The 144,179-nt window shown below is 41.8% G+C and overlaps 1 protein-coding gene across 1 annotated transcript; it reads left to right on the forward strand.

The window, feature by feature from the left end:
- Window positions 1-7,259: 7,259 nt before the first annotated feature.
- FSHR (follicle stimulating hormone receptor) lies at window positions 7,260-86,635 on the forward strand. Its single transcript, XM_058801998.1, is given in 11 exon segments — window positions 7,260-7,341; window positions 7,344-7,524; window positions 36,580-36,651; window positions 60,374-60,448; window positions 60,840-60,914; window positions 68,464-68,535; window positions 70,712-70,789; window positions 74,246-74,314; window positions 74,426-74,500; window positions 79,271-79,456; window positions 85,230-86,635. Coding segments are annotated over 11 exon segments (2,193 nt in total). The 3' UTR covers window positions 86,458-86,635.
- The last annotated feature ends 57,544 nt before the right edge of the window (window positions 86,636-144,179 follow it).

Genomic DNA, 144,179 nt, shown 5'->3' on the forward strand with positions numbered 1-144,179 from the left:
AATTTCCCGGAAGGATATTTAGTGTCTTTCATGTATCAATCACAGCTGAGTTCTTCCTTTTCTCATGCAGAGATGGTTTCTCTTAGGCTGTATGAGGTCAAAAAAAAAATAGAAGATAGATACATTGTAAAGATATTTCCATTTCGGATCTCTTTAATGTATTTTAATGCTGGAAATGCTCACCCAACTTGAGTGAATTTAAGGAAATTTGGTTTTCAAATGGCCAAACAACATGTTGTTAGCACTGTCTATGGGCCAATTTTAAGTATGAGAGGAATTAAACAAATTTTCTCTTTACAGATATCTCTATACTTCAATCTTTCAAACTTCTCATGTATGCTCTGCCAGGCAGCTCTCCTTCTTTAATATGAGATTATAATTATGGCATGTCGTGGAGACATCATTAAAGTTTCTTTAATTCATTTTATGTCATAATAAATTGTACTTGAGAGAATTAATAGCCTCTTGAATTCTAACGAGTAAGGACTTCAGGTTTGTCACTAAACTGTCCTGAATGGCAGGTTTGTGAACTTTGAAATGCCGGGCATAAAGCATTGCCAGCCTATTTTGTTGATGCTGACAAACAGTTCTCCCTTCTTTAGGGATTAAAGACTTATAGCTCAGTAGCATATTGTAACCATGCTCAAAAGCAAGTGGCATGAGGAAAAGCATGAAGAGTCAGTCTCTATTTTAAACATCCTAGGGAGATTTTTTTCCTCCCTGAGCCATAAGTAGAATCACAAAAGGATTCAGGTGAAAGAGGGACCTGGGGAGGTCCCACGTGTGGCTCAATGTGAGGCTAAACTGGGCTGCACAGGGACTTATTCAGTCTGGTCTTTTAAGCGCCTGTGGAAGGAGAGAATGTGACCTCCCAGCAGCTTGTGCCCTTGCTTCAGTGTCCTCAAGGTGAAAAAATTTCTCCTTGTATCCACTCTGAATGCCACTTATTTCAACCCAAATCTGCTACTTTCTGCTCTCGCACCCTTCACCTCTGCAATGAGCCTCGGTCCACTTGTTGATCATCATTCTGCAGGCACTGGGGACTGTTTTTATGTGTCCACAGGCCATGTCTTCATAGGCACTGGGGGCTACTTTTAGCTGCCCACTGGCCACTCCTTCCCTGGGCTGAACAAACCCTGTTCTCACAGCTTCAGCTTCAAGCGCTCCTGCCCTGCCCATCTTGGTTCTTCCCTGCCCTCCCTCAGTTAAATGATGCCTGGGCATCCCAGAATGGATGCAGTGCTGTCCAAAAGTCCTGAGTAAAGGGTAATAACCACATGTCTCAATTTAGCAGCAGATCTGCTTCCTGAACAGGCAGTGCCCACCTGCATCGCTGCAGGGACTTTGTCCTCCACAGCTTTGGGGCTTTGTGTTTGTCTGTCACAAACATCTTTATGAAAAATTGAAAAATCCTTTCCTTAGGATTTTTCCTCCTAAGAAACTGAAAGGCTTCAGGAACAAAATGTAAACATTGATTATCTGCTGCTGTGGAATGCAGCAGGTGGGTCTGTGATTGCTCTCATGTGGTTGTTGCTAATTAATGGCCAATCACAGCCCAGCTGGCTCGGACAGAGAGCTGAGCCACAAACCTTTGTTATCATTCCTTTCTATTCTATTCTTAGCTAGCCTTCTGATGAAGTCCTTTCTTCTCTTCTTTTAGTTTTAATGTAATATATATCATAAAACAATAAATCAAGCCTTCTGAAACATGGAGTCAGATCCTCATCTCTTCCCTCCACCTGAGACCCCTGTGAACACCGTCATATTTGTCTGTCCCTGTTGGATTCCATGGGTTTCCCCTGGTGCTGACGTGGGCAGTGCATGGGTATTGATGCCCGTGGGCAGGCTCCTTGACTCCACACTCAGGCAAGATTTCTCTTTCCTCACATTCCTGACCTTCAGGTACCTTTTTCTGGCTGGGGAAGGCGTCAGAGGAGAAAATACGGCGCAAAGTGTGATTCTAGGCAGGCTTTGGTGTCTCTTGTGCATTATTTTGGTCTAGTCAAACCCACTCATGGACAGTGCAAAGAAAAAGTACTTCTATAACTGTGCTTCTGCAGACATGTGAGAGAAACCCAGCAGATGGGCTGCGTCTTTTATTATCGGCTGGGGATGAACAGACCTGAACCCAAGGAGCAGCACTAGGTGGAGTGACAAAGATTAGTCTCTAACTTCACTCTTGCCTCTTGCATATGTCTCCTGTGCTATGAAAACACATGAGGTGCTTATATCCTCAGATTGCCTCAGAAAAATCACACAGATAATGGGCTGAGTGGGAGCTTGTTAGCCATCAAGCCATAAAAGTATTGGGGCAGAGGGAAATAAAGAAAGTCAAAACTCCCCTAGCCCATAGCACGAAGTCACTGAGAAGTGTCAGCAGAAACATTAGAAGTTTCTGAGACCCTGCCATGCTGGGCAACGTCCTTCCTGAGCTGAATAGATAGGTAGGACTGTCTACACAAGATCCTAATTCATCTTCAAGCAGGAGGAAAGTAAGAGCCACAGTGCAGCTACTGGCTGCTGCATTGGACGCAGCTCCATGTGATGGGCAGCTTCTGCAGGGGTGCAGTTTAACAAGGGAGAGACTCATCACAGCCAAGTTGTGAGGTCAAGAGTCAGGCAGCCACAGGAAATCGTCATGGGCATAATTCCATGCAATTTCTGATCCTTTGCCTCACACGGGTGTGTTTTTTTCCCGAGTCAATGCACTCCCTCTGGTGGATGATTTACCATCTCTGCTCCACTCCGCTTTGCAGTTGAGGTTTCATGCGAGCAGATGGCTAAAGGAACTGAGAGAGCAATAATACTGCTTTTATTAGGCTACTTTAAGGTTTTATGTTCTCGGCACCGAGGGCACAGATAAAATCTGTCCATTCAAATGTATTTTAAAATAATCCCCATTCGCAGAAAGAGGTGAAGCTAAACATATTCTGTTCAGAACGGCTATTTCTGGAAAGCGCCTAAAACATTATCTTTTTATCAGGTCAATGATCTCTTTGCCTCAATGATCTGCTGTTTTAAGACCCATGTTGGTCATTCAAAAAAGGTAAATCAGTGATGTGTCAGTGACCTTTTTAGTAATTTCCTCTAATTTCCTTTTAGGATCTGCTCCAGCTCACATTGCCAGCTTTTCTGGATAGAAAACACCTTTTTCTTCTCATAGCATGGCAATCAGGACAATAGAGGCTATTGCAGCTTGTAAAGCCACAGGGAGAAACTCTGTGCTGGAAATCCTCAAAAGAGAAAGAAATATCCACTCTGAAAGGATAAACCTCTTTTGGATGTGTTTTTTATGTCATCTGCTCATGCAGGTGATTGATTTGCCTACACATTTTTAGAGAATGCTTATTGTTAAGCAAAGCCACTGATAAAGAGGCATTTAGTAATTAAACAGAGTTCTGAGGCTGGGAAACATCAGTAGGAACAGTATTTACTTAATTAGCTGTCATGCTGTGTTTCAGAGGAGAGAAACACAAGCAGATGCTGATGTGGACTTACTTGCCTGTAGGTTGAGGCACTCCAGCACCTGGTGACCTTCCTGCCTTAAGGAAAAGAGAGCTGCTCCCACACATCCAGCAGCTGGATTTAGGGGCTGACCTGGCCACGTGAACACTGCAGAGAAAGAGCTCAGAGCTGTCTTTGAAGCAAGTTTATTGAGGGCAAGAGAGACAGATGTGGGGTGGCTCATTTTATTTCCCACTGTAACCTCATCCATCCAGGTGACAGCATGGCCCAACACAGGCACTGCTGCTTGGTCAGAGCATGGAGTCTGCAGATCCCCTTGGTTCCTCTGGCTCAGTGTTTGCAAAATTCAACCAGAGCTGGTTTTAGAGGCCAGTGCTGATTTTTAGAGGCCAGTCCTATCCACCAGACTCCCTAACTACCATCTTAAAACAAGATCCCCTGTTGAGCACATAACCTTGAATTAACTGCTTGTCTCAGACGTCATCTAATTTCATAATCTGTAACATCATCATTGAATATCTGTCATAATTCACTTAATTGCATCTCTGTTGCTACAGTGCTTCAATTTGGGGAAATTTCTGTTTTCTTACTCAGGAAAACAGTTTACACTCTCAAGATCAATTTGCCAGCTGGAGCATAGTTCTTCTGCAAATGGATGCAAAGATAAGGCTCTCATAAATATCTGAAAGCACCATCATCTCTGCATTTACACTTTCAACAGCATGAATCTCAGTGGCAGTGCATGCTTGCTCCTAGCACTGATGCTCTGATGGGGGTCCCCTGCAACAGGTCCTGTGGGTTTTCAGATGTGGTCATAGCTCCAACCTGGCGCTCAGGAGTGACTTGGGAGTGCAAATTCCACAGAAAGATACCAAGAAGGGTTTTTTTCCCCCTTTCTTTTATAAGAATTTTCTTCCCAAGAGGAGATAACTGTGCTCCTGAGCTGGGAGTGAGAGCATCACCAGCTGATTCATCAGTGCAGGGGACTTGCTGATGTGGCCCTGTGACATTTGACATTCATGTGCAAAATTAGGACAGAGTTTCTCAGCTCAAAACATTAATAGACATCAGAATCTATTCCTCAAGAGCTTGGATGGTATCTTTAAAACAACTCAGAGATCCTTCTGAGTGTTCATGTATCCTCAGGGAGTTTTAGTGTGGTCCTGATTTAGTGCTTGTTCCAATATGAATGAAATGTCAGTTCAGTTTAGCATACTAGCCTGATTTTATTGAATGTAATGATACTTGCATATTTCCATCAAAATCTTATCTCTGCAGTATTACAAGAGAAGCTTGCAGTCTGGATAAGGGGTTTATATTATTTAATAATTGTCATCTCATTCTTAACTGATGTAAGTGAAAGTGGAGCAGTGTGTACAGTACTGATAAAACAGTCTCACCAGACAAAAATGGAAAAGAGACGACCTCCCTCCAATATTTGTTCATTACGTTCATGATCTTCTACTGAGCATGACCTGATGTTTTAAAATATCTCTATTTTACTTGCTGTATTAAAATCAAGCATAATTATTATGGTTTTGGTTTCCACTAATTAATTGGAAAAATCCCTTGTAATAATTGTGATATTTTTTGATCTCCTGACTAGAAGAATTATTGCCATCATTTGAAACAACTTTCATTGTTTGATATATGAATCCCAAAGTTAATCAAATTGTGATGTCTTCATATCAGTGAAAATTGTTTTGACATTCAGAGAATGTTACCACTTTTTCAACAATGTCATAAATATTACTATCCATTTCATCAATATAACATGACCATTCATACTGATGAATTTCAGTATGAAGAGATACAGCTTAAATTCCTTTTTATCCAAATACTCCTGTACCCTTTATATGCCTGAAACTTTACATTTCATATTTTGGAGATTTTCTCAGCCTGCTTTTAGTCTATGACTAGCAGGAGTTAAGGACTTTGTATTGAAAAGACAAAACCCCAAAAGCCTCAAATGATTTGTCTTCCTGGCATTTGTTTAAATCCTGAAGTGTGTCGTTATTCCAACTTTCAGTGGGCCACAGCAAAAATTTAACTAAATAGGAATTTCTTTGATCATAGGGTGCAATTCTGCAGTTTTCATCCCATTGAGGATGAAGGTGACTGAAGGTTTTACTTATTTCAGAAGACCTTGTAGGTTTAAGATCTTTCAAAGGAAAGGGAAGACAGAGAGATAAGAAAAAAGTCGGTCAGTAAGGTTTCAGAAATTCTTTTTTCCTGGCAGTCACTGTCTTTCTCATGAAACTTAGAAAAATGGACTCTGCTATACACATACAACTAAAAGAATACCCTTACACCTTGTTATAAGCCTACCATTGTTAGAAAAAAATTATCAAGATTTTTCCTTACATTTTTTCCTAAGTGAATCTAAATTCTCATCTTGAGTAAGCTTAAATGAATGGGGGGAAAATAACAAATATTTGGTACAGCTGGGGTAAGTCTTAAGTTAAGTTTAAGAATTATTGTAATTATTTTTAAAAATTTAATTGGTTCCCTTAAGAAACATCTACATTATGAGGCTTGTTTTAAAAGTGAGAATGGTGGAAACTTTTTGTCACACAATTCAGGGAAAACATGCTGTCTTTTGTCTCATTACATTTGTTAATGCTTTTTGATTATGAAAGACAAGGAAAAAACCCCAGCCATTTAAAAAACTATGACAAACAAGCTAACAGCAGTTTTTAACAAGATTAAGAAATCCTTCCAAGCAATGGGAAGGATTACATATGAGTCAGGTTCAACAGAATCACCCATGGCTCCCTCCCTTATTTAAAATGCACATGATTTATAAGCTCTGCATGTCTTAAGCAACTATTTACAGTTTTAAAGAAAAACAAACCAATAGAACACTCAAAAAAACAAATAATTTTTTTTTAAAACACCACAAAAAAAAATTTTTGTCAAAATGCTCATTTCAGATGCCTTGTAGAGAAGTTCTGGTCCCAGGCAATGGCCTGGTGCAGCTTGACTCAGTGACAGCAAAGAGTTCACAGGGCCCCTTCCTCAAGGATTAATATTTGTAGTGAGATAATTTAGCTCACTCAAAGAGTAAAAAAATATAAATAGGGACTCAAAGACAAGATTCAATATCCAAGCCTTCTGATGATATTCTTGAGGCTGTTTTCCTCCTGTTGTGCCACAAATAGTCATCTGGCAATATTTCTAGGATTTCTGTTCTAGATGATGAAATTAGTTTACCAGTCCACAGGGACAATTTGGATTGTGGTGTTTTCTTCTGTTTGGATTCCAATAAAGGTGCCAAATGGAAAAAAAAAAGATGAATCAGCAACTGCATGAAAAATAATCACAGTTGTGGGGAAAAAGGCATTATTTAGCTCTGGCTTCAGGTCTGTAGAGCTCTTACCCCATGAAGTGGACTATATAAAATACTACCACCCTACTTTTGCCTAAGAGAAATACAAAAGCAGGGGTCCTTGGATCCATGAATGGGAGCATAAATAGTGCCATAAATAGAGTGCTTCTCCTTTAGGGACAAAAAAAAGGGTCTGGGCTGTAGAAAGTAAAAATGCTTTGTTGTCCCTTGGTCTCACCAAGCAAGACATGAAAAATAGTGTAGCTGAGAAGGAAGAACCTTTCCCCAGCACGTTAAAAGAGCCCTGGTTAGTACAGCTGGGCCCCCTCATTTCAACACCACTTGAAATACAAAACACTCGTGTCATGAAAAATCAGCATTTCCCATCGCTATCCCCACTCCAACGCCATAAGGAATGTGGGGTCATGAAGTGAAACTTGCAGAGAAGTCATCCCCTAAGAGCCACATGGCTTGTCCCAGCTTTTGGGGCGGATCTTCCATCCAGGGAGCTGGCCTGGGAGGTCTCAGCGTTCCTCCTTTTCCGATAAAGGGACGGGCACAGATGTGAGGGCAGAGATGTCTCCAGCCCTCTCCTGCCTGCTGCTGCTGCTCCTGGCAGGCTGCCTGGCATGCCAGCACCCTGCCTGCCACTGCCTGGGCAGGGTCTTCATCTGCCAGGAGAGCCAGGTGGTCCAGGTTCCCCGGGACATCCCTGCCAACGCCACCGAGCTGTAAGTAGGGAGAGGGAGCGGCTGGGAGCAGCAGCCTTGAGGTTGGGAGCAGCAGCTTTGTGGTTGGGAGCAGCACCTTTGTGTTTGGGAGCAGCAGCCTTGTGGTTGAGAGCCTGGCTTTCCAAAGGAGCTGCTGCCCGGCCAGCCAAAAGTCAGATTTAGAGGAGTCACTTGGGAGACTCCAAGCCGGCTGTTTGCAGAGCACAGCCCTTCCCCTGATGCTCGGTCGATTACACCTTGAAACTCCTCTCCGTTTCTCTGATCGTGCTCATTGTGAGGTCTCTGTTAAGGAAGGATTTTGCACGTTATAATACAAAGTGCAGGCTAAATTTGAGACAAGCATCCTTGGTGCTGTGACAGTAATTTGAAGCATAAAGTCTAAGCTTTCTTTACAGCTTTACTTTTAGCGCTGTCGGAACGTGCAGAGCAACTTGTCTGCCCCAAACAAGTCAACGATGAGTGTTTGTTTGTACTGCAGGAGCTTTCCAAAGGTTTGTGCTTGTTCGCCAAGAAGGAACTTAATGTTTTCCCTTTGAAATCTCAAAGGCATTGCAGAAAGGACTCTGATAAACATTCAGAGAGGGATCCTCCTCCGCCACAGGAGCGGCGTGCTTGGAGAGAGTGAACAATGTGAAGATAGAGAGGGGGTTTTGTCTATCTTAAAGCTTCTCATTATTTTTCATAAAAGTAACGTGAGCAATGAAAAAATAACGTGTGGCAGCTGTTTTCTGTGTCAGTAGCACAGGCAAGCAAAGGAGCTTGCGCAATGGCAAATATCTAACTGCAAGTGATTGTTTTCATTTTAATAGTTTGAAGGCAAATATCACCCTTTGCCAACACCCCCACAGACAGCTGGCATTGTTACAACATAAAGCAAAACCAAAAGGAGTAGTCCTGGATAAAGCCTTTGGTAAATAAGTGGAGTGGCAAGTTTGAAGGGAGGATGCAACAAAGAATGATGTGTCACTAGTAAGAAAAATACACCCCCATCCCAATTTTACACACCACAATATATCCATGGTTATTATGCCACAGTTTTCTTAGGGTACAAGTTTTGTTTTCTTCATAAGGAGGGGTTGTTATGCTCACTGACTAAGCAGACTGCAGTGAAAACTTGAGAGAAATGTCTGAATTAACCACAAAAGGTCAGTAAAAGTTTAAATCATTCTCACAACCGGAGGAAAAACTAATCCATCTGTGATTTAGGTCATCTAAATCTTGAGTGCACTGTGCTCCAGGCATGTACAGCTAATTTTGTTTAATTTTGCTTTGATTGTTTCTTTAGATTACACAGTTAAGGTCTGCCTTCTAGGGATTAAGCAAAAGCATTTTTTAATTATTTCTGCAAAGAAGTAGAGTTTTGCTGAAAAGCACCTGTTAGTAAAATGGGATTTGTTTTCTCCTTGTTAACTTCTCGAGGGTTTGTTGAGGATGCTAATTTGTGGGTTCTTAGCACAAGTGCTATTCTCTGAAACAGGCAGAATACAACATTAGTGTGACTGAAAACAGCAAACAAATCCTTTCTTCTGCCAGTGCTGTGCAAATACTGGATTTAGAATCTCTCAACTTGACTCTCTTCTCACTTTCTCAAAATAAAGCAGCTTTTGGTTTCTCAGAAAGTAATTCAGGTCCCATTCCATCAGTATAGCCCTGGGACTGACTTCAGCATGCCTTAAAAATTTGAAAGCTGCCTAGAGCAGCTTTGAATATACCAAACCTTAGCATTACCAAAGGCAGATACATTAGCTGAAGAGCTATCAAGTGACAAATAAATCTTAGATTTTTCCTTCAGGATCAAAGGGGAACTCTAGAAAAGTGCTTTCCTCTGCATCTCTCCACTGAGTGCCCAGTGGGGTGATTCAGGTTACTAAAATAAGTTTTACTGCTCCAGATGACACTGCAGGTACACTCCTGCTAGCAGGAAAATCTTGTTTTATGTTTTCTCAAAAAGTCTTAATGGGTGAAAAGAGTTTTTTGATCAGTGTACCAACTTTAGCACAGAAGGCCATGGTGTCTAAGAACTCTGTACAGGATGCAAGCAGAGACTTCTTGCTACATACAGATCATACAAGGTACTTTTTTCACCTAAGAGCTCATTTCTGGGAGTCTGGATGCAGTCTGTTTTTATTTATATAAATATAAAGGAGAAGGATTCATTCAGTACACTTACAGCTCTCCACCTTCCCTTATGTGATCTTGATAACTTTCCTAAGCTATCTCAGAGTCCTTCCCTAGTGTCTTTAAAATGTTGAATAGCATGCTGGTGAATGCTTTAGAGTGAGAACATGAGCCTGATCAGCCTCAAGCACTTCTCCCTTTGCTGTGTGTTTCTATTTCACTACAGCTGTGTCTGAAGTTGGGACACTCAGCCAGCTTAGACACTTGGTAGGAAAACTCATGATAAAGGTAAAAATAGTGCCCTCCCTAACAATTATCTCTTTCCACTGCTGAATTTTTAAATTGTTGTTATTTTTTAGTGTTTAGTGTTGGTCCTGAGCATGTGCTGCCATGAGGGGTTTCTTTGTGGCTGGCTTCCCAACGGAGAGAGCTTGGGCTGCAAGGGAAACTTGAGCTCTGCAGTGTGGTGCATGAGACAGGGGTTTGCTCCTGGCTGGATTTAGCAAGGGTGTTGCAGAGGGAAGGCCGGCAGCCTCTCAGAGTGAGTGATTTCATTCTGTACTCACCTCATGGAAACAGAGCAGGGATCAGAATCCACATGATTCCATCACTCTCATTTCTGCCACTTCTACTTTTTCACTTACAGGCCAAAATCTCATGAGAGGATAATCACAGCTTGGTTTGTCCATTGCTTTTTGCAGACTTCCAAGCATTCTGCAGGTGCCATGTTCTGAGTTACAGGGGAGGCTGTGGTTATTAGCTGCTTTGCTTTATAATCTTTGTCTGGGCAGAAGAATTTTTGGTATTTTTTTATACATACCATAATGCCTGAGAGATGGCTCTGACTTACAAATTTGGAGTCAATCTATCAGAAACCAGAGTCCAGCAGTTCAGATGGGAAATGTAGGCTCACCTAGGTCAAGTATTAACAATTATTTTCCTCTAGGGAAGAGAGGAGGGAGTGACTCAGTAGCAATTGCAGGCAGTTTGCTCCCTGAAGATCTATTCCAGCCTTAAAATCCAGTATCAAATTTTGTAATCCATCATCAGTATTCAGTGGGATTTCATTTATTCATAAGAGGCCTTGCTTTGTAGTGCAAACAAAAATAACATTCTCAGAAGGGATCCTTCTTAAGTTTTAACAGACTAAGTAGAAACATTTGGATAGCACCAAGTAACAGGAAAACAGGAAATGGTCTCAAGCTATGCCGAGGGCTCATTGGGTTCAATATTAGGAGAAATTTCTTCCCTGAAAGGGTCATCAGGCATTGGAATAGCTGCCCAGGGAAGTGGTGGAATCACTGTGGATGTGGCACTTGGGGACACGGCTGAGCGGTGAACAAGGTGGTGCTGGCTTCGCAGTTGGACTCAATTATCTGGGAGTTCTTTTGCAGCCATAATGATTCCATGGTTCTAGGAGGCAGTTTAGCCATTGTCAGAGCAGTTTAGAGCTGTGTTATATAGAGTGTTTTCTCCCAAGCATCTGCAAACTATAAACAGCAGGGTTTTTTACTTGCTCACTGCATAGGTGTTTTTTTTACAATTGCTCAAGGATATTTACTTTAGACTATCAAGTCAAGGCTGAGTAGATGTCTGAGCACTAGAACATCAGCTGCCTAGAAATAGCAAGTCCTGTGCTGTGTACTGAGTGAGTCAGATGTGCTTCCCAGCGACAGAAGCTGCAAATTATGTGAATTGTAGCTGCAACACTGTTACTGACAGCTGCAATTAGGATGTTTCTTTATTCTTTCACACTTAGAGTTGAAATTACACGGAAACTTGCAAACAGCTACACTTCTTGCTTGGGTGTTTATACTGATGGACTGACCTTAACCTGAGAAAGGCAAGGTGTGAGAGGATGAAGTAAACTCACAAAATTAAGACCCATAAAGCTTTGAACTCTCTGTGTTGTGGTGATTAATCTTACAGTCAATCAATAATACCACTCTCATCTTTTCAGGAATAAGATGAGAATGTTTTCACAGCAGAGCATATTGAGAACGTATTACATGCTGACTAAAGCCTTTTTAATTATTTTAGTTTTTAATTCAAACCAGTTTTGCATCTGTTAGGGTTACATTCTTCTCTTCCTGAATTTATGATCAGCTCCTACTTTGAAACAGTAAAAAACAGAGTTGCTGTAAGATTGCTGTCTGTATATCAGTGCAGTGGTCCAATCCTTAGGCTGGATTCTTATTTAACATTTTAATTGGGAGGACAAAAAGAAATGGGCAGATCATAAGAGAGGAAGAGAAAGAAACAGAGGAAAATTACACAAAAGGATAGTAAACTCAGCAGGACAGATCCTTGGCTGGTAGAAATGACCAAAGATATATATATATTTACAGAAACATTCAATTTCTAAACCTCCAGGAGCTTTTGAACACAGGGAGTTGTACTGCACACAATGGAAGTGCCTTGCAGTGCAGTTCTCTGCTGGCTTAGTCCTGATGATATAAATAAATTCTTGCACATGGCTCCCACTTTACTTATAGGGTCTGCAGCTTGGTGCATGCATGAGAGAGGGATGGCAAAGTCTGAAGATGTATAATTGTGTGTATATATATATATATATATATATATATATGCACACACATGTATGTATGTATGTATGTATGTATGTATGTATGTATGTATAAAATATATCTTTGCTATGAAAGTGCATTCACTTAAAATTTAATGACTTGCTAAATCACTGAGCTTTTTGCAGGGAAGCAGTGAAAGCCAAGACTTGATTTTGTTTGCATGCAGCATTGGGAGGGTACAAAGCTGATGCCCTTCAATGGGGTCAGCTACAGAGAGATTCTCTCAATATATAAATTCTGGTTTTTCCAGCAGTCTCTGTTATACACATGCACACACACACACACACAAACCGGCTGTGTCACATCCCCACACATCTGAAACCAGGCAAAATGGGCTTCTGGGCTGATGAGCTGAAATAAAGTCTCTCTGTTAGACATTTTAGATATATTCTGGTTCAGTTCCTACAAAGAATCAAAAGGTGCCTAGTGAATGAGGTAATAATAAATGTTTTTCTAAAGTGTTTGGAAGATTAAAGTAGTCATTTGTGGGAGTTACATTTTCTTGTCTCAAATATGGTGTCTTCATCTTGTGTGCCTCCCCATTCAAGTCATTAATATAGTTAAAAACCCAGGAGAGTTTGACAGTAATGTTATTCATGAGATGGGATCTGGTAAATACCAAAGTTAGTGTTGAGACACAGCAGGAAAAAAAAAGCCCTACTGAGATCTGAAATTAGCAGTTTTAAACTAAAATGTGGTAAAAATGGGGAAGCTGGTTAGCCTAGGGGACACTGCAAAGTAGGATGGAGGTCTGTCTTTTGCTTCTCCAATGAGAAAATGAATCACTGAGCAGATTTGAGGAGTCATGAATTCACTGGTGTCACGCACCAGTTAATTTCCTTTGCTCTGAATGGTGTGTTAGGCTAAACACTTCCACAATATGGATGATTTCCTGTCTTCATTTACTCCTCGTACGACAGTTTCTCACAACTCATCAGTTTTCACTCTGCAGAAGTAGAACACTGCATTCCAGACTTTGTTGCTGTCTCATGTCTAATACTGCAATGTATTAACTCCATCCCTCATCCCATGCGGGGACACTTTGGCACAGGGAATCCTATTGAGTATCACTCAAAGATGACTGCTGCTAGCTGGGAGAGCAGAGCATACTCAGAGCTCTAGGGAAATGCTTTCACGAGTTTGAGTGACATTAAAGTGCTTATGTGGCTCAGTCACAGCTTCAATGAGCTGCCTTTCCATCCCTCACAGAGGGAGCTGAGGGTGTTTATGAAGAGAGGGATGCAGACAGGGCCATGTGTGTGGGTGCCACTGATGCTCTGACCCAGCTGCTGTACTGTGGGAGCTACCAAGCCAGGCCAGTTCATCTGTTATCCTTGTATTTGTCCATGCAGTTGTGCTTTCAGATCCTCAATCACATTTAGCATCTTGGGAATTTGAGTTAATAATTTTCTAGATCAGACACTTAGCTGGTTCATGTCAGCATTGCAGTCTCGAAGAGTAAAGCTTATTATCTCCCTCAATATCCCAGGCCATGCCAATTAAATAAAAAAAATAAAATTTAAAAAAGCTTCTCAAATACTTGATAATCCCAGATAAATTTCTGAGATGATTTCTGGAGAAGAGATCCCCAGTGGGACAGTGCCTGTAAAAGCTGCAAATCACATTCCCCTGGAAGAGTGTCACACATAAAATGTGTCACCTGATAAGCCAGCAGGAGCCAGTCTGCTGTGCCCCTCCAGGGTTTTCTGTGCAGATGCTGAGGGGGTTTCATCAGGCTGACATGTCACTGGAAACACTGCTTGTGCGAGAGTTTAACAAGGGTGACAGGAGAAAGTGGATGAGGAATGCCACAAAAACAGGAAAAGATTTGCCCAGAGGAGAGATTATAAGTAAAAATATGCATCCCAAAGGGAGAGCTGCTCTGACTGCCAGCAGTGTGTGTGCAGGAAGGGGTCCTGCAGAGGCAAGCAGAGTTATCTGCCAAAGAAAAATAAGCAAACCTGTGAGACATCCAGCTGAGGAGCCAAAGAAACCCGTGCAGAGTTCAACATGCCTCACTGTCTCCTCTCCTGCTGGCAGTTTAGTTTAGTTAGTTCTGCTTAACTTTCCCAAGTCCTTGTGCAGGCAAGTTAACAGATAATTGGGGTAGGCTCACAGTTAATTTAAATTGTCATAGCTTCATTAATTTCAGTGGAAAGGACTCCATTCATTTTCACCATCTGGCAATGGGGAGCTCTCTCAGCCATGTGTTGTTCATTTTGGCAGCAGCTGATTGGGAATGTGTTTGTCTCTGTGTATGTGTGTGTGTCCAGTAAACAAAATAGTTTAGGCACAAAAGGCAGGTATTATTTTTCATAGCAGTCTATTAGTTTTACACAGTGAGGGGCAAGCACTCTGGTAGAAAAAGCCACTTTTCTTTGTTTAAGACCTTGACCTTTTCAGACAAAATCTCTAAATTATTTCACGCACTTTGCCTGTGGTTTGATTGGGCTGCTCTTATTAGCAGTGAAATTTAAGTCATTAAAATGAAGCTTATTTCAAATTATAGGTCAGACCAAGCATGGATTTCATGTAAGAGTATAGAAAATTATTTCTTGTAATTGTCTCACGTACACTATAATAAGGAGCCTGATTTCTGCCTTTTACTCAGGTGTAATTTCTTTGATCTTGACGGTCTAGGGTCAGAAAAGCTTGTGGTTTGTTTACTTTTGCTCGATGTTTTCCTCCAACTATCCATAGGTCGTTCAGGAGCTCAGCCTGGAAGGTAGGGATGCTTTTTATCTCCCATTACCTTATCAATCCACCTACAATCATTTGCTCCTGGGTAGCTGGAGGAGAACTTACAGACTGTTATTATATGCAGGGGGAGATATGTGTCTCAGTGAAATGAAAACAGCCTCCAACCCAACTCAGCTGAACAAATCCTTGCTTCTCATAAGTGTATTGAGCTTGCTGAGCCTCCCTCTTTGCCTGGACTAACTAAAAAATGCTCTATCCTTATAAGTAACATACTCAGATCTTCCTATAGATAGGACAGCCTCAATTTTAAGCATGTACCCACTGGGTGAGCTGCAGGCAGAAGCTTTCAGCTCTTCTCACTCTCTTATCCATTGAAGAATGCTCTTACTGGTCAGCATTTTAACATATTTGCCTGGAAATTCTGGTTTGTGAATGCCTATGGAGCATGATTCTGAGAATGGTCCTATTGGCACAAAGTTTCCCCATATCCACATACATGAGGATGTACTTTCTGATATGAATCCTTGCTCAAATACAGCAAGTTAATTGGAATTTATTTGTAAATATTTATTAGTCAGGAATCTGTGTATCTTCAGTGATTTTCCAAAAACACTCTGTGCATAAACATGCAGTGGGGAAAATTTCCAAGTTTTCAGTGTTTCATTCATCTTTTGTTTGAGAGTGGAGCAAGGGGGGGATATATTTTCAAATGAAGATGAGAAGATTTTATTTTTTTTTATTTGAAATAGTAGCATGCAATGAATGGATGGACTGTGTGAAGATTGGAAAAGAAAGTGGTGCTTGTTTTCTCACGAGATTTTTTTGATGTCCTATATTTATGTTCCAAAATTTTGGGATACCATGATATACTTATAAAGATATCTTCCCTCCCTCTTATCCCAAAACCAAATCCTACCCCAAGAAGTGTGCCCACACACCTGTGTATGTGCACAGAGTGTGTGTTTAACTTCTTCCTGCACCAGTTTGGCCCTGGGAAAAGGGGATGAGATTGGAAAACACCAGTGTGGATCTATAGCTGTAACTCCTAAAATGGCCCAGGCTGAGGTGAGAGAGTAATAATGGTAGGAGACACCCTCTGCCTGTCCCTTTTTCCTAAAACCAGGAGCAGAAAGAAGTGATATGTGGTTATTTGAGGTGGGTTTTCTTCACTGAAAAGGATGTCACAAAGGCAGGGTAAGAATTATAATGGTTTTCTTTTGGACACACCTTTGGGAGCCTTTTAATGGTTTTATATTCTGTGCTATGTCTTGTGCTTAGAAATAATCTCTGGTGTGACAGCCCTGCTTACACTTGGCTTTGAGAGGTTTGGATTTCAGGGCTTACCTTCAGGGTAAGCTTTGATTTCTTTTTTTCACCATCACATGGTATAACCACATTAGGCTGCTGCCTTTAGTAGCCCAGTAGGCATTTTTGAGGCCCAGACCCTTTGTAAAAGGGTTCTGTGGGAAACATTCATGCCTGTGAGAGCCACAGACATTCACTGAGGTAAGAAAGCACATCTGTCTCCAGCAGTGGAAGCACCACCTGTGCTGCTTCCTCTGGCATCTCCAGTCTCTCCACAGCTTTAAAAGAAAGAACACCAACAGCCAAATCCATTTTTTGCCTCTTGACAGCTACTGGGAAGCAATCAATTCTGAAGAGTCTTTCCTTGGAGTCCAGTCTCCCAGCAGGAACATTTGTAGACACACATAAATTTCTGAGCAAGGAAGGTATAAGTAGGGGGGCTATAAACCCATGGAAAGACAGTGGCTTGATGCTAAAAAACTTCTCTTGTCCCCAAAGTTTTCTTTGGCCAACGGCACTGCTATGGAAATTTTTGCTTTTCATTTTTGGCAAGTGAAGAGTCATAAAAGCAGCACAGGCTGTGCTAGGAAATGACAGCAGACCAAGAACTGCCTTGGCAGAACAACTTTCTAGGTGGAATTACTGGTTTGGGGAAATACTCGCTGCATCCGAATCCCACAAGCTGCAATTTCCTATCTGCAGTATATTGTTGCCATGGTACATGAAGCCCAGACCTCATTCTCCAGTCCTTTGAAATCAGCATTAGTGGCCCCTGTGAGGGAATACCTTAAAAAAAATCTAGGGTCTGATTCCACAGGCGTTCATACACATCCTAATTGCTTGCCCAGGCTGCTCCGCTGCTTCCCAGTGGGACAAATCGCAGGTGCAAAAGTACCTGTCTGCTCTGATTTGCAGATTCAGGACTTTGTGCTATTGCAGTAGGCAGGAAACCACTGTGGGGAGAAATAAAATGGGCATTGAACATGCAAATAAAATAGCTTTTTAAAAGTTTGCATTTGTTTTAAATTTTTAGGGGAGATTTTAATTGTTTTAATGGGCCACATGGAATTGATAAAACTCTTTTAGGGCTCACAAAGTTTTCTGTCTCAACAGATTTCACAACATTCCTGGTAAGTATGTAAACATAATTTTATCCATTACAGTAACAGCAAAGCTATGGGCTGCAAGAGACAAGCAATTTCCCAAGAGTACAGGGTTTAACCCCATGGCTTAGCCTAACCTTATTCACCAGACTGTTCTCCTATGGCAAAATGTTTCCCTTTTCCAAATAACAAATAAAAATAAATACCTCTTGCATATTTGTATTTCGTTCTAATAACTATTTCTCAGCAGAGAAAGTTATAACTCTACTATTTTTTAATATCAAGTGAGGTGTAAAGTTTCAGGGCTTTTTTCCCTGAAATGCATTTTTATTGACTTGGTACATCTGCCTCATCACCTCTTTCACTTTCTTCCTTTCTATACTTTTCTTGCATCAGTTTCTGTCACTGTATTAGAAGAACAGCATTTCCCAGCAGTGTTACAGCCAGTAATTTAAAGAGAGCTGAGGTGGAGATTTTGTGAGTATTTCAATTATGGCTAACGGTTGGCTCCGTTATGGTCAGTAGGGCTGCCTATGGAGCACTAATTGGAAGGTTCTCACCCTTTTATGAGTTTAATTGCTCTCTGTATATTTCTCCTTAGTTAACGCTCTTCATAAATGCATGAATGTTGCATCCACAGGAATTTTTTAGTATATGTTTACAGTATTCATATAACAAACAAACAATATTTCTTTGACTTCCTTCAATTCTCTACATGCTATGCTGTGTTATGTCAGTATAACGTAGAGAAATGAAGGAAGTCAAGGGATATTGTTTGTTTGTTATGTGAATATGGGCCCACACCCCAGAAATCATGTTGGTTATATGAATATGGGCCCACACCCCAGAAATCACATTGGTTTTTGAACACTTTAGAAATTGGAGCATGTCCATCCTGAGCTTAACAGAGCACTGTACAGGCTGGACAAGGAGCCAGCAGTTTCCATGAAGTTTCCACTGAGGAGAGGATTGATTCCCATTCCCTTGCATGTTCTGATGTCCTGGCCTGGTGGGGACAGCGTGCAGCCTCAGGGCTGTGGCCCAGCACCAGCTCAGGCCTTGCCATTTTGTTTGTCTGTTGAGAGGTGTGGACGCTGTCTGGGAGAGACACTCTGGCGACACTGGGAATCAGGGAGACTGGGTCTTTGTTCAAGGCTTTGAAAGGCTTTGCGTTTTTTTCACCCTGGGTGTGAGGCTGCCAGGAGCCGGCCTTGGTTCTAGGTGTGCATTCATCTCTCAAGTGTCCTCCAGGCCGAGGTGGTTATCAGCTGAAACAGGCAATGAGGCAAGGGGCGCCTCAGGAGCTCCTGCTTGTGTCTCCTTGAGGATTTTCTGCATTCCACAGAAAGCTTGTTAACCTCTGATCTGGTGGGGTGGCAGATTGCTATTTTTATTAGGCTGGCTTGCTAGCTAGAGTACATCTCTACAATGTCCATTGTGTACAGGAGTTTATAGATTTCTGTAAAACACCACATGCTGGTATCCTACTTTTATGAACAGCTTTGGGCTTCAGCCCATGTTGCATAGCAACACTCAGGGTTTTGTTAGTCTGAACTCAGGTGATTCAGGATGGCTCTCAATCTTAGAAGCCCAAAAGTCCCAGAAGCCTTGAGTTTCAATAAGATGCCAACTGCTTTTCTAAAAATGGCCCAAAGAAGCAAAAAGGTGCACCTAGACTATGTGGAGGTCTAAATTTCACCTTCAACATCAAGTGTAGGAATTTCCATGGCTTTGAGTTCCTCCCTAGTGGAAGGTCTTTTTCCAACCTCAGTATCTGTATTTCATCAGCTGCCTAATAGAAGCTTCTGCCCATATTTTCACTGCCAGCCTGCTGAGGAGCATGCTTTCCAAGCTATGCCTAGCTTGCATGGTCATCTGAATTGTCTTTGCCTTTGCTGATCTTATTGAAGAAGAGGTGATGGAAAATACTGCCTGGAAAGAAAACAGTGTCAAACCAATCACTAATCATTCCCTGCTATCTCCATGCTGAAATAGCAATACTCACTGAGAGGCTACTTCTGCCAGATAAAGGATAATCACCTAAAACATCTGTGTGCCTTAGAAGATTACCCTTGAGTGAAGGAGATAGGAAAATCAAAGCATAAGCAGAGGCAGAAAATATTTTGATTGTGGCTTTCTATATTTTCAGTGCTTCTTGTATAGGATGTAGAAGAGGCTGTGATGCTTAATTTCTTTTTTGCCTCTTACACAGTAAGACCAGTTTTCTGCAGAGTAACCAGCCCCCTGAGCTGGTAGACCAAGGTGGAGAGAAAATAGACCCCCTGTAATCGAGGAGGAAGTAATTAGTGTTATGCTGGGCCACCTGAAAACTCACAGGACTATGGCACCAGATGTGATTCACCCAAAGGCACCAAGGGAGCTGGTGGAACGGCTCACTAAGTCACTCTCCCTCATTTACCATCAGTCCTGCTTAACCAAGGAAGTCCCAGACAGCTGGAGGTTGGACAATGTCTCATCCATCCACAGGAAGAACTGGGAGGAGCATCCAGGACACTACAGGCCTGTCAGCCTGATCTTGGTGCCAGGGATGGTTATGGAAGGGATCACCTTGAGTGTGATCACAAGGGCTCACAGTGTGAGCACATACAGGAGAACCAAGGAACCAGGCCCAGTCAGCAGGGCTTTGGGACAGGCATGTCCTGTCTGACCAGCTTGGTTGTTTATGACCAGGTGACCTTCATTCCCCGTGGGTGAGGGAAAGCCTGTGGATATAGGATTTCAGACTGTCTGTATTTCAGTGCAGTCTTTAATGCTGTCTCCCAGAGCATTCTTCTGGAAAAGCTGGCAGCCCATGGCTTGGATGGGTGCACTCTTGTCTGGGTAAGAACAGGCTGGACCGAGGGCCTGGTGGTGAATGGTGCCACACTCAAGGTGCCTAGTGGTGTCCCCAGGGCTCAGTACTGGGGCCGGTCCTGTTCAATATCTTTGTTCATGATCCGGATGGGGTATCAAGGGCACCCTTGATAACAGACGACCCCAAGCTGGGTGGGAGTGTTGATCTGCTGGAGGGCAGGAAGCTCTGCAGGGGGATCTGTACAGGCTGGATAGATGGGCTGAGACCAACATTGTGAGGTTAAGCAATACCAGGTGCTGGTCCTGCTCTTAGACCACAACAACCCCATGAATCGCTAAAGACTGGGGGCAGAGTGGCTGAAAACTGCCCAGCAGAGGAGGACCTGTGGGTGCTGGTTGGCAGCACTGAACGTGAGCCAGGTGTGTCCAGGTGGCCAAGAAGGCCAGTGGCATCCTGGCCTGTCTCAAGAATGGTGTGGCCAGCAGAACCAAGACAGTAATTTTCCCCCTGCATTTGGCACTGGTGAGGCCACACCTGAAGTGCTGTGTCCAGTTCTGGGCCCCTCATTTAATGGAGACATCGAGGGGGTGGATAGACTCCAGAGAAGGGCAATGGAGAGGGAGTCCAAAAGCAGCAGAGAATATTCTTTTAAACAATGCAGCCTTGTAAACAAAGCCCTGGGAAATAAACATCCTTTACAGCTGTCAAACCCAGAGCAAATGTTCATTTTCTCATTGCCAGAAGCATTTCTTAATCTGAGAAAGTGAGACAGAATGGCTGTGATCATACCTACTCTTTGAACAATCCATTTGCAAGAATAGATAAAAAAAAAAAAAAGTAATTGGCTATTGAGGTGAAATAATCAAAAGGGGTGAAATAACAAGCTCTGAATCTAACCCAACAGGTCAAGGGGTATAAATTAGCAGCACATTTTCTTGACAAAGTAATCAGCTACAAAATCCATGCATTCTCACATTTTTTTCCAAGGCCAACTTGTCTTTGAAACTTAAAAGACTTTTTGCCATGTAAAACAGAGGGGAAAGATAGGATATTCCGCAAGGAAGCTGCAATTAGAGTAGAGTAATGTTGCAGACCTTTGAAATAAATCTGAGGGAACACGTAATGATTCTGGAAGGGTGAGTGTGAAACTTCACAGGGACGTTTCAGGTTCAGTGGTTGATGCTGACTGTCATTTTTTCTTGCCCTTAAGCTAAACCAAACATGGTTAACCAAGCCTCTTGCAGCAAATTCTATCAGCTAGATAAGATGTGCAGCACTTAATGTACAGAATGTTGGCTGATTGTGGATGTCGCCAGAGAAGAATGTGAGGCCAACTCATTTTTTTGTTAGAAACTCTGATTGGGACAATTCCATCTCAGCATGAAGAGATTATCACTGCACCACTGATTGATTAACCTCTGTTCCCATTATTCAGGTTTCTGCATGCAATAAATTGTCTGTCCAATACATATTGAAAAATCAGTGGAAGAATTCCTATTGATTTCCATTGGATTGTGTCATAATATTGGGCCCAGTCTTTTACTGCATTGCTTTAGCCCTTGGTCATCAGCAGTGAAGTGTCAGCTAGCAAAAGCTAAGGAGTTGTGGCAATGTTTTTCTCATGTGACTCATGAATGGATGTTTAGAATAAAATGAGAGCATTAGAAATAGCTAACTTCTTACACAACTTATACCCTTTAATTACCTTCTCTCACAGCAAGTTATCATTGTTTTTAATTTAGCAGATGCCCTCAGACTGGCAAATGTGCTGTTTCATCCCTGCTGGAAATGTTGCTTTGTTTTCTTTATTTAAATTTTAATATGAGACATCCAGGAGGTGGAAGGAGAGCAGGGGTTTCAAGCGCCCTGACATCCAGTACTGTATCTTATGTTTCCCTAACTCCCTCTTCAAGGTGAGCAGTCAAGATAAGCCAATGATCTGCAGCCCATCTAATTTGTTTTTCCATCATTTTCTTAAGTTGTCTTATGCGCAATAGTCATTACAGTGTAAGTGACACTGCTGGAAAAATCAATTCTTCCTCACTGAATAGAAAATAAATTACACTATGCTTGAATCATAATTGGTATTTTGTTTATTTTGTTGGACTTCAAGTTCACCACTGGGTACTTTGCCCAGGAAAGTTCTGTGTCTTCTGGCAAAGGCACTGCTTGCTATAAACATTAAGGAATCTACTTCCGATCAAAATGTAATAAAAAATGTTCATGGATTTGCACTGAATTTTCTGTCAGATGTTCAATATGACGTCCTTGAAGACTATAAAGTCTCTGAATATTTATTAGCAAGATGGGAGTCTGTTCCAGATAGGCTTTGAACCACGCTCACCACTGGAGCATGTGAATGACTTTCAGTAGTACATCTGTCATAAATTCTATTATTACAAGATTACTATTCCTCTTCTGCTGTTTATCTATAATTCAACCACAACAATGAAAAAGACTCTTATGTGCTATTCATGAGCACAAATCCCACATAACTGATGCCAGCTTTTCAACCTGAGGATGAATGGGAGTCAGCAGAGGTTATCAGCACCTTGCATTGTTCTCACACATCTAGGGTGTCATCCCAAAGTGTGCCAAAAACCTCTTCAGTTTTACGATATTTGATAAAACAAATTCAGGACTGCTGGTTTGTACTTGGCTTAAATTAAACAAAAAGTTTCATTGGAGGGGAAGAAAAGGGGGCTGGGGCTGTTTAAGTACTTTAATTTTCTGTGTGGCACTTATTCCTCAGAGCAGATGCTCAGGGTGTTCAGGATGAAACCCCTGTGATGAAAGGGTGACCAGGTGCCAGGATAAAACCCCTGTGATGAAAGGGGAGCTCCTCAGTGACCAGGTCCTCCCATTAATAAGACACTGCAGCTTCCCGAGAGCAAAGTCCCTTTGGAAAAAAGGAATCCAACAAAACAAACAAAAAAGGATAAAGGGGAAAACAAGGTGCCTGTGTGCACCCATCCCCTCCCATTGCCCAAAGCCTGATTGAAGTTAATTCACCTCCCTTGTTCCCCTCCAGTGGATAACCCTTGGCTGAGCACTGGGGTTAGAGAGAACTTCCATGGTGTTCTCCAGCACCATTTCGTAACCTACTCCATAGAAATCCATTTTTCCAGTGAGCTGACCAAGAATCTCTTCACCTGAGCATTAAATCCCATATATAATGCAGGATACTTGGTTCTTGCTTATCTATTTAGTTCTGTCCCCCCTGTAAATTCCTACATTTATCTTCAGGAAAAAAATATTATTTTTTGTGTTTTATTTGTTATTTTGGGCTTTTTTTTTCCTTCTGGGGAAAAGGAAAGGGAGTCTATGTTTATGTTTGGATAACCTGGAGTATTTTCAGTATCCAGCTCTGTGTACAGCTGTTCTGGGAGAGATACTGAAAAGCTGCAAGTGGATTCTTTTGCCATCTTATCACATTCAGACAAGAGAAGACACCCCTTGGCTTATAATGATAAGCTACAGCCTTGATCGATTTGATCTGTGCTTTTGTTCTTCTTCATAATCTGAGCTATTGATTCTATTTATTAAAACTAATTTAAAAAACACAAGCCCTGAGTGCTCTGCTGTTCCAGATCAGGCTGCTCCAGGCAGTCTGATCTGAAGCTAATCCATTCACTGCTGATTTATTTTCACTTTGTTTTCAAGCAGAGTTCTGTTCTGTTTCTTTTTTTTTTTTTTTTTTTTCTTTTGGTTCTCTGTTTCTCTCTGAGAAAAAAGGCATTTTGTTTCACACCTCTAGTGCAAGCAGGGACACTTAGATTCCTTTTTCTGATATATGAAGTGAGCTCAGGAAAGTTTACCTGACTCTTTCACACAGGTTTTTGTTCAGAAGGTGTCCTACTGTGTATTGTTCTCTGTTGTCTTAAATCAAAGCACTACCTTTATGCTAGGAAAAAAATTTGTTTGCTTGAAAGCACTCAGTCTTGCCATCTAGGGGTTCATGGGAGTCACCATGTTCCTAAAGTAAGGGCCAGCAGAGGAAATCTTTTCCCTGTACTTCCTGGGAAGCATGGGTTTGTCTAAGGCCTGGCTGATAGTTCTCTAAAAATAAATACCTTTATTCAGACTTAGATAAATAGAATGAAGCCCTTATTATTCCAAACAGATTAAAAGAGGAATCTTAAGGAGACAGACACTTTTCAGCACCAAGCTGGCTTTGAGTTTCTGGGCAAAGATCAGCATTTAGTGACTTAGTTGTATTTTATTTACTGTAGGTGCATTTTGTTAGTGATGCCATTGGGCCTTCTTTCCCCTAGTTTAACACAGTTATTTAAATATTTAACTTCCAAATTATTTGGCTAGTTCAAAGCTCTCTGAGTGTCCAGCTTGTGAAGGGACTGCACATTGTGCCTACTGCATCTTTCAGTGTTTGCTGCTGCAATCTATTCTTTCCACAGTAAAAAAAAAAACCTCATAGTCAGTTCCTAATTCATGCTGAGGTCTGCTTGGTCATCCTCACAGTCTAAAGCCTGCAATTTCTTTTGCAGCATGTCAGAGCTATCAGCTGGAATCAATCAGGCAAAACATAAGCCTTGATATTGTCATGATGGAAACAGGCAAAAGGTAATATAGAGTAATATCCTCTGAAGCCTTGGTGTGGCTTTGAAAACACTGGGCTTCACTTCAGAATCAATATGGGCACAGCAAGATGGAGTCAGTGTTGCTGAATACATCTCTGTAGGTTAGAAATGCCTTATGTAGTGCATTAGGAAGTTATCTTTGTTTTGACTTGGGAGCCACAGGTAGATTATTGATGGGATACTTGCTTTAACCAATATTTAAGTAAAACCACAGTTGTTCAGATGCAGTGAGAAACTTCCCACAGCTTGTTTACAATATGATCTTGCCCCAGACCTTCACAGAGATGTTGGATAGCCCAGGGAGCATCTTCTGCAAGGGGTCAGCAACTCAAATTTGACCCATCAGCTCCAGCTGAGGCCGTGCTATTCCCAGTTTCCACCTCCTTGTCCCTGGGTCTCCAGGCACGGTTACAGCCCAGCACAGGCAGATCATGGCAAGTTTCTCCTTCTGTACAAAGGGTCTCTCTCCTTTGCCTGCTCTCTCCCTGCAATATCAGCTGTGGCTGTATGTGAATCAAGCATCCTGTGCACTACAGGGAGTGTTGGGAGCTGCTAAGGGTAGCTTAAGAATCAGAGAAGCATTCAAGATACTTAAGCACAATACTCCTCCAACCCCCAAATAATTCCAGCCCAGGGGGTTGCCTGGAATTTGTGTTGAAACATCAGTCATTGCCCACCCTCTCCAGGACTTCTGTGGACCTCTAGCATCCCTTTAAGCTTTCCATGCCAAAACGTCAAATTGGTTATTCCTCTTACAAAATTCATATCATGTCTTTGATCAGCATTAGTGCCCTCCTCTTTACCTTTCCCAATACTCAAATACACTTTTTGAGATGGAAGGGATCAGAACTCTGCTTTTACATTAGAGAAGGGAGAGGAAGGTTTTAGAGAAAGGGTGCAGCAAACAAGCGACACAAAACCCTTTAGCATTTGGAGTATTATGAGCCTCAATTTGCTTTCTAGTCCATCTTCCAAAGAGAGCCTGGGAGAAGAGTAAGGGACAACTTGAGACTTTGCACTGGCAGTTCAACTGGCCTGATTTTACAAAGATTATCAAAATTACCTAGGAAAAGAATTTGTGGAGATCTGAAACATTCTTTTAATATTTCCATTATTAGGGTATGCTGAACTGTTCTTGTCACATTTATTTTTGGTAGTGTCTCGTGGAGCCAGTTCTGTGCAATGAAATAGGAGTCTGAACGAGGTGCTGAAAGCATTAAATCCTATCAGCAAGTGCCACATCCACATGCCTTTTTTTACCCTGTTCTATGCAAGGAGATGCCTATCAGAGTCATTTAGAGAGCTGATGTCACAGTCAAATCAAGAAATATGATGGAAGGGTGTGTAGGAAGGGGGCAGAAGTCTCATCCTTTGAGGTTAGATGTTGCAAAGAATATATTTTCCCAGGCATAACTGCTAAGCTCATTCTTAGAGGTCTTCCATAATCTGCAGCTGTGCCATAAGCAGGTCAAGTTTCTCCCATCTCTATTTTACTCTTCTATCACCCTGTTTAGGAGTACCATGTATGTTTATTATTTTTAAGTGCTCTGTTGAGGGTTCATGTTTGAGAAGCAGTCTGAAGGGGAGAGCAGAAAACAGATCTTTATTCTGAGCACAACCTAGCATTTCAGCTGCCAGTGTGGTCAAGGTGGCCTCTTTCCGAAACAATGCTACTCACTTTCAAATACAATAAAGGTCCATGCTTGACAACAGTGCAGGCTTTGTCCTCTGTATTACTGAGAAGAGACCTGTCAGTGTTAAAGGAAATAGTACAGTTGTTATTTTTAAGGATAGTTGCACACTAGCTGCCATGCTATATTTTGTCAGGGGCATCATCTTAATACATGAAAATAAATCCATGGCTAAAGGAAGGTATATAGATAAATTCAGCTTTTTGCAGTGGCAAGGTAATTCCTGCTAAAATAATAGGGAAATGCAATTATTTCTTTTGCTTTGTACAAGGAGAAAGAAGGAGAAATCCTTGCTTTTTCATTCCCTATCAAATTGGTGATGTCTATGGGGAAGAGACCTCAATATCAGAGAAAGACTGTCAGGGAGAAGAGACACTCTCAGGAGAGTGCAGGACAATATTGGAAGAGTCCAGGCACCTGCAGTTGATATCCCTGTGACTGTTTCCCTCAGCAATCTCCAAGAGATGAGCTGAGAAAAGTTCTTGACATGGGAGCTCTGTGACTGAGAAGAGGACCAGGAATGTGGGAGTGTGTGTGGTGAGCAATGGCAGTGAACAGGAATTTTTACAGGACTTGAATAAAATGTGCAAAGTGCATTAAGTTGCGAGGACTGTGAGCTCTTTCACAATTACAGGAACCTGTTGCTCACTTTAATCTCATGGGTACTCCCATTCTCAGTGTGCTTTGTGGCTCACCCCCTTTCACATGCAGCAGCAATTCCAAGAACCAGCCCCTGAAAGATTCAGCAGAGATTCAGATTAGAGGAAGGTATGACCAGAGGAGATTTCCTTTTTTGCATGCTGCTGGAGTGACCTAAGTTTGGGATGTTTTTCCACTATGTCACTTTGAGTGTTATTTCAAAACTTAAGCATTTAAAATTTAAATGTGTACTTCGGTAGTTAAAAAGAGGTAAACTCTCCCCTTGCCATGGTGCTGGAGAAGCAGGAGCATGGGCCACAGGCCCAGTACATTTCTGCATTTCAGGATAGCTGCGTCAGCACAAATCTGGTGCCCTGGGAAGAGCAGAGTAGGTGCTGTTTGACCCTTCCTGCCATAGAGGCTGTTTTCCCAATAATTCCACTTGAGTTAGTTGTGTTTGACACTCACGCTGCTCTTTGGAAAATACAGCACGTAGTAGATAGCAGAGAGAATATTTACTTTTGCAAAGCTTGTATTCAGATAGGAAAGAGGAGTACAGTGTCTCAGTACTGTTTCTCAAATGGTTTCTGACTGCTGTGGCACTGGGAGTATCTGATATCTCATTACAACTTCAAATAGGCCTTTGCATGTATCCAAATTAATCCAAATATTTGGTGGGGACCCTGTTACTTATTAGACTGTGTGCTAAATAGGGAATGTAACAGTGAGTGTCTTTCTCTTTATTTCATTAATATTCTGGGATATTTATTTCATTAATATTCTGGGATATTTCAGCTGTGTCCCATGAAGCAGCCTAGGTACAGTATCTATGAAGATATGGATAGGAAAGGAGATAAAAAGCACTCTAGCTGTTTCTAATGAATTTATCAAGATAAAGTGACACAGTTACAAATAATTAATTTGGTGTTTTGCTATCCAGTGATGGCTCAGCAAGAAGTTCTGCAGAAAAGCTTCCTTTTCTCTTTTACCTTTCCTAAGGCACCCAACTCAGAACTGAAGGGATTTTGTCCCTGCAGGATTTGTCTCAATCCATAAAAATAACATCATGTATGGTGGCCCTGCCAACACAGAAAGTCCCAAAGTCTTAGAGGCAGAAACACCACACACAAAGAACACTTGTCACCTTTTGGGAATGACCTCAGGCAATGAACAAACCCCAGTTCTCTCCCTGCTGTGAAGTAAGACCTTTTTTGACTCATTCTTGGGACAGGAAGAGTCTAAGTGACCGGCTGTGTGTGAGCAGGATGGCTATTCTTGCACTGCATCAAAAGAGGGGAGGAAAGTTGTGAAGACAATACCTAAAAAGCTTCCCATCTGATTGGACTGTGGACATTTTCCAGAACTGTATTTGCCTTGACAAGCTGCCCATGGGAAAGAACACAAAGTGAAACATTCTTTTTGCAAGAACAAAATACCCAGTACTTGTACAATGCTCCTTTTGTGTAGGAAAATATGCAGAGATATTAATTTAGAGCTATTAACATAAATAGATGTAACACCAAGAATGTTGCTCAGAGTGAATGAATTTTTAATGTCTCCTCCTCACCACAAAGATGGTTGCAGATATCAAGGTCAGGTTTTAAGGAAGCTGTACATTCATCACATGCTGTACATTTCTCAAAGGCCCCCTGCAAGTAAGCTGTGAGGAACAAGGATGTGCTCTTCTAAAAGTAACACAGTGTCTTACAGGATAATCAAAACTAATAAAAGTATAGGTATTTGTAAAAATAAAGCAATCACTATTTCCTGGCTCTCTGTAACCAAGATGGGATAACTTCATTCACTGGTGTTATTTATCTTGCACAGAACACTTTTCACAGCATGCCTTTGACATTAATAGAAGCAATTTTAGCTGTGCTTTCAAGCTTACTGCTGGCCTTTTTTGTGGTAACTCATTCCAAGCAGTTAAACTCTTCCCAGATGCAAACATGATAACTGTGATTCTGCTCAGAGGCCTAAAGAGGACTTGTTTGTTGCAATTTGTGCCCTTTTTCTCTGTATGTGTATACACTGTAGAGAAATCCAGAGCTCCAGATTTGCTTTGCTACAGCTCTGGGTGAGCTTAAAGCAGTGAAGAGATCCTCCCTGCCAAACCAGCATTGCTTTTTCTGCTTTACCTGATGTCATTGTGTAGTTACTGCTGCTTGCTCCTAAATCTTCAACAAAATTAATTGTCAGGGATTTTACAAAATCAGTTAACTCACACAGGCAGCTGGTCTGAATAATCACAACTCTTGTGCATCTCCAGCTTTGCCTCAGTGCATTTGCCCCAACCTAAATGCACTGAAATAACTACAATAAGTGTAGACCATTCACGAGTAAAAGCTTTGGTGCTGTATTCCTTTTTCTGATTAGGAGTTTTGCCATCTTCTCTTTTTATTTTCTCCTGTTCCTCCATATCCTGATTCCTCCCACCTTATTCGAGCAGAGCTATTTAAAAGCATCTTGGAGCTTTATTTTTAACTGGCTGCACGTGTGACCTCAGAAGGAAGCTATCTGCTGTGTCCTGGGGGATGAGGCAGCTACTGAGGACAGGGTGTGCTTTGTCCAGAAATGAAAAGGCTATCAGTGCTGAGACTAAACATGCCTTGGCTTTGGAAAACTAACCCAAGTAGGAGGGAGAGTAAGCTTTACAGGCCAGTTGCTTGACCACTTTGACAGTCTTTTACATGCTTGGTTGTTTTGTTGGTTTTTTTTTTTTTTTTTTTTTTTCCTCAACAGTTTTCTGCTTCCTTATCTCTCCTTATCAGCTGTTAGCTGCCTACTGGCACTGTGGGCAATTAATTAGCTGACCTAAGCAAGGTCCTCAGGGAAAAACAAATCCCAGAGCAAATTTGCTGTGTGCCTGTGGGAGCAGCATCACAGCTCTGCTGAGAAAACAGACCTGTTGTTATCCCTGCTCTGGTGTTGTGGGCACTGGGCAAGTGAAAAGGGCATTGGGGGTGTGATCTTGAAATGCAGCTTCCCTGCAGCTTTTTGTGGCTGGGGGACAATATTACACTGCGTAAGTGTTAACTAAATTTAGAATAGGAATGCAATCAGTGCTATTAATTATCCTTTTAATATAATTCCAAGAAGAAAAGGAAATTGATTTTTATGGGAAGCCTGATAAAGATTAAGAAGTGATTTTTCATCAGCTTGCTACACTTATTCCTTTTAGATTCAGACCTGCAAAGCAAATGGACATCACTAAAAATTTTATCAACACAGTTCCAATTGTATTTACTTTTTCTGTAAAATATTTTATTTAGTTGCTCACAAACCAAAATATTTTCTTTCTCATAGATGCCCTTTACATCTCTCCCAGACCTGAAGAGATTCCCAAGCAGCCTTCCTGCTAGGAGGACACATTCCCTCCCAGATTAACCCTACGTTTTCTGTCTTCTTCATAAAATGTGCATTGCCTAGATTTTCTTTGGAATACTCAACTTTACCAGCTTTTATTATCCCACAAGAGGAATAAACCAGCTGCACTGTCTAGATAACTTCTTCCTTGAGCATTTAAAAGGGATGAGGAGCTGTCTTAAGCACATTAGGTGGATGCAGTGATCAGATGCTTCAGTCCAGATTGTGCATGTTAGCAAGGGATTATGCTCTTTCTCTCATAAATCCATTTACATGTGTATGAAGTAGGGCCTCTCAGACACTGAAATCCATGTCTCAGTTGAACAAATGAATTGCAAAGCTCTTCCTCCATTATTCAAGTGTGCCTGAGCTATCAGGGTCCACTATTTGAAATGAATCTGTAGTTACATGTATAGTCATTATTAGAGAAATATTCTGCTTGGCTTTGGGTTTCTCTTAAGATAATGCCATATCTCTCTGAAAAGACGAGCCAGCAGGATGGTGGGAGATGTTTTTTGTCACTGCCTGTGGCATTCCTCATGATCCTGCTTTACTCAGCTTCACAAAGTCCCTACTTGAGAACCCCATGGAATTGAGGTGACTAATACAAATCTTTCCCCATTCTTAAATTAAAGCCTCATGAGTGTTGAAAATAGCTCAGCAGCATGACATGAATGCACTGTAAAGACTTTAAAACCAAAAAGAAAATAAACCCAAGCTTTTTGCATTTAGCTTGGTGGGTTTTGAAGCCTGATGTTTAGCATCAAATTTATGACTTTTGTACTTCTCTCTGCCTGCTGTTAGGAAAGGGAAAACATAGCTTTTTCTGAATGCACCTACAAGCTACTTAATAGATTCCAGAGGTTTTCCACCTAGGCAGCTGAGCAGGAGAAATACTTTAATGTTCCTATATATCTACATATGCCCCTTCCCAGTGAGGTGTTCACTAGAACCAGGCCCCAGTCACAGTGAAGTCAGATGACAGTGTGAACCCATTTCAGGGAGCTGGAGGCTTACAAATGTTCTTCATAAATTTAAATTACATCGCATTCCGCTCTAAGGAATCTCATTATTCATTCTGGTGAGAATTAGGACAGAAGTTTAGGGCCAAAGTGACACAGATCAATTGATTTACACCATCTGGGATGTGATCTGCAGTGTCTATTTGTCTCCTATTACAGCATGAAAAGCAAAATATTCTTTCACTGTTGCATTGACTAATCAAGCAAAAACAGAATAAAACCCACCCCACCAGGATGCAGGATCTTGTTGATTTGTGCATTTAATCAAGGGCACGTTAAATAGGTCATAGAATCAATTTGCCTTTCCCTGATGTAAAGCAAAAATTCATCTGTTGCTTGTGCAGGAACCTCCAAAGCAAGAAGCAAAAACAAAGAAACAACAAAGAAAAAATCAAAAAGAATTACAGAGACTAAATTAAATTTCACTGTAAATCTTTGTTTGACAAAATGCACATTGCTGCAGAGGATTAGAAGGTGATAGCATCAGTCTATTAGCTCAGAGATTAGAGTAAAAATGTTCTTCAAAATCCTATCACATTTATTTCTTTGGAACCAAAGTTGGTGATTTAGCATTATGGTCACTGAATCTTTTTTGGCTTTTTATTTTATTTTCCTTTGGTCTTTAAGTTATAAAGTTTATAGTGTCTGCTTGATATAGTTCATTTTAACGTCAAGAATTTGCAATTTACATGAGGCAGAGAAGATAATTCCACAATGCACACACTTTTCTGATTAACTGTGTGTGACTTAAGTAGATCTAAGAAATGTGTTTTAACGAGTGTTTTGAAAGACCTAAATTCAGCCAGGCTTTATGATGCAGAAATTGTTTTATTTTTTTTTAACCAGTCTAATTTCTGATAATCAGTGCAGTTCATTGTTGTGCAAGGTTATTGCCAGTGGCAGGGGGAGGCCTGTGCCAAGGAAGGGAGTTGGGGAGAGGGGACACAAAATCATTGTGGGAGCAAGTTCTGGTGGAAAATTTGTGCCAAAGAGCACCTTATTAATTATTCAAAAAAACTTGTGGGACCAGGGTCTGAGAATTCTTTTGATGAATATGTAAAATGCACCATTCTGAACACAAATGGCTAACCTCACAAACACAGTGTAGCTACATTGGCTTCAGATTTCCTTTGCACTTTTTTTTCAGAGACAATTAGCAGAAGTGACCTGTATAGTTCCACTTTTTTTATCTTCTAATTTTACAAGCCTTTTTAATCATCTGTACCTTGAGCATCAGGTATTTAAATAATGACATCCAGCCCTCTATCCTTTCATTAAGAGGTCAATCTCTTTTCTATCACTGGAATCATGTGGGGCTGCATGAAAGAACATTAATTTTTCTGAAGATTTTTTTTCTTCATGTCTTATGCTCTGCCTGTCTGAACTACTTCAGCTGAAGACTCTATTTTAAGAAAAGATCAATAAATCTCTTCATAACTGGAAATGTTAGAGGGTTATTCCAGAACATTTTATCAGTGCCTGCTAATTTCTGTTCTTTGCATCATGTCCTCTACGGGCTCTGAGATTAATTTGCCACTGTGATATTTCTGTGATACTGGACACAGCCATACAGAAACAAAATGCATTTCTATTGCTTGTTCTTCATAGTGGTATAAAGTGCAAGTCATCCGTGTCAGTGATGCTACTGTTTTAAACATCAGGTTTAAATGTCCTGTATAAATAAACAAATCTACAGGAGATAGTTCTGTCCTCATCTTGACAGGTCTAGCTTTAAGTTGTAACATTTTTTTAGTAGCTTTATAATACAGGAGTATACTCAAACCCATTCATGGGACAAATGAAATTGATACAATAGAGATATGTAAAACAATTAAAAATGAGAAATGGAAAAAAGCTGTGGGAATTTTGTATGTTCAGTCCAGAGAAATAGAGAGAGTATGAGTGCAATTGTAAAACTGGAGCAGACAGCTTCAGTCCCTACCAATAAACTATCCAAGAATCACTTTCAACAGATATTTAAGCCAGGATTTAGAAACCTCTCCTGGATGTCATTGAAGCAATGGGCCAGACTGAAATCTATCCTTTTACATAGTGAATAACAATAGTTAATATTGCCATTTTTATATTTCCAGCTATGTATATTGCCTTCCCACAATGCAGGATAACCATGCGACCATCTGGTGCTTGTTTCCTTTTCCGTGCTTCCTGATGTGTCGTTTGTTAAGTTTTTGGTGGCTCCAACACTGGAGTCCTTTCTGGGACCTTCTCATGCCTTGTGTTGGGCACCTGGCTCTGGGTTTTCAATCCCATACCATTCACTGAATATTTAGGCCTTTCAGTGCTTTCCTTGCTGGTACCTAAGGGCCAACATAAATTTTTAGGACCAAACACTGCAACTCTGTCTTAAGTACACATTTTTTAAAGGAAGCTTTTCTTTACTTGCTTCCCTTGACATGAAACATGCTTGAGCAAAGGTGGGCTGTATTCATTTATTTGACCCTAAAATAGTGCCAGAAACAAAACCTAGGAAATGCTTTCCATTTATTTTCTGCATGTACCTCAGAAAGAATTGGTACTGAACAGCCAGTATCTCATGTTAAGTACAGATTGATTCTTGGAGACTAATTGGCGAGCTTTATTGACACTAAAGAATTTGGCTAGTTATAATAGATTCTATTCATTATGCAATTGATAATTCAATGAGTAGCTGGTTCTAATTTTCACTGTTAGTTATGCCTTTAAGTCTGACTTTCTATAGCTCACACAGAGATGTTTAAAAACAATTAACCTTAATTTTTTTCGAGTGGAATATGAGATTTCAGCTATTAAACTTCAATTCTGTTTTAACTGCTTCAGGGCATTAGACACGTGGATCCTGAATTCTGGCACCTTATTAACACAGGATATCAGGATCTTCTAACAAAGAAACTCAAGGTCTGATTTTTAGTTTTATGCAGATGAGGCTTTTGTCATATCAGTAACCCCATCCATGAATGAGGTTCCCTCCTTTTCATTAGTTTCTGTATCAGACTGCAATTTCTTGTTGTGGTGAAGCACAGCATAGGCCAGTGTTTAATTAAAAATTGCAAATGTCCTGATGACTTGTGCCTGCAGAGAGAGGATTCATTTTAGCACATTGCCATAAAAAAAATGATAGGTGGCTTTTCAGACAAAGCCCTTTATTTTAGGGCTCAGACATTAGGCGTGCGTTTCTACAAAGCAGAGTTTGAGAGAGATTTCAAAGCAGATCAAAGTTAAAGGGTTTCCTGATGGTTCAGCTTTGTAGCACTAAGCCTGCTGGGTGTTCTGCAAGGATCCATTGTACCCATCCTCTCTGAAAGCACAGCCTCAGCTTTGCATGCATTACACCAGCCCCGTTTTCAGTCGGGTTTTACAAATTGCCTAATCCAGGTTAGGCCTTTTCTGGAAGCTCTTTTATCCTTCTAACATTTGCATAATGATCTCAATACTGTAATTCTTGTGTGACAGTGTGTTGAAGCTCTTTCTGATTTACATTAACGATAGTACAAGAATAATGAAATACAAAATTGACTTCATCGTCTTTCACAACTGAGAAAACCATAAATTTCAATGTCTAAAAAAAGTGTTGGACCAAGTTCATTCCTGGTGTTATCACTATGACATCTCTGGAACTAAGTGAGGTGTGCATTGACTTTTTTTGCTTAAGTAAATATTAATTCATGAGGGAGTAGACTCTATTAAAGACCTACAATTAAAAACATGTGAACTTGTCACATTGGTACTCTGACAGAATAATAGGGGGTTTTTCCCCCTAAAATTTTGATTAAAACATGATAATCCCCCATGAAAATTCTCAGCTAATCATCTGAAATAAAACATAGATGAGGATTGCATGAATACTTTATGTGAATGTTAAGGAAGTAAGTCTCTAGTTTTGAGGCATTGTGTTAAAATTTGCAGGACTGCACAGCAGGTAATAGCAGGCTGAGTTCTCATTTCTGTCCTCCTGCAGACCTTACAATGAGACAGCATATGAGCTGACAGGTGATCCTAAACAGCCATGCAAAACCAGTTCTGAGATGATGAAAGTTAGGGGTGGTCTGGCAGATATGCTTACTAGATAAAATAATTCCATAGTAATGCAGAAAAAAATTCATTTCCCCTTCCACAGAAAAATAGAATAAGTAACTGAATCCCAGGGTGGGATGTATGTATGTAACATGTTCATGTGTGTAACTTGGGTGGGTGTTTTTTTTAAATAAGGAAAAAAATCCTTTTTAACAACTGTCTCTTAATGCAACCAATATCTGATGGCTTGTGACGAGCAGGTCATGTCATATGCATTTGTTTGTGCTAGCTTCTTATCAATGATTAAATGTGTGAAAGAAAACAATCATGCAGATGACACCTTATTTCTCTGAGGAGTAATAGAAACCCTATATATCATTGGCTGGGTTGTATCAGAAGTTTACTAGTCCTTTTTGTTTATAGAGATTAAAGAAGACAACTCCAGGTTAACAAAAAGCCTTTCACTTCAAATATTTCAAATGGCTATTTCAAATGGGTTTTCTTCATAAAGCATACTCTGTGACCTTTAAAAATTATAAAAATGTTGTCCTGGTGCATGTGTGATCAAGTACTCCAAAGTCCCAATTTTGTGGCACATTGTGAACTAATTAGAAGAGAGACTGTGAGAAGCCATAAAGTTATTAAAGTTGCAATGATGGGACACAATAGCTGACCCCTCAAATTATCTGTGCAGCAAGCAGGTCAGGGAATTTTCCTGCATGAGTGTGGATGGAGCCCTTTACAGCCTTGAGAAAGCAGCTCATCCCAGTCTGGCTCCACAGGGCTGCTTCATCCTGTGCTTGAGCATCACTCAAAAGAGCAGTTGAGAGGAGAAAGATGCTGTTCCCTCTCAGCAAACAGAGAAGCTGCAAGTCTGGATTTCTTCCTGTAGTAAAAAGGGAAATGGCAACTACTAATGATGCTTTTTCCCCTGAGGAGCCCCAATGCTGTGCTGAAATTTTGGATGTTACAGATGTATTTAGATGCCAAAGACTTCAGCCATCCTTGTGCCTGTGAGAAAGGCTTCTCCTGTGCTGGCAAGGCTACTGCACAGTCCTGTGCTGTGAATAGTAAATAATCACCCTGTTTTCTCTATTTTCAGGAGATTTGTCCTCACCAAGATGAGAGTCATTCCCAAAGGAGCTTTCACAGGACTTGTTGACCTAGAGAAAATGTATGTATTGTGTTAATATTTACCAGGAAACAACTATTTTACTCCAAGCAGCACTTTCTGATTGCAACTCCTTTTACAGCCTGTGAGCAAGTTCCTATCACTGAGCTTCATATAGTTTTATCTTTCTGTCTAAAGAAAAAAAAAAATGGAATGGTTTTTTTATTGACACCTTCCAGAACAATGTTGTCATAAATACATTTTCATATCAGCAACCAGGCAGTCTTCAGTCAAAGGGTTGGTTGAGCATGGAGTGTCATTGCAGGTAATAAATACAGAGCCATAGCAGAAGACCACAGGAAACTGAATATTTTGTGAGTTTTGGAATGAAGCAGTTGGAAAGATTAGGGAGGAAAGAGGTCCTGTTAATAATAGGCCAGCTAATTCTCTTTTCACTGATGAATTAAATAGGATTGTTTTGTGCATGTTAGGAGGCAACTGGCAGGATGCACGAGAGAATTTTCTTACAGGTGATGGATCCAAAAATCTTAGTACACAAAGAGTGTAAGCAGCTCATTTCTGTGAATTTTAGTGATCAGCCTGGAGGTACAATTATGAGCACCTTTGATGAACAGATGTATCTTGCATTCATTAGTATGCTGTTGTGGAGGCATTGCAGCTCCACCACTGGAAGTGAAAACCCTGTGTAACATGTTTCCTACTTCTCTTTAACAACAGAAAATCTAAGGCTTAGCTGGTGCTAGCGCCAAAAATTATAACCCTCACTGTCCAATCTGAACTATGCTGCCTCATGTATGATTTTTCTGAAATATCTCATATATGGGCAAATCCCATTTTGCTTAGAAACAGAGCAGCACTTGCACCCTGACAGGAGGGGATCACAAACAGGCTGTTCACCCAGGAGCACTCTGAGTGGGAGTAGGGAAATATATTTTAAATGCAGCACTTTTTCAGTGCTGTATGTGCAATGGCAGAATTCCAAAGGACATTTCTCTGCATCATTCCTACCCTTCTCCCCTGTACTCCTGCATGAGTAAGGGATTTAGCAAGAAGGTGGTGAGGGTTCATTTTAGCCTCGTCCTTATGGAAAATCATTGAGCACTTTGGGCTGTGAAGTGGGCTGCAAAGTGCATTGTGAGCTGCTTCTGTTATCTTTAATTACTCAGAAACCATATGTCAGATGTGTATGAAGGCATTGAATGGGATGTTTCTAAGTGGTGATTTATTGTTAACCAAAAAAATTATATATGGAAATGGGCTCAATTTGAAAATACATCCATTTACTAGTAGTACATGGAGGAGAAATGGGGACAGTGAGTTTATAGTGAAATTTCCTTGAAAATAGAAGTGTGATAAATATGTAAATGAGGCCAATCAACATCAACAAAACTGTGGTATTTGCAGATGATATAGCAAACAGATAAAATTTGAAATAGCTCACAAATCCTAAACCTAACCCATAAAACATTCATCAGAAATATTCATGATAATGTAGAGACAAAAAAAGTCAGTAATCAAATAATAGATTTGCATATAAAAACACAGCCTTTGTATGAAAGCCTTTTTACTCTTGCAAGATCATGCACAGAAAGAAAGATTAAGCAAACTGTAGCCTATTTAAGGAAAACAGCTATTAATAATGTGATACCTCCATATGGTAAAATGTGGATGGCCTGATGTATACAAATGAGACACTTCAACGTAGTGTATGTGTGTGCTCCCCTAGAACTGAGTAGGCTAAAAATGGAGAGTGACAATATTTCCTAAACATGTTACTGAAGAAAAACAGCATCTTCTTCAGTCCAGCATAGCTGCACTTGGGATTTTCATCACTAATACATCATTCCTGTGTGTGTTTCTGAGAACAGGGTGGGTGTTAAAGCCCAGAATTTGGAGGGAAATGGTGGTGTCTGGAATCATCCCTGGGGAATGAGGCAGTTGAGTGCAAGTTGGAAATGTGATGGTCAGAGGCCATCTTGGGCATTGTTGGGGCCTCTCGCTGCTCAGAGTGACCCCAAGAAGAGTTCCAAAGTCTCTTTTCCCAGCCCAGCGCTTGAAGAAGGAGTCAGGGCTCTTCATTTCTCAGTCTCAAGGTTGTTTATTGTATCTTATATCTATAAAACTCTTTCTCCTGTCCTGCCGAGGTCCATCCAGCAGGACAGTTCCAGGCACTCTGCCTGCCCCTGGGATGGTGTTATGTCTTTATACTGAAAACTACGTTTACAATGTTTACAATTACTTTCCAATACCAATCACCTATGTTAGACAGTGAGCTTCTACTCTAAACCAATCTGTAAGTGCCACCATTACAGCAGAAGATGGAGGCCAAGAAGAAAAAGGAGAAAGGCTGGAAACGTCCAAATCCCTCCAACTTACCCTCCTGAACTCCCATTCTAAAAACCCCAAAATCTACTTTTTCACCCCATGATAACTTCACTATTACTCTACCTAAACTGTTGTGGTTTGCAGATCTTTATCTAAGGTTGGTAACTTGCTCCACGGGTCATAATCAAAACCACAGGGGCATTCTGGGCTCTGTGCCAGGGTCTCTGAGCCCCCTGGCAGGGGTCTTGGCTGCTCAGGACAGCCAGAGGGATGTCCTGGGTCCTGACAGGGCATAGCAGACTTTGGCCTGTTTAAGACACTGGTTCAGAGAGTCCTTTGGGAAAGAGTCCTGAATAACAAAATTCAGGAAGGCTTCAAGAAGGAGATCTTAAAGGCACAGAAGTAGTGTCTTTATGTGCTGAAAGATAAGAGCTGTTGGAGAAGAAGACCAACCAGGCTAACACAGAGCTTTTGCAGCAAGCCAGGGAAAAAATAGTTTATGACCTTTGGAAAGGTCAGGCAACTCAGGAAGAATACAAGGATGTCATTAGGTCATGTAGAGAGAAAATTAGAAAGGCAAAAGCTCAGTTAGAATTCAATCTGGCCACTGCTGTGAAAGGAAGTAAAAGGGGGTTTATAAATATATTAACAACAAAAGGGCCAAGGAAAATCTCATTCCTTTAGTGGACGCAGGGGGAAACATTGTCACCAAGGATGGGGAAAACACTGAGGTACTGAATGCTTTCTTTGCCTCAGCCTTTAACAGAAAGACTGGTTATCCTCAGGACATCTCCTGAAAGGAGGTTGTAGCCAGATGGGGTTTGGCCTCTTCTCCCAGGCAAATAGGACAAGAGGAAATGGCCACAGGCTGTGCCAGGGGAGGTCAAGGTTGCACCATGGAGAATGTCAGAATTTCCAGGAAGGGCATTGGAAGGCATTTTAAGGAGTTGGAACAGGCTGCCCATGGAAGTGGTGGAGTCACCACCCCTGAAGGCGTTTTCCATAAACGAGTGGACATCACAGGTTTACTTGACATGGTGGTGTTTGGTCAAAGGTTGTACTTGATGATTTTGGAGGTCTCAGTGATCCTTGAGGGACCCTTCCAGGTCAGAATATCCTGTGAAATATCTGTCTTTTCCAACCTTAATGATTCTATGATTCTAGGTTAAATCAGGGATAAGTCCTCCCTCAGAATCCTAACTCTGTTATATTTCTTCTCAAAGTGAATGAAGGCATTTGAATTTTCTGGTTTTCAAAGAAAAATAATTCCTTGGTATTTTCCTGCTTTTGCTATGCATTTTAGTATCTTCCTAAACATTTAGTATCTTCCTAAAGGTCTCAAGATTCTGAGACCTTTAAATCAATGTATTTTGCCAGAAAATGTCAAATACTTTTCAGTCAGAGTATCCAGGCAAGTTTTCAATGTTTTCTATTTGAACTGTCCAAGGACTTTCCATAATGGACACTAATGACCATTATTCATAAAGGAAAAACTAGTGTGACTTGGAAATGTTGGCATGGAGATATTGATCTGACCTCCCTGGTGAAGCCCCAGTTTTAGTTACCAACATGAAATCTTTTAGGTTTCATCTGAAGTTTTTTGTTTGTTTGTTTGTTTAAATTTGGAAATGTTGTCATTGGGATACTTCTGCCTTTTTTTTTTAAGAGTAAGAGCCCATTTGAACAATTTTCTGGTTTGTCATTAACTTCTTAACCGTCTAAATTCCTCCAGTTGCTGACAAAACGTGAAATGACCATTCTACAGGCTGTCTTATGGTGCAACAACTTTCCTGAAGAATGTTCTGGGAGAAGGATCTTTGCTTCTTAAATAAAATGTTTGGAGTTATGAAATAACCTTATGGGTTCAAAATATCAGAGGCTTCTCTTACTAAACATGCAACTTGAATTTTCCTACAGAAAACCTTTCAGAATCCCTCAGGTCTGAGGAACAGCCTTGCCATCTTGTTGCCAGCAGCTCTCCAACTTCTGCACAACTCTGGCTTCATGTCAATTTAGCAAATAGGTGTTCAGGAAAGCAGATTGGTTAATTTTGCTACATGTTTAGTCTACTCCTAGGTCTCAGTCAACTGGAACGTGGCAGTTCTTCTGGATTTCTGCTTAACTAATTTATTTACACTCCCAGAGCTAATTAACCCTCCAGTTACTAAATTAAAAAGCAGTCCCATGCAGGCACATACCCGGCAAAATCAATCTGACATGCTCAGCAGCAGCTGTGTCATCCTCAACCTGCACAGAAAGGGCTTAATTTGGAGTAGAGAGAGTCAGAAGCAACACCAAGTCTCTCTTTTTGTGTTTCTGAGTTTCCTGCTGTTACTATGAGGTGGCAAAGTAGATTTGTGAATCTTGATCTAACAAGGCTTGATTTGGGCATTATATATACAGGAGGCTTGATCTGATTGTGTTACCCTGTGCAAGGAAAAGAGGCTTCATGTCTGTACCCTCAGGCACAATCCCCTTGAAAATTCATCATCAGTTATTTGTTCTTTTTGAAGGGTTTAAGCTAAAACATAATGCTTTGGTTCATCATTTGCTCTCAAACCCAACTTATGTGCAGCCTAAGGAAACTCAGCTGTGAGGATGAAGTACTTCTGGAACTAGAACATGTCACAGAAGGGAAAAAAGCACCATTACTGGCCCCGTTTTTATTTTGGGGTAATTGGAGGGGAGCACTTTTTTAGCAGATGCTGACAAAGACACATTTTAAGAGCATGAACCATGGTATGGACAACAGAGCTTGATGAGCTAAACCCATAATGAGCTCTGGAGACCATGGAAAGCTAAAGCTTTGAGGGTGGAGGGAAACCACCAGAGCTGACACTCCTGGAAAGGGAAGTTTTCTGTCCATGGAAGACAGCAGCTGTCTACTGCTTCCTCATGAGTTGGTAGAGAAAAATAGCCCTGAATCATGTATTTACTCAATTACTTGGTGCATTCAAGATTTTCTGGTTTTCTCTTTGTTGAAACTGGATCCATTGATAGTTCCTAAGGACAAATGGTGCTGCTCTGTGATCTAGACACACAAGCACCAGCTAATTTCACAAACAACCAACCTGATGGATGATGCTCAAACCTCTCCTGTTTGCCCCTCTAGACTAAAAGGCAAGTCCCACTTTCCTTTGACTCAGCTGGATCACACTGAGTGATCACACTGAGATCACCTTTTATGTTTTGTCTAAACTCAGAGGAGTTACTTGTGGACAATGGAGACCAGAAGACAGAATTTTGAATCAAGGGGTGTCTCTCTTTCTGTGGCTGGGGAAGGACCAGAATTCTTGCCTTGGTTGTAAGTCTCACCTAGAAAATTTGTCAGAACGTGAAGATTTCACTTTCTCTAGAAAGTTATAACAACCTGGCAAATTGATGCATTCACCATCCAAACCTTCTTCAGCAGTAGCCATCAGGCTGCCTGGGCTAGCAAGGGGCCAACCCATCCCATGTGCTCCTAAAATCAGCTTCATTAAGCTCCTGCAGGTGACTCTGTGACACTTTTCAGCATAGAGCCCAAAGACGTGGGAGGGAAGGGGGGAGGCAGGAATCACAGGATCGCCTAAGGAGGAGCAGTCTGTGTCTTCTGCTGTGTCTTCTGCTACCAAGAAAGCTGTTCAGCATTTCACAGCTTCTCCAGTTTTCCTTGTATTGTGTGCTGCCTCATTTGATATGCAAAAGACCAGGCTAAAATAAGTTAATTTCTCAAAATAAGAAAATGGTTATGATTAAGTGTAGCCAAAGCATTTCGAAATTTTGTCTAGGCAGGAGTTGCTTTCTACCTTTTGTTGCATCATTTGGATTAATCTGCTTTTTTTTTTTTTTTTTTTTGCAAGTGGAAAAATATGGATTTTAGGATCTGCTGTGATATATAAGTTAAGTAGTGCATGCTTATAAAAGTATTTATTTACATCCCTTAGGTGAAAGTGGTACACAAACCATTCTGTGTACCAAAATACCTACTGAATAAGGTAAAAGTCATCCTTTGGTAGCAAATACTCCAGGGTATATTCTCAAGGTGCAACTCTATGGATATTAAATTCTAATTTACATTATAGGAACTTCTGTGTAACTTTCAGCATCTTGAGGGCAGGCCGTGAAAATAAGTACGCTGCTTAATGCATTTAAATTAGTCTATGCATTTTCTCTCAGGGAACAGAGGACTACTGTTCAAAAACATTAAGGCAAGTAACCAACATAGGCAAAGAAATTTAAAATCCAGGCAGTTATCCCAAAGAATAAATGTTTGAATGGGGCCATTGCTGTGATGTGGGGCTTTCCCTGCAGCCCTGGACAAGTCAGCAGGCTGGTGATCGGGCAGGGAGCAATCACAGGAGGCTTCCTGGCTCCTGCAGCTGGATTTGCAAGTCCCAGATGTCCCCACCACAGGTGACAGTCTATTTTGGATGGTGATCAGTGGCTGGAACAGGGCTTTTCCTCAGAGGAGGGGTTGGTGGCACTTCAGACCTCTGGTCCATTCCAAGACGGATGCAGCAGAATCACGTAAGAAAGCTTGTCCTCAGCCACATTCCAGGGTGTGTCAGTGTTCATTTGCCCCCTCTGCCCTTCGGGATGGGCTCCCACAGGCGGCATGTGGAAGGTGAGGAGCCACAGGAGCTTCTCCCAGGGCTCCTGTATCCATGGTGGTGATGGAGGAGCCGGGCGGAGCAGTGACTGTGCCACTGTCCCTCCGTGAGCTGCTGGGGTAATTCTCCTTCCCCAGGCAGTGCCGTTGCTTCAGACCACCCTGCATTGCTGCAACCTTTGGAAACATCACCCCTCCCTTTATTTTCACCCCAAACATTTGTATAGGGAGCCTGGTGTTCCAAATTCAGTTTATTTCACGCCAGGAGAAGCTATGCCTTGCGTTCATTGCAACGAGCAATGAAGGAAGGATGGGTGGCTTTATTACAACCCATAAACCTTTTGCTGCATCATCACTTGGTTTTCTGCTTTTCCCTGCCAAAGCTTAACTGTGGAAGAGATCTTCCACTTGTTGTCATCCCTTGCACAACTAAAAAAACCTGAAGGAGAAATTTATTATCCATGTCAGTTACTCACTGCCGATGTCAAAGAGCAGAGATTTAATTACAGTTTTGCTACATTTCAGGGAAAGATAATCTGATCTCAGGATTTTTCTAATGCTTGGATGGAACAAAATTACAAATAAAGTACAAACCCTTAGAAGAAGAAGCTAGGAAATGTAAAATCAATTAATGGTGTCCATATCAACATTTTCCAAATTTTCTATTCAAAAAGTCACAGAAAAACACACTAATATTTGCATATTTTAATTGAAACACATCAGAGCACAAGAAAGAAGTATTCCATCATTCTTTCTATGTGGTTTACTATCTTGATGCTTGCTTTCTTTGATAAAATAAATTTAGAAAGAAAATACATTTTGTCATTACTTGCTTTTGTTGAGCAAGAATGAGCTTTGTGGTAATGAACTGTTAGCAGAATCTTTATTTGTTAACTGCACTGGTGTGAAGCCAGCATTAAAGACTGAAGTATTTAATGAGAGAATCATCTTGCACATCATTTCAGGTCCCTGTTTTACAGCTGTCTAGACAGAGAGAGAGAGAAAAAAAAGGGAACCAACTTGTCTGAATGTATGCTAAATGCTTTAATGCCTTTCCCCAGTGACATACTGTTCAGATTACCTGAATTTATAAAACATGAAACGCGGGCAAAAGCTTGTGTGAGTTCCCACTCTGTTTCAGGAGGAAACTTTGATCCAGTCTTCTTCTGCCTTCCTCTATCCTAATAAGACAGATAAAACTAAATGCATGCAAAATTAAGATAGCCTTTTTGCATATATCAATGTAGGATCTCAAGTAGCCTCATTCATCCAAAATGGGATTTGAGGGTGAAATGCACAGTTCTTAAAGAAAGTCTCAGCTGGTGGAAGAAAAAAAAATCCAACCTAAAAAACCAACCAAACACCCCCTCTGCAATTGAAAACGTTGTGAATTATCAATATAAGAATATTTCTCAGTTGGCTTGCCCTGCTCTTGGTCAGTTTGCTGGGCTTCCCCTGCCACCACTAGGGCAAGAAGCTGTGTCAGACAAGCTGCAGGTTCAGCATCGCATGGAGACAATTCCTTCCTCTGGACCATTAAATTCTGCAAGGCAGCCCCAGTCCAGGTCCTTGCATTTGAGGGATGAAGCTGATTATTGCGACTGGCAAACCTAGCAAGGAGCCTCAGGACTGACGGTCATCCTGTGGTGCAGAATTTACCCTTTCATCTTTTTCTTTTCTCCCCTGGGCATGGTCATTGCATGCTGAGGAGGCTGCTATGTCTGCCAGATTTTTGACATTCATCTCAGGTGCCTTTGAGTGGGTTTTTTGTTCTAAAGGGAAGGATGGAATGCTGGAAAAATCAAAAATTTTTTCCCAAAATCTGTCATTTCCTCAGTTTTCATCTCTTTCCTCCAGAAGATTCCCTCTATTTGGAAAGAAAGGAAGTTTCAAGTTGTATTTTATGATGAGATTCATGTGATTTCAAGGTAGAATAAATGACCATCTAAGTGAATATAAAACCATCTTTGTAAATATAAAACAATTTTTGTAAATATAAAAATACGTATTTAATAATTAACTTAAAATAATTCTTAAAGTGGCAGAGTGGTACATTTATAAAATTTATTTGCATATAGCACAGAACTAAGAACTCAAAATTGCCAGTTCTATTTGCATTTTACATTTTCAAATATAATTCATCACTCCTACGTGGCAAAATATATGTTTTTTCTTATGTGATGTGTCAGAATATTGTCCTGAATTAAATAATTATCTTTTTCATTATAAAATCAATATATTCATTCTAATATCCCTAAATTATTTTCAAAAAATGTTCCCCTTTGTGTGTTAGTTACATATTAACTCCCAAATTTCTTGATAGAATTCAGAATTAAAATGTACTGACTTGTAAGCAGAACTGTGAATACAAAATTAAGGGGTTTTAGGGAAAAAAAAAAAGAAAAAATAGGTATTTTCTAAATATTAAAAAATGTTTTTATTGTTTTTTAAATATTAATCTTGTTTAGTGTACTGTTACTGTACCAGTGAGGGAATGCAACAGGTGTGACCTCCTTGAAATTGTGCCCAATTTGCTCTAAATGGGATTTGCCTCAATTTTTATTGTTGCCACTACTAAATACTGTTTGTAGAAAGAAGAAATTGGGCACCAGATTGGAAATGGCAATTCCATTTCAGGAGGATTTCATAAACACCTTCCCATATTAATTTTATCCAGCTTTTCTGTTTATTTTAGGAATAATGCTAGTGGAATTGACATGCTGCAATGAAGGAGTGTTTCCCATTGCTATACAAATGTTGATATAAACCTCAGCATTTATGGAAAACAAATGTTGAGATGAAGTCAAGACATTTATTTTCTAAGCAGGGGATGTTGATTCTCTGACAACATTGTATTGCACAGCCTTTATTTTTATTATGCCTAATGATTGATGTGGATTTAATCATTAGTTTGATGGCTCCTTTGCTCAGTGGAGAGGCAACTGGGCATTTTATCATTATTAGTGAGCTGCATTTTGATTTTTCTATCAAGGGCTCTGCTGGCCCTAATTCATCCCAGGTGTAAAAACAGAGATTCATTTTGCCCATTGTTTGTTTTGTGACCAAGCCAAGAACAATTTGCTCACAAAATATTGTGAATATTTATTTTGATTTCTAGAGCAGGAGCCTGGTTTGGATGAAGACTCCCATATATGTGCGTGAGCCTTTAAAAATAAGTAAGAGTGGTGAACCTTTTGTGACTAAACCACTCACCACATGGCAGAATATATATACTTATATACTTAAATACATGCATGTGTGCTGGTACATACACAGAGACTAGTCTGGGAAACATTTAAATTGCTAGGATTTAGAATGGTAGACAGATACTAAGCCAGAAAATATTTTGAATGTTGGGGAGCCAACACCACAGATGGAAATTACAAATGGTTGTGAGAGAAATGCAGAAAGCTGGAGGGCTCTTGGTGTATGTAAGTTTTCCAGAGAAGTCAGCAGAAGATTGGGAGCTGGGGACAGGGACAGAACCTCACCTGTGAGAGCTGCTGATGTCACTTTCTGAAGGAGGATGTTCAAGAGAACAACATTTCTGGAACAACTGTGAGATAGTTCATCCACGTGGAGAATGTATTTTGTCCACCTCATAGGGCACTTCCTCCTCTGAGCAGAACAAATTCATGTAATAAATAGGGTGTTTCTCGGCCAGGAATGGCCTCTCCATTTTGTCTTATGCTTGAAAGTTTCTTCACTAAAAGCAGGAATAATGCAGCATTTCAGGTGGGGACAGAATTAAACCATTTTTTGTTATTTGGAAGCATTGTTTACTTCTGTCTCGCTTTTCTGCTCAAGAGCACAAAGATTTACATCTTTATCTGGAAGTGTTTATCCTTCCTAGCGTAATTATGAAGTGAAGGTGCTCATTAGACATGTCTAATCCCTTTGTCAATCTTATCTTTTATTTGGAATGAGGATTTTATACTGGCCTGTTTTTCATCTTTATTCCCCACATTTTTAAGGCTTCTTGTGCTGGATTTTTAAGATTTATGCTTTTCCCATCTGTGCTGCGAGAAGGGGTGAGCACGATGCGGTGAAAAGAACGTGCTTATTTATTATTTCTGTTTCCAATGAGACGAGGCTCTCTAGGAGAGCTGGCAGCAGCAGAGCTCCCTGGAGGAAGGGCTGTGGGGTGTTTCCTTTGTGGGATAAAGGGGCTGCAAGTGGTAGGAGAGCTAGAGGCCAGAGATGGATATGTGCCACTCAGGGTCTGCCCTGGAGAGCAGGGAGCAGCCCCAGGGGTGAGGGACAGGATTTGGAGGAGGTCTGAGCAGAGCTTGCTGCCACGAGCCATTGAGGAATTTGGCCATTCAATGTTTAGAGAGGGTCTGCACAAAAGAGGGGGACAAAAAGCCTGTTGCAACAGGACAAGGAATAGTGGTTTTAAACTAAGCTAAAAGAGGTTCTATTTAGATCACATCTAAGGCAGAAGCTTTTCGCTGTTTTTGTGCTGAGCCACTGGAATGTACTGCCCAGAGAGGTGGTGGATGAGCCATCCCTGGAAACATTTAAGGTCAGGTTGTCCTGGTCTCTGAGCAATGTGGTCTAGTGGATGTCCCTCTGGGAAGGTGGACTGGATGACCTTGAAAAGTCCCTTCCAACCTGTACTATTCTATGGTTCTGTGAACTCCAAACCTCCAAAAGTATTGGACGTCAGGCTAGGGAGGATATAAAATCTTCCCAGTTCTTTTCCAATATCCTGTAAGGTTTTTCTGCTTTGAACTTAATTATCCTAGTTGATATTCTAATAAAAGCTGCCTTTTTTGAGCTTAAAACCCTCTCATCCTTCTTTGAGACATCCTGTGCAGAGGAAGGTCAATGCACATAGCCTAAAAACTCATGACTTGAAGTGTCCTCACAGGGCACTGTCCAGACTGCTTTGTCATTACGTTTTCACCATCCTGGCTCCTCCATTCCCTGATCCTGACCCTCTGTTGGGGGACCCAGTGCCATGAACTGAGGCTGCAGGCACATTTGAAGCATAGGAGTAAACTCAAGGGAGCAACAGAGGACAGAGCCAGGAGGCAATGAATTTCTACAGAGGAAAGAAAATGCATTTCAGTTCATCTGCAGCAGCCATGTTCCCAAGCATAATTGACAACACAAACTGTTTATTTAAAAATAAGCTTGGTTTTGCCTGTGTTTCTTGGTAGCAGACCTAAACACACTAACAAGTAAAGTGGTTTTTCACAAGCCTTCATCTGTCAATATCAAGGATCCTGTTTTGTATTCCCAGGACCCAGAGTAGCTCTGAGCAGCACATTATATTTCCATCCCACTGTGCTGCCAGGCACTGTGCTTTCAGGGTAACAGATAACATGTTAACGACTGAAACAGGCTGTAAAAATGAGGGGGGAATTGTGTCAGCAGGGACAATCACTCAGGTCTCCAGACAGAGGGCCTCCTAATGGGACCTCAGCTAAGCACCGTACAGGCTTAATTCCCAGGCAGCACCTTCCTGTGAACTGGACAGTCTCCAGGTTTCAGGCACCTTTGCCACACAGGGAGATTGATTTCATATGGATAAAAAATCTAGGACATAATTGTTCTTGATTTTGATGGTGTGCAGTCAGCATCTATCCCAGCAATGTGACAGTAAGGTGTATTTCCATCTGCACATGTAGGGGTGCTTCTGTTCCCCATATTTTGTGAATCTGTTGGCAGGCTGAAAGTTCTCTGCACTCAAGGGGCAAAACTCTCATTTGCCACAACTCCTCTGGATCACAGGAGACAAAGCAATAATTGTTCTTTGGGGAAGACCACCATTCTTTGAGGAAGACCATCCAGGAGCCCTCTCTTCCTCTTCTTGCTGTTATTCACTCTCAGTAGCCTTTTTGTAAATCTGTCGAGTTTACTCCAGCTCTTACTCCAGCGCTGACCTTGTCTAATCGTATTGATTGTTAGGAACTGAAGGTTAATTAGGAAGCAAGTTGCTATGGCAATTCTTGAGTCACACATATAAAGAGAAAATACTGCTAAAACCACCAGTGCATGGTGACTATTAGCATAGTTAAACAAATTAAAAAATATAATTCATTCAGATGTATGCTGGAATTCAAATGAAGACCTAATACGCTACAAGGAAGTTTTTCCCTTGCTACCACATTTTCCTCTTTCGTGGTAGGTTGGTTTTTTTTTTCCTTTTATTTGTATGTTGAATGAGTTATACAGAATTTCAGGACTAAATGACAAAGTAGGCTTTGGGTTGTTCTCCACCCCCACCAGGCAGCCCACACAAAATATGTCACAACAAGTTTGGTGTGACAGGAGAACGGCTCAGGCAGAGGGTAATGGGACTTGGAACCCCCCAGATTTCTGGGTCATTTGTTCATATCCAGTCTGCATGTGTGTGATGAATGTTTTATTTTCACTTGGGTGGGCTGATGGCTGGCATACCAGGGGAGGGTGAGCTCAGCCTGTGCCCTCAGGAGATGGTGATTCATTGCAAGCTGGGGCTGCCACAGCTGGCTGTCAGCAGCAGCAGCCTCTCTTGGCCAGACTTTGAAATGGGGTCTCAGTGGGTGTCCAGGCTCCTTCGTGGGGCACTGTGGGATGGCTTGATTGCTTTGGCCATGCTGTGCCTCATCTCTGGATGAATGGAAGATTTTTGCCATCCACATCAATAAAGTCTTTTTACCTCACTTTTAACTAAATGTGACCTAAAAGAAAATCAAGTGTGTTTCTCCCTGTTTAGTGGCGGCCTTCCTTCTTCTCCTCTGGCACCTTCCTGAGTAATCATGTCCCTGACACATCTGAGCTCTCCTAACAGGTCTCCATCAGTACATTTTTAAGGAAGAGGATATAAGAGCTTGCTTCCTGGTGCCACCCTTCTGGACTCTTTGAATGATGAGGCAAAATGGATTTAGGAGAGTCACAGGTCTAGATGGGAGAGAGCTGTGTCCTGAGCTCAGGTCATACCCTGGACTCCAGGGGAGTTTCTCTGCCCCTCTCAGTCTTCAGTGGATGAATGTCCTCAAATTGACTTCAGCAGCATACAGAGAAAAAAGTGAGCAGAAGTGGAGTTGTTTTGTAGCATTAATCTCTTTTAACAGGTCTAATTGATAAATCTTCTCTGTGTGGCTTCTTGGGGCTTGCATGCTCGCAGAGGTTCATTCATTTCACTGAAAATAAATTATAAAATTTATTGGAACTGTGTGCCAGTTGAAAAAAGACAACAACAACAAACAAACACACACTCACAAGAAAACACATACAAAATAAAATCAAAATACACAAGTAGGTTTAAATTCATTAGGATCAACTAAATCCAAAACACCTGATGTGGGGCTTTGTGTGGTCCTGAAGTTAAATAGGTGCCACTGTCCTGACCCTGCCATTTTGAAGTAGCAATTGCACGATTTCAGGGCAAAGACAAAAATTAAAACCCCATGTATTTAAACTGCTACATAATCTGTCCTCACCAAAGGCATTCAGGTGGAGCACGGGGCATTCACTCGGAGAATTTTTAGCCAGAGCCACACTGCAGACCCATCTTGGAACTGGTGGAAAGAGTACAATGCCACCCTATTACCTTTGTGTAGAAGAACGTGGTGTGTGCTGGTGCTGCTGGTTGCTTTCTGTTTGCTGGATATTTCTGCATGTAAGAAAAATGCTCTTCTGTCCAGGCATCTGGTCCAAATTTCAGTAATTTCAAGACAAAGTATCTTTTGGAGAGAAATCTGATCATGTTCCATAATATTATATTTGTTTCTTCATTTTGCCATTAAAACTATTTTAAAACACATGTTTTTTCCATCTGGTAGAAAAAGAAACTATACCATTTTTCTCTTAGTTTTAATTCAGTATTTAACTTTCCTTTAAATCTGAGCTAATTTGCTGTCACAGGATTGCCTTTAACTTTGTGTACTTCTGTGTTCTGTGTATTGAGCTGTGTGCTTTCTAGAGAAAACACTTATTCAAAATTGCAGGAAAATACGCACTCCTCTAAAATGTAGAATGCTAATGTAAATACATATGAACTATTAAAATCAATGAATTTTCATTCCTTCTGCTGCAGAGTCTGAAATCTTCTTCAGTCTCAAATAAGATTGAGATATTTATCAGAAATGACAGGTTTAATTTTATTTAGTTATTGATTGATTGGTTGATTTATTTATTTATTTATTTATTGTGTTTCATCATCATGACTTTACCAAATGGTGATTTTTGTGGTTTGGCATCTCTTCAGGAATTGTTTTTCCCTCTAATCAGTAGTGTTTCCTCATAGGGTTTTAGTGGAAATACAAAAAGGTTTTGCCAGGTTTGAGCGCTGTGAAAACACTATAAATTCCATTTTATTTACATCAATACAGGAAGTCAGACACAAAAAATATCATAAGTATATGCGACACTTTTCAGCAAAGGAATAGGCACAGCAACTTCTAAGGAAAACGTGATTTTTTTTTTAATTCAAACCACATTTGTTTTTCAGCCTCTTCTTTAGTGCCGTGGCTAGGGGGGAAGACTCCTCTTTTTCCTTGATGAGGAAGGAAGAGCTAATTCCAATAAGGCTTTTTGCATCACCTCTAGGTCAAACTTTCTTCTATGCCCCAGGATAGAGGGGAGGAGAATGATCCCCAGGTAGATCAAAGTACTCTGGCACAGGAGGAACAGGCTGCTCCCAAGGGCTGAAAATTGCCTCTGGGTTTTGCCTCATTCCTATGGAATGGTTCTTCCTGAGGGCTCCTTGTGAAAGCCCCACAAGAGCAGAAAGCCTTTTTTATGTTTTGTGCTTCTCCAGAGTGGGGTACAGAGCAGCCTCCTTGGAAACAGGGTGAGGTGTGCAGAAAGGCAGCTGCTGCCTGCTTTCAGTGAGTAACAACCATCCTGTGGCCATGGATTTATTATTTTTATTGCTGTTATTGGAATATTGTGTGTATACACACACAAGCACAGAAATATATTCTAGTGAATTTTGGCCCAAGCTTTATGACATCTTCCCTTATCCCTGTTAACACTTCCTTATTCCTGTGCAGCCTTGCAGAGTTTGCTGATAAGGATTGTAACTCAGGTGGAAGCATATGATTTTCCAAGGTTTCATAGTGGACAGCTGTTCAGTTATTTGTAATATAAATAAGACACTGGGTGTCTTGATTCAAGCTCCTCTTTGCTGCCACTTGGCAAAAGGGGTAGGGACTGTGTGCAATTCCCATGTTTCCATGTCATCTCTGCATCTTCCAGTACAGAACCTGCAGATTTGGGGTTAGCAGTAATTTTTTCTGCTCATGATGATATCATAATTATATAAATAAGTCTTGTTGCACACCTGTTTTGAAAAGCTTTTGATTTAGTAGCTTCTTAGTGGTGTGTGTTTTTTCTCTGGCATTCTGTTGCAAGGCAGAGGTTTGGATTTAACTCTGGAAATATAAAAGAATATCCTTTTCCTTGGTTAGGTTATATGTAATCACACAAACATTTATGCAGTACCATCTTAGCTGAGCCTGGTGCCAAAGCTCAAGGATAAAGGTTTGTAGAGTTCAGTTAGACACAAAACATAAGGACAGTAAGTTGCTTTGGTTGAAGGGAAGAATGAATGCAACCAAAATAAAGACACAAGGAAATCTCTGTGCTGGAAAAGAATATTTCTCAGGGAGAGCTCTTAACATTGAATAATAGAAACCTAAATCCTTTCAAGAGAACATTTGAAAGATGTAGTGCATGTTGCTGGCAGCTGTTGGATGATGCCTATATTTATAATTGGCCTTAACATTAGGCAATGCTAATATTTTTCTTATGATGGGTCAAGTCATGGAGATTTATTTTCACTGAAATGAAAAGCACTGTGTGTTGTATGTACTATATGATTTGCTCTGGTGAATAATACTCAGTGTTCTGGGAGGATTTTTAAAGCAAAAAATCAGGAGAAGAACAAATATTTTTTTTAGAATTTCCTATCTTAGCTAAAATGTTTAATTGTGCCTATCTGAGGCACTTGTTATTCTGGACATCCCTGTTTCTGTAATGTATTTGAATTAGTAATGAACTGTCCTCCAGAGGCCTCTCATGAGTGTGTGCTTCCTTAAACATTTCAGAACTGTCTGCTAAGTATCTGGGAGCATCTGCTCCAGGAGGATCTGTTTGGAAAGGCTGTCACTAGACTTTGGGCTCTGGAAGCCACATGTTCTCCCAGCCCAGGACAGTCTGCCTATTGATTTTTCCCAGAAATTATTTGCTGCACTTCCTTGTTCAGCTGCTCTGCTGAGTGATTGTCTCCAATGCAATTTCTTCATCTCCCCAGGTCATCTTAATAAACTATTCATCATTAGCTGGCTACTAAAGCCAAGAGAGGAGTAATAAAAGATGTGGCAATAAATGCTGCTTGCCCATTTCCATGGAAGGAGCTACAGCTTAGGAATATCAGCATCTCTGAAAGAGAAGGTCCCTTCCTCTTCCATCTTTGGTCTCCACATCCTCTGGAGCCCACCATGCCTGAGGGGAAAAAGTGCCATTGACTGAGTGGGTGTTTCTTTTTTACACACATTTTTCTGTCTTCCCTGCAAGCTTCCATAGCCATAAATAAAATTTAGTAATTCCTGAAGTGGGGGGCAGCAGATATGTCTGTCCCAGGGGCAGGATGGCACTGAGTTCTGAGCCCCATCTCTCTGGGCTGCCTGTGTGGAGCCAGATTTCTGTGGAAAGTTGCCATTTCCTCCAAAGACCCTTTTTCTTGTTTGGCCCTACAAAGTTTCATGCATTTTCAGCATTGCTGGCAATAAACTGAAAGGAGTGTAATACACTCCCTTAGTGCTGGAGTATGAGCAGATATCTGTCCCCCAAACTGTACTGATTATAAAATCAATTCTTGTAACGATGTAGCTTCGTCTGTGGGATCTGGTTGTTATCAGTCCCAATTCTGCAGACTAATCATGTGCCTTTTCAGATTAGAGAGACCAATTTAAAACCTTTACATGGACAATTAATTTGATGCAACCAAACTCTCCACAGACTTTCATCTGGACTGCTGGCATGGTGCTAAAGCACAGATAGAAATAAAATCCCCTTTGCTTCTGTCTGCCGTGCAGAAATTTGCATTTTATTTTCTTTCCCAAGCCTGCAGGGATTTCTTTGGGAGCATGGTTTCCTGCCTTTTGGAGAAGACAGGAAGGCACAGCATTGGCACCTCCTGATAATCTCCCTCAAAGACTGATGCACTCTCTGACTCCAAGTGTGGAGCTGCCATTAGTGTGCAGTTGGTTAAATGGGTTTTCCACCTATTAAGGCCAGGACAACACGTGTGTGTGTCTTCAGCAAAGTAAAGAGATGATGAGAAGAGTCAGTCCTTGATTTCATTTCTGAAACATCAATATCTGCTAAGAGATATTACCCTGTAACTCCCTGGTGTTCAATAAATCATGGCAGGGAGACAAGTTTTTCATGTTCACAAGGAAAAGTGACAGGAGAAAGTGTCAACTATCTATTTTTTAAAGGTCAAAAGTCTCTAATATTTTTAAGAAAAATGGCTTTCCTTTTGTAACCTGCTTAAATCAATGGAGTAGCATTTTGCTGTCACTTCAGAGGCAAGTTTTCAAAAGTAGATTTTAGACTGCCTTGTTTCTGATCAGGCTGAAGGAATAAGAGCCACTCCATCCATGACAGAGAGACGGAGGAGACAGAGGTAGCCAGGTGTTTAATTTCTCAGTTCAGACACTCTCAGGCAGGTCCCTTGGGGGCTCACCTGGGCAGGATTGCCTGGGCAGCACCACATTTACCTGTGAAGCTTGACATAAATTGTGGCATCAGTCAAAGCACTGAGTAAAACTGACCTGGAAAATTGCTCTAAAGAGCATTTATATTTACAGAAAGGGGGGAAAATAAGCACTGCTGGCCTTTTTTCCCTTCTCCTTTCCCTTAAATGAGCACAATGCTGTTGATTTGTAGCAGTACAGAGAGCACAGTGAGGCCACCTGCTCTGGGAATCAGTACCTTGAACCTCCAGCATCACTGCTGATTTCAGAGTGAAAGAAAAGCATTCCTGGGAATTCACAGGACAGCTATGCCACAGAAAAACTGCATCAAAGGTGAAGGGTAATAGCCAATAAATACCCAATTATAATGTATCACAGGAAATACAAGGTGAGCAGATCAGGTGTATAACCTGTGTACACACCTGCACTGGAAGGGAATTTAAGGACTGTAGGAGTTTACAGGGATGGAGTCACCACCAGGAGAACAGAGCAGGACTGTGTGCCTGGAGAGAGGAGAAATCCCTTCTTCACCCCATGTGCCACATCTGTGTGCAAGGTGCACACGCCAAGCAAGGACCACAGAGGCCTCGACAGACAGGGCAGTCCTATATGCTAATTCACCACAGAGAGAAGAAATGCAGAAATCCACAAATCCCACAAGAAATGCAGAAATCCACAAATCCCACATTCACTGTGGCCATCAGACAGCCAAACTCACCAGGTGGGCAGCAGTTTCTCTCTGTCATTCCTGCTGCAGGAGCTACAAGGTCTTCATGCTCTAAATCACACATCCCTGGGCATTGTGTAAGGGGCTAATGCTGGTCCAAGCTGCTCTTCTGCCTCTTGTGTGCTCTGCTCTTCTTTTGACACGACTTACCACTCACTGATCTCTCTTATCTGTATATGGACATGCATATATAAGCACACAATTTTTAAAAACAGTCATATTTCCAAGCGGAAGAAGAAATTACCTTGCATCCTATCCCTGCTGATCCTGAAAGGAATTCCTGTCATAAAAGACATAAACTTCCAGTCTATTATTCTTTTGTTATTTTGGAACATTAGACCACTTGGCCCCAAGTTTGTGAGTTTAATACAGTCATGTTTTTTCTGTAAGACTTTGGTTAGCCTAAGAGACTTTTCCTTCAGTGGACTACAGAGAAACTGCCATGAACCCTAAGTCCTTTGCTAACAGAATTGTTTAAAAGGCCATTTTGATGTGTCTTGATTTTTACAGGTTGCACTGTGGGTGCAGCTGGTTTGAAGAGGAATCCTTGCTCTGGATCACACTGTGCTCTGCCACAGATGTCACAAAGTGGTACCCCCAGCCTTGCCTAAGGGCAGCTCTGCAGGCAGATTAAATTATTTTCCATTTCTCTCTCCTTTAACACAGGCTCTGACTGTCACACATGGAAATTATACACTGCACCCAGTTGCTGGGAATGGGTAATAGTGATTCCAGTTTGCTGCTTTGGTGGCAAATTACAGATCCCTTAATCATGTGATGTCACATCTTAGAGTCTTACATTCTCTTTGCAGAAAAATAAAAACTGTTGCCCTTTGTGCCTTTGGAAAATGCCTTTACTGAATGCTATTTCATCTTTTGTATTTGTATGTATTTGAGTGAACAATTTATGCTTTCAAGGATCACTGGTGATTTCAACTCTGCATGCAGCGAAAACTAAGCTCAGGCAGATGCCTAAGCACTTTGCAACCACTGGGTGCTTTGGATATTTGGGTTTTTTTTGAAGAAATTTCCCCTGGTTTTTTTGCACACCATCTATTCCAAGGCTTGTCTGTTTGAGAAGTGATGCTGGGATTGCTGGCTGGGTTTCCTGCCATAGCTACCAGTAGCACTAATAGTGTCATTCATTCCAAACAAACAACGTAATAACAGCCCTATCTTCTCTCTTGATGACATATAATCAGATTTGCATTATGAACAATCATCTGTTTGTGTGTATTTATACTGCAAGACAAAACACTTGCACAAACACTAGCCAGCAATCCCTTTTTTCTCTTTGTAGCTGCTGCCTCAGGTGTTATTTGCTCTCCTCTGCAGAGGATGTGAGTCTGATGAGTTGGTTGTTTGATGTGAGCAGCAGTGGTGTGCACTTTGAATGTCATGGATGCCTGTATCAAAGACAGTGTTTGGAATTTCCAGGAGCAGGTGTGCACACTTTGCTAGGTATGAATAGATAGCTCACACAAATTATGCAACCAAACCCCAGATTAGTGATGCCTATTGTTCATAAGGTTATCACCACCAGGATTTCCTGGAGAGAGTGTAGCAGAGGATCCAGTTCATTGCCTAAAGGGACAGAGGGTCCTTTCCCTCACCACTGCAATCCCCTGAACACAGAGGATGCAACCCAGCACCAGGAGGGTTGCTGCCTTCTGCCGCTGACAGTTTTCCCTTCTGTTACTTTGAGATGCTCATAACCTCATTAGCTGAAAAAGAGGTTTGCTTCAGCTGGAAGACAAAAAAAATGTCATTGTAAATGGACATATTTATATTCATTACCTGTTTAAAAAAACCAAGCCTGTTGCCTGTGTACCTGTGAATGGGCATGTTAGAATAAAAGCCAAGTCATTTCCCACATCTCTGAAAGCCCCCTCACACAGGTGTTATTTAATTCTGTTTAAAACACAATCTCCAAAAAACCTACTATTTTAAAAATCTAATCTTGCAAAAACATTTTGGAGATTCCTATCTTCCTCCCTCTCTTCATTCCTTTGCTCCACCATGAATTCTCCAAGCCTTCCAGAGTGCCATGGCCTGCTGGTGCCCCAGCTTAATCAGATCTGTATCTTCCATTTCTTGAATCAAAACAAAGCCAATAACCTACCACACTCACAGGAAGCCAAAACACTCTTCTGATGCAGAAACATTCATTTTTAAGCAATCCATTAAAAAAGCTGTGTCATCCAAGTTGTTGCAAAGTTAGATAGCAGATTGGATAATAAAAAATTATTACCCTCAGCAGCACTATCTGCTGGGTGAGGTCACAACTGTATTATGGTTTCTTAATAACCCTTTTTTCCCTGTGTAAGGCCAACACATCTGCAACATTTTTTTCCTGAACTTCTTAGTGGCATGAAGTATCTTCTGACTAAATGTATTTGTTGGTATTAAACCTGATGTTTTTTCTGAAGATTTTCTTTTTTCCAGAAAACTGATTTTTAGATTGTGGGGAATGGCAAAAATACACCTGACCACCCAAAAAGGGCATGAGGAAAACCAAACCAAACCTCAAAAATGTGAGACACCTCCCACCTTGTTAAATCTTAGAGACTTAGTTAGGCAAGTGAATTTTATATAGTCACATAAATAACTCATATGGAGTATGAGGTATTTATATGCTTCTATTCTATTCTATTCTATTCTATTCTATTCTATTCTATTCTATTCTATTCTATTCTTCTTGATATTTCTACTTATATCTTGTAATTATTTTTAAAGCAAACAGGAAGATGATAAAAACTCTTTGAAGTATCCTTTGCAATGTCTGGATATCTCACATGGCATGAAGGAATCCCTCTTTCCAGGGATTTTGTTGCTGCTGAAAATTAAGTAATTATGAAACATTTTATTGCTGCTGAAAATTAAGTAATAAAGAGGAACACACTCACATGTGAGCTGGTGGTTCAGCACTGCTAAACAAACACAGTCCTCAATGTACCCTGCCAAGCACCTATTGTCAGTCCTTGTGTACTTTTATTTTCCTATTCTCCAGCCAGTTTAGAGCTCCTGGAGCAGAGCAGAGTTGGATTTCTTCCACAAAAAAAAAAAAAACTTGAGGAAACAGAAGGGAAAACTTCTTATTAAACTAAAAAATATTAAACCACTAAGGCATTTTTTAAAACTGAAAAGGTCAGGTGAAAAACATGTCTTCTTTTGCAAGGCTTCTGTTTGTCTTAAATGGGCAGGTAATCTGTCAGGTATGGTTCAGCTGTTACTTAGAAGAGAGTGGAACACATTTATATTCCTCTGATTAATTTTTGTGATTATTTTTTTGGCTGTGCACCTGACATTACAATCTCTTGTTTTACCTCGGGCCTATTTGAATCTATTTGCAACCATCATAATTTCAGAAGAACAAGATATTCAGGAACAAGTGTCATCCCTTTTCCAATCTATTTATCCAAGGTTTCATTCCAAAAATGTGTGCAGTTACCTTATGATTAAAATGCAACAGACCATGACAATATCACTGAATTACAGCTGTATTACAAATTTTACTTCCTACACCTGACCTCAGCCTGAGAAAATAACATGTTGGCACCATTTCCAAAAAAAAATGGCAGTGAGGAATCTTTTGGCATGGCTGTCTTTACCTCGACCTTCCTGGCCAGTGCCAGGATAAGTGATGGGACTGGGACAGGGGACACTGCAGTAATGCCCACTTGACTCACCAGGGGAAATCCTGAGCTCTAAATTACACCAGAGCCCAGGCCCACAGATTAAGGAAGCAAAGAAAGATGTGTTCTGGACTAGCAGGAGATGTATTCTGGTGTGGTGAGAGCAGTAAAACTGGCCATTTATATTCTGCAGTTCTCTGGCTGTAAGTGGGCATTAACTGTGTGCACACCATGTCAAATGAGGTTTGCTCCAAGGTGTGGAAGACTTCTTCATTTCTGTGTTCTCCAGCTGCTGTTAGCAAGGGCACATCTGCTGGTGCCTTAATTTTAATCTCTGTTCTTCCCATTGAGTGAAGACAGCAGTGTCCTGTTGCTGAAGTTGTGCAATATTTCTTGGGAACTTTTTAGCTGTCTTTGTTTCCAGTCACCTTCACCCCCCCTCTTTTCTTCACTGAGTTAAAAGGTTTCATTAAATTTCCCTCAGTAATTAGCAATGTCAGAAGGCCAGAAGCCCATGATGGATAGACCCTGACTTCTAATGCACAGGGAATGGTGACAGCAGGACATGCAGGGCTGATGCTGCAGATACAAACTCCAGCCTCAGATCTCTGCTCCTGACTGTTGTTGCTGCTTGCCCCTTGTACTCATCAGCATTTCTGTTTTCTTATCTGATATCCACCTTGGTTTTAAAACTCATCAGTAATCTGAGAAGTTCCTTGTGAATTTTTCACTTCTCCATTTTCCGCTTCACCATGACTTGAAATATCTTGACTTCTAAATTATTTTTCAGAGAGATCTCACAGAATGATGCCTTGGAGGTCATAGAAGCAAATGTGTTTTCCAACCTTCCCAAACTACATGAAATGTAAGTAATGAGCAATCTAAATGCAAAGGAGACAATTATAAAGATTCATTATAGGCAAGTATCAAAGGTTTTGCAGTTTGGTTCAGGTAAGCACTGAAGAATTTGTAGCATTATAGGAGCAATTGAAATCTCCCTTTGTCTTTTCCATCCTCTTATCTAGCTGCCCCTTTCTTTACCTGCTCAGGCAAAAATTTATCCTCAGATCACTGCCAGGATCGAAAGGTGGTGGGGTCTGCCTGTCCATGGTAGGCTGCTCCCTGAAATCATCCAGATCTTCTGCTGCCAAAAAGAAAACCTCAGCATATTGTTCCACTGCATCATGGGACAAACACAATTTTAAGATCAATTTATTGATATATTTTTTCTCTGATGTTTCATTTCCTCTTTGCAGAAGAATTGAGAAAGCCAACAACCTCGTGTACATCGATAAAGATGCCTTCCAACACCTTCCAAGCCTCAGATATTTGTAAGACCTTTTGCTCTTTACAGCTCCTAGAGTCACTTTGAATTACACACCTGTGTGTTTGTCCAGCTGGTGCTGAGCACTTTGGGTGATAAGACAGGATGGTTCCCTCTCCTCACTACCAGTTGCATGTTATCAAGACACATTTTCATGTCTGCACATTCCTCAGAAAAGCTGAAGATAAAGCTTCCACAGAGGAGTCCCACACACAAGTTCCTCGAGCCTTTCTAAGCAAGAGGTTGAAAATGAGTGATGAGCAGAGGAGCTGGAGCTTTCTTACATCTGTAGAAACAAATTTAGGTTGAAATTCCTCCTGGAAGCTTAGAGACAAAACTAAAATCTCTCATCTGTCTTTGCTATGGTGCTGCCTTCTATTATATGTCTCATACATGATGTTAAACATTCAGATTATTTTTTCTTTGGCAAAGGTGGTGTTATAGCCATGGTCTTCATAAATGCCTGATGTGAGATGATTAGATCCCCAAAATACAAACATATAGCTGTATACAGATAAAAAATAATTGTATGCAAAATAAAGCTGTATGTACAGCTTTATTTCCTCAGCCAGCCTCATCAGGAATGTGATTTGCATCTCTGTGGTTGCCACATCTGCTTCTGTGGAGTTGCCATCAAAATTCAGTGGTAACTGAATGCATCCTTACAGAAAGCTGGTTACTCAAATACATTTTCACTGCTGTTAGCACATGGTTTTAATGTGACTGATGATCTCTCCTCTGTGTTAGAACCCCAATGAAGTACAGTGGACTCCATTTAAAACTAGTTGGTGTTAATGATGGCAGCTTATACAGCTCAAATGGTGCCCTTTGGTGAGCAGGACACCTGTTTATTCACCCAGCAGGATGCCAACTTAACTTTTGTATGTCCACCAACCTGAACAATAAACCCTGTCTGATCTTCCTGACTGACACAAGAAACCTCACTCATACAAGAAGCCTTGTTTTCCTTACTCATGTGAGAAACCTGGCCATGGTTTGTACATTTCAGTACATAAAAGGAAACATTTAATTGTCTGGTTAGCGATTTTATAAAGACAGTATGAAATCAGGTCATTGGTTTGATAAGCATAGCTCCCAGTAAGCCAAGGAGTGTTTAAAGTCTCTGAAAATCACTAATATCTGACAGGTTCTGGGCTCAAAAATGCCAAGGGGCATTGCTTTGAATTTTTACTTTAAGATTTGAGATTTAAGACTTGGACTTTAGGAGATAAGGTGTATTTAGCACTACAGAAGCCATTACAGTTTAAACCCTCATTGAACTGGAATATGTGTCTAGATTTGGAGTAGGATTTTTGCTCTTCCCAGTATTTTGACTGATTCACACTTTATCAAATTCATCAGGCATCTTGGTAAACTTTAAATTTTGTGTTTGCCTAACTGAAACACAGATTTTCTCTTGACAGTGGGGAAATAAAGCTCTAAGTTTGCATTGTCATGAGAAGATATATCATGTGCCTTTTTCCTCCCATTTCAAGCCTGAGTCATTCAGCAGTGACTACTGCCTTTGAGTAGCTCTGGCCACCTAAGAACAAAACCACAGCATTTGTTTATTCCATGTGAAATGCCCAGAACAATCTGCTGTGGGGAGTCCAGTTGTCAGATGTACAGATGGGTGGAAAGAATGAGAGCACATTTATCTCACATGAAATCGAAGCAGAAATGTGAACGTACTAAAGAACACACAGTGAGCATTTAAACATGGGACACAGAAATCATAGGGGAGGGTAAATTCACACTTTAAATATCTGAAATAGTGAAAGTTTTTCTCTTGGCACTAGTGGATGTTGAACACTTGTGAACACTTGTCATTCCACGCTCTCATGCATGTTTGCTCAAACATTCAAAGATTTCATCTATGTAAATTTCAGCTGCAGCAGCAATCCTATGACCTGTAGAAGCAACAAGTTAAAAATAAAGAGGATTTCTTGTCTACCTGACCATTCCCCTGTCCTCTTGAGCTAGTTTTACTTGCTTGTTGATATCAGAGGAAAATGCATTTTGAAGTTCTTCCAAGGTTTTTCTCCTGTGAGCATGGAGGGCTAGAAGAGACTCTCCAGCTGCTGTATCCTATTTCTTCCCAGATCCACTTCATATATCCCATTAATTAGGTGTTTTATTGAAATTCCTGATCCTCTTCACTGTTGCCTGCTTTCCTCCATTTTCCAGGAGAGGCTTTTCTAGAAACTTAATGATTTGGTAACTAGAAGATTTCCTCTAGTTTATTCACAGCCCCTCAGATCATGTTCATTCTTGTGCCAGAGCTTTTCTCTAATTTATGTTCATAAAATCCATCTTTGGTGCTTACTCCACTAATGGATTCATGCTGCATCCCCTCTGTGCCTTCATTTTAGGAGGTAAAACCCCCCAGCCCTGCATGACTATAGAGAGCTCAAAAGGGGCAGGTTCCATGGCTGGGAGCTTCTGCAGAGATGAATGTGGGGTTTGTTCTAAAAACAGGGGTTGAGGAAGGTGTGCTGGGGGTATAAATCTGTGCAATATTGTTGGAGCCACAGCATTTCCCAACACAGGGACTGGGAGCAGGACACAAAGTTCTTGTCGGGGACTTTGTGCATCCAATGAGCAGGGCATGATGCTGAGTAACATCATGCTCAAATCAACAGGCTCAGATCACCTCTCTCTGTGTTTTCCCCTGCGTTTCTGGAGCAAAGATGCCATTTTCTCCATGCCCTGGCTTCACTGACTGGTGCTTGCCCTTGAATAGGCAGAAAGCTTTGCTGTTTGAAAGGGTAGGATAGTTAATTTAATGAGAAAGCAGAAACCTTGATGGAAGGGTGTCAAACACCTTCTGATAAAGGTAACCCAGTCCTCATATTCTCCTTCCTGTGACATGCAGGGAAGAGGCAGTACTAAAAATATAAGGTAAGGTGTCGAGGAGGTTAATAGATTGATGTTTTTTCTGTTCTGTTTTGTGGTGGTTGTTCAGGGTTTTTTATACAATACACAAGCAAAAGGTTGTAAACATGTGGGACTATAGTTTAAAATAATTCATAAAAGAGTAAAGCATCTGTGTGGAGTAGCTATTGCAGAAATGATAAAAATTTTAAGGCCATGAAAGGAAACTTGTAAAACCCGGAAACTTGTAAAACCTGGAAACTTGTAAACCTGTACATCACTGCCTAATTTTCACATTAATTGCTGTAAGTTAGGAAGGAATAGCACATGGTTTTGTCAATATCTTGTCATATAACAGATTAGGTGATAATGTCTGACTGTCTAAGGAGGTACAGACCATCCTTGGATCATTGTGGTTCTTCTGAAGCTCCCAGCTATGGGGACAGTCTGGCAGGGTTCAAGACACGTGCTCTGATTCATTACACAGTTCTGGGGCTGTAGCAAAACTCTTAAAACACAGTGCAGAAAAACTTCCAGAAAAAAAATTATATTTACTGGTGGCTATCGCTCAGAAAACAAATAAAGAGGAAAAAAAATAAATTAATCAGTCTCAATGTCCAAAATTGAGCCCAGGCACTACAGCCCATTAGTTTAATGACCTTTGCAACACATTGTTTGCAAGGCTTTCTCTGTGTTTCTACAAAAATAGTTGTAAAGCCACTGGGTCATTTTTATGGGCAGGCAAGAAGCTCTAGCTAGCCTTGTCAGTCCCCTCGTTGGTTTCATGGGCTCATTATGGCCACCAGCTGCTGAATATTAATATGCTTTTATCTCTGTCAGCTTGGAGACAAATGCATTTCCTCCCAGCCCCTTTGGCACTCCCTTTGTCTCCTGCATCATCATTACCAGTATGGCAAAAACACAAAGGAGAGGAAAATGCTGAAAAAACACAGAACTGAACAGCCTAAACCTTCTAGAAACAGGCAACCTTAACTTTCCCACCAGTCTTTTAGAAACAGTGAAGATAATTGCTAATTGGTTTTCTTGGGTATATGCCAGAGAGACAGGCTGCTTCAAAATGGTAACTTACTGACCTTTTCATGGGTACAAGATTATTTATCTGGCCCTCATTAGGGAGACCTGTGCCACAGTCTCCTTAATAATGTGGTGATGGCTTTTCAAACTCATTTTCTTTCCAAAATTAGTTCTCATATGTGATCTATGTCCTTTGGTTCATTTTTGAGGGGTGTCCATGTCCTGTATGAAGCAATCTCAGCTTACAATACAAAGATTTGAATGTAACAGTTCTTACAGGTTAATTTTGAGGGCATACAGCTGAATTCTTGGAGGGGAGGGAAAATGTAGGTCCCAAAATTGTAGGTTTTGCCTGCAGAAGGAGCAGAGCCCAACTGCAAAGTCTTTCAGCAACTTGCACCTGTCTGGTGCTTCCTAAGCACAAATCTGCATTTGCTGCAGGTGCAGCAAACCCCACAGAACTCCTGACCCTTTTCTTGGAGTTGACTCTTCAATAAAAAGAAGTGATGCCCCACTCCTTCCTTTGGCCTCACTGTTAAAGACCTTTCCCCAGGAGTGGGGCTGCAGATTTCAGAATACCTGAATCAGAGGGATGTCCTGCTGCAACCAGGCTCACAAGCACCATCAAGTGACCAGTGTGACTAAGGGACACAAAAATAATGCTTCCTGAGCGAAGTTGTGTTTATCTCTGCCTACCTTGAGTTTGCAATTTAGCAAATGCCCACAGTAAATTGATGAGGTGAACCGTGCTCCCAGATTTGTCAGAATAGCTCCTACAATTTGGCACAAAAAAAAAAACCCCAGACAAATTGCTATATCTGGAGATAAGCAGCCAGAATCTTTCAGGAATTAGTTTCTGAAATTTTTTTTTCTCTGCTGATTGTGGTGCTCTGTTTTCTTAAGTATTGACTCTAGTAAGCCTTTTCAGAAAGACAATTAATACCTTGGAAAGCAGCCATCAGCAATCTGAAAAAAAATATTCTCACCAAGCTGTTTATGCATGGCAAGGGGGGACTCATAACACAGATTAAAGAGGACACTTGTTTAAAGTGAGGTTACTAAGGATGTATACATTGTATGGCAAATATATTGACAAAGCTGTCCTGCAGGAAAGATATTCAGTAAATTGGATTATCTACATTCTAAAAAGATTATCCACTTTAAGGCCTCTGGAGATTTGCTGCTGGAATAAAAAGAGAGGGAAGATCTAGGCTGCAGTCTAGCTAAATATTTTTTCAGTTCTTTTTTCTGCTTTTAATTAAAAGAACATCCTCTCCTGCTCCTAATCACCATTCTGTGCCTCTGTGCAATCAGTGCCTTGTACCACCTGTAGATTTACTTCAATATGAAATGATTTGTCAGAGATTCTTCCCTCTTCATCTCATGCTGCTCAGTTGACACCAGTGAAAACTGAGCCCTGAAAACTTTGGAATTACTGGAAAGATCAGAACTAACCCAAGGCACTGGGGATGGTTTTTCTCCCATGCTGGGTGAAAGCCCTGAGAGCCAATGTGGAGTTTTGCTATGCTGGGATCAAGTTGCCCCTGGGAGCAGGGCTTGAATAGCAGATGCTAGAACCCTGTTACCTTTCATTGCTGCACCATGAGGATTGAGATTTTCTTGGGGAAGGACTGCAGAAAGAAAAGCTCCTTATGTCTTCTCTGCCCTGCAGTAGCCACACACTGCTTGGCAGCAGTCTCCTCCTTCATTTTCCTGCTGGGGGAAATGTATGCCACAATTTGTGTTTAAAAGGGGCTTGTAAAATAGGATTGCACCGATTTTTAGCATATGACTCATTTAAAATGAAAGGCAGCTTTCCACTAAAACCCTGTATATCTCCAGTAATTTAGAATGTGTATTTTTAAATATTGTAAGGGAGAGTTACAGGTTCTTCTACTGCTTCTAATTTTTTTGATGAAGTCCTTTTATGAAGTGTAAGTGCAGAAATGTTTTAAGTAACACGGGCCTTGTATAATTCACCTGCTTCATTAACCATGCTTTCTATTTAACTATATATAATAGTTTTTCACACGCATTTTTGTGGAGCTTTCTTGGTCACACGTGACCGCTGTTATTTTTAAGTTAACACAATGTCAGACCACTCTGAACCCTGAGACGAAACAGTCTTGACATTTCAGCAACTTTCCCAAACTGACTTCTTGAATATTCACTAATACTGCTTTAATTTTTCCCTGCATATGAACTATTGCTTTCTGTTAGAAGATGAGACAGATCAAAGTTGTCTTTTCAGCATCTGAGGATACCCAGATACCATCTCAGGGAGCTCAGAGCAGTACTTATGCAAGTGAATGACTTTTTCATGGACTTATGTGTCACCCTGAGTTCCCAAATGTAGGATTTGGTTGTCACATGGAGACGTTCAGTTTCAGTTCAAATTATGAAACCTGAAAGACTGCAACTCTCCTGAAATGATCTAGGTTCATAAAAAAACATCATGTGAACAATCTTACCTTTTTCCAGTCTCAACCAGTCCTTTGATCACAATTCAGCTGTTCAGGAATGATTCTGTTTAAAAAATAAATAAATAAAAGGAAAAAGATCTGATCTAATAATAAAATAATGTTGTTCTAAGTGCCAGGATAAAAAAAAAAAAAAAAAAAACAAACCAACAACAACAACAAAAACTTACATATCCTGTGTTCTTTAAGAAACCAATATTCTCAGTGAAAGGTTACCTTCTTTACCATCTCATATATTAAAAACACAAAGATGTAATCAAACTTTCAAGAATCCATATTTTCTCTTTGTTTGGTGGGGTAAACATGAGACTTTTTGGTGTCTGGGAAAAGCTCCCAAGTGTTCAGAGGCCAGTCCAGTCCAACTCCTCCCTCCAGCACTGAGCCCTCCTCCCAGCCACCAGCAGCCACCAGTCATGGCAACACCACATTTTTCCTGACCTTGCCGCTGCTCTGGATAACAAAATTTGACTAAATTAGATGTGGTCCGTCTCTCTGGATACCTGTGGCCTCAGTGGCAGTGAGCACAGGGTTATTCTTCAGAACCAGCAGCTCTGGGGTGGTGTTTCATGGACAGGAGCCACAGTGCAGTGGCCAGTGATGCTCAGTGCAGAGGGAGGGTGGAGGTATCTCGGACAGAGGCTTGGGTCCATTTCCAGCTGCACAAACTGCTGAAATGTTCCCATGGTTTTGGCTCCTCACTATCAAAGCTTCTGGGGAACAAAATATCCTAATTCTCTCCTAATTTCAGCAATTAATTTCCCTTGGAATTAATGTGCCCTCTGTTATAGAGGAAGGTTAAAATTTGGTGGGTCGATACTTTTGTCTTAAAACAGCTACCATGAAAATAATTATCCTGTGTCAGTGCAGTTGATTTCTTAGAATATGTTGGGAAATTAATATGGACAATTTACTGAGATCATCTGGAGGGACTGTGTTATCATCCAAGTTAGGGTTTCTCCCTTTACCTCTGTTGCAGAATTCAGCTTGTACTTTGGACAAAAACCTTTTTAAATTACGATGTCAAGTTTCCTACTGAGAAACCCCAATTTGTGGCTAAACTCTGCCTTTTGTGACAACCATTTTCAGTCCAATATTCTTTCTTCTTCATTAATTGCTGCCTTCTTTCCAGGGGCAGACTGAATAATCTTCATCTTCTCTTCCCCTTAGGTTAATATCAAACACTGGCCTTCGGTTTTTACCTGCTGTCCACAAGGTTCACTCTTTCCAGAAAGTTTTGCTGTAAGTTTGAACGTTTGCTTTTCACTTTTTGAAAGCTGTCTTTGAATGTTCTTCTGCACCAGCAAAACCTTTCAAGACATGATTCCCCATGTGTTCATTTATTAGCTCTGCAGTGTTGATTGTGATTTTGCAGGCGCTGATGGTCAGGAGGTCTCAGTTCTCTCCAGGTCTCCCTTCTACAAAGCATTGGAACTTTGACTTTACAGACCACTCGTCCTTTAACTGCAGTGTCTGGGTGGCCCAGGGGACAGCTAACAGCCTTTGACTCCTCTTTCAGAAGCTGAAATCCAAACCAGGATGGTGGCAGAGGAAATTTGTTGTCGCCTGGTGAAAATTTTCTGACCTGCATGGGAAGAGTCACTGATCTCAGAGCTGAGTTCCATCAGAAGTGGCCACACCACAAAGAAAAGAAAAATAACAACAACAGCAGCAAACCACACCAAAACCCAAACTCAGGGGGTTACCTACCATACCCTTTTCCATTTTCCTCTGTCAGTAAAACTGCCCAGAAAATTAAAAATTCTTACAATGGAAAACTCCAGTGCCAATGAGGAAAAAAAATTTGTGCAAAACTTTCTTTGTGAAAACAGGCTGTCAATTTCCTAAAGCACTTCTTCTGCAAAAAAAATGCATATCAGAAAAACTTGGTTTCTTTTTCACTGAAAAATATTTTGACATACATTCCTCAGTTGGTTCTTAGTATAACTGAAAACATTTGGAAAAGATTTATTGTTAATTCACATACAAATTTCTTCATCTTCAGATGTTTGATTAGATTATTTCAACCTGCAGAAACATTAATCCTGCAATTATTAATGGCTATTTTAGTAATATCCATTAATATCAATAAAAATGCATATAAAACATAGAGGTGATGCCTGAATATAGTGTACAGACATATAAGATAAGAAATCAATTTCAGGAATACATTTAATATTTGTAATTCTGAGAACTTCAGTTCATTGCTCCTCAAAACCATCAAGGAAATGCAACAGCTATGGCACAACAGGGAATTTCACCTGCACACCTTTGTGTTTATCATCAGTCTTAACTAGACAGGAATTATTGTGTCCTGTAGCAACAAGAGCTTTTAATTTTTTTAGATGCAACTCCTCACTTTCCTGTAAGAATAAACAGACCTTGATACTGATTGAGTCCCAAACTAGACCTCAGTTCAAAACTTGGACCTTCTGAGGTCAATAAAAGAATTCCCCTTGGCCTCAGCTGTGCCAATATTTAAGTCCCAAAGACAGATCTTGAAATTTATAAAGGGCAGAGCTTTCGTAGAGGGGTACAGTTCACTCACATGGGTGCTGTGTTCCCTCCCTATTCCTGCCCCTGCTGCCCTCAGTTTTCTGAATGAAGCCTCTGTCTAAGTGTCCCTCTGTGCAGAGTGGTGGCTGCATGGAGCTGTCAGCATGAGATAATTTTTGCACTTAATTTCAAGCTTTGCAGATAATTAATTTTGTTCTGTGCTTTCCAACAGAAACAGCATGGAAACAGCAATATCCCCAGTCTAAATTATGAGTAACATTACTTAACTTCTTTGAGGCCTATATTGAGCCACCAACAGAATGCTCCTTTTTATATATATATATATATTTTTATATCAGTCACAACTGAGGAAAGACAGAAATTCTTATTTGTCCATTCAACAAATTGCACTGACAGGGGTCCTGCATTTAAGTTCTTAAGCACATACAAAGCTTATAAGCAGCCCTGTTGACATCAGCTGGGGAATGATTCATGGGCTGGTGGTGCCCTGCTGGATCAGGCCAGAAAGGCTAATGGCTTTCCTCCTTCTGTAGGGGGGCTGGGAGAAGGGGTGGCTCACAGCCCCCTCTCATTGCATTTTCTGGGGAGTGTGTTTGCTGGAGGAGCTATTTCATCCACCTCAGGGTTATAGACCTGAGCTTATATGCATTTTAATGTCTTCAGCCTATTTGGGAGGAAGGTATGGGGGTGTTGGAAATGTTTTGCTCCAGCCTTTTTTTATCAGGAAGGTTTGTGCTCTGCGGGAGAAAAATGTCTTGGAAATTTTGGTTATTACCCTCTGTCTGCAGTACTTTCTCAGATTGAATATAGGGGGGAAATACTGTGTTTGAAGCAGCATATTGTATTGAAAGGCTCGTAGAAGTACAAAAAGGTGTAGTTTCTATTGTATTTTATTTTTCAGAGATATTCAAGACAATATCAATATACGTACAATTGAAAGAAATTCATTCATGGGCCTGAGTTCTGAAAGTGTGATTCTGTGAGTAGACATAGCAAATTCATTATTCTCCTTGTTAGCTCATTTCTTTTCCAGAACAGGGTCAAGGATAGCAGGAGTTGGGCACTTTTTCATACACTTCCAAATTCAATTTGAGATTTTACATCTCTCCTTGCCCCTGAGATCTCTGTATTCTGTTTCTCTGCCATGAAACAAATGAATGCTTTTGGATTGTTTTTTTTTTTTGGGGGGGGGGGGGGTTGGGTTTTTTGGGGTTTTTTTTGTTGTGTTCTATTCCTGCTCTTTATTTTAGAAGCACATCAGAGAGTGAATTTAGTAATTACCAATGCCAAGGTTAAACACCTACAGCTGCAGTTCCCTGCGATACAAATTGTGTTCAAAAGGATGGCACGACTCATAAATATTTACAGTCAGACACATCACTCAAAGACATTTATTACTTGGGCAGAATGTATGAAGATGTTGTGGAAATGTGGTTTCCTTGTACACAATGTTAATGCATTGGTACAAGTGGGTTCCCAATGCAGTTTGGAGCTGTGTGGTTAGCTGGCCCTACATTTGATTTGAGCAGTCATGTATTTTAATGAACTGGCTTCTTTGATCCTTTCTCTCTGTATATCAAAATATACTGTTTGCTTGCTAACAAGCTGCCTTCCTTTCACTTAGCCAGTGGCCAGACTGGAAAAAATTCCCACCATGTGGTTTACCTGGCACACTGAGAGAGAAAAGCGAGGTTTGAATTGACTGAGCTCACGTCAATTGTGGGGGAGCATGGTCAGACCATCAATAACCAAGAGAAGTCATTTGGCTTTATCTCTCCCTTTTCCCTATCAGTTATGCACAAGCTCTCTATACTTTTCTGAAGTTTTAAACACACACACACACACATATGCACACAGGCTTTTTTCAAGTATTTATTTCCAAAGCACTGCGCAACAAATTCTATGTTTGTTTTCATGATACCACTGGAGGGTAAGATAAATAACCCAGAGTTTTGTGGTGTTTTGATCTCTCTGTGCCACTTGAGCAGCTTGAGGTTGGCTTTCCCCTTTCTCCCCAAAATATTTCATTGCTTATATCAGGAAGAAATTCTTTACCAGGTTGCCCAGAGAAGATGTGGATGCCCCATCCCTGGAAGTGCAAAAGGCCAGTCTGGATGGAGCTTTGTGCAGGCTGGCCTAGGGAAGGTGTTGCTGTCCATGGCAGGGGGTTTGGAACTGGGGGATCTTTAAGATCCCTTCCAGCCCAAATTTTCTGTGATTGTCACAGGCTCCCCACACCCACCAGTGTGTGCAGGAGCAGCAAGAGCTGTGTGAGCAGACCTGGCCTCCAGCACCCTGATCAGACAGTGTCCTAACTTTACTCCAGTTATCCCTAGACCAATGTGGGACAGAGCCCTGCATGCACCCTTTGAGAGTCCCTGATTAGGCTTTCTATGTGCTGTGGTGAATTTAGTTCATTTTAGGCACAAATATGCCATTTTTCTATACAAAACTTAAATCCCAGCAACTCAACAGAGTCACGGCAACATCATTTAGTGCAAGCAGGCATATCAAGATGATTGAAATCATCCAGGACCCACTGAATCCCCACATTCTAGGGAGAAACCATTTTAATAGGCTTAGCTATGGATGACTCCAAGCATATTTTCACCAGTAATTTGGATTTAATCTTATGCTATGCATGGGATCAGCACAGGTGGGAGCTGAGGAGACATTTGGTGATGAAGGGCTAGAAATTTGTGGAAGAAATCCACTTTGTTCCCAGGTCTGCATGCAACTTAGGCTCCAAGATAGAGCCTTTCCAGTCCTGAAATAGAGTGTAAATTCCTGTTCCTCAGGGACAGTGACCTCTTGCACTGGGTGAATTTTAGAGTTTTAAAAATCTGCTCTAGCCATGAAATGATAAGGAAAAGTTCCCATGTCCAAGCTCTGATCTCTGCCTCCACTGTCACCTTGCTAACATAAGAGTTAGTGGAGTCAGTAAGGATGCTGGTTGGAGTGAGGGGAGAATATGCCTCAATAGGAATTCATCTATGTGTACTATAATGAGGTCTCAGGGTTTGGGTAATTTTTTTTTTTTTGCTCTTTTTACTACTCAGATGCTATTAGCCAGGTGACAGGAGTATATAGTCCACACTGTGTGGCTACAGTGACTGTTTTACAACGTTAGTATCTCATTGCATTAACATCATGTTCAGTGAGAGAATGCAGCAAGTGCTAATAGTGTGATTAAAAACGTATCTATCAGCCTGGCAGCTACAAATTTATAAGATCAATGCAATATAATAAATGTTTCAAATGCTGTAAGCAGGGACCTGTCTCTCCTCCGTGCCTGCTCACTCATGTCTAATGGTGCTGGCAAGTGAAGGGGACGGTGACAGCTCTCCTGATCCATCCTGACAGACATTATAGACACAGAGATATGTGCATCTGCCTGTCATGGTCAAAGGAGCAATCCTTTCAGCCAGACCCATGACTGATTTCCGTGCTGACCTTAGCTCACCACCTCAGACCTCAGATAAGTGGGTCACTTGTATGCTCAGCTTTCAAAGTGAATTAGAAAAGAGTCCAGGTTGGCTGACAGTTTAATTAAATCAGGCCATTTCTGCCATCAATCAGCCCTGTCACTGCCTGCTGGAGAGGGCGTGAGCTGCGCGGTGACGTTTAAGGCGAGATGAAAGATTGCACCGTAAAGATGATAAATAGAGCTGACCTCAATGTAAATTTTTAGCACCGTGAAGGGACAGAGGGAAGGTCATTAAACGTTAATTAGCTAATGCACCAGAGTAAAAACTTGGCAGAGAGCCCCAGGAGCTCCAATAGCCAGGTCCACTACCTGTGGCCTCCCCCTGGGGAAAGGAGCCTGGGGAGGGAGGGCTGGGCAGCAGGGCAGACAGGGGGTGTAATCTGTCAAGGCAGCAGTGTAGGAGGAATCACCTGCTGCCTGGGCAGTTTGGCTGCCCCCTGTGCCCTCCTGCCTGGCTCAGTGGCCATCATCTCCCCTCCTCCCCGTGCCTGGCTGTGGATGTCAGCCCACGGCACGCAGCAGGCTTTTTTCCCTAATAACTGGCAAAGGTGAGGCCGTGGCCCAGCGTTTCAAAAGCATCTTGATAAGAGTAAAAGTGAGTGGCACTGACAGCACCAACAGGAAAGATTCTGGTCACCCTGGCTCCTCTGCTGCCTTCCCAGTGGAGCCATGAGCAGCAACAGCATCTTCACCAGCTCTGACCTTACTGTGGAACTTACTCCAGCTGCCATCTCTCATGATTGCCCTCATCCACCCTATTCATGTCTGCCCCCTCCAAAGCCTGCCTCCACTGTTGGGGTCTTACAGGCTGGGATTTGTAGAAATTTCACCATTTCAATGTCCATTTACCAATTTTGTTTGTTTGACATTCCCTGTTTTGAATTGCATACGTTTCAATCGTGAAGCATAAATAAGAACACAACTCTCTTCTCCTTTTCTCTGTTGCAGATGGCTCAATAAAAATGGAATTCAGGACATTGAGGATCATGCATTTAATGGAACATATCTGGATGAGCTGTAACTATTTCTGTTGTTTGCAATTCTGAAAAATGAAGATAGTAACTTCTGCAAGATTTTTTTTTTCGTTTAGTCTCAGATTGTTTCAGCATAAAATATTGTGTTTTTCAGAAATCTAAGTGATAATCACAACCTAGAAAAATTACCAAATGAGGTCTTCCAAGGAGCCAATGGACCTGTTGTTTTGTAAGTAGCAGTTGGATAACATTTTTCTCATTACTGACTCCTTAGAAAAGGTCAGAGAAGAACATATGAATGCCAGTCTGGATTTCAGCATCTTGCAAATCTTGGAGGTCAAGACCAGAGGTCTAGCTCTGAATTTTAAAAAAAGGAAGCCATAACTGAAATATCAGTCTAGAACTTTTATTTTCACTTTGTCCTCAAGTTTTTGTGAGTATTGAAGGTGAGAGATTTAGATCCAGGGTCATAAACTGGATCAAGAGAGGAGTCATTCTGCTTTGTTTTTTCTGCTAAAAAAAAAAAGCTTTTGGTTTTCTGTTTGAGCAAAATCAAGACTGGGTGAGTGGTTCTAATGCTGAAATCTGAATTACTTGCCACTGAAAATCTGCCCCTGCATCTGTGCAGCTTGATTCTGAAGCAAAATTCCCATCCTACAGGGATGGGGATTGGGATAGGTATGAGATACATCCCTCCCAGTTGCAGCAGGATGTCCTTGGTGAGTGATGAGGTGGGAATCAATAACTCAGCAGAAGAAATTCAGCAGTAGGATGCTCATGGATCTCAGCCACCATTACCTCAAGCCACAGTTTGCCACAGCCTCCAAAAATATATGAGTTTGCTCATCTGCCTGTGTTTCTGAGCACCACACATAAGGGCTGCAAGAGGGATGTGAGGTTCTTTTTTCATCTCACTGATTCATTGGAGCCTTTCTCTCTTTGCATCTACCCTGGTTGTCCAGAAAGGGCTAAAAGTCACCCCAAATAAGTGAGAGGGGTCATTGGAGCTGTTGGAAGATTTTGCACAGATGCTAGAGTGGTTACACATCTGAAGAGGAGGGAGAAAAAATTATTAACCTTCAATTGAGTCCAGAGCTCATCTGAAGGCTTCATTTTCCACTGTGTGATGATCAGTGCACCTATGATATAAAGAGCTGGGCTTGCTGCATTCTGCTCCACTTCCATTGTTCCTTCAAAGCATCTTCTTTTTCTTGGAAAAGACTGACACTGGAGCATCTTTGAATCAGTAGTATCTTAGGTGTTTCTTTGGGAAATCATTGTTTCCTGTAGCAAAAAATAAGTGCATTTTCTTTGCAAGCTATACTTGATACAATCATATTCTGGAGGTTTATCAAATTGATTTGCCTGTAGTTGAGATTCATTTGATAGTTCAATTTCTAACACTGAGTTATTTGTGTAAAAAGTTTTCTGTTCCATTACCAATACATCCACTATTCTGTGGATGGGAAATTACCTTTTTATCCTGGCTGAGATCATGAGAGAAGAGCCTTCTTACTCATCCATCACCAGGGATGTGCTTTCACTTGTGGAAATGATTGACCCATAATCATATCTTTGCTGGGACAAATCATATTTTTGCTGTTGCTGCAATCAAATCCGTGTTGCAGACTGCAGTGTTCTAATAGAATGAATATCAAGGTGGTTTAACTCCTGATCTTCCTGGACCAGTGTTAAGGAGTCAATTAATGCCAACTTCTATTTTATAATCCATCATATTAAAGTAATGTAAAAGAAACACAAATAGACAGCACCAATCATGGGCCTTGTGCAGGCTACAGAGTTTCACAAATTAATTCCTCTCTCAGACTTACAGCTCTTGGCTGAATTAGAATCTCTCTTTGGGAAAGACATCAAATTTTGAGTTAAAGGATTTCTAAGTTGACAGTAAGCCAGTAAATCAAATAGCTAATAAATCCCACAACTATACATATTCCTTCTACACAGATATAGACTCTCTTTCCAACTTTGAGTTTCATAGCTTCAATTTTCAGCTGCACTGTTTCATTTAATGGTCTGCAGCTCCTCTCAGAGCTGCAGTGGCTTGCACCAGCCTTTGCTGGCATCCTTGGTTCTCTAGCTGTGTCCTGGCTCAGTGCAGAGCGAGCCATGGCTGTGCCCCATCTCACCCTTGCAATTTTTCTTCATTGATAGTCCCACATTTGGATGCTGCAGGAGAGCTCCAGCAGATCCCCAGCTCCACAGCTGAGCCCTGAAGTTCAGCAGAGATCAGTTTAAATACAAGCACGAAGAAAATTGTTCTCTCCAGTCCGCCTATCCTGCTCTGATTTCTGCTCCAGGAGCTATTTTTTGCTGTTTCTGTAGGTGTCTTTCAGACCTCATCAGCTGGTCAGTACTTCTGCTAATCCAACAGAGACTCCCAGTGGGAAAGGGAAGTGTTTGGAGGAGAAGGCAGATTCATTTTGCTGTTCCTGCACCGGCTGCTGCCAAGGCTGATGACTCACAGCCAAGCAACAATAACACAAGAACATGTATTTCAATTGCTGATGCCTTCTGGTTTGATTTCCTACTGCCACTTTATAATCTTCTCCATCAGACTTATTTAATTTATCAAGCCTCTAACTAGAGAACAGCATCCCAAAGAACCTCTGTGCTGAGGTGTGTGTGGTAACTCAGTGGAGTAATTTACTAAAGCACCTGCACAATGTCTGTGTTTGCTTTTTGGGGCTTTTCAGTGGTGTATCCATAGCTATCCCTCACAGACATACTGAAAAAAAACCCACAGGGTATGCAAAGCACTTTCCCTAACTCACATCTGTTTATGTGTGATAATGAGCATAAAAAGAAAAGTTTCTTCAATAAGTAACAAGTCTTTCTGGGAAAACTATTAAATATCTTTGAAACTATTTAGAGATGATGAAAGATTCAGAAAACTTTTAGATATTTTTAAGCTCTATCCCTATTCATATTTATTTCCACACAGTGTAAAACCAATTTGGATGCAGTCATGCTTTTTATCTAACAAGCCAAAGGAAACATTTTTTTTTCCTGTGCTCTTATTCAGAACTAAGAAGTTACACATTCTCTTAATGATGCCATGAGAGTTGCTGTCTCTGGATTTAAGCAGAAACCTGCTGTTTAGTTTTTGACTCATGAGCACACGCTCTGGTGACAGTTTTCATTAGGCAGAGCACTGAGGGCAGCATCAGCATCAGAGTGAAAATTGAGGCTGCTCATTGCAGCCTAATTGCCTCTTCAAGCGTCCAAGGTAGAAATCGATGGCCCAAAATTTCTCATCAGCTGCCAGGTTTAGCTCCTGTAGAAACAGGCCCAGGACCTCAGGACCTCTTCTGTGAGAGCTGTGGCTTCTCTCAGCCTGCCCTGCAGAAGTTCACAGCACTTAGGAACACACCAATCTGTCTTCTGTAAAAGCCACAGTCCCAGTTGGGGGCAGAGGAGTGGGATTTGTGTTTGCTCCTCTCTGCCACAGCCCATTGTCCAGCTGCTGAAGGTGGCACATTCCTTCAGAGCCTGGATGTAAAGCCTCAACTGTGGGCACAGCATGGACACAAGATCCTCTTTACCAATTTTACAAACTGCTTCATCATCTGCCTATAAACTTCTTACGCTTGGCTGGTGCTCAAATAGAGCCCTTTCCTGGTACTAATTTTGCTTTTTAGACCAGAGAACAGAGGTGCAAATGTGTGTATGGTACATAGTAACTGTCTAAACTTTATTACATGCTGCTAAAACCTGGTCTCCCCCTCACATGGCACCACTCTCCTGTAATAATGCAATAATAAAAACAATTTGTGCATGTTGGGTGATAGAGATCAAATAAAATGTCCTGACATCACACTGTCAAAGATGAACTGGAAATTGTACCTTTGAGGGGACATGGAGAAAACTGCAAATATTGTCAGTCCAATTCCTTGATTAGGGAGAAATCTGTTCTTTTCTTGGAGAATAAGGAGCAGAGCAGCCTCAGCAAACCCTGCATCCTGGATCAGTCTCAGGCTGTGAGAGCACAGGGCTGAAAGGAGGAAGAGTGATTTTGTGCAATTCACTTTTACCTTTGCTCTCAGGCTGTCATGATCTGAGGGACATGGTTCCTGCAAGGGAATTGCAGAGATGTTTCGCCCCAGCTGCTACAGTCTGGAACGACGGGGATGGATTTTCTCTTAGCCTGGAGATGGAGCACCCTTGGTCCTTCTTCCCTTTCTTCACTTGCATTGCACAAGTCAAGATTAAGTCTATGCAGAACGTGTTTCCTTTTAAAAGCCCCTCTAATGCTCCCTTTAGTTCATTCATGGCTGCAGATTCCATCACTGCCTCTGATAGCCTGTCCCACAGTAATTGCCTTCACACAAACGCATCTCTCCCAACTCCTGCAGTCTTTCCCCTTTCTTTGCTTCAGTCTCTGCTATATTTGTTTTCTAAACATCCAAGAAGGTTTTGTTGGGAGTTTTTTGTTCCTAACAGGCTGAACAAGGCCACCCCTGTCTCTCTTTAATGTTTTTCTTCCTAATGAGTACAAAATCTGATATCCCCAACCTGTACCCATGTGTGAGCTTCTCTCTTTGTGTTTATTGCCTTTTCCACAGCAGCCTTCCCATGATGTGATGTTCGTATAGCAAACTTCTATTGTGATTTCATCAGCCATTTTTTCTGTCCTTTAACAGTATTATGGGATGATTGCTTCAATTCTGGGTATTTACTAAGCTCAGCATCATATTGCAGTAATAGTTTATGTGCCTGCTAATTTCCATCCAGAACATTGTGGGATTTTTTTTCTTTTGTTCTCACAGACTAACACCACTTGATTGTTGTTTGCAATGGATATTACCTCAGTTTGCTGGAGGAACACCCAATTTAGCACTGGATCATCTTTTCGGTGTTGATTTCCAGCTGATCTGTTTCCAGTCACTGCTCAGAGAATGAGTAGGACAGTATAAAACACATATCCATTGTTGAGCAGTAAATTTGCTTTTTACCAAGATTTTCATATGTTTTCTTAAAGGGATATTTCCAGCACGAAAATCAGTTTCCTGCCAAGTCATGGATTAGAACTCATTAAGAAGCTAAGAGCAAGGTCTACATACAATTTAAAAAAGCTTCCTGACTTAAGCAAATTTAGATCTTTGATTGAGGCAAACTTCACCTATCCTAGCCATTGCTGTGCATTTACAAACTGGAAAAGACAAAAGTAAGTGATTTAACTTGTTTTTCTTTCTGGTGCTTTTCAGCAGTTGATAGTGAATTAAATAAAATTCCTCAAAGTGTGGATAGAAAAGGTCTCTTCAGTGCAGGTAAGTAAATGGATGGAAATAAATGAATACACAATACGTCCAGGTTTATGCATGCCACACAGTGCACACAGGGAATTATTAAATTTTGATAGCATCAGCACCTTCCCCAGGCACAACTCTGCCCTCACCTGTCATAAATCCATCTTTCACTGGGACCAGCCTGGAGCCACACTGAAGATATTAACCAGGAAACATTTGATAACTCTTTCAGAAGGTGACTGGAGGGAAGGCTGTGGTTGCAGAGAAGCTGGTCAACACTTGTTCATCACTTCAGGAAGGCAACAGGACCACTGAGTGATCCCAAACTCTTCTTTCGGAAAGCCTCATTGAAGTTGGAGCACTGCCCAGCCAAGCATCACAGATACATTTTCTGTTGAGTCCACATTCACTGCAATTTGGGACATGTTTTCTGAGCAGATCCATTTCACACAACTCAACAGAGCAGGGTGGGAGGCTAAGGTGCCTTTTTAGGCTCCAAAAGCAATTTTACATGCTTCTTTTTAATTTTCCATTACCAAGTTGCAGTGAGGCTTTAGGTATCAGTGATTCTCATTGAGTATTTTCACCTCAGTCACACAGTCTTGAAACGTTCACGTTTAGTAGTTAATGAACCTTCTGAATCTGTGCCACTGGAAAACATGAAGAACTGTTTCCTACAAAAACCCTTGGTATTGTTTGAAATTTTTCCTTCACTTCATGTCCTGAAAGGTTTGGACTTTACCATGAGAGAAAACAAATTATGAACCATTGTTACAATTCAAGACAACATCTTCAGAAGTGGCATAAAACTTCAAAGAAAAGTAAAACCATGCAGAGAAAGCATAAACTGTTAGTAGCTTTTCTTTTAATACCCTTTAATAGCCCTTTGTTTTACTTTTAGCATTGTATTGTCTCCAGACAAGGGAAGATAACTGAGTTTGCTGATAACTAATAAATATTTACATGTGTTTATAAAACTGTGTTAAGAGCACAAGTGTGATGGTGGAGACTGTAGTGATGACAGAAGTATCTGACAAAATCCATCACCCATTTTTGGTCCAAAATGCTACGTTTTCACTAGAACAGTTGATCAGCAGACAACGTTTCCACACACTTGTGCAGTCTTATGCAGACACAGTGCCTGGTGGCTTCTGAGCAGAAATGGGTCCAGTCCTTCCAGAACTGGTGGCAAAGTGTTGTTTTCCGATGAGTCCAGTGAAAACATGCTTAGTTATGGATGTGCAAAGGAACACTGATATCACTCTGATTGATATTTTCAACGGGATTTATTTGGCTTCTGGGCTGCTTGGGCCTAATCAGGACCCAAATCCCAGAATCCAGCCCTTAAATTTGGCAACTAGACTTTTCAAAAACAAAGTAACAGTTGCTATTGAAGGGAAGCTACAGGAGGAAATAGTCCTGACCCTGTGGTGAGCTCTCAGTGTCTAGTCCCCTCACCTGGGCTTTGAAAAACTTCCATGCCACACACTCGCACATGGAATTGAAGTCCTCAGCACCCACTACCCCTTAGTACAGCCCCACTTTTGGAAGCCTTTCCCTGGCTAGCAAGAAGGCAAGGAGAACACAACAGAGCCCTTTGCACAGCCTGGGTAAGTGTAATTTTGCAAAGAAATGCCAAGAAAGCTGTGAAGAGCTCACACAGCCCCAGTGTGGATGTTCGAGGCTGGGCTGGAGCACCACGCCTGGTGGGGCTGCTTCTGGAGCAAGTCTGGTCACAACTCCACTTGCCTGGTCAGCAGAACCAAATTGGGAATATTTATCCATGCCTTTAACAGTTACCATTTTTATTTTCTACCAAACATTAGGCATAAATACAAAATTATGAGAACCTATTGCCTACATGAACCCTTCCTGTCAGCTTCTTTTTTAACATAATTAAAAATTTTCACTTCTTTCACACGGTCATGTCTCTTGTAGTGAAATTGGTGTGAAACTGAGATCCTCTCTCCAGATTAAAGAGAGAGAAAGTGGATGCATGTGTTTGGTTTGAAGACTGAAAGTATTACCATACACTTCAGCAGAGATTAGTCACACATACAGTAGCTACACCCTCTTTCATTTCAAAGCAGTTTTCATGACAGCTGGCACAAGCTGCGTGTTCACTGAAGGCTGCTCAGGCTGTTTAGAAGTTATTAATACTTTGCATAGTGCTTGATCACACAATGTGTAATATTCCTTTGGTGAGAGCTGTGCTTAGCTCAGAGCAGCAGGGATTTATTGTGGTGGTGGGAGCCCTGGTGTGACCTGGCTTGTCATGCACCTTCACTGGAGAGGGACATTCGCTGTGGCCATTTGGCTCACAAAATACTTCCAGGCAGTCCAGGGAGTACAAAAAGGATGTCTCATCCTCATCACCCCCAGAAGTGCATTTCTAAGGATCACAGCAGCAGCTGGTGTTCACATGAGAACTCTGGGAAGGAATTAAGACAGGGATGTGCAGCCCCTTTCTGGCTGCCTGTTCATGTTTGATTTCCCCTTTTTGAGACTTTTGCAGCACTCAAATCCCTAGATAAAATAAGTTACCATAGTGGATCATGCTCAATCACCTCTCCAAAAACTGTCTGCAGCAGCAAACAGGTGCTGTTGTGATAACAGAAAGCTTAAACCTGTTACAGCAACAGCGCTTTCTAACTTTTGGAGGATGCCACATCAAGCACAGTTCTGCCAGTCTAAGAAACACAATTAAAACATAAGACAGTTTTGATTTGTTTTCTCATTCCAATAAGGATTATGTGCTAAATATTGATCTGTAGTTTGAATAATATGGTGCTGGCCTAAGAAATGATAAGCTGCATTCTTAAGACAAGTCTAGTACAGTATGTTGAACTCCCTTCACATTTTTCTGTGACTGGAAAATAATATCCTTGAAGTATGGATAGGGCAGAGGCCGGATGTTAAAACCCTCAACTTGACATAGGCCATTAGGAACTTCAGCAAGATTTTGGCTTTCCTTGACATAAAGATCACCTTCTGCCCAAAAGAATGGCATTGATATGACTCTGTCCTTACACTTGATCGTTATTTTTTGGAGGAGCTGTCACTTGAAATCCTACTTTTTCAAAAAATGTGGCAGCATCAAGAATGGTGTTTGGGCCTCATCTCACAAGAACATACTATCAGTTGCTCACAACTCACTTAATCGCACTTTTTGGTGAGGATGATTGGCTTGAGATAGGACTTATTACAGAACACAGGTCAAGACTATTTATTCTGCTGAGCATGTTTCTCAGCACACAATATCCTGCTGCCAGCAGATCCAGATGAGGCGCATAAAATAACAACTTAAATAACAACTTGTACAAAGGTAGTAATTTTTGTTTATTTTTGTCAGAGCACTCTGCCAATTTCAATTTTGTTCTCCAGGTTGCCCTTTCTGCAGTTTATTCTTCTAGTTTACTTGAGCAAAATAATGTTAAACAGTAAGGAAAGTTTACAAAGAGAGGGAATGAATTAACTGTATGATGACACCCATGGTGGCAACAGGAAGCAAGGACCCAAACATCCCTTGGGAAATGATGTTTTAACTTGCTCTGAGTGCACTGCACAGCCCAAAGGGTGAGAAACAGAGGGCAAAGATATGACAAAGAGTCAGTATCAGAGGATGGCTCTTCCTTCCCTTGGGAGTTTCATCTTGCCTGCTGCCAGTACAGGGAACCAGCAGGACACTCCCCATTGCCCTTCCCTGGAGCAAGCACCTTATTCCTTGGGATCCTGCTTTCATTTGGGACACAGGCTGTAAAAATAAGTCAAGAATTAATGAAGTGTAATCATCAGAAATATTTAATTGTCCTTACAAATCACTCTTGCCTGGGTATATATTTAGGTCCAGGCAGTGCCTCCAAAATTTTAGAAAAACTTCATTTTTGCCTCATGCTGAGAAATGATTGGCTACAAACATTACCCTCAGTTCATTTTCAAAGAACCACCAATTGCTGTAGCTTTCAGTGCCCCCAAGTGCCTGTTGCACTAAAAAATGAAGGACTTTTTCTCTGTTATTGCTCCTTGGAAGCCTTTATTCCCTTTCAGCCAGAGAGCTGTTGATATATTGATCAATACTCTGGACCCTTCACTCATCCTTATGCGAGTAGAACACAGGAGAGCAAAATGTAATGCCTTGTTATTGCTACTGTGACCTTCATAGTGAATATTTGACCTCACAGAAAATCAGTTTTCTGACTCAGTTGACAGTCAAGATAAAAAATATTGATAATGGTAGAGGATGTTCAGAATCTCATAGGAAATGTCCCTCACCTTCTGGTGCTGGACCTTCATTAGTTTTCCTTTCTTGCAGACCCTTTAAACTCAATTTTCAGAAGATGTAGTGAGTGCAGAAAGTCAAAAGGTAAAATTAGGTTACAAAGAAGAATTCTCCCTTTTAGGCTGCTACCAGTTGTTAAAAATTTCAACTTTACTTGCCTAGAGAGTTCTTCTCTCAACTGTACTCAGAGTCAGGGTGGAAGATAAGCTGGGGTCCTTTCCTAGAAATTACACATATAAACTGCAGTCTGGCTTGTAGCTGAATGTAGGCAGAGCTGAACTGGGTTGGTTTTACAACAAAACATCAAGTATTTTATTCCATAACTCAGATTAGATCCAAAACTGTGGATGCAAGTTAATGGGACAACCAAATTCTAAGGCAGCCAAAGAGCTGTTGTAAAAACTCACTGTTCATTTCATGTTTATACTTGATATTTCTTGATATCTATGATCTTGTTGGAGGTGATCATCTTTCTATCATCAGCCAAAATATTTGTTTCTTCTGTAGTCTATGCATGGAGAAGGACACAGAGCTAATACTCTACAAAATAAACCCAAACACAAAACTATCAAAAATGTTAGTATTTACTTGTGTTACTAAAAAATCTTAAAATGTTTTAAAAATGCTTTCTGACAGAAACAAAAGCAACTACTGCTTGCCTTAAAACATTCGGTTTGGTTTGGTTTGGTTTGGTTTGGTTTGGTTTGGTTTGGTTTGGTTTGGTTTGGTTTGGTTTCGCTTCACTTGATTCCTAATCCACTTATTTTAAAAAACAGTTTTTAAGCAAAATGGTCTCCTGTGCCTTGTCTTTCGGTTGGCATCGGTCATCTAGAGATTATCTGGAATCCTGAATGAATTTATTTGTGCTATTTACTTGTGTTACTGGCTAATCACTAATATGATATGAGATACTAAAAATTAACAGCACAAAATGGAGTTTTGTGCTCTGGCAGAGTTACAACATGGTGGTGGTCAAAACCTTTAGAAAAGAGGGAATTTGAGAATTCCTAGCTGACTTGACTCATTCCTCAAAGCTCAGTGTCACACCAGTGTTCATTGTCATGCATTGCCCCCATGCTTGTCAGTGACAGCTTAGGTGAGAAATTAATTTCTGATGAGGGAGGCTTCTTACAGACTGTGTTATCCAGGTGGATAACTGCATCCTGAGTGTTAGGCAAACATTAGCTTTTCCTTTCCTGTGCAGTTTATGATGTTTCCAAGTCATTTACATGTTCTTGTAGTATTTTATAAATAGGGACCAGCCGCACTATTAATTTCAGGCTCCAGGGTAATCTATATAATCAGCTAACCAGAAAAACTATGCTGTTAATGGAAACTGGAGGATTTTGTGTTTGTTTTTTGCCTCATACTGTGTTTCTTAGCTTCCAACTCCACTCTTTTTACAATTTCAGGACCGAATTGCATCCGATATGTAGCATATCTCAGGTGAAGCAAGACTTTGAGGAGAAGCCTGGCAAAAAACTACGGAGAAGGTCTGCAGCTGAAGATTATATTTCCAACTATGGCATAGGATTTGACCCAGCAGAGAATGAATTTGACTATGGTTTATGCAATGAAGTAGTGAATGTAGCCTGCTCTCCCAAACCTGATGCTTTCAACCCATGTGAAGATATCATGGGATACAACATTCTGAGAGTCCTGATATGGTTCATCAACATTCTAGCCATTACTGGGAACACTGTTGTCCTCATTATTTTAATAAGCAGTCAATACAAACTCACAGTTCCTCGCTTTCTGATGTGCAATCTTGCCTTTGCCGACCTCTGCATAGGAATCTACCTGCTCTTTATTGCCTCTGTAGACATCCAGACCAAAAGCCAGTACTACAACTATGCCATAGACTGGCAGACCGGGGCAGGGTGCAACGCTGCGGGGTTTTTCACGGTGTTTGCCAGCGAGCTGTCGGTGTACACGCTGACGGTGATCACCCTGGAGCGCTGGCACACCATCACCTACGCCATGCAGCTGCACCGCAAGGTGCGCCTGCGCCACGCCGTGACCGTCATGGCTTTTGGCTGGGTGTTTGCCTTCACGGTAGCGCTCCTCCCCATATTCGGGGTCAGCAGCTACATGAAGGTCAGCATCTGCCTGCCCATGGATATAGAGACACCCTTTGCCCAGGTTTATGTTATGTTTCTCCTGGTGCTGAACGTGCTGGCGTTCGTGGTCATCTGCGTCTGCTACACCTGCATCTACTTCACCGTGCGCAACCCCAACGTCGTCTCCTCCAACAGCGACACCAAGATCGCCAAGCGCATGGCCATACTCATCTTCACCGACTTCCTCTGCATGGCACCAATATCCTTCTTTGCCATATCGGCCTCTCTCAAGGTTCCTCTCATCACGGTGTCCAACTCCAAGATCCTGCTGGTTTTGTTTTACCCCATCAACTCCTGCGCTAACCCTTTCCTCTACGCCATTTTCACCAAGACTTTCCGCAGGGATTTCTTCATTCTCCTGAGCAAGTTTGGTTGCTGTGAAATGCAAGCCCAGATTTACAGAACAGAGATCTCCTCGTCTGCTCATACTTTCCACACAAGAAATGGTCATTGCCCTCCTGCATCAAAAAACGGTGATGGCACTATTTATTCTTTAGTTCCCCTGAACCACTTGAACTGAAATGCTTGCATAAATTTATGTCTGAGGCGGTGTGCTAATCACTTGCAAGTATGTGAATTTGAATAATGACTTCAGCATAGCATGCAAACTTGTTTTTTATGAAAAGAAAATTCTTTCCAATTCCCTATTTTTGTTCAATGAACAATCATCAGAGATGACATACCATCTTCATCAGTTCTTGAAGAACAAAGTGCTGAAGTGTTCATGTAGAACTGTCTCAAGAAATAAATGAGATCACAAACTGGTATCTCCCAGCATGCGGGCAGAGATTCCCTTCATTCTAGGGAGTTGTTAGTTGCTTATTGAGAATTAAGTAGCGGTTATATACAGTTTAAAAAAAAAAACAAGTAGAATTAATTTCTTTTCCTGTGAATTGTGTTATAGCAATACAGATAATTAGCTTTTTTCATTAATCACATCTCCTGGGGTTACAGGAGACAGAAGGCCAATTTAAGCCCTCCTCCAGCACAGGCTTGCTAGGAATGAGAATATCTCGTGATGTTTCCATTTCTGTTGAGCACAGCAGGGAGGCAGGAGGCATCTCCAGTTATGCTGGATCTTTGCAGTTCCACACTGTGTGGACCTGTCTTTCCCTGCACAGAAGTGTCACTTTGGGTGGTGTTTGTGTTGGTTTAGATTGGCAGGCTCAGAGAAACCTGTTTTTTCTGAGTTTGTATTAAAGAGTTGGTTTGGTTTAGGTTTTGTTTTCAAGGTAAGAAAGAGCAAGGGCAAGAGAAACCCCTCATAATAAAAAGGGTGTTCTTTAAAGATGTTTTCACAACAATTAAAGTTGAATTCAATTGTGTGTCTGGGAGCCTTGGATATGCCAGCACGAGCCAATGGGCTGCTCCACCAAGACCTGTGAGTCAGGTTTGCCATACAAGAGCATTTGTGTATTATACTGCCTGGGCTGCACAAAGAACAATGACATTAGATGTGGCTTCTAAATCCCTGCACAAAAGTTAATGTGAAATCCTAATTTTTTGTATACTCCTTTCAGGATTTCTCCTTCTCTTCTAAAAAAAATCCTTTGTGCACACATTATTACGTGCTGGTCCAGATTGGAAATAAATCACAAGCTGCATATGTTGAAATAACAACCAAAAAAAAAAAAAAAAAAAACGATAAAAAGAAGAAAGAAAAAAGTTTAAATCAAGATTTTCTGATTTTACAGGGGATTTTACTAACATCTCAATGAATGTACAGAATTTTTACATGATTTGAATATCTAATTTTTGCATGGTTCATCATTCCAAATTGCAACAAAATTTATGGATGGGTAGGGTTTTCTCATGCTGATTATGTGTCTGTGTGTGGATATGTGGGCATAAAGAAAACACCAGGAGAGCAGTCTGGGCTTCATTCCCATCTCACAAACAACTCACAGTTCTGCCCCATGAAATTATAAAAGCTTGGAGTCTCCATGGTTAAATGTGATGTGCTTTAAATGTTCCCTGCCTACAGCTCATAAAATTTCAGTAGCAAATCGTGATGCTTCTATCCATAATTTCCCCTGTCATCAGTTTCACATTTCAGCATCTGAATCTTATGTGAATAACAGCAGGAGGTGATTATTCATTCAGCCTAGCCAGGGAAGGAACTATCAGCTCCCCAGTGCATAAAACAGGGGAGATCAAAGACAGTGTGTTTTGGCGGGGGAAATTTCATTACTCAACACAAGTAACACTCCCTCCAAGATCCAGGAAAAGGAAGAACGAAAGAGAAAAGTGGAAAAGACACTTCATCTCTGGGAAGATCATCTGACTACTCAGAGGAATCATTTTTTTTCACCAATGCTTTATGTCATATACTGTGTGCTGGTGTGCAGCCATTAAAACCCATCCCGATAGAAGTGACTGAATGATGATGTTCCGAAATGACAAATAATCTAGTTATATTTTTTAAAGGGTCCTGATTCTATTATTTGCCTAAAATTGAGGGATGTTCTTTGGCAAACACTACCCCACTTTTGATGATAAATATGCAAAATTCTTGCAACATGTCATGTCACACTTTTTTTGGCTGAGCTCTGTCCATTTTCCAAGAATGAGACCTGGCAGCTCAGGAAAACACAAGCACAGCAGTCTAGAAGCCAGTCTAATAAATCCTCTCACAGATAAATCAGGCACATGAGCTTGATACAGACCATCTACTCCATGCAAACCCATTGCCCAGACATTTGCAGAATCAGAACACAGTTAAATATGTTTTTCTAATTAACATCCCTTAAAAGAGACCCTGCAGGGTTCTGTCTTGTACCCAGAGTCAGACCAGGGCCTGGGATTGAGCCTCCTAGCCCATGGGCTTTCCTCCAGAGGATACTTGTTGGTACTTGAGGAGCAGGTAAAGCCTGCAAAATTGGACACCTTGCCCCGTGTAGAATATGTCATCCTGCCCACACATGCTGCTCAGGAGCTCTGGTGGCAGCTCCAAAGCTAAAAGACTGACTGTGCAGTTACCAAGACAAATTTCTCCCTCTTCCAGTCCTTAGATCTCCTTGGCTTTAGCTATTCTTTTGATTTTAATTTGAAAAATCTTCCACGTTGTGAAGGACATTGTGCAACCTGTGTCTTTTCCTGTGTGAGATACTGGTACTTTTGTATCATTATTTTTTATTTGAAGAAAGCAGTATAAGAAAAAAAAATACCTCAGGATACATTTTGTCCATGCTTGTAATGTACAAAAAAGCCTGCTGGTGTTTGGTGTGGGTTTCCTCAGCTCTTGAACAAAATGTTTATGTTGCAATCCCTAAACTATTTTACATTTCCCTTTCCGAAATCTGTTTTAATAAAACCAATATCAAAACAGAGTGCCTTGAGAACAAGTGTGTGGCCAGAGATATGTTGACAAAGTATGCAATAAATGTTGCTGCTTATCTGGAGAGTTCCATTTATGCAGTGCAGCCCCCACAGTCAGGTCACTGTGACCTACAGATGAGAGACTCTGCAGAGAAAACCCTCCTGGAGAGTTAACAAAGCACAGAGAGGTGTGCTTGAAACCTCGTCAGCAAATAACACAGGAGGACTGACCTGTCTTTGTTTTAACAAATCTCTTGTATTAACTCATATTTCTTAGGAAATAAGATATTAACCATTGACAGAACTCAGACAGGCATGGTTTTTTCTCTTTAATTCATATGAACAGCTCCTCTTATGTGATGCATTCTAATCATTCTAATTTTTTCTCCTCATTTTTAGAGCCAGGGTTTGTAATTCTCTTTTGTTTAGTATTTTGCTCAAACAAATAAGAGTATGACTGCGTGTGCACATATGCTCATGTGAGTAGGAGAGACAGACCAAAGGTAATGAGGAAACTGAATCAAAGCCTAGCTCTGATTCACAGGGAAAAACTGATAATTTGTCTATTATGGGTAGAATTGACATTCATTGTGGCAATTCATGGCATTTTAGTCTTCACCAAGCCCCCAAAAAGGCTGAGTTAAAGAGTTATTATTCTGTTTGCCCTTACAGTGCCATCACCAGAGTGACAAAAAAGAGACTGTACTGGCAGTGAGAACACAAAAAGCAACTTCTTAATATGTTTGATAGAAATATCATCCCTTCAGGCATGTACCTTGTGGACAACCCAAACCTGACCTCCCCAATAAACATTCATCAGGTGTTGTGGTGGGAAATGAGAAATGGGGCCACTTCAGCTTGGCAGACTAAAAGCAGCATCACAGAAATTGCCACCATGGGTAAAGGTAATAGGAGCATCAGGAGCACCTGGTCAAAAGTGCCAATAAAAACAAAATCCTGACTTGGTAGAGAAAATGAACCATGATCCATTTTCTTTACAGCTTTGCTCTGGGGGTTACACAGATATGCCAAGCAGAGTTTGCTCATTAGAAGGCAGGTCTGTGTTTGAGCTTGTTAAGAATTCAAGATGAGATTTGCATCCCATTTAGCAAGTCTTCAAATCATTTGACCACATTTCTTTCCTGTAGATTCCCTCCTAATCATTCCACTGAGGACACAGCAGATAATCTTACATTTAATTTATGCAGCCTTGTTGTTAAGAGGAGTTAATAATGTGAAATGATTTATCCTCAAGGAATAATTTAACCATCCCTCCCCTCCCTGAATGAAAGAACAGAAAAGAAAGGTAGGTCTGGTTCAAATGGTCAAGCAAGCACACACAAACCTCCTCACAGATTTGCATCTTTAATATGGGCATAAGCAATCTCCCATGGTGTATGCAAGTGGGAATTGCACATACACACTCTTCTTCCCTGAGAGCTTTTGTCTGAGTACTTGGCTACAAGCACATATTTGAAAGTCTGGGCATTGTTGCTTTAAAATATTCAAGAACAGGAGTAGGATTTTATAGCTGTCATCTGGATAATTAAACTCTTCATTAACAGTTGTTCACAAACCAGTAGGTGACCTTTAATTAGGGATAAAAGTACTCAGGAATGGATTTCAAACATTAAGAAACTGCAGAGGAGCCCTTTTCTCTCCACTTCTCCAAGTCCATTGAAAATCTTTTGTAAAGCATTGGTTTTCCAAGAGAAATTATGCTGGGTGAGGCAAAAATATGTTTCCAGGCCCAACTCATCAGATATATGCTTTGTTTAAACTTGCTGTAACTAAAATATTGTATTTTCTGTTTTCTGCCTCACGCAGAGTTTGCCATGTGTCACCTGGGTCTTTGTTACCCCAGCCTGAACGCCTGCACCAAGTCATATCTCCACCAAAAAAAGAACAGGAAAAATCAACAAGTTCACAATGAGAGCAGTGCACAGATGGGAACGTGCTGTATTTGTGAGTGGGTGGAAGATTGCCGGGCAGAATTGAGCTATATGGACATTTCTGTTGAGTCATTTGAATATCCAGTGCTAAAATTCTGCTATAAAGGGGCAGTTTAGCTGAAGAATAGTTCCCAGGAAGAGAGCAACAGAAATTTGCATGGAAAAATTCCTATGGAGAGATAAAATTTAAAGGTAAAGTTCAAGTCAGTGGGGTTTAAAAGCAAAATATTGATATGAGAGAGTATGTGCTGTCTCTGGAAAAAGAGATAGCAGCTCCTTTAGGAGCCATCCAGGCACCACACTGCACCAGTCACCTTTGCACTGCAATTCTGGGTATTTATTGTGAGCTACAAATGTCTGATTAGCTTTAAATGCTCACATTTTGTTCTTTTCTTGGCTGTGCTGTGTGGACAGGCACGTAGCCCTTGGACATCTAGACTTCATTGCCTCAGCCTTACTCCATTCCACAATGATGGTTTGTGCCGTCTGTGCTTGGAAGTGCTCTGCTTTTACCTGCAGTCATGTGAGGAACAGAATCCACATCCCTTAGAAACACTTCTTCAGAAATCAGCGGCTGGAAGACCAGAACTCTGCTCGTAGCTCTCTGTTCTGGGTGCACAAATCATCTTATGCTGCCCTGCAGCTTCTCTGCCTCTCCTTTTTTGTTATTTGAGTGACTGTTATGAGGATAACTGGCCCTTTGCCAAGCTTGAGACATTCTGCTTTGAAGTTGTCATTGTTTGAGCGGGACAATTTCCAAAAATCAGGGTGATATGAACAGATCCCTCTCTCTGACTCTACAAATTCCCTGGACTTTACTGGAGGGGTGACCCTAATTTTTACATAGATTATTCACAATTTTCCTCTCCCACATTGCCAGCTGCATTTTTGTCTTGTCTAACAGATGTCATGGTGGCATGGGGCAACCCTAAGTGCCCTGGGGAGACTGCAGAAGGATGGGGGAGGAAACATAGTCTGGATAAAGTGGGGACATCAAAAGCTGGAAAAGCACACCCAAATTAGAGCAGTTTTTAAATGACCCACAAATGCTCCAAGAACTACCAAAACCCACATCAAAGAAAAGCCCAAAGCCATTCTATTTTTTCCTTCCTGCCACCAAGGCCTGCAGTCAGAGAGGATTCCCTGATCCAAGGGGTCTCTGAGTATAACCATAGGATCTGGCTGTCAGGAGGCTGTGCCAAATACCAAATTTAGCAATGACACCAGAAACAGTGATTTTGCTCAGTGCTGTACCTGTCCCGAAAGACTCTTTCTCTACAGAGTTAATAGCCTGGACTGGGCAAAAAATTGCATTGAACTAGGCTTTTTTCTGAGGTGGCATATCCATGGTACTGTTTTCAACCACATCAATCTAACCAAGGTTTGAGGTTTTTTTTTTTTTTCCCAGCAACTTCTCCTGCTACCCAACATTAACTTTCTTTTGGAATGCTTGTTCTTCCTTCCTTCCTTCCTGGAATCCTTTCTTTCTTCCTTGCTTCTTAAACCACTGCTGCCCACAACCACCACCTTTAGTACCAGTTTTCCTTCCTTCTGTGGATGGCGGCATCTTTTCATGTGATTACACTGGAGTGCACCAAAACACCCATTAGTCCCTGAAAAAGCCTTCAAGGTGTCAGTACTCTATTCTCTTCCAGCAAGGTGGAGTTTTTTTCTTCATGGGAACACTGAGGATATTTTTTTCCACACACCTAATACCATCATAACTAGCACTCAGCTTCAGTGTCTGTCCTACAGCACACCATTATGCAGACATGAGGTTGGTGGTGGTTTTGGTCTCAGTTTCACCATCCTTTCTGCACTTGTGTAAACCAGACAAGTGTCATCATTCTCAGATCCTCACTAGAGACCTCCCAGTTTGACTGTTCAAGCTGCAGGTACTAGTCCTGTTTTGATGCTCACCAGAAGAGACCTGCCTTCATCCCTGAGGAGGGTGAGCTGTGAAGTCACAAGAAGCTGAGGAGGAAATTGGTGACCTGTGCTCAGAACAGCCTCACCCTTGCTCAAACACCTCGAAGGACCCTTGAAGGGCAGCCAAATCTCACATGTAAACATATGTAATTACAATTTTGTCTCTCCCCTTGTTGCTGTAGTTAAACCTCCATGTATCACACAGCAGCACCAGTGCTGTGTCCCAGAACTCACAGTGCTGAGCTGCAGTGTGTAAAGCACAGTGGGACCTCCCCTGTAAAACATGCACGCATGCATTTGTCACCAGGAGTCAATAAAGGTCTCTAAGAGTTAACTAGTTAGGCAATCAGACAATTAATTATGCAACTAATTAGGTCTGACCTAATTTCTGGAAAATAACCATCCAGGAATCCTTTGGTTCGCTTCCTCTCTCAGAATAATTCATCAGCAAATACATTTCCTTTCTGTGAAGAGTCCCCCTGTGAGTTGCAGCCCAAGTGGCTTCTAGTTCCTTCTTTCATAATTAAAGACCCTTTGTCACTTTGTTCAAAAGGTGAGAAGCACCACCAGGGCTGTGCCTGGCTCCCCTTGCCAAGCAGGCACAGATGGCAGCGCCCGAGGCTGTGAGCGAGGAGCTGAGGCTGTTTGCATAATGCAATCTCCACACTTCTCTCAGCTCTGCAAAGCTCCAGTTAACACTTGCATGTAGACAAGGTAGGCAGAGAGCTCCAGAGGGACCTCACTTGTCCAGGATTCATGGACATTCACGGGGAGAACTCTGAACTTTGAAGGCTGGGGTTTTGAGCATCCCTTTGGTCTCGGGAAACTGTTTGAGGGAAGGGTTTTTCATGGGACAAGATGATGATCTGCCCTATTTTAATTAATACTTGCTGACACAAAGGCCGGTCTCCAGCAGTGCCCTTCTTATCCTCGTGGTCTTCTTCCCCTCCCAAAAGACCAAAAGAATGAAAAGGTTTTTGAAAGGTAAGCCTGGAGAAGCACTCACTGCTGCTAGGGTGAGGAGCACTGCAAATAAGGGAGGGAGGGAAAAGGAGGGAGGGAGGGAAAAGGAGGGAGGGAGGGAAGGAGGGAGGGAGGGAGGGAGGGAGGGAGGGAGGGAAGGAGGGAGGGAGGGAGGGAGGGAGGGAGGGAGGGAGGGAGGGAGGGAGGGAGGGAGGGAGGGAGGGAGGGAGGGAAGGGAGGAAGGAAGGAAGGAAGGAAGGAAGGAAGGAAGGAAGGAAGGAAGGAAGGAAGGAAGGAAGGAAGGAAGGAAGGAAGGAAGGAAGGAAGGAAGGAAGGAAGGAAGGAAAACAAGGTGTACTTAACAGGAGCTTTTGCCATATTTCAGAATTAGAATTATTTTCTTAAGGCTGTAACCAGAAACCAGGTGGTATTGAAGGAAAATCTTGCACGTCCTGTGTTTTTCAGTGAGCAAAGAGAACATGGCTGTCTGAGGAGAGAGTCTTAGTGAGGCTTTCAAAGGTTTTATACTTCTTTTTAATGTTGGCAAACTCTGAGGGAAAAGTGCTGGGGAAGGAGGGAAGAGGATGACAAGGAGAACGAAATTTCTCTTACTTAAAATACACCTATAAAAATAATTCTTTCAAGGGGAGTGAAAAGATTTGCACTGAGGTGGCTCATAAAAAAAAAAAAAAAGCAATGTTTAATTTTTTAAGCTGGGCCTCCTAGAGCAAACAATGCTCTGCACAGAGACCAATATCCATCCCTGCTCAGAGAACCAGCACAAGGACTATTTCCACAAAAAATGACCTTTTAAAGTGGGGCTGACATGATGTGTAAGTTTTGTGCTGGCCCTCTGCACTGCAGCAAATTGCATGTTGAGGAGGGAAGGCTTGTCTTTCATGTCTTTCGCCCATGACAAATGTCCCTTTGCTGCCCCGTCACCCCCAACCCCTCCCAACACACATTTGTTTATGTGCACCTCGGGCTCCAGGGCTCTGCATCACACAATAGCACCAGAGCTATTTAAAACACACTCTTTTAAAGCGAAATGCATGGTAAAATCCTTCCCCAAAAGACAGGTGACTCCTGCCTATTGCCTGGGATCAGGGCAGCCTTTTTTGAGCTGAAAAATCACAGAAAGGTGGCAGAGAGGCTACAGGAGCACCTGAGTTCCTATCTGTTCAAGCTGTATGAATAAAAAAAAATAAAAAAAAAAAAACAGAGGGAAGAAAGCAAAGGGAAGGAATGTCTGATTTGAGTGTCTCAGCTCTCAGCCTCTTCGAGCCAACACTCTTCCCTCTGCAAGAGGGTGGCTGAAGGGCTGGAAGATCATGAAACCCCCAGCAAATCTGTCTTGTGGGCTTGTCATTGCTTCTGACATGGATTTGTATCTGCTCTTACTTAGAAACAAGCCCAATTAACTCCTCTATTAAATTACAGCCAAATTTACAAGCATACACAAAAAATACCTTCATGTTTCGTCACCAAGCACCACTTTCACCATTACTGTGTGCAATTATCTCACTGCCTCATCACTCTAGGTTTTATCTCTATATTTCCTTACAGTTTTCTTGAAAGAAATCTTTTCCTAATCAAGCCCTTCCTAGTGCCAGAAAGCCTGTGTACAATAAAGCCCTCCTGCAGTCCTCCCATGTATGGTCAGGGCAGGGATATCTCCACTAGTGGCAGAGTAAACTCTCTTCCTGCCTGCCCTGGGTTGACTATATGATGCTTTTATCCCCAATTGTCTTGTTCTGCTTATGCTGAATAATAAGTTTTGCACCTTTAAGACATGTTCCAGAGAGTGAAGGGGGGAGAGTAGAAGCGCGCAGTTTTGTTTTCAGTCACTGCCCTCCTCCTACACATTCCTGCTCTGGACTGTGTTGTCTGTGGATAGACAGACAGCAGGATAGAGCTCTCTTTTTCTTTTAGTCAGTTTAGCTAGCTGAGGCAGAGAAGTTCCCTGGACTGTGGTTTTTTCCCTTTTCTTTGGAACTGAACACCCAGCAGAGCACTGGCAGCTCACACCTGAGGCCCACCAGGCCGGGCCTGGGCCGTGACATTTCCAGCGCCGGAGGGACTGAGTGAGATGAACTTCAATCCAGGGAGGGAACTTTCTGACTCTGTCATCTCTTTTGGAGCAGCAAGGAGTTTTATTGTTTAATATTGTTTAGGTTTTATTGTTTAATAAACAGGTTTTTTCCACTTTTCTCCAAGAAGGTAGTTTCTCCTGGACCAGTTTTGGGGAGGGGGTGATTTAATCTGCTTTCCTAGAGGAGCCCCTTTGGGGGGGTCTCTCCCAAATTTGCTCTGAACCAGGACACTGCCTCACTCCTGCACAGGACAGGCAGTCCAGGAGCCCATCCCTCTCTGCTTCCTGGGCAATGATATCAAATACCAGCAATCACAGCAGGGTCTGCAGACTGACTCAAGCCTCTGCTTCACCCCTCAGAGGTCACCAGAGCTCTGTGCAGCCTGGCAAACCCAAAAATGGATATGCAAGGTGTGCTGTCCCCAGACAGAGTGGTAGGTGCTGCAAAATGAGAGCCAGACCTCGGTGCTTTTGCAGAATTGCTTTTGTTCACGCTCTGCAGCAGAGCAACCGGCAGAGAAAGGCATGTGGAATAAGTGAACACATATTGTCCCACCTGCTGGGTGGGCATTAAAGTCAAACAGAGGGTGGGGGCAGTGTGGAGAAGAGCAGGCAGCAGAATAGAGAGTCCCTGCCCTCCCCTCTGTTTCACACAGGTCCCTTGTTCTAGTGAGAATTTTTTTATACAGGTGCATATGATGAGCAAGAGAGCAAGAGTGGAGCTCAGGAAATGAGGAAATGAGCATGTTGTGCTTTGCTAGGGCACTTTTCCTGCTCCTTGCTCCTTGCTAAGAGCCAGGACACCAAAACAAGGCAGTGCTTGAACACCATTAACTACTCAAGGGCATGATGTGCAGGGTCCATGAGAGCAAGCTGAGCTCCACAGCTACTCAAGGGCTCTGGCTTTGGGTGGGGGGAGAGTTTCCCCCCAGGTCTACATATTCTTTGTGCACAGTATTCTAAAAGCTAAAGCATGCACTTGTTCAGAGCAGGAGAAAGCACACAGCCAGTCTGGTCACAAGGAGCAGGAGGCACTTGCAGCTCTGCTACCATTTCAGCTCTTCTTGTCTCCTTCACTGCTCACCAAGTTGCACCACATTTCTGTAATTCCATTCTGTGCTCTCCTCCACCACCTCCCAAGGCATACATGTCCTCTTTCCCTCTTTTTTGCTCAAGTGCTTTCTGTTTCGGCCCTTTCCCTGCCTGTTACATTTCTTTGAACCAGCCTGGATGTTTCACTTCTCACAGGAATATTCTGTGCTCCTCAAGCATACAAGCAGCTGAGAGGAGAGACTGGAGAGGCCCAAGGAAGAAACCTGAGCTTGATCAAGAGGCTGATGGGTGGGACAATTTCTTCTGAGGGGCTTAGAGGGAGAAGAGAAGGAGAAGGAGGAGGAGGAGAAGGAGAAGGAGAAGGAGAAGGAGAAGGAGAAGGAGAAGGAGAAGGAGAAGGAGAAGGAGAAGGAGAAGGAGAAGGAGAAGGAGAAGGAGAAGGAGAAGGAGAAGGAGAAGGAGAAGGAGAAGGAGAAAGAAGGAGAAGAAGGATAAACCTTGGCCTAGCCCAAAGGATCTGTCCTGATTTGGGATAGACTTTTGAAACCGAAGACTGAACCCTTCAGAAGGTTTATGTACATTATGATGGAGAGGAAGGGATGCTAGTAGTTATAAAAACACTGAAACACTCTGACATTATTTACAGGACATTTGCTGGCATTTAATAATAAGAGGAATAGTAAAGAAAGCTGCTGTGCTTTAAAAGCACTGCCAGATAAAAAAAGTGTTGCTATGCAGCCTCCAGCCACAAAATCAGGCTGACTGGATGTATAAAGCCCACACTCCACAGGTGGCCCAGCCAAGCTCCTAGGATTGAGAAGCTGCTCCAGAAAGCAGAAATGTCAGTAGCTGGGAAATTGCTGTGAACACAAAATTTCCCCCCCTTCACATTCCTATCTCTTAGCACATTTTCTCTCTGCCTGCTAAGCCCTGTGGGCAGAGAGCAAGGGAACAGCAGCCACAGATGGGGGCACCTGGCAAAGGGCTGTCCCCACCTGCTGGGTGAGGTGGGACCAGAGGACAGGCCAAGCTTGTGCAGGGCACATCAACTCTCTGAGAGCACCCTGGGGCTTTGTGACCACCTCCTATTTCTGTAGCTGGAATGTCTTTTTGTGGTTTCTTATCCATTCCCTTAATGGGATTAACTCACAGTTGCAAGGAATACCCAGTCTCAACCATCCATATTCATAATTCAGAAACTTCCTTTTCCTCTTAACGCAGAAAGCAGCTGCCCTGGATTTCTGAAGCATCCGGTGTTTAGCATATGAATGGGATGGCATTAGCTACCCTGCTGCTCAGTAGCTGTTTGTCCATCTAGACTCCACTTGTGCATCTGCCAGGAATGGACCTCAGGCTTTCCAGGAGCAGGGAGTATATCCTTTTCCTTTTTCATGCCTCAGCTTCACCAAATTTTTCTGGACAGCTCATTTAACCATTTCTCTTCCCGTGACTGGGGGAGAAGCAGCTGCTGCCGTCTTCCTCCAAACTTCTCTTAGACCAAAATTATTCCTCCCAGAGCTTTTTCTACTTTATCTGGAAGAAGGATGTGACATTTTAGTGTAGCTTAATGAGAATGTGCACATGGTTCCAAAAGAAAAAGCAGATCTGGCTTCTTGCTTTGAGGCCACAGACCAACAGTCTTCACATAGCAACAGACACTCTATATTCAGTCAAGCTTCCATTGACCTCTGAGCCAGTTGGGACAAATGGCATAAATTTTTCTGCAGAGACTTAAGGTCCTGACACTTTTGAGATTGTTGCAAAGTAAAATGTAGTGACTTGTACAGCTGCTCGGGTCAAAGATGGATTTTGACCTCTGATTCATTTTTTCCATCTTAGAAAGTAAGGTTCCACAGAGCTGCAGAGAGGGTTTTTTTGTTTACTAACCAGTTCAATCAGTAAAAAAGTTGTGGATTAACAAATCCTATACTTTCATATCCCAGGAAAATGTGCTCATTATACCAGAGAACTTCTGACCTTGCAAGGCTTTTAGGTGAGGCATTTAAACAAAACATTCCACCACCTTTTTCATAGTAATGCCCATGTGCTGGCTGCCATCAGGACATGCTGGGCACCTCTTTTTCCCCTCTGTTTCAGTCCTCAGGGACTCCAGCATTCCTGGCACACGTGCAGCAGCTGGAAATGCTCACTCACTGCTCTGCTTCCTGCATGACTTTGATCCGTTTCAGGCCATCACATCCCAGAGGAGTTTATCATGATGGACTTTCACAGCAGTCACTTTGTGCTAGTGGAACTGTAAAAATACTAATAAATTCTGGGCTTGCTTTGTGGCAATACAATAGGCTTTTATGCCCAAGGCTCAGGCTCAGAGAAGGACATGAAAACCAAGGCTGAGCAGCAGGAGCTGACAGAAGTTTCTGAGTAACTGAGAACTTTTGAACAGCATAAAAATCAGACATTTTGCCTATGGGAATACAGAAGAGCTTGCAGCCAGGAAAGCTGGCATAGGAATGATGGGCATGGCCCGTGACAACACCGAGCTCCTGGGGCAATCCAGGCACAAAGAGAGCAGGCACTTAAACCCAAAGAGGTGGGTGAGCACCCAAAGAGCGCCCCAAAGGGCACATCCAACCTGCTTGGGTAGCTCACCCTTGTCCTGGTCTCTGGGGAGTGTTCCAAGCTGCTGAACATCGAGGGAAACGTTTCCCATTGCCCACAGAGACATTTTCATTCCACGCCTCATGGACCTCAGGCTTGCAAGGTGATGGAAAGGACAGACTTTCATTCGTGGCAAATGTCTGAACTCTCCCATAGAGGCCACAAACTGGAGGGCACAACAGCTGCCTCCTGCTGCAGCTTCTGGCTCCGAGGAGAACTGTGGAGCCAGAGCTGAGGTGATTGAGCCATGTGGGACGGGTCCATCTCAGGAATCCAATCCCACAGTGCTCACTCTGCCTCATTCACAGAATGCCTTGCAGGGATGATGCCATCCCTCCCAGATGGCAAACAGCAGGCACAGCAGCCTCTGGCATGCCACTGTCCCCTCCTGCTCCCCCATCCAGGTCAGCCCTGTGCCAGGGAGGTTCCTGCTCAGTGCTGCTGTGCCTGGGAAATGAGTTTGTCTGAGGCTGGCACTGTGGTGTGCTCCCACACACAGCTGCACAGTGAGCTATTTAACTGCACAGGCAGTACTGAGGCACAGACTGCAATGACTGCTTTCTTTCTGAAGTGAAAAAAGGAGCATTACATCATGCCTATACCGAGAAACAGTCCTCCCTTAAGGACAACAGCACAAAGTTTACCTCAAAATGCATGATTAAAATGTGTGATTAAAGTGCAAGGATGCTCACAGGGAGGGAAGGGAGAGGCTGGATTCTTCCACCCTGGCTTGTGACCTTGCCCTCATTATTCCTCTGCTTCCCACCTGTGGGAGACACCTGTTTGGAGTTAGGATGGGGTGTCCAAGGAAATTTTTGTGGTCCCATCTATGGAAAAGCAGCGAGACACCCAGCATCTCCTGAGGGTCTGAGGAAAGCAAAGGACTGTGAGGGTCCCTGAAGTACACATTCAGTTTTGGCATGGGAGGGTGAGAGGGAACTTCAAGGGATGCTCACATGGTTGGGTTTGACCCATGGCCAACCCTGTAAACCCATCCCTGGAGGGACTTCAGCACAGGCAGGTGATGAGAATTTAACCCCTCTGCAACCATTCTGCAAGTGCTCAGCACTTTGCTGCCTCCTGCATGTCAACTGGAATATGCACAGGAAAAAAACATGGCTGTAACAGGGCTGAGTCAGACCATGGGCACCATGGCTGTAGTTTCTCCTGTGCTGTGTAAAAGACCCCCCAAATTTTAATTCCACTGCCCCTGCTGTTGAAGCCGACAGGATGCATTTAATACCAGGTGAGGAACTGGAGACAGTGCTGCACACATGAAGGAACCTTTACAGGAGCATGACAGAAGAGATTCACTCAGCAAAAAGGTAGATTTCATCCTGATGCATCTTTGGTCATGTACTGCTGAAAATATGTCATTTTGTTGCTGTGTCTCCTCTGTCTCAAATATATATTGCATCTAGAAGAAAATCCAGAGAAACAGATTATTTCCAGCCCTGTAAGAGATGCAGATTCACTTCGGGATTTCTCTCTCTGCATTAGCAAAGACTTACACTGTGCTTTCAAGGACATTTTTATGCATTTTGGGGTGTTTCCGCTTATGGGACAAAAGAATTATTGTATCAATAAAAAGGTGCTCTGTGAGTCAGTTCTGCTATACTGAGGTTACAACTCCTATATAGAGGTCAGCTCCCTGAGGTCCCAGTAGCTCCTACAAAACACTCCACATGCTCAGGAGGAAGAAGAACCTCTGAGTTTCCTTGTGAAGACTGTGGAAATAAGTATTTTCCATATGTGCTTGGACAAAAGTTGATGCCCAGGTTATAAATTTTGAATATAGGCAGATTAAATGGGCTGCAGGGCTGGCGCTCTCCCTTAGTTTGCCTAATATCAGATACACTTTGGTGCTTACACTTAGAAACTGGTGTTAAATCTTTAATAAGAAAACTTATTTTGATTTTTCTGCATTGCTACCTGTACCACCATAATCTATTGATAAAATACCAAGAATATAAGTATCTTATATTGGCCCAACATGTTCACACTATTTATTAATTATAACAATGCAAGAGACAATTTATTTGAAAAATTTGAGAAAAGTCTGCAAATTAAAACAGCAGCAGCAAAACTCCCACAAAACGAATCTTAAAACACCACCATGTTCCTGGAGCTATTCCTGGAAAGGTTGTCATGTTTGTGTGAAATCCTGGGGAGGGAATGTGTGCAAGCATTCTGCTCATCATGAACCCCAAACACCCACAACACTGCTAGATTCAATGCAATAATACGATCTGAAAGAAGAAAAACTGCAAGCAAACTGAACACCCCTTCAATGCTTTTTGACACCCAGAAGGGAAAGGTGCCCAAGGAATGTTGATTTTACCCCCAACACATCAGAACCACAACAATCAACCACTAGGCTCCAAGAAAATCATAATGCCAGGTTGCCAACAACAGCAAAACCTGACCACAGGAGGGAGAATCAGTGTCTGAGGAACAAGGGGCTCTCTGTGGAATGGTTGCTCCCATTAAAGCTGTACCTAAGGTCTCCAGCACCATGGACAGAGGCTGTGCCCTGGAAAATATTTATTTTCTTGTCAGAAGCAGTGGTAGTGAGCATCCATGTCTGCTGAGGAACGTACTTGGGGTTTGTGTAAGAGGAAAATGAGAACATGAAATAGAATTCCTAGTTTGATGCCTTTCTCACCGCATGCAGACTACAGACTCACTCCAATGGGATTGCCTGAATTGTATTAATTAGTAATTATTAAGGTAATAAGTAAAGGAATATCTGCAACAAAAAGTGTGCTTTATTCATATACTCATAACATATATGTTTTTATATCCCAGAGGGTGGTTGGGCACTGGAACAGCTCCCCAGGGCAGTGCTCACAGCACCAAGCCTGACAGCGCTATAAAAGCGTTTGGACAAAGCTTTCACGTACATGGAGTGACTCTTAGGCTGTCCTGTGCAGGACCAGGAGCTGGACTGGGTGGTCCTGATGGGTCCATTCCAACTCAGCATATTCTGTGATTGTAGGGTTCCTCAATATTTCATTCCTGTCACTGATCTTGTGAGAGTACTGAAGGCTTGAAGACAAAGGACATTCCACCTCACATCACATAAATATGATGTACCCTAGGAGCATACAGAGTGCCACCCTAACAACACGATCACAGTGCAGGATTAACCTTAAACCCAGGAAGGGACAAAACTGAGCAACTCATTGCCTAAATCATGGTGTAAACCCAGACTGAGCCATCCAGTTCTCATCAGGTATGCACAGAGTGCTTTTCAGATAGATAGAAGACTATATTCTTCTCAGGGCTAGCTCAAGGCTCCTTGGCTGTTTTGCTGCCTCAAGGATGAGGGCAGAAATAACAAATGCAGACACAAAGCAGAATCACAGCAAGAGCCCTCCAGATCCACCCAGCACTGTTCCCCCTGGCTAAACAAAACCAGACTTTTTTTAAAAAAATTCTTTCTTCTTTTTTATCTGCTTGATTGGAGGGTCATAGGCAGAAGCAGATTTTTTTTTTGAAATATTGCTACATATAGCATTATGATTTTTCTTCTAGAATCTGAAGTGCTTGGCCTGTCTTTATTGGAGCAGATGCTCTACAGCATCAAAATCTTGTATTAATTAATTGTCTCCCTGCAGTTAATCAGTGTGTCCATTCCTATAGGCAGGCTAGAGAATTGTGGTTTACAGACCTGGGCAGCCTTCCACATTCAGCTCACTGGGGCTATGAAAAACACAAGGAAAGGAATGATCTGGTACATAACAAATATCTAACAGGGACTGGCATGGAGTCTATTCTATCTGCTCCTGCATGTGAGCTCTGAAGAATGAAGGCCCAGAACACTTGCCATGTGGATTTTATTGACGATCATGAAACAAATCAATGGAGATCCTGACACAAGAAATTTGTGCTGCTCTGGAGGCAGCTAAATTATTCCACTTGCAATCTTTGTTTAAGATTTGCAGTCACTAAGAGATCTCAAAGAAAGCCCTGCTGGAGCTAGGACCAGAAACCAGTTGAGTATCACATGACTTTTGGGTATGATGGAAAATCTTCCTCACTGCTGGGTAGAAGGGAGTTACTGAGTTTAAAATTTCAAGCTGCAACCATAAGAAGAGAGAAATTCTGACATATTTGTCTTTGCTTCATGACACAGGGAGAGAGGGAGAGAGAGAAAAAGAAAGGGGAAAAAACAGGAAGAAAACTATCCGAGCTGCTGTCAAATTGTGCTAAAAGGGTTTGTTACTGCTAGCAGAGCCTGACTCAGTGTAAAGAGAGTGCTTTAAATGTGTGAATATATTCAGCACATCTGCATATGAGCCCCAGTTGTTTATGGTGGCTGGCCCCTGAGGACAGGCACTCCCTGCTGCCTGAGCTGCATGAAGCTGCAAACCCCTCTTCCCAGAGGGAGCACATCTCCTGTCTCCAGCAGAGACGTTCTGCAGAGATGCTCTGCCAGCTCAGAGGCAAAGGCAGACACATTAATGATGTATTAGTGCACCAAAAACTGTTCTAGGATTCAAAGCTGCACTCCAGTGATGTAGTTTAACCACAGGAGGCTTGTGCTGAGTACTGAGGTTACACAAGGATTTTTCTTTCAGAAGTAATCTCGCTCTCGGTTTATTTTGCTTGGATTCAGTGTTTTGTTGGATAAGTTAGGAAATTGTGAGTTTGTATTTTTTTTTCCCAGTTTTGCATTTCATCTGAAAATTTATAAGAAATTTGTTTCAGGTCAGATCAAAATATTCACATGTACCTGAAAAATGCCACAGGAAAACTCTAGGAAAGACATACATTCTGGAAGAGGCAAAAAGTCATATTTGACCTAAAACTCAAATGCTTTGAATATAGTTTTCTGTTGGATATGGTTTTCTGTTATATAATCAGGCCTTATAGTTTAAGCAAAATTTTGTTAAGTTTAAATGGAAAACACCATGTTTTGTGGAAATTTTAAAAAGTAATGTAAAGCATTGAAAAAGTTCTTTTGTTTCAAAAATAAATAATAAATTAAGACCAATTCTTCACAAACCATGGGTTTTTTCAGTAAATTAATTGTCAGTGATTTTTCTCTTTTTTCCCTTTTCTCAGTTGGTTGCTAATTAACAGCAATGAGAAATTTCTGGTACCACAAAGAGGAAAGGTCATAAAAATTGCTGTGATCACTGTTGTAAGCACTCAGCACAAGTCATCAATAATTGTAATGGTCTCAAGAAAAACCACAAGTTAGTCCTGCCTTACAGATGGAAAACATGAGGCACAGATCCTGAAATCACCTTGCTGTGGTCGTGCAGGACATGTAAAATTGATCAAGTAGCACAGCCCAGGAGGAGTGGAGCTGTGGGGAGAAAAATCTGAAGAGGCCCAGGATATTTGTGCTGGGTTCAAAGTGCCCACGTGAACAGTTCTTGCTGTGTGTTTATTTCTAGTCTGGGCCCATAAAGCTGAACCCACATTCACAAGCAGAGTGCAGCAGGTGCATGCTCTGAAAAGGCCACTTGGTCCAAAACAACTCCCCAGTGGGAACCAAAAGTAGGGTGAGGAGAAATGGGCAGGAAATTAATTTCAAAATACACTTCAGTTCTGCTGAAAGATGCTAATGCAGATACTGCATTGTGTGTCCTAAGAGAGCCCAGGTCTCTCTGAATTGCTAATTCTGGACTCACTTACATAATTTTCTCACTTCTAACTTGCAAGAGGTCTATTGTGAAATGGTTTGAGTGTTTCAATAGTACTAGCCAAAAAAATGTAAGTTTCAGGAGTAGTCACAGCCTCAGTCAGTCAACAGCTACTACCCATTGCCAGAAAAGGTAGCCTGTCCCAGTTCTGTTTTTCAAACACGGTTTTCTTGGTGACATCACCATCAACATAATTACTTTAAATGGGTTTGAAAGCACATACCAAGAAAATAATAATAGTTTAAAAACTGTACTGATACAAAATCAAATAGCCATGAGTGAATCAAGAATGAGTTCAGACTGGAAATCAGAAAACTGGTTCTGATTAATAAAAAAAATGAAACTGAAGTAGCTTACATAGAAGATAGTGGGAACTGGGACCTCCCACTGTTTTAAAGTGAGGATGATATATTAATAGGATTGTATAAAGAAGGGACTAAGACTGTATCAATCCTAAAACTTCCAAATTCTCAATATCTGCAGAGTAGGGAGTGGATCAGATCTCACTTGTTAATACTGCTTGTTCACATCCTATCTATTCTCCACTTACACATGGCTCAAATCTCTCAGAGTAGCAGCACAGGGGCATGGGAGCTTCTTTTGCTTTTTTCTTCCTCTTTATACAGCACACACAACATGGGTTCTGAAGGACTGGTCTTTTTCCATCTTCTTCTGAAGCACAAGAGCTTGTCCACAGGAGACAGTGCAGCATGTGCTCAGTGATATTAAACCCCTCCAGGTGGCCACCTGTCATTTTTCCCCCATTAGTTCAGGGTTAAACTCATCATCTGGTTTGGAATCAAACTTGTTTTTCTATACATCACTCTGCAGCAATCATTGTTTCCTGGCTGACTGTTTTTAGTTTCTTTGCTTTCCATCTTTTTCTGCGGCTTGGGATGGGCCCCTTTTCAGGGCAGTTTGGGATTTTTCTCCAGCTAAAACGTCGATTTTGGAAGTCTTGGGACTCTGGAAATGTCTTCAGGTGTCCTGTGACACACTGGATTTGGAGGGTTTGGTCTTTCACCACATTTCTTCAGTTTATTTTGTAGCAAGCTGAGCAAGCAATAAATGTAAGAGCCAAAGGGATGCTGAGACAACTACCGAGAGTTTTGACTACGACTTTGTGTCTGCAGTGAGTGGAGATCCAAAAGAGGGCTGAACTCTGGCTCTGACAGCAGGTTTGTGACCCAGTGCAGGTCTTTACATTTCTATCTACACCTATAATTTATTCTGGAAGCACCACTGTGTGAGACATTTCTCCTGGAAGATACAATCTGAAGGAGAAGGCAGTGAGGAGCACAGGCCATGTGTGATGTTAAAGGGTTGTGGCAGTAGAGAGAAAGGGACCATCTCTTCTCTGCATTTCTAATGGATTTTGCCAGTGGTGCATAATGTCAAAGTACCAGGGAGCACTTGGTGCACGTGCATTATTCAAATTATGCACTTTTTTGTGATAACTGTTACAAGGAGGAAGCATGGATGGGTAAAATGTGCTATGGAAACAGCATGTGGAGAAATTATCAGTATGTACACAATGATAATATTAGGCAGTAAAGGTGCTACCAAAATTGATTGATGTGCCTTAATAATGCCTTTCCACTTTCCTAAGGGAGTCAGAAAACAAATGGAGCCAAGACTGCTCTGTGTTGAAGACGATATTTTGTATGTTCATATTTCTTTTCAATCACTTTCTAGGAAAGGATTTTGCATCGAGAGTATAATCTTCTCCTAAAGAACTCTCCCAGTGTGTTTCCCTTTATGAACCAACATTGGCTGTTATTAAAATACATATTTATTTACATGGAACTGAAAGCCCTCTTGTTTCACTTGGCTTCTACAAGTGTATGGTAATGGTAAATGTATCAGGTCACTGTGCTCTTTACATGAGATTATCTCTTTTTAGATCCTGCTCACAAATATAGGAATAGACTAGAGCAAAATATACTTTAATACATAGCAAAATGCAAAGTACTTCAAAATAAAAATCATTCTATTCCAACTGCTTTGTTGGGTTGGGGGTTTTTTGTTTGGTTGGTTTTTTTAATGAGTTTTGCCTAAGAGTTTCATAAAAGTCAGATGGGTATTCTGAAGCTTTTGCCATCCAGAAGCATTTATTGCAGGGATGAAGATTGTAAAGGTGGCTTGAGATCTCAGAGCTGAGCACTTGTGTTCATAACAAAGAACCAGCTTCCCATAATGGCAAAGTTATGACTGTACAGAATCATTAAAATTCTACGGGAGAGGAAACATGGTGTGATTCTGTCAGTGTAAGCAGCACTACCAATGAATGCTTTGCCCAAAAACCCCAACCCTCCACAACACTTTACTGCCTTTAAACTCAAACCTGACAGCAGATTCCCAGATTTTGCCAGCTGAGCTTACTCACCTCTTCAGACTGATGTCCCTGCTCATTTAAACCAGTGAGATATTCCTCATTTCTAAAGTGTTAAGGCCAGGAAGGCAATGCTGGCAGTGGTACCTGCTTGGCACAGAGAACCTCACCCAGCCTTACCTGCAGGAGACTTTCAGCTTACCTGGGAAGGTAACTAAGCATGAGCAGAAGCTCGAGTGACCCCAGCATAAGATGGGTGAGAAAAGAAAGAAAAGCATGCTTTAACACATTTCTGTCCATCCATTTATGTAATACCTCTCCCACCTCTGTCCTTACTCTTTTTTCCTGCTGCATTACAGAGCTGCCTTTTACCAGCAGCTTCTCCTCTAGCTAGGGTAGGATTTTTATAGTTGCCTCTTTGCCTTGGATAAATGAGACAAAGACTAGTAATAAAAACAACTTTAATTTCTCTTTTTTAAAAAGGGCCCGCCACGATATCTCCAGACTGCTGTTTCCATCAATATGGCAAGTTCCTGCTGCTTTCCAGAAATCAAAATGTACTGTGTTGACATCATTAAGATGAGTAAATTGATATTTTATAAACCTAAAGCAATAATTCAGCTATTATTTTTCTTTTATTACTTATGGATCCTCTTCTATTTTCACATGATGTCTCCTTCAGAGAGCTGCTAGATTAATTAGTCTGTAATTTGCTGGGTCATTCGATTTACCCTTTTAAATTGTGACATAATATTAGCTCTGGCATCCCTCAGCCCTCTTGCTCCAAGACTTGCCAGAAATCAGCACAAGCAGTTCATAAATCTCCTCAGGCAACACTTTCAGTGCTTCTGGATACAAGCACTGTAAATCCTGAGATTTTAAAATGTTTCACTTCAGTAGTTGCTGTTTAACATCCTCCCTAATTAAGAACAGAAGAGAAAGTGTTACCACACATGCTCTTAATATGAAACTATCATTCCCCTTCTCTCTGGGCAAAGAACAAACAATTATTGAACAGTCCTGAGGCAAAGCTTTTGAAGAGAAGCAATATCTTTGTTGGACTATCAAATAGTTTTGACCATGCTGATAGCAGGTATAATAAAAGATTTTATCACTGCCTGAAAAATCTGCTTTACCTCCCCCATTTTTAAGCTACCATGGTTCCAACAGCACCCTCATGACAAAGATTTCAGTTTTTTAGTATCAACATAATTTTATCATCCTTCTCTATGACTCTCCATGTACCAATGCTAAGGTTTCATCTGTTCCTCAGGCTGTTCAGCACTGTCTTTAGCCTCTTTCATCAATATTCTGAATTTTATGTTAAATTTAAGAGCTCCACACTCCAATTTCCTATTGGGAATGTGTATGGATGTGCATACACCTATTTGGTTTCACTTACAATCACTGCCCCTCCTTCTCATCAGCAGGAGGTTGTGGCCTGGTTTTCCCCCACTGCTGAATTGCAGAGGCTTGAAATTTAATAAACATTTCCTGAAGAGTTTTCTATTACTGTGTGTACTCTGGTGTTTCAATTTTTCTCATTATGGTTTTGTCTTTTGAGAATTATCTCTTTTTAAAGCAGAGAGGAAATTGCTGGATATGTCTGCCTTCCAGTCAGGATCAGCAAATGTGACTGGGGTTTTCTTAATGATATTTAAAATACATTTGGGGTGTTTTTTTTGTGCTTAGAAAACTACCAGTCATATTTGGGAACTCTAAGGTTATGGTGTGAATGGAAGAATGTACATGTGCTTCAAAATTTGGCCTCCTTTGCTTGTTCCCTCTGCTGAACTCCATTAGGTTATAAGGGGTTGGTGGCCTCTTGGTGACCTCCCAGCCCTTCTGTATCTATCCTACATGCAAGAACTCTTAGCCTTTCAAAAACAGGTCACTGGGGTACAAATGGCCTTTTTGACAGAGAGAACTGCTTCCAGCCTATGACAAGCACCCAAAACACACACCTCTCTGCACAATTTAATGTTTCTACAGAGGTCATGCCCAGTATTTGGGCACTCCAGATATTTAGGGCTTCCAACCAGTTCTCAGTACCCCTGAGGGCATCCAATTTCTTTTCATGTGTAATTCCTCTTATTTATTGCCCAAGCTTCTTGGTTTGGTAGGAAGACTGCTACAGACCTGCTTTTCCTTAAATGCCTCAGTGCTCTGATTCTCTTTGTTGCTACAACATGACAGAAGCAAACGTGCTGTGTTAGTGTTCCTAATTCTCTCTCATTTTGGGAAAGAGAATAATCTTTGGAGTCACTTTGGTCAAGCAGCTCCCCAGAGGATGGAGAGCTGTCTCAGACCAAGGCACACATCCTCCAGCCACTCCCCTGCCACCCACAGCTCTGCAGTGCCAGCACACCCAGGGATGTGTGATGGTGTTCACAGGGGTTCTTGGATGAGGGAAGAGATGAGAATGTTGACTCCATATTTCAGAAGGCTTGATTTATTATTTTATGATATATACTACATTAAAACTATACTAAAAGAATAGAAGAAAAGGTGTCATCAGAAGGCTAGCTAAGAATAGAATAGAATCAGAAGGAATGATAACAAAAGCTTCTGTCTCGGACAGAGAATCCGAGCCAGCTGACTGTGATTGGCCATTAATTATAAACAAACCAACATGGGCCAATCACAGATCCACCTGTTGCATTCCACAGCAGCAGATAATCATTGTTTGCATTTTGTTCCTGAGGCCTCACAGATTCTCAGGAGGAAAAATCCCAAGGAAAGGATTTTTCATGAAAAGATGTCTGTGACAGGGATGAAACTCTCCCTGCCTCACTTAGAAGACACTTAAACATAATGGTGTAGACAATCATGCCCAAACCCCTTCTTAAATATACTTCCTCCTGTATCTTCATGTTTCTAATATTCACTTCATGATGCTTAAGCCCAGCTGTCCCCTCCTCCTCCCAAGTGCATTCACTGCAGAAATCTTCTGGATGCCATTATAGCACAGTGACATGGACCTATTACACTGAAATTATTGACAGTGCTGGTTCTGCTGAGGACTATTTGTGCAATTCACTGCTGTAGCACATGAGAAGTGCCACCAGCCCCATTAATCACATTATTTCCCTAGGATCTCAGGCATTATGACCACCAGGATATGACCTGCTTCTCCTCTAATATCTGCAGGTTATGGGCAAGCCACCTTATAATCATGCAAACTCACAGCATCAAGAGGGGCCTGAAGGACTAAATATTCATTCTGCATTATATGAAACCCACATGGAGAGCTCTACCCTCCCCCAAGCACTGTTCCTCCTGGTATCACTGCTGTTATAAATAAACTGCATGCTGGCTATGCTGCCTTCACAAACTGGTGTTCCTCAGGCGCCTCTTCACAGCCTTGGGATGAGCTGCAGAGATAAGCCCCGGGTGTGCAGCCCTCAGGGATGTACTGTTGTCAGCTCTTCTCTCTCTTTTTCTGCAGGGGAGAGGAAATTTGACAAGTCCATGTAGCCCTGATAACAAAGCCATTATGGGAAATGGAGTGAGAGTGGTGCTGCTTGCTGTGTTGTGCCTCCGTCTGTGCTTCTGAACCTATTTAAATTCTCTCCCGTGTCCACAGACCAAGTGTGGCACTCAGCACCCTTGCAAAGGCCTCCTCACATTCACACAGTGAAACATGGACAAGGCAGTGCAGAATATTGGCTGGGCTGGAGAGCCTGGCTCACTGACTGAGGCATCTTGCATGTTTTAGCAAAGGCGCCTAGAAAAAGTGTGGGTGTTTTAAGGCAGCAGTGGGATAAACATTCCCCTGGCTCTCTACAGCAAGCAAACATTCTCTTCAGCAGGACAGACTTGCAGATAATCAGTTCACTGTGAATTCTTGGTACAACACAGTGGCCCTGGACAAATGCAGCCATTAGGTGCAGGATTAAAGAGCACTGATAGAAGCAGTCAGCTTAGATTTTCCCTGCATATGAGACTCACCCATCTGTGATGAAAATGCAGCATCTGTCACTCAAAAAAACTCTGAAAAGTTGGAAGAGATTCCAAGAAATTTCCTGACAATTACTGGGGGATTTCAAAGTATGCTTACAAAGAACCAATACCAGGAGCTCCAGCTATTTATCCCATCAGGCCTGAGTGGTTACTTGGGTAGGTTCTAAAAATTCCTATCTAGCAGTTAAATGCATCAAATACCAAATGGATAGAACCTGAGGCTACAAAAAAGGGTGCTAAAAATCCAGTGCCATTTTTACACAATATTTGTATTTGATCACCAGATCTATTTCCCAAGGGTAAATTCAATTCTCCACCACAGCAAAATGTTGCATTAAAGGGGGAGGGGTTGGTTTGGATTCACTTAAAATTCAAGTAAGAATTAAATCAGGCCAGTCTTTTGGCCTTGATGGCTGCTTTGGGCTTCCCAGTGTGTGGAATTTCTGTTCCTGACCTGCAAAAGAGGCAGAAAGCTGTCCTGCCTCCTGCCATGGCCAGTGCAGACCCCTCCATGGGAAACCTCAGCAGGCACAGAAAGAGACAACAGCCAGAGCATCCCCTTCTCCTGCCACTGCAGGGGAGCCCCTGCAGGTCAGTTATGGGTCTTTTCATGCCCTCACTCCCTTTTATTTCCCTTCCTTCGATTCAAGGTGCTCTGACACTCCCAAACTTACACCCCATGGGGCTCAGCTCCTTCTGCACCTATCACACACTGGTATATTTTTCCTTGAAGTGGGTAACACAGATCTTTTGTCACTCTGCATCCCTGCCTGTGGCAACAGGCTCAGGCTCATGGCTTCTGTAAGAAAACCAGACAACATAAAAAGGGAAATAGCAAAACTGCCTGTTCATTCCCACATGTTTATTCCTGGGGTGACAGGTGGCAGGGACACTCAGCTGTCCTCCCTCTCCTGTTTTCCTGGATAGGGCAGAGCCTCCCTTTTTAGGGTCCTGTTTGCACACACACACTCAGGAAGGTCAAAGCAAACCTCCTGCAGGCAGGGGACAATGCACATAATTCAAAGCACACTCAATCTGCAGCAAGATGCTGAGGTGCTTCAGGGTCCTAGCACACTGGCTCTGCTAAGATTTAGCTGGCATGACAGAGGACACTGCCTTTTCCACCTGCCTGTCCTCTCTGTTTATCCCCAGCACTGAAGCAGAAGTGCAGGTGATGGGGAAGTTCTAATTCCTGGTGCCACAGTTCACTGCCTCGAGAGTTAATCCAAACTGCAATTGATTGTGTAAGCAATTAATGAGACAGAGTGATAACTGCAGCACTCACTGCAGAGAGGATGAAGGCAGGCCAAGTTATGACCCTGCTGGAAGAAGTCTCCAGCCAGAGGAGGGAACAGCCTGATAATCACTTAAATCTTCCCCCCATGAATCACTGGAGTTTGTGCAGCAGAGTCTTTAATTCACTGTAATTTAATTCTCTGAGGCATAAAGCACAGAGATCTACAGCCACTTAAAACCCCTGAGTGAGAGCACCCAGGCATGCTATGAATTTTCCCACCTCTTCACACCTCCAGTTCAATTTCTGCCTCTCTCACAGACGTGGACCCAGAGCCACATAACTGCTTTGCAGGCTCAGACTGCTGCAAACTCCCTAGGAGAGGTCTGGCCGCTCAGTGGCTCATCACTTTAACCAGAAATGGGATTTTTTAAAACCTGCACATGTGACTCCTGCCCTGCTTTGCTGATTACATCCTTTTACCAGTCCTGCTGTGAAAGGTGCATTTTCTCCTGTTTCTGTGATTAGGTGGGAAGTGCTCCCCTTTCTCATTTGGACTTGATATTGTCTTCTGCAGAGATATTTTTTTTACTTGATGCAGGTATACAGCAGAGTTCCAGTAGATATAAAATTATGAATTTTGAATGCATATGTTAAAAATTGAGTATCCTTAATAAGGTATGGATCATCAGCACTTCTGTTTTTCCATATCACTAAAAACTCCCATAAAGACTAAGGCAGCAAGGTTTGGAATTGTATTTTAATCATTATGGGTATTTTATGTAAGAATTGTTATTTTAGATTCATGTTGCTGAATACATACCTGAACCTAACTGGGTTTTAAGGATAAAATCTTCTGATTTGTCTTTTATTCAAAGTCAATTAATATTTATGTTTTATAGAAGGCTGAAGCTAGGCTTTAAGATGAATGAATTCTTCATATTTAGAACTATAACATGTCACAGAAAGTTGCTTCTTTTAAACTGTAAAGGTTGTGCTTCCCTGTACACTCCTTTATAGGGCAAAATATAGTGATGGTGAGGAAATGTTTAACTCAAATAGAATTTCATCAATCTTAGGAAAGTTACTATGCTTTTATGTTTAGTTCAGAAGTTTGAGTTGGATATTAGGCAGATTATTTATAAGAGGTTTTTTTCATACATGAGCAGTATATCACTCCAAGCTTGTAGAAATTATCACAGTGCAAAAGTGGCTGATATTTACCAGTCAGGAATTTACAGTCATATATGTAAATCCTTCCCTAATGCAATGAGTAATTCTGTCTGTTCTTATCTGATCCCTTATAGAAGAGGAAATGTTGGAACTAAACCTGCGATATCACGTTAGAAATGTCAGCTGCAATTGAAAAGCAATTAGCAAACTAGGTTGGCTATATATATATATATATAAAATTGTGTGTGTGTATATATATATATTATATTTATATAATATATAATATATTTATGTCATATATAATATATATTATTTTATATATATAAATAGATATAATAGCTATATATTTATATATTATTATGTATGTAGATATATATAATATATTTTATATAATATATAACATTATATATATTATTTTATAACTATAACTATAACTAAACTATAACTATAAATATATAAATATATAAAATTATATATAAAAATATAAATATTTTAGCTATTATAACCAGCTATTTCCAAATTCCCTCAACCAACACCTTTCCTCTGAAAATCCAGTGCTGGCCTACAAGAAGAGGGAAATTAAATTGCCCCACAATTCCCACAGCAGTGATGGACCTCAGACACTTTGCAGCAGAGCTCTGTTGGCTCATCAGCTCCCACCTGTGCCACAGCAAGCTTCCAGAGCCCCAGCAGTGCTGGAGGGCAGACCTGTACCCCACCAACACTTCTGCAGCCCTCACCCCTGCCCCTCTTGTCTCTCCAGGGCTGAGAAGCCCCATTCTGGCATTTTCTGTGGGGTGGCAGCAGGGACTGAGGACAAGCTTGGGCAGCCACCTGGTCCTGCTGCTCAAAAAGCCTTTGGAGCCCAAGGACCAAACCTCTCTGGAAACAAAGAATTTGATTTTGTCCTGAATCCACCACAGCTCCCTGCTGGCAGATACTGTGAACAAGCTCTTACAGCTTGTCTCCCTTTTCTGATTAAAAGCATTATCTTCATGTGAGGCTCGTATGTAAGGCATCAGATTGGAGGCCAGCCATGGCTAAGTGACATTCCTTGCTAGATAAGCATCCTGAAAGTTTTGCAGAGGGTTTGTGCTTCTGAAACAAACTGTACTGATACCATAAATAAAGAGCACCACAAGGGAGGGCTCAGATTGGATTTCAGCCTTAGCTGGGTGATAAAAGGGTAGCACCTTTTAACTATGATATGAAAAAACCTTTCTGTAAGGGGTCCTCCAGAAATGAAATCCAATAAACACACACAATTAAAAGGGAGAGAGAGAGAAAAGCAGAAGGCTGTGCAAGGGCAGTTTTCCTAGGAAGAATGGAGGTAATAAGAAAATATGTAAAATATCCAGATATAAGAAAAGGCACGTGAGCACATCAATCACTTTAAACCCTAATCCTCAAGTAAATTCCAGTCTTTTTCTTACATCTTAAAATAGAAGGAGATCTTTAACCACGTCAGAGGAGTAGATAATAACCACCAGGGACTCAGAGAAACTTGACTACCAACAGTAAAATTCTCCTCTCTATAAGAAACAGCAGAATTTTAGCTTTCCAAACACAAATAGGGAATGGGATAGAGGAAATCATAGTCTGCCTGAGGGGAGTATTTTTTCTGGGTGTGATGATGATAGTTTTTTTCAGCCTGTATCACTCCACTCATTGGTTCTCTTCTTTCATTAATTTCTATTAATAGAATTTCTATCTCTGGCTTTACACTGAACTAGACCTCATGAACAAAGGTGATCTAACAAAAAATAAAACACTTTACACTAGTAAAATCAAACATTTGAAATGTTGTGTGGGAGAGGAAAAGCACATCTGTGGAAAAAATAACTTCTCTCCCATACATCCATATAAATGAATGATTTTATAATGTAAAGAGAGGTCTACCACTGCTAAGCCTTGTCAATGAGATCAGAGACAGGGCGCTGCTGTCTGCTCCTTAAAGTATATTATTTTTTGTTGGATCACCTTTGCTCATAACATGGCCATTGAGAATTTAATGTTCTCACATATTTCACTGTCAGACTTTATTGCACATTCACGAAGGAAAGTAATTTCATCAAGTGATAGACTATGAACGATACTAAATATAGATTTATTGGAAATTCTGGTGGAAGGTAAGAGAATTCTTTCTGCCAGCTGGAATAGAGAGCTACAGCCAAGATATTTTCTTACCTGTCCATCATTCTCAGGGTAAAGAAAATGATGAGAGCTAGGTCTAAAATCAGATTAACACAGCCATGCCCATAAGCTTATTTTTCAGTACTCATCTTTTTGCGTTACTTCTGGAAGAAAAATCAGTTTCAGTCTGTAGACTAAATATTTGGTCAGAATTTACTGATTACAGCAAATTGCTTGGGGAAAAAGAAAAAAAATCCCTTTGCAATGAACTCCAGTTTATGCATCTAGACAGAACACAGTAATATATTTGTTAAGATAGTAACATAGTACCATATTAAAAAGTTGGTAACATGTGAGGATGACCATGGCTCTATCAGTTTGTGGTTGTTTCTTTTGCAGAAAGTTCAGCATCCACTGAATTTTGCTTTGGGCAGCATTTTAAGTGAGGACAGGACTGACTTTAGTAAGTTAGAAGCCAAATTTGATAAATTTAATGTTTTCCCTCTAATACACCATCTTAAAATAATCCCCAGAATATTTTATTTCCTATTTTTTTGGTGGCTGCTTTCTTTTCACATGTCCTGGTTCACCAGCTGATGCCTCTCATGTTTGCATTCCTGTCCTGCAGGTTCCCTCTCCATGGGCTATTCCTAAAACAAGGCACAGTTCCAGTGTGCACTGTATCCAGTGGCACATCTCTGATTCCCAGGGCCAGGAGAAGACAACTTGAACAAAGATGCCAAATATTTCACAGTGCTGTTCTATCATTTCTTTGTGGCCAGGCAGATTATCCCTCTAACGTGAAAAGAGCTGCCAGACTCAGCCATCCATGTGAAACTTGGCCTGGATGAGGCTGAAAATGCTTGTGCGAGCCCTCAGGAGGCCAGAGCTTGATTGAGAACCCCTTTGTGCCTCTGAGGAAGAAATTATCATGGTTCACCAAGAGTCTGGGTCCCCTCCAGCACCTGAGGGATGTGGGCAGCAGAGTTTCATTGCTCACTGCAGGCTGCCTCAGGGCTGGCCTTGCTGGGCCACCCAGGGGCTCCTCAGCTCATTCCTTGTGACAGTGACCAAGAGCAAAGGCTGCAGGAGAGCACAGAAACAGAGAGGAGCAGACAGAACTGAACCCAGCCCCCAGGGATGCCTCAGGGAGGGATCTCTGAGCTGCCTCCCTCCCAGCCACTCTGCCTGCCCACCTCCTTCCCACCAGACTCCTTCCCACCATGGACTCACCAGCAAGCAGAGGAGGATCCCAGGCTCTTTTGTTTTGCCCCTTTTTCCTCTAAGATATTTGCTTGAGACCTCCATGGGCAGAAAGAGAGGAAGATGATTGCTTGTGTTCATTGCTGCTCTGTGGAGGAGAAAGTGGAGAATCACAAGGGAACAGATGTGCAAGACTGGGAAGGAGAGGTGACCCAGAACTAAACCACAGGGGACAAAGGCAGTGACACAGTGTGTGTGATAGTCAGAGAACTGTGAAATTGGGGAAAAAAAAAGAGAAAATAAAAAAGCACTTAAAAAAAAAAGAAGAGTGAAAGAAAACAGTAAAGAACAAGAAATAAGGTGTCATTGCTTACTCCAAAGCCAAAAGCTCCAGCCAGCTGTGGAAGGAATTGTCACCCCACTGGCAGCAATATCCCACTCACAGATTTTGATCTGTAAGTCAATCACACACTATTTTATTGATAACTACTCAGCTCAAGGCTATGGAAGTGAAGATACAAACTGATACATATACACAGGGAATTTATTTTAGAGCATTTTAAGGAATCAGTAGTATTTCAGGAATATGATTCTTTGTCTCCACTATCTTGCACCTCAGTTGTGCACAGCTCTTGCACATTAATAGGTTTGAGGAAAAACTTGATGCTTTTGAAATGCAGAGAAGGAGGTTTTGGCCTACTGTTTTGGGTGTTTAGGATGGCATTCATTATCCAGTCCACTGTCCCATCATTCTTATTGTCTGCTATCATTTAGTTTGAAAAACCTATAAAATAGGATTTATTTCATTTAACTTCTAAGAGCTAGAATAATTAAGGTTTTTATTTCATTCCCTTCTCATGAACAGTCAGGAATATACCTGAGTGCATCTACCTCAGATTTTATCACATGAGTTTATTAACTTAATTTGAACTAAGCTACCACATTGATAAAGGGCTCCAAATGTAGGCTCCAAATATCATTTCCAGACCAGTAAAGCTGGTACTTTATCCTAAGGCTCTGCCTTGGGCCCCAGATGTGCCCACCCAAACTCTCCATTTAAAGAAGGAGCTCTATCACCATCACAGATTCCCCCAGAGACCCTTTGATGGGTGAATGCCACCCGCTCATTTCCCTCCATGCCACCAATTTCCCCTTTATCATCAGATACTCTCTTTCCATGGGGAAGGTAAATCTATCCCAAAGTCAGCATCTCTATTTGAGCCACAGCCAGAACTGTGAGAAGATCTCCAGAAGTTCACAATTCCTGAGACAGCTCCCCAGCTAATCCTGACTGGTACCACTGCAGGAAAACATCAGTTATGAGACAGAGGCAAAGATGCACAAACCAAGTTAAGGGGAACAACCTCTGCTGTTTAAAAGTCAGTATTCAAAGTACTCAGGTGCTAATTTGTTTTACCTGGAGCCTGTACAAGAAAGGGTTTGAGCTCCACTTGGAGACATTAGAGCACAGCTGAAAGGAGTGACAGGCTGACAGAGCACCACAGTGTCCTTCTAATGCCCACCCAAGGATCAGGCAGTCAGATCTCATCCTTCCCATCTGTCACTGTGACAGCCCAGCCATCCTCAGAGGCTTCCTTGAACTCTCACACTTCCCACACAATGGGGTCAAATGACAATTACTTCACTTAATGGCATCTACAACACACCTGATGACAGCACCATTTCCAACAGCACCCAGGGAAGAGATAAGTTCTGTGCAGAGATAGAGCCTGGTGCTCATAAACCAAACAAATTGCATCATGTAGGCCAAATAGCTGAAGGGATGTCTAGCTGCCAGATTTCACAGCCACTGGGTAGCCTGGGTAGCCACCAAATCTGACCTACACCCAGTCAGGGTCAGCTCACAGCCTGGGAAAGAAAAATGAATGTTGCAACGGCCTGATTCTGTCAAAAGGGGTTTTATTACAGAATTTTATCAGGGGGAGAGGTGATCTGAGAAGAACAGAAGATGCTTAGAAGTATTTTCAAAGAGAAAGTGACAAACAAATCTTTGCAGGGAGGGATTAGAGAAGGGGGAGAAAATATGGGATGGGCACAAGGAGAAAATGGGATGTGAGACTGGTTGAAAATGGGATGTGAGATGGGTTGAAAATCTCACAGAACTCACATGTAGAACAGAGGGGAACATGAGGAGAAGCTCTTTTTAAGAAGAGCTTAAAAACAATGTGAGGGTAGGGAGCCAAGCAAAACAGGAAGAATAACAGCACAGCAACTTTCATGCTCCACTTTTCCCTAACTGACAAACAAAAGGATGGGGAGTTCCTGTAAGATCTTGGACCTAGGTGTCCTTGAATCCTACAGGGTTTCTGTTCCCTCTTGTGAGCTGGACTTGGGAAAGCACATCCATGTGACATTACACTCGTGTCCTCCACGTGCTGTATGTGCTGTGTTCCCACCCTTGGAAGGCCCCTGAGCCCCATCCTTGCAGACTTAGATCTGGAAAATCCTTTCCCACCTGTCCTAGACTGAGTTGCACACTGAAACCATGTTTCTAATTAGAGACTTAATCCACAAGTGTTCACCTCAGCTCTGGCACATCTCTGTCAGGAGGGAAAAATGGGAGCTGCTCTCAGCAGCACAAGCCAGGGATCAGCTCTTGGGGTCAGGGCCAAAGGGGCTGCAAGAGGCAGGCAGAGATGGACCTGCATCAAGTACTCAGAGAGTTACCACCACCTCTATAGAGTAAAATAGGCAATTTCAAATGGAGAAACTGGTCTGTGTTTCACTACCAGAAGAGTATAAACAGAAGAGGGTGGAGAACACTCAAAAATTACACGGACTTTTCACCCTGCTGTAGCATGAACTAAAAATGTGGATGGCAATTACAGCTCCCTGTATTATCCTAGCTCTTACAAATAACAATTTTATTCCCACCAGAGAGAAGAGGGGATTGATTTGCAAAGTGAAGAGCTGAGGTTGGTTGATGGAACTTTTAAATTCAGGAGGAGACACGTCCTGAAAGTCAGAAATTGGTAAATGAATGTAAATCCACATAAGACCTTAATTCCACTCAGTTGGAATGATGCCTCAGGACTCTCTTATCACTTTACCGTGACTCTGCTTTTGAACTGAGCTCATCATGAGCCCACATCCCCAGACCTGCAGGCTGCCACTTTCTGCACAGACAGAGCAGCACAGCTGCTGAATGCAGAGCACCCTGTCCCTCCTACAGCCCCACAGCCTTTTCCATGCAAGGCCACTGGCACTGCACTTTCCTTGCTCTGATCACACCAGCAGCCCCTGATCCCTCCCCACCACTGCTGGCACTCCCTTGGCCAAAAACAGTGCTGTGCCTTCCTGTTTCCACAGCTGTGGTGAAATTGGAAAAGGCACACTCATTCTTTCCAGGGACCCACCAACATCTTTCCTGGCACAGTGGTCAGGCAGAGGGTTGTGGCTTTCCCAGATCATTTCAAGTGGAGCTGCTCCAAAGTGCCTGCTCGCTGTGCAATGCAACTGCCTGCAAATGCAGCTGGTGTGCTTGCCACTGCCAGGTTCAGGGAGGCCAGCTCACATTTGCATGTCTGTGCTTTGCTACTGAGCTTGCAGAAACGTGGTATTTATAGGTACAGACCTTCTGGGAGGACCCAAGCTTGCTGAGATATTGGGCAGAGTCAGCTAAGTTTCTCATTTGATCTAATTTGAAACTCGCTTGTAAAAGAGTGTAGCAAAAAGTTTTATGACATATTAAGCTGTGTGAGTTTGCAGGCTTTTTAGGACCTAATATATGGTGGGGGGAAAGAAGTAGAGAAGGGAACAGCAAGATAAATTATAATGAAGTCTGAAATGCAGTTAGATATTTCATACACAAAGGAGATGGTTGTGCCAAACTGCCCTTCTGGGCACAGTCTTTCCCTGATGCAGCACATGCATCTCTGACCTGGAGAGAAAGTTGAGATTTAAATTATTTCCTAATTCAATTAGGCAGAGGTGTTTAAGTGCAATTTACATTTGTCTTGCAGAAGAAGGGGCTGGAGGCATGTTTCCATTTGAGAGCCACATGAGCCTGGGTTGGGAATTGCTGCTGGTGTGTGATGCCCCAGGAGGTGTCACCCGGGCTGAGGGTGTCACTGTGCTGCCCCAGGCAAGCAATTGATTTGGTCATTGAATATCCCCCTGTCCCAAGCATCACCCATGGTTTAGGGTGGTACTGGTGGCAATTTTTGCATTACAAGCACATCACCAGTTTCCTGAGGATACAGAGGGGAATTAAAGCCAAGTGCCTCCATCCTGAGCGTTTGTGAATAAAGACTCTTCTCTTTCCCTATAAAGGCTTTAAAAAGCATTTCTACCCCCAGGACTGCCCCCTTCTCTCTTCAGAGGCACTGTGTGATGTTTTGTGTCGTGAAGCACAGCACTGGGTACTGTCTGTCAGGTCATGTTAAGCTAAAGGAGTGGCCTGCAGCAGAGACTCAGAGCAATTCCCAATAAATTGTCAGCAGACTGGAAAGCAAGAGTTGCCCATAATTTGAATTTCATGCCAACTCGTCACAGGAATCTTATGTGACAGTTTGATGTGCCCAAGAGCTTGCTCAAATAGATGCCTGCATGCTCAGAAATTCTGTATTAGCTGCATCTTGTTGTCCACATGGCCTGCTGGACACTCGCTGCACAGCTTAACATTGCTCTCCCAGCACCATGAGTGTTTAAAATAAAGCTTCATCAGTAGTTTAGAGAGCCCAGCTTCTAAATGTAACAGCTGTGTAGAAGAGCAAAGCTGGAACTGAGCTTTAATTTGGCAACAGGAAAAAACAAATTGAGGTGGTTTTGTCCTGGCTCGAACAAGGCGTACCCGTGCCATCCCTCTGGGCTGCCACTCTGATTTAGGCTCTGGTTTAAGCCCAGGAGAGCTTCTTCTGGCCTCTCCAGGAGGCAAACAATTCTGCAGCATCTGCTCCATGTCTGCAGGAGCTCCATGCAGCCTGGGTCATGTTAAAACTCCACTATTCACACAGGAGAAGAAGTGAAGGTAGTACAGAACTCTGGCACCAAGGTCGTTGCAAGGAGCCGTGGTCTCTATACCCAGGGGTCTGTAATCAAGGAGTTTCTTGTGGGTAACATGGCCTAGGAGAGCTTTTAAAAGGGATTTAAAGGAAAATACTGAGGGGGTTTATGAATTTTTACAGAAGTGTATTCAGGAATGAAAGGCAGCACGGGAGAAGACAGGGAAGCATTTGCAGTGTCAGTAAGACAAAGGTATTGGAGGCTGCTGCCTTGGGCAGGAGAGGCAGGAGTGACATCTTAATGAGAGATAATACTTAAGGGTAAAATCTGTCATTTGCTGGAGTGAGGACACATAACAAGTGTATTTACTGCTTGACAGCAAAGGGAGAGCTGTGGAGAAAGAGAAAATGAAATACATAGCCTAAGGGATTGGTTAAGAAAATTCTCTCTGTCACAGCACCAGGGACTGATACCTGCAAGATGTAAATAATGGGCAGTGCTTTCTCATTTTGCATACCTTGCATGGATGAGAATGAAACTGAGTCTTTCACTCAGAACAATCCCTGATGAATTCTGTCCTTCTCACACCATTTCACAGAACAGCTAGAACACCTCCAGGACACTCTGGTTTGCTTTCCAGACTTTTTGGGTTATATCTGTTCAAGCTTTTAATTCCAGCATGAGCGAATTCTCCAGGTTCCATTTGCTGCAAAGGAGCTGCCAGTGGCTCATTCCAGCCAACATTTGTATTCACTGCAACCTGGACTCCTTTTTTTGGCCACCAGTTGATCAGCCAGGTTGAGGGAGAGAGCAAACCTCAAAAACAGCAAGAACCTCTGACCAAAACACTCAGAGATCCTTCAAGCTTTGTACACCACCACTATAAATTCAATTCACAAGCCAAGTTAAATGATGACAAACTACTTAACCTCAGCTGGCACCTTTCCTGAACTTTTACTTATGGGAAAATCCAGCAGCCTCATGAACAGATCTGAGACTGAGTTTCCAGGCACAAATACAGCACTAGTGTAACTGCTGGGATGATTTCTTCTGCACCTAATTGCTCTTGAAAAATGAGACACCACGTGCACCTAAAGGTGAGAGTGCACCTGAGATAAATGGCAACCTCTGATCCCTCCTGCTGACGCAAGGCAGAATGTATGTGCCAGATCTTTGTTCAAGACAATAAGCAGAGGGCAAGTGGCAGCTCCTCATTTTTCCAGGGAACACAGAAGGTGTTTTTGTCTCACACTGCCAATGAACAGGTTGAATCTGTTTATGATGCCTTGTAGAAGGCAGGTGGTATCTGCTCGGGGTGCCAAGGAACAGGTAAGTGGCATCTGCTCATCATGCTACCCAACTGTGAGTCAATTAACATTAGGGTGGATGTTTAAAATGCTTTAAAATGTTGAAATTAGAAGCCAATTACAGATCAAAAAAGAAAAAGGCAAAAAAATAAAAGGGAGATTTTTATCCCTACTTGTTTATCTCTGACAGTTTGGAGACCACCTCACTGACATTCCTCAACTTATTGCAGGTTATTGTCAAAACCAAACTCCTTTAGAGACACCTCCTGCAAAGTTTTGTCACACAGCTGCCCTGATGGGTCCAAGAAACTGAGTTAAGGAGCAGTGTCTGTGGAGGCAAAATTCTGCAGGACTTGCAGAGGGTAGTGTGGTCTGGTCCTTCTCTGTATCACCTTCTTTTTCATAGTTTTGACATATGAAAACCCCAAATGCTAAACACATCTCATGTTTTTCCTTCATGGTAGTAAAAGACAGAAGCCATGAAGAGGGAGCCAGTGCTTTCTTAGTGACATGCACTCTCATGAATGGCCTTCAGACAAACTCATATCCCTGGACAGAACCTCATTTTCCCACATAACCTCTTCCAAGAGCAGAAACAGTGTGAGAAAACTTCAGGCAAAATTATACTGAGCAGCAAATTTTTTTCTCAAAAATCAAAATTGAATATTTCCCTTGGTAGCCAGAGCTGCATTTCTGGGTTATTTAATTATTTTCTAGCGCTACCAGTTCCTTTCACCAGCTTCCCAGGCTGTTCCAAAAGGATGGATACACTTATTCAGCTTGTGTCCTGGAAGCTGATAATTGTTTGAGCACCTTGCTTTGCCTACCAGATCTCCCCTGTGTGTGTTTCAGCTCTGGCTGGGGCTCACCCAGACACCTCCCAGGGCTCATTTGGGAAGGGGCAGCTCGTTCCAGCCCCAGCAGCAATTGGTTTACACTTTGAGAAGACATTTCAGCAGACATGGAATTTAAATACAGGCCAAAAAGGAGTGGAATAAATGTTAAACCAGTGATTCAGGTAGTCAAACACTGCCTTTTCATGGCCAGTACTCCCTTTGGAGGCTGCAGGAGGCTTCAGCCGATGCTGGAGGTTACTGGTGAGGAACAAAGCTCAAGCCCAGTTATTAATCCCATTGATCTTATAAGATCACACCAACTCTGTGCCAAGACCCTAGAGAAGTCCACTCAATTTCTGAGCCCCTAGAACCACCACCCAGGAGAAATATTTATTACAGTGAAAATAAACTCCCACAGACTCTTCCATTTCTACTTCAAAAATGTGATTAAAAACTGGAAGCAGCCTCCCGGTTTGAAGGGTTGTATAAACCTTCAACATTTTAATTAAATGCTTTATGTGTTAGCAAAACCACAATTATTTCAGGGGATGGTTAAGACCCTGACTTGTAATGTGAGCTCAGCTCACCACATTTTCAGGACTATAAGAACAGACAGAAAGGATAGACTGCTTAATTTTTTGATAAAAGATAAAAAGTGAAATTAGCTTAAGCCTTCAGGTTCTGAGGCAGACTCCTGCCTGACCTGTTCTCACACCTCTGCTACAAGCCAAACCAAATCTACATTTAATAAGAAAAAACACATTCAATTATACATGTTCAGTCCACTATTAGACAGACAACCAATATAAGGCTAAATAGAGCTGACAAAATCAAGCAGAAGCAGCATTAGCACATCCTTTTCATGAAACATCAGTATGCACCAGCTCTGGTAGTCTGTGATTTACAGTATGACTGAACATTACCTGCATTTGACAAACACACATTTGAGGCCATCAGCTCGAATGAATTTCAATGCCTTCAGAGGAATAACTCCATTTATTGTTCTTTTAGTCTTTGAATACACATGTCCTCATCAAGTGAACTACACCAAGCGTTCTTGAATGTGAAGTTTCCTCATGACTGTACAGCAATAATTATTGCCATGGAGTGGAAGCAATTCTGAAAGATGCTTTGAAATTTTAAGGTGCCGATTATAATTACGTGTTCCCAGCAGTTTAGGAAGAAAACAGGTCCTTCAGCCTGATATCAGCTCCCTTCAGCCCCTGCTCCAGCCTCACTGCTCTAAACATGCACAGACACACACCAATACACAGGAAACAAATATTATTATGCCTGCAGGAGGGCCAGGGGCTCTGATTTTTAGATCTCTAAGATGCTATTTGGGGACTGAAGGGGTTTGTGAAGAGAACAGCAAGTTGGAGTACCAGTAAAAACTCCCAAAGTTATTTGAAATCCCTTGCATGAGCTGATGAGATCTTTGAGGAAGGGCAGAATTTTGCTTCCCTTTCTGAGGTTTGCCTGTTTGCTGCACTGCAAGGTGTGCCACACATTTTGGAGGAAAGGAGGAGTGAAACCTGAGCTCTTGCCCAGAGCTGTTCTGAGCCATGGCTGCCTCCCCTCAGCAGGACCACAGGGTACAAAACAGTCCTTGGCCTCCCTTCCCTGTCCATAAAATACTCTTCCTGCTCCCTGCCTTTTCCAGGGGTGCGCAGAGAGAACAGGAGACCAGGAGCTGTCATGGTTCAAGCTCCCTGGAAGAAATCACAGCATGAGTCAAGCTCTCCCACCACTCCCAGAATTACATCTCTGCTTGCAATGATAGGGCCAATATTATGCTTCCACACCTCCCAAATACCAGGAAAATAAACTTGAGCAATCCAAAGCTAAATAGAAATAAAATGCAGGCTTTGTGCACACAGTGAATTATTTATATATTAAAAAAAAATCATTCTTTGAGGGCTGCTGCTGCATTCAGCTTGGATTTCAGATAACCCAAAAAAACTTAAGTTCCCTCATTTGTATTCTTAACAGCTATTCATTGCAGCCATGTTGATTTCCCAGGATGTTTGATATTGGCTACAACAAAGTTTTGTCTGGACATATTAGTGCAAAAGGATTGTTCTTCATGCAAGCATACGTTTATCCCCACAAGTAAAAATATTCAGCCTGCAAACAAGATCATATGTGATTAATTATTTAGCAAATGCTATCTTCCAGTCTTCCCAATTGAGAATTTTAAATTACCCAGCCAGAAGCCAGAAGCTACTCAGTTTAAGGTAGCTGTTCTGTTACACAAAGGTAACAGGAGACAGTGAGACTGAACTGTGTGAAATCAACATAAAATCTTTAGACACTTAGCTCAGACTGGGGAAAAAACATTTAAGAATACATTGACAGAAAAACTCTCTCATTTCAGCAATGCCATGGCTGCAAAAATCCAGGAATGCTGATGCCATGTAAGTCATTACTGCAATATGGCACAACACATTTTTCTGCAGTGCTGATGTAAAAACAGGATTGTCACCCACACATTTCTCCACCTATCATTGCCAAAGGTACCAAGTCCTGTGTTTCCACATGCATATTCCTTGACACTGACTGCGACTGGAAATGTACATGGAGCCACTTTTCAAGCCCAGCTGGAGGGAAGCCACCTCTCTACCCACCATACAAGTGGGCTGAAACTGCACAAGAACCACCATCACCATCTCTGCTCCCATCTCCATGAGCTGCCAGGTGGGTACACATCCACATACTGCCTGCACTCCTCACACTGGGAGTTGGTTTATTTTCTCAGCCTGTACTACATCTGTGCTAACATCTGTTCTGCAGGATGAACCCGCTTTCCACGCCCTGCAGAAAATGGATCTCGCTGCCCCAAGGCTGAAACTCAAGGGATTTTTCTTGATGATGACTCTCAAATTCATCCTAGACTGAACCACCTGGCAGAGTTATCTGCATTAGTACTTCTCCACATTCCCTAATCTGATCCATTTTTGTGGTTTGTAACTCACCAACTCACCAAATAAATAATTTCAGATGAAAATCCTCCACAATGAAAATGCACCATTGCTGTGGAACTCTGTGACAGTAACCTTTGTGATAGTAACCACCTTTGTGGTAAAAACTACCTCTAACCCTGAAAAATGAAATCAAGGAATTACATGTAGAAGGGTTTTATAGTCAGGAAAAAGGCTGACAGTCTCAGGATATTAAAATTGAGTTTTGATGGTTTTTATTTCTGTCTCAGCAGTAACTGCCTTTTGTCAGAAATCCTGGTTGGTTGTCATCCCAGTGTCTATTTCCCCTATCTTTTTAACTTACCAGAAAATTGTATGGGTTTTTAAAGCTGTATGTTTTCACAAGTTCGGTCCAAATTCTCATTGATAACTATGAAAATTAGGTATTTCTTGAGTGACCATTGATGATTTACAGGGGCTTCTTCAGAAAGCAACTAACCAACCATTTAACTAATTCCTCTGGCACCACTAGAAACAGCCATTCCTTTCACTGGTTAGGATGAAAGAGTAGCAAAAGCCCATTCTGGGGGATAAAAAAGTGCTTACCTCTTGAATAGATGATTTAGGGGACAGAGGTGTTCATAATATCTTCAGAACCACCAGTCAATTTCCTAAAGTACCTTAATCCTGCTTCTATCTTATTTCTTTTGGGGGGCAGATGGTCACAGAATTTAGTGGGGGGTTTTAATCCCTTTAGCAAGTGTTCTTGCTGCCCTGTGCAAATATTGCTACCATTCAGGTAGGTTCCCCCTCATCTAAGCCAAGAAAATGTTTTTCCTCTGTAGGAGCAAGAGAGAAAGTTTAGCTGATGTCTTGAGACCCATCAGCCATAATAAAACTGATCCCCTCCTCTGGTTCAATTCAGGACACCAGAGCACTCCTTAGACACTTGAATATTACTTCTGCAGGTCTTAGAATAATTCAGTCTTTTGCCTTCCTTTCCCTAAGGCATATTTAATATATCCTCAGTGTAAGTCATTCAAAGGCTCCCAGAAATTACTTCAGAGCCTGTGTGAGGCTCACTGGGCTGCAGAGACTGGCCTGAGGCCATTCCACCTGGCGCTGTGATTCTGCCTGATTTTGCAGTCCAAAATCCACGTTGGGTTGGTAACTGCTGGGAATATGTGTCAGCGTGGATGCTCAACAGCTGTTGAGGAAACTCCTGTAAGCAGAATGGATCTTATGCATTACAAATTTTATTTGCTAAGTTTTAACCCACAGCTCTGATGGGGAGGTTTCTTCCAGAGCAGTATTAACTCTGAATAGTTCTGTTTCTGGCTTTTCTGCAGCCCACAGACATGTAAAAACCATGTCAGCTTGAAGATTTCTTTATGGTTTCAGCAGCATCTCTGGGCTGTTTACTTGGAAAAGGATTTTGCAGCGGTTTTGAAGGAGCCAGCCATCTGGACACCCTCACTGAGCACTGAACACTGTATAACAAGAAGACACATAGCAAGGGGGATTTTTGAACTTCCATGCTGCTTGACAAGAGCTGATCTATCTGCAAGATGTGCCTGTAGGAGTTATTTGCACCATCTCCAAGGTCACAGGCAGGCACCTTGATCCAGGCCAAATGCAGGTACTCCATTGTCAGAACTCAGTTCATCCCTCTGGGTGTCCAGAGTTGCTGAGGACTCCACCAGGGAGCTCAGAGACCCTGGCACACAGCCCAGAGCACCTGGGGATTTGATTATGATCTGTGGAACAAATTACCAGCTTTGTATGAGGACCTGAAAGTCACAGAAGTTTGAATAGTATAATAATAGAATTATCGCAGGGTGAAAATGTAGATTTTAGGATTTTTGGTATGGAGGTTATGGGGACAAGATGGAGGAACCTGGCTGTGTCTAGCCTTTCTTCTTCTTCTTCTTCTTCTTCTTCTTCTTCTTCTTCTTCTTCTTCTTCTTCTTCTTCTTCTTCTTCTTCTCCATTTTCTGCAGTGATGTCAGCACTTTGGGATTGGTTTAGAGTAGAAGTGCACTGTCTAACACAGCTGATAGGTATTGGGTGTAAATATGTTATACGTAGTTTGTAGTATAAAAAGACGACACCGCCTCGGGAGTGGTCACAGTGCCTTTGGCTGCCCTGCTGAGCAGATCTTGGCTGGGCAGAAAGAAAATTTTATAGATAAGAATTAATAAACAAGCTCAAGACCGAAAACTCAAGAGCTCTGACTCTTTCTTCAGACACACAGGCACACAGAGACATCCTGCACATCTCAGGGCAGCAATTAACAACCAAAAACCCGAGACTCCATTAGCTTCATATATTAATTGTAATTCCTCTCAAATATTCCTGGATTATCCCACTTTTATCTGGAGCTGGGCCACAAAACTGAGATGGAAACTGAGCAGCCACACACTCCTGCAGTGCCAAGGAAAAGCCACAAGATTCTTTATTCCTTGCTCTCCTGCAGAAGGAGCAGGGATGCCTGGAGCTGTGAGATGAGCTCCACCTACATGATGAGGACCATGGCTGGATGATACCAGTTCAAGGCATCTCAACACCCAATTTTCAGAAGGGTTAGAGCCTCCCTGCCCCCTTGAAAAGCTGTACCCCCTCCCCACCTTTGCCAAGCAGATTCCCAGTGGCTCTGGCAACGAGGGCACCCCCAGGTGCCTAGGAAGGCACAGGAGCCATGGTGACAGAAGGCTCCAGCTGAGAGCCATACTCTGGGTGTGCTGAACACCAAACTCCCATGCCTCCATCTGGGTATGCAGATGGGGATATTTTTAACCTCTTTCCCTGAACTGCATTTTATGATCACTAAAGCGGAGTTATTGCATGTCCAGGTGAATGGCATAAAAATAAGTGCCTTAATATTTGTGAAGCATTTAGGTACAGTGCCAATGAACAATAAAGGAGAGCCCAGGAGGAAAATAACAATTGTTATTTTCAACTGCTGAGTAAGGTTTGAAAGGTGTGTGCAAGTAATTCATGGGGCTGCTCAGGGAACAATGAGAAAAACAGAACTAGCAAACATCCACTCATTCTTTGAGCACCCCTCTTCTGTGCACTGAAGGCGCGGAGAACCTGTGGAAAAATAGTGTTCAGGCATGTACATATTGCACAGAAACTCAATATTTGGGTTTGGACAGGCAGTCTAATTCTCTAACTTCTTCTTTTACAGGAAGGGGACATAAAATAGTAGAGTAAGCAGATGAAATTAAAGAAATTATATCACACAGGTGTTTTCATCACACCTAAAACTGGTTTTGCCCATCTATTCCACAAACATGGCATTGCAGCACTTCAGCCCCCAGAAGTATAGAAATAAGTTTGCTTCAAGTTCAGTGTTCTGGTGCAAATTAATATCATTTAGTCCTCAAGACAGCAGAAACAAGGAAGGAAAGAGACTTGGATCTAAAAAGACTTGTGCTACATCCTTTGTTGCTGAAGGATATTGGCCAGTGTTCAAGGACTTTTGGTAAAGCAACTCTATACAGAGAAGAAATGCTCCAACATGCATCATTATTTTTTTCTTTGCCTTTCTAACTGGGTAAAACATGTATTTGCGCTAAATATTTTGTGCTTTAAGTGCCAACTTCTTGTATTTGCTGATGAAATAATATAATTCTGTTGATATATGCATCATTAATTTATGTTATTCCATTGAAAAAAAATGCTGGATTTGCTCAAATATTTTATTATCAAGCATTTAACATATGCTGCAGAAGGAAATCCAAACTAGATATTAGTGCAGGAGACAGACCTGAAAGAGCAGGTGCTCATGTTCTGTTCTGAGTCATTAAAATCAGTGGAATTGCTGGGATTTATTTCAGCAGGACCAGGCCAGCACATTCATAGAGGAAGGATGGCTTTATGCAAAAGGGACCCATAGGCCCATTCTCTATTTTTAGTCCTGACACAGAGCCTCACTGCAATCCTGATTTAAGTCATCTAATCTGTGGTGCAGCAATATTAATCTCGTGCTTTAAAAGCTCACCTGACTCCACCACAAATTACTGTAAACCCTTCTAGAAGGCTTAACATGTTTCTGGCTTTCAGTGATCACACTCAAATCCACAGGCCAGGAACAAAACACACCACAAAAGCTCAAAATCCAAGGAAATATGGATAGTGCAGGAAGAAACAACAATTCCTAATGCCAAGAGGTGCACACAGTTTTCTTTCTTTGGGACCTTTCAGCCTCCAAACTTTGTCACCTTCCCCACAGGACACATCCTATTCCATGAAATTCCTGTTGTCCCCAGTCAGGCACAGCATTTCCCAAGCCTGATCTCTTCCCCACTGCATCTCTGCATAGCAAGGCACCAGCACAGCCCCTGAAACATGATTTGAGAAGAAGCACTTTGTGTGCATGAGAGCCTGGAAGGTCCAGCCTTAGACCAGCTTCACTGCCTGGAAAGTTGATATCAACAGGAGCAACACATAATGCTGAAGTTCTCATTCGAAAAAGCTTCTCAGAAGTCTTCATTCAAAGCCACAGCACTTGCCCACTTTGATTTTCTAATTTTTCTTATTTTTTTTTTAATACCACTCGATTTTACTGCATTGATTCCATGTCCCTCTTGCATACAAGGTCTTGATCATGTAACTCTCTAACTCATAGGTGACTCAATCCTCTTCAAATCATAGTATTTCCACAAAAGTCAGTGCTGAAAAATGATCCCACTCTCAGTCCTCCCTGGCATCAGAAACTGTGGAGTGTACTGGCACGACCCTTGGTCTGTGTTTTCTTTATACACTTAATATGAAACTGCTCCTTCCAGGACACTCCAAATTCTCCATATGCCAGTGCTCCCCTAACTTCCAGCTCTGAATTGCTGCAATACAACTTTATGAGAAATTTAAACCAGTCCACTGGTTGTTATTCATTGCACAGCACGCTCTTGGAGTTTACTGGCAGGTTCACAGACACAGGACTCTCCATCCTGCATGCTCTCAGACACATTTTTCTGCTGAATTTGATGAGGCTCATCCAATTTCCTTCAAAAGAGGTGGTTCCTAAATGGTATTTATTTGTTTTTCTGCTTATGAACAATTTGAAATTCAAATATTTTCCTTGGAAAGCAGTAGATATATACCCTATTGGGTTTTGTGCAGTAAAATTAAAAAGAGCTTATTTTAAACTTATAATGGTGGTGGCTATGCTAAAGAGAAGTAAATTATTAAATGAAGGTAACCATAAATCTGTCAGAGTAAACTCTAGAAACCATTGCCATAGGGTGGTAAAATGGCTGTGCACTGACTATTGTTTTACTATAACAGCTACCATTAAACTGCAGTTTTATCACCACCATTATTGATTTATTTTCCTGAACTTCCAGAATACAGCCCTGTTAAAAATCTTAATTCAGAGCGTATTTCTTCTTTGTTGGCACTGAAAGAAGAATATCAGGACTTTCCCCTTAGGTCAGAGGTAACTGTGTCACTCACACTGGGCTGCAAAGAGCCCAACAAAATAATATCTGAGCTTTCACCTGGAGGTGAAACTGTGGGCAGGAATTACTCCCTTAGCTGACACAGAAAATGAGAGGAATGTGTTGGGTGTTTCTGCCATGAAGGAGGGATGAGGCTGTGTCTCCAAAGGAGCTCAGACACCACAGATCACCAGCTGAGGAGCTCTGACCAGAAACCTGATAACACACCCGCCAAAATTATCCCTACCTGTGGCACCTGAACTTGTCCAAAAGTGTGGTGAAAATGCCTGGTCACCCTGCCAGCAAAGCCTTTGACAGACTTGGCACCTTGAGGGGCATTCTTGGAGGTTTTCTGGATTCAGCTAGCCAGGCTGAAAATGGATGCTGAGTTCCCAAGCTGCTGGAGAAACTCAGAGCATCAAGAAAAAGGTTAATTTTGGCCTATCACACCTAAGCTTTGCAGAGCTGTAGACCAGGCAATAAAATCAATGCAGAAAAACCAGATAATTACCCGACTCTGTCATAGGCCCTTCTTCTATATAAACACTGATGGCTGTGGGAGGAGTCTTCCTCTATTCATCCATGAGCATTTTACAAAAAACTCTCATTTAAACCACCCTAAATTTTCTACTAACAATGGCAAGGCCAGCAATGTATCTACACAAACAGAGAAACTAATGAGAAACAGCCAAGTGCAGGGTCATCAGGTGATAGATCTCTGCTACTGCTGGAAAAGCAAAAAAAAAGGTATCTGGCTAGGTAGGAGAGAAAAGTGCTTTGCCTGTGCTACTCTTTCTATTGCAGTGCCCTTTATATATGCAGGCTGAGAGGAATGCATCATAAAAGGTGACATTTTATAACAGCAGTTTGTAAATTTTATAGAAGCTTACTGCCTGTAAATCACATAGCTTATACCCTCACTGACTTTATTACTGCAAACCCAACCATGGATAAACTCCATGCCAGTTTACTTTAAATTTATCTTTTTTATTCAGACCTAACTGAGGTCTTTTAATATTCCTCTTCTTCTAATGATAAAGCCATCCTGATAATCTTATTTTCTTTACAGACATTTTGAAGGACTCTATTGTATCTTGAAAAAGCAATTCCTGGTTTGGGTAGTTCCTATCTTAGCGTGTACTTCTGCTGTCAAAAGATGTGCTTTTCCTCTTTATTTCAATTACATGCATTTATTTGTAGTCCAAATCCTCTCATCACCTAACCCTTTGACTTGCTTCACAGCTAGACGTCACAGAATGGTTTTTACAGGATCTCTGCACAAACCTGTCCTTTATTTGGTAACATCCACGTTTATTTCAGAGCAGAGCTACTCAATTTACTCTCCCATCTGTGCAGTGGATATTTTCATGGGTAATCTTTTCAGGCATTAATGGAAACCAGTGGCACAAATTCCTTGTGCTTCAGTGAGAGTTTTGTGAATTATCTTGCATTTCCAAAGAGCTTCAAGGAGCAGAGTGCCCCAGCAGATGAGTTCCCTCTGTTTTCAGCCGTTCCTATCCTCTGCTTATGGTCCTGTTCATACTTCACTTTCAGCCCTAATAAAAGTTAAGGCTAGATTCTGCTCAAACCTCTGTTTCAAGGATGGAGAAGACCACATTTGGAAAACAGTGGGGAAAGCTATTTCCTCAGAGTGGTTCACAATGCAGCTATTGAAAACTTGAGACCTATTTTCCTTGGCAAGTCGAGCAGGATTTGCAGTCAGGTTAGATGTAGTGCTCTCCTCTGGAGCTCAGGGAAGTGCTGGCCGTGCCAAGGTGTTGATTGCAGTGGAAATCTGTCAACATGGAGCAGCAAATGACATGGCCCCTCTTCAGGCCCTGCTGCTGGCTTCGTGCCTGCCTGGAATCACATCCCCTTTCAGCAAGGATGCAGTGAAGCTCCCCTGATACACCCTGGCTTACACTGAGGGCTTGGCACCAGGATCTGGCTGGCATCCAAAGTCTCTCAAGACTCTGAACAGCACCTCATGGCCCCTTTTGGGCTCTTGAAACCCTCTGCTCCTTTGCTACAGAACCTCTGCAGTTTTGGAGAAGATGTTTCATCACATGGATGAAACCACCTCCCCTTGTGCCTGTTCTAGCCAGCAGCATCAAACTTAAAATTCAACCTCATGGTGCCTTGTTGTCTTTTAATTTATTTACCATGAATAAGGAGGCGTGTTTATTTTGACCAAAGTAAATATTAAATTGCATTTTCTCTAAGAGAACAAGCAGCTTCAGCACATTGAACTTTGTCATTTCACGGCCACTGCCCAAGCAATAATAATTTGTTAAGATAATTGAGATTTCTGCTACAACTTTGGAGTATAATGGCTTAAAGACACCTTAATATGAGATTGATATGTTTTTAAACAGGTTTGTGATCCTACAGATGGAGGGCAGTGCCTGCTGAGATACTGCCAAATCCCAGGAGTTTGGTTTTTTTGATGCTGATGCAAACTACCAGCAGATAGTTTGCTAGGTTAGCATGACAGTGACTTTCTGTGATCACATCCATTGACCAATAACCTCAATATCTTGAGAATAAGTGTGTCAAACACAACAGGAATTCCTTTAGTCCTCCTCCACAGGGATGAGCAGCCTCTCTGAACACACCACAGAGGACTATGAAGGTGTTCAGTTAATATTTACTGCTGATGCTGAAATGGAGATTTCATTTCCCAGAAGACATCCTCAAAGTATGCACATGCAGAATCCATTTACTTCATCTTTGGTCCTCAGAGATGCATCAACATATAAAGGCATTTAATTGCTGCATTTTAAATGCCCTGCTTGGAGATTAAATATTACACAGAAAAATGGATTCGATAAAACGGAGCACAAATCATTACAATTCCAAAACATAAATCTCTTTGTTACTGCTCTTTTGCTGCTGCTGCAAATTGTTGGCATGTTTTACTGGAGCTCTTTTTGTCTGTTTTTCTTTTAAAGTCTGTACACAGAAAAGAGGATGGAAAATGTAGGTGGAGGGTGAGGGCATTTCTTTCAGCTGGCTACAGTGAGATGAGGAAATATGTTTGCTTTATAAAATCAGATTTTACCAGAATTTTGGTTCCATATGGGAAATAGAAGGGTTGGATAATTTGGAAAGGACTTCCTAAAGATATTCCAAAAGAATGAACTTCTGATATCATCCATTCCATGAGCCAGGACATCTTTTTTTTATATGAAATTTAATCAGCATTGTGTAATGACATTACATTTTATATTGCAAATTACATATTGTAATTACCTAATTACACATTGTAAATATATGATTACATGAATTTGCACCAAAATTCATAATTGCACTTAATTACACTAATTGCATCAATCTAAACTAATCAACTACAAAATACAAGGAAAACTCATGCAAACAAAGCTAAAAAAAGGAACATTTTGAGAGTGAGCTCACGCTCCCAGAATACCCAGAGACACAACATTGCCTTATATCTGGAAATAAAACCATAAGTAGAGATGTGTGGGAAACAATTTCTCCAACATTAAGATGTTTTTATGCTCTTAAAGAAATCATTCCTGTTCTGAATTAGGGCAGACACTCCCCAAATCTTACAAAGATTTGGGAAGGTTGGGCTGTTGGGGGCTTTTTTTCCTTTCTGTGTAAAATTACAGAAGATTTCTCATCTGCTCCAGATGGAAGGGATTTGGCTTCAGTGAGCTGCCAGTTTCCACCAGAAAAGCAGATATATTTGGATGCCAGCTTCACCAGGAGCAGCAAGTGCTTCACTTCACATCCCTTAAAACCTAGTCCTAAATCTCCCAGTACAGCAGCAGGGCTGGATTTACCTCTGTTGTGCTGAGGGCAATGGTCAGCAGAGAGGATTTAGCCCATCCTGGAGCACATCCTCGTTCATTTGAGGCTCATGTGGCAGCCCAAGTCCTAAAATTCCCTTTCTTACAAAATTAACTCCATTAGCGTGGATATCACCACGGATGATCATAATTTACTTTCTTTGCTAATTAGTGGTCCATTTTTCTGTGGGATGTTTATCATGACTCCAGGAAAGGTTTTAGTCATGGAAACATACACTGCTTTTGATGAATTTTCAGTGATTAAAACCCATCTTACATATTTATATACGTTTCATTCCTTTGGGGAACAGTTCTGAGGAAACTGATGGAATTCCTGCTGATCAGAGACAAAAATAGGCAATTATGGATCATCCCTTCCTTTCCTTGCCTTTTATCACTTCTGTATTGGTAATTAAAACCGTTGTACTGTAAATATGGCTTCACATATCCCAAATGAAGAGGAGCTGTTGCCAATAAAGCCTACACTGTGCCCAGGCAGTGTCATGGGGAAGGAAACAGAGAGATGCAGTGCATTTTCCCATGAATGCACTCTGCAAAGTCCCATTAATACTCATAATTAGATGATGAGGTGGGTGACAGGATGCTACTCCAAGGCATTCAGAGGTGCCACAACTCAGCTCAGGTGTAGAAGATGATGTGCTTTAAAAGGTTGCATTCCAGAAAGAAAATTATCTTTCTGGCAGTTTTTTCTTATTTGCCTAATAGATTTGAAAACAGAAAGTGCCTTTGTTCTGCAAGCAGCAAGAGGTGAATATTCACCCTTTGTCTCTTTGAAATGTCCCCTCCTCCAGAAGCAAGACAGCATTTTGCAGCAGAAGTGTTGTGACACTGGGAATGTCCCTGCTGGCAAGCAGGGGACTGGGAAATGTTGGGAAACAGCCTCTGAGTCCAAAGCAAAGCAAAGCTCACGTTTCGCATTCCCACACCCCCTGTGTACTGCTATCTTTAAAGCCTTTTGTGAGACTCTTAACTTGGTGAGTTGAACAGTGTTATCCTCATTCTCACTGATACAATCGTGCTCTCACATTTAATGAAAACATGAGGGAACATGATGTTTGCTGTTTAACCAGCAGATCCTATCCTGAAAAGACTCAGCTCATAGAAAGCCACTACAATAAATATTGCTTATGTTCAAAGCCAGCAACACTTCTTTATCTACTGCCTCTAAACCAGCATCAATCACACAAAGTATTTTCAATTGAGCTACAATTTATGACGTTTCTATTCAAAGATAGGCAGGCCTGCATTTAAATTTATCCATGTAATCCCAGTCCTTGCTGTGTGTGACATAGTCTTTAAACACCCAGTTACACATTGTATTTTCCAGTGGATTTAAACCCCTTGGAGGTCTTCTGCAGGGCATCCCTGGTTGAATGTTAGGCCTTGATCTGCAAGGGGACTTGGGCTCACAGAGCAAAAAACAAGGATGTCTTCAAAGTCCTCCCACTGGTTCCACCTTGCCTGGGAGATGTCCCAGGTTCCCAGCACTTAATTATTCCACATCTGTCAGTAAATAGCCTTAAGGCCTCAAGGCATCCTCTGAGGGATGTATGTCCTGATGACTTTGAGAGTCTTTGCATCTCCATTCCCAAACACCACTAGAATCCCATTGGGATCTGGGAGCAAACTCATCATTCCCCTGCCTGCTTTCCCTGAAAATAGCTAAGGCACATTTACAGTGTCAATCTCCTCACAAAAGAGAAGCAGAAGAGAACAGCATTTCCCCATCTCCACAAGAGCTCAGGACTCAGAGGTCTCACACAAGGTGAGCAGCTCTTCTCTCTGCCCAAAAACATTTGACCTTCTCTCTCCCCTCACACCCATGCTCAAGGCAGATAACAAAGGGAACCTGCGTTTGCCTGGTGAAGCAATTTCACTGTAGTGAAGTCTAATCCAACACATGCCAAGGCAGAAATCAAGCAACACCAAGTTTCAGCCTGTGACATCCCCAACAGGAGTGGCAGTGCCAGGCACTGAAACCTGCAAGCCCTTCCCTGGATGTAGATCTGACACTTCTCCCCAGCTGAATTTTCTTATGGATTGAATAGGGTGAAAGAACATTATTCCTCTTGGCAAAGATGGGCAGAGCGTCACAGAGATGAAATTATCCAAAGTACCCATGAAATTCAGGTGCCTGTTTGCTCCTCAAAGCGCTGCCTTGTTAAGTTCAACCTGGGTTAGTTATTTTGGGTTGGTCAAACCAGTCCAGGCTGGAATTATCCACAAGTTACCAGAAGAAAAGAAGGAAACACTTCTAAAGATGATTTCCCCTATATGCCAAGGATACCCTCTGCCTGTTCCACACACAACACACCAGAACAGACTTTCAGACATCACTGGCAGTGGGTTTGTACAGAAGTAAAAATGCGATCTTTGCCTTTCGTTCACCTGACACTTTGTACAGGTTTGGTTTAAAGGCATCCTTAGTTCTGCTCCACAGATCAAGCTGCTTTGTGAGGTCAGGAGTGAAGCTGATGACTACAGCACTGGAGAAATGGTTTCTGCAGTATTCTGCTCTCACAGCATCACATTTAAATCTGGGTAAATACAAACTGATTTTTATCGCAGACAACTTTTATGGAAAATCCTTTCCTTGGGATTTTTCCTCCTGAGAAGCTGAGAGGCCTCAGGGACAAAATGCAAACATTGATTGTCTGCTGCTGTGGAATGCAACAGGTGCATCTGTGATTGGCCCATGTTGGATGTTTGTAATTAATGGCCAATCACAGTCAGCTGGCTCGGACAGAGAGCCGAGCCACAAACCTTTGTTATCATTCTTTGCTATTCTATTCTTGGCTAGCCTTCTGATGAAATCCTTTCTTCTATTCTTTTAGTATAGTTTTAATGTAATATATATCATAAAATGATAAATCAAGCCTTCTGAAACATGGAGTCAGATCCTCATCTCTTTCCTCATCCAAGAACCCCTGTGAACATTGTCACAGATTTTCATTTTAATGTCTGCTCCTAAAGGAATCATATAATCATCCAAAGGAAACTCCTCATTGTGATTTTAAGCTAGCATAAACACTTTAACACAAAATTAAAGGGTTTTTTTCCTTAACAGATAGTTATTTTATGTAGAAAAATGGATACACTTCCACTGTTTAAAAAATTAACAGCAGGCAAGCTTATTTCTCAAAAAAAAATCTTTAAAATCCATATAAAAATATATTGAACCATGCTGCTGTGGTGAGCTTACAGACAGTGCCTGTCACCCTCAGGCGTGGCAGTGATGGTGTCAGATACCTTTGTGTGTTCACTTCCTCCTCTGCCCAGTCTGTGCACTTTGGACTTCCTGACAAAACCACTGAGAGAAAACTGATCACAGAAACCTCAGCAGCCATTTCTGAGTCCAGTGCTGTACCAGGCTGATAATATTGTCATAAGATGTATGAAGCTGTGGATATTGAGAAAAAACACCTCCAGGGATGAATGCAAAACAATAGGATATTGGCTAATTCTATGTAAGGCTGTTCTGCATTGTTCTCCAAAAATATCAACTCATTTACCATCAGGAATCCAAAAGGCAGTAATATTTGGAAAGGAAATGAGAGGACTAAAATCCTAGCATTTTTCCAAACTATATTCCTTCATCCCAGGTCATATCTTGGGTATCAAGCAGTCCTGCTACCCTTTTTTTTCTCCCCAAAAGAGGAAGCAAAAGAGGAAATTCATGGCTGTGCCCAAGTAGGGAATGGGCACTGCAAAGGAACAAAGTGAAACAGGTCTCACTTCTGCCTGGACAAAGGATGGCAGAGAGGGCATATGTAGCAGGTTTAGCTTGGCAATCTTATTCAACCACAGTAAACCTGGAAAGAACAACTACTGCTCATAGCCCAGGAACTAGAGAGTACATAATACAATTATTAGGCAGAGGGTTTAAAACACAGAGAAGGAAGTATTGTCTTCACATGGTATAGAACTAAAGCACAGAGCTTGTCACCACAGGATGTTGAAAGAGCTGAAGGTATAAATATCCATGGTAGAAAGTTTATCTGAGTGTTAAACTGGAGGATTGAGAGGGAAACACCTGCCTTGCTGATGGCTGAAATTTGAGTAGGCAATGTATTTATATATTTTCCCTCAAGATGTTTTCTGAAGTATCTGCTGTCGTCACCGGCAAAGGAAGGGCGCTGAAGGAAGGACTGAACTGGTCAGGAGATGTCCAAAAGGGCAGATGTGGGGTGAAAGCAGGCACGGGGTGCGCCCAGCACAGCAAAGGTCCTGTTAGTGGAGATGATTCTTCTCAACTCAAGGGCATCCCAGAGAGGTGCTGAGCTGCGGCAGGGTTAGAGATGTGTGAGAGCTCTCCAGTCCATGGAAGGCAGCCTGCTTTCACACACTCACACCCCAGCCCCCTACACACACATCCAGAGCCAGCTTTTGTTCCTCCAGTGAAGCTCATCCTCATTTCCTCTGTCTCAGCAAAGGCAGACGGCTCAATTTGCATCCAGGTGCAATAACCAATCTGCCTTTCGGGAGAGCCAGGAGAGGAAGCACCTTAATTCTCCCTGCCGAGGGCTGAAAACCCTGGCACCAGAGATGAAAGCCACGAGAACCAAAAAGCACTTTCAGAATTCCATCCAATTAAACAGAGACATCCGTGTGTGCGTTTCTCTCCATAACAAGCAGCAAAAAATGATTAGCCTGCCAGTTAATGGGAGTGCTCATGGCTCATCCTCTGGCTCAGCCACAAACGAGGCGACAGCGACTGCGGAGTTCGAGTCGTTTTCTTGCAATCACAGCTGGGCAATCAGGCTCCTGCCTTCCTTTCATGGCTAGGCTGGGAAACCGGGGAAAGGAGGCAAAAGGATCATTTGGGAGAAGGGGTTCATTTACTGCAGTCTGTTTGGGTAAAGCCGATGTTGCTTTATTATTTTTAAATTGCATCATGCAGCAATTCTAAATGAAATGTTATTTTTCTAACAAATTTTTGTAGATAAGTGCCCCCCACACTGCTCCTTTGCCCAGCCCTGTTCTCAAATTCACCACACACTCACAAATAGTTCCAGTCACCCATGAAAATGTGAATTTTGATGAGTAAATTATTTTTCCGAATGTCTTCATCTGAATTTTTCCTAAACTTCTCCACTCTCATTATTTCAGCATAGCTGGGTTAGAAATAGCATGTCCATGCTCTCATTCTTTGGATTTAAAAATAAAAAAAAGGTATTTTCCTTTTAACCTACTGAAGAATTGTGCTTTTGCACAGTGGCTTTGATCCAAAGCTGTGTGAAACAACAGGAATCTTTCCCTTGACTTCAGTGGTTCGGGGACTTGGCCCTTGTGCTTTCACTGAGGAATAAGCAAAAGCCATTACTGTGGCAGTGTGAGATAATTGTTTCTTTCGTCTGTCACGGTGCCCCAGCACACCGAGCCAACAAAGCCCAGCTCACATCTCACTCAGCACAGCCTGAGATGCATTTCAGAACGGCCTTTGCCAGAGCTTTATCCAATCAAAGCGACAAACATGAGACAAATGTCACCGCTATATTCTGCAGCATCAAACTCCGCTTTATTAACACGTATTTGTGGCATGGCAAAAAAAATCCATGGGCTTGCAAGTCAGGGCTGGTTTGAATGCACAAGGCAGTGCAGAAGTCATGGAGCTGCTGCCAGCCATGCAATAGAAGCAGAGCTGGTTTTGGGGGGCTGCTGGGAGCAAGCTGTGCAGAGGAGCACACGAGGTTCATCGGGGATCAGGACCAGGAAGATGATTCCACAGAAGCCAAACACTTGCAATGTTTGGGAAACTCAGTAAAAACCTGCATTGGAGCAGACAGCAGGTGCTGATACAGCGCCTGGCACTCACCAGCCAGACATGGACTCCATTTTATTACTTCAATTTGTTTTACTTACTCGTGCAGCTCATGGTTTTAAAGAGCCTGTCTGAGCGAGGCAGGGAGACTGAGGTGCATATCAGCAAAGCACTCCCATAGCAAGGGTGAGAGAAATAATAACTTGTCACTGAAAACAGTTGCTTCCTGGGTGAAAAAAAAAAAAACAGCAGTAATTGAATCCTCATTCTAGAAAGAGTAAAACCCACAAACAAATGTTTTCTGCAACAAACCCCTCATTATGAATATAAAGGCTTTTGTGCGAGACAGCATGCTGCTGTGTGATTGCATGTTTCTGCTGCTGGCTGCTCACGTTGAGAGCTGGGGAGGCTGGGTCTCTGCTGTTGGGAAATTCTGGCTGTAGGTACCACACACAGAAACCAGGGAGTGTAAAACCTGGAGCATAATGTCAGTGAGTCATACCTCTCCCTAAATCTCCCACTGGACTGGGGCATGGTATGAATTGTCGGCAGAAATTGAAATCTCTAATGTTATCTTTAGGGAAATGAATTGAAAGCAAACTTGGAAATATGTTGATAAAGACCTATGAAAGGTCTGATCTGGCTCCAGTGATGATTTCACTTCTCCCCAGGAAAATAACAGGAATTTTTACTGCACATCAGGGGGAATGTAGGGAAGGTGGGCATCCAGGATATGGTTTTTAATAAAGGAATCAAACAGAAATGAAACCATGTTTAGGCTTTTCAGTTGAGCTTTTTATGAGTTTTTTGGCTCAGAAATTCCCCACAGATAGGTTTCTCAGTGCTGCCCATAGCATAGCAGGTTAGCTGGGAAACTCAGAACAAAGAAGCTCTCTAAGAAATCAGTGCTTTAGTACATTAGAGGCACTTCCCATAATTTCTTATATGCAAGAATAGACAGAAACCCCATGTAAGAGCACAAAAAGTATATATAAGCATATTTTCTTCAATAAAGACATTTCCATGTGCTTGATACAAAAATTCAAATATTCTAATAGCTTCTACCAGACATCATGACCTAGAGGATTTGTCGCGGTCGCAAGCGCTGCTTTTCCAGATTTCCCTATCTCTTGGGATCAAGATTCAGCAGGGTATTTTTCAGTTTCAGAACGTCCTGTCCCCCTTCCCATTTCCTCCTTCAGACAGAGCCTGCCTTGAGGTAAAATCATTGCAACATGTTGGGTGTGTGTACCACGAAGTCATCATTAGCATGCAGAATTTATGCACACAGACTGATTTCAGGTTTCGTGCATCACCTTCTGAAACACCAGTGACTGATCAGCTTCTGAAACACTATTTTGGAGCACAACCCAGTGATGACCTCGTCATCAATCTTCATTACTATCAATTCTCAAGCTCCCATTGGAAGTATTTGAAGGGGAGAACATGGACAGGGCTCATACTGTCTACCTTCCTAATGACTTTTTACTGTGTCCCACTCCACAAGCTTTTATGGAAAGTAAGTTGTGGTTGCATAAGAGCAAACCCCCGTGT

Source organism: Ammospiza caudacuta, chromosome 3 (assembly GCF_027887145.1).
Source record: "Ammospiza caudacuta isolate bAmmCau1 chromosome 3, bAmmCau1.pri, whole genome shotgun sequence".
Lineage (NCBI taxonomy): Eukaryota > Metazoa > Chordata > Aves > Passeriformes > Passerellidae > Ammospiza > Ammospiza caudacuta.